General features: G+C 57.3%; 1 pseudogene and 12 gene segments (V, D, J or C); 3 read left to right on the forward strand and 10 right to left on the reverse strand.

Moving 5' to 3' along the window:
* Nucleotides 1-7,669: 7,669 nt before the first annotated feature.
* On the reverse strand, nucleotides 7,670-11,019 carry LOC128946281 (immunoglobulin heavy variable 3-23-like; the record flags this gene model as incomplete). The annotated part of the segment is given in 2 exon segments: nucleotides 7,670-7,966; nucleotides 10,888-11,019. Coding segments are annotated over 2 exon segments (429 nt in total), but the record flags the coding sequence as incomplete, so codon positions are not given.
* Nucleotides 11,020-27,973: 16,954 nt separating this feature from the next.
* LOC128946283 (Ig heavy chain V region 914-like) lies at nucleotides 27,974-28,540 on the forward strand (the record flags this gene model as incomplete). The annotated part of the segment is given in 1 exon segment: nucleotides 27,974-28,540. A coding segment is annotated over 1 exon segment (567 nt), but the record flags the coding sequence as incomplete, so codon positions are not given.
* Nucleotides 28,541-33,763: 5,223 nt separating this feature from the next.
* On the reverse strand, nucleotides 33,764-34,108 carry LOC128946284 (Ig heavy chain V region 914-like; the record flags this gene model as incomplete). The annotated part of the segment is given in 1 exon segment: nucleotides 33,764-34,108. A coding segment is annotated over 1 exon segment (345 nt), but the record flags the coding sequence as incomplete, so codon positions are not given.
* Nucleotides 34,109-43,263: 9,155 nt separating this feature from the next.
* Nucleotides 43,264-46,105, forward strand: LOC128946285 (immunoglobulin heavy variable 3-64D-like; the record flags this gene model as incomplete). The annotated part of the segment is given in 2 exon segments: nucleotides 43,264-43,564; nucleotides 46,068-46,105. Coding segments are annotated over 2 exon segments (339 nt in total), but the record flags the coding sequence as incomplete, so codon positions are not given.
* A 1,496-nt stretch (nucleotides 46,106-47,601) lies between these two features.
* LOC128946286 (immunoglobulin heavy variable 3-23-like) lies at nucleotides 47,602-56,272 on the forward strand (the record flags this gene model as incomplete). The annotated part of the segment is given in 2 exon segments: nucleotides 47,602-47,926; nucleotides 56,232-56,272. Coding segments are annotated over 2 exon segments (366 nt in total), but the record flags the coding sequence as incomplete, so codon positions are not given.
* Nucleotides 56,273-58,242: 1,970 nt separating this feature from the next.
* On the reverse strand, nucleotides 58,243-68,538 carry LOC128946287 (Ig heavy chain V region 6.96-like). The segment is given in 4 exon segments: nucleotides 58,243-58,260; nucleotides 59,384-59,682; nucleotides 62,410-62,485; nucleotides 68,407-68,538. Coding segments are annotated over 4 exon segments (525 nt in total).
* A 4,377-nt stretch (nucleotides 68,539-72,915) lies between these two features.
* On the reverse strand, nucleotides 72,916-73,353 carry LOC128946288 (Ig heavy chain V region 3-like). The segment is given in 1 exon segment: nucleotides 72,916-73,353. A coding segment is annotated over 1 exon segment (438 nt).
* A 26,163-nt stretch (nucleotides 73,354-99,516) lies between these two features.
* On the reverse strand, nucleotides 99,517-100,046 carry LOC128946289 (immunoglobulin heavy variable 3-43-like; the record flags this gene model as incomplete). The annotated part of the segment is given in 2 exon segments: nucleotides 99,517-99,576; nucleotides 99,723-100,046. Coding segments are annotated over 2 exon segments (384 nt in total), but the record flags the coding sequence as incomplete, so codon positions are not given.
* A 12,477-nt stretch (nucleotides 100,047-112,523) lies between these two features.
* On the reverse strand, nucleotides 112,524-113,650 carry LOC128946290 (Ig heavy chain V region 6.96-like; annotated as a pseudogene).
* A 1,353-nt stretch (nucleotides 113,651-115,003) lies between these two features.
* On the reverse strand, nucleotides 115,004-120,629 carry LOC128946291 (immunoglobulin heavy variable 3-30-like; the record flags this gene model as incomplete). The annotated part of the segment is given in 3 exon segments: nucleotides 115,004-115,082; nucleotides 119,691-119,784; nucleotides 120,329-120,629. Coding segments are annotated over 3 exon segments (474 nt in total), but the record flags the coding sequence as incomplete, so codon positions are not given.
* Nucleotides 120,630-122,623: 1,994 nt separating this feature from the next.
* LOC128946292 (immunoglobulin heavy variable 3-9-like) lies at nucleotides 122,624-123,037 on the reverse strand (the record flags this gene model as incomplete). The annotated part of the segment is given in 1 exon segment: nucleotides 122,624-123,037. A coding segment is annotated over 1 exon segment (414 nt), but the record flags the coding sequence as incomplete, so codon positions are not given.
* Nucleotides 123,038-123,463: 426 nt separating this feature from the next.
* Nucleotides 123,464-128,767, reverse strand: LOC128946294 (Ig heavy chain V region 6.96-like; the record flags this gene model as incomplete). The annotated part of the segment is given in 2 exon segments: nucleotides 123,464-123,542; nucleotides 128,385-128,767. Coding segments are annotated over 2 exon segments (462 nt in total), but the record flags the coding sequence as incomplete, so codon positions are not given.
* Nucleotides 128,768-134,805: 6,038 nt separating this feature from the next.
* Nucleotides 134,806-140,318, reverse strand: part of LOC128946295 (Ig heavy chain V region 6.96-like) — an 8,309-nt gene continuing 2,796 nt past the window's right edge. Inside the window, 1 exon segment of the V gene segment in view lies at nucleotides 134,806-134,823. Coding sequence covers nucleotides 134,806-134,823 — 18 coding nt within the window.

Raw genomic sequence — 140,318 nt, forward strand, 5'->3', positions numbered from 1 at the left:
CTGCGGGACCAAGGGGAGATGGGGATGAGAAACCTGATTGGTTGAGGACCTCAAAGTGGGAGTTGCCAGTTGGAAAAGAGTCGGGACCCACTTTGGAGAAGGATTAGAAGATCCAGGGGTCAGAATTTGGGGCCAATAATCACAATTTTGGTCAAGGATTGAGCTTTGTCCATCCCAATCTCCCCTTTGTCCCGCAGGGCTCCAGGCAGCTGTGACCCTGCTGGAGTGCAGGGGGGACCTCCAGCCCCCCGGGGGGTCCCTGCGCCTCCTCTGCCCAGGGTCCGGGTTCAGTGTTGGCAGTTTTGGGATGGGCTGGATGCGGCAGAGACCCAGGCATGGTTAGGAGTTTGTGGCGAATGTCACCAGTGATGGCGTCACTCCCAGATACGCGCCGTCATTCAAGGGCCGGTTCAGGATCCCCAGGGACAACGGGCAGAGCTCGGTGACGCTGACCATGAACAACCTCAAGGACGAGGATTCCGCCGTTTATTTCTGTGTCAAACTTTGCAATGGTTGCGTTGGCAATGCTATTGACGCCGGTTTTGCCATCAATCCTGGCAGTGACAATGATGGTCAAAAAATGTTTCCAATCGCAGAGATCCTTCCCCAAATCCCAGCTCCCTTCCTCAAATCTTGACCATTTCCCCCCAGACTCCACCATCACTTCCCCAATTCCCAGTTTTCCCCCAATTTTGCCCATTTCTCCCCAGTCTGGCCTTTCCCCTCCGTCCCAGTGTGGAATGGGGATCGCTCCAGGCCCCTTTGCACACAAAGCTTTTTGTGCAGCCGGCGCTCTGCCGCAGCGCCCCGAGGCTGAGCTGCCCTCTGCCAAACACAGATGTTCACCATGACCAAAACCAGGAACTTTCTGTTTCCTTTCCTGCCCCGGCCAGGCCCCGGCAGCTGCTGGGGAAGAAGTGGGGGAGGCTGCGGAGGCCCAAAATCGCAGCGTCTTCTCCTCCCTCCCTCCCTCCCTCGCTCCCACCTGGGGCTCCACTTCTCCCTCAGCGGCCTCGGTGTCTGGGGCTTCTCCTTGGGGCTGGGCTGGAATCCTCTCAGGGAGCTCTGGACATGGTGACAATGCTGGTGGTGGCCCAAAACCCCCATCCCTGGCTCCCCAAATGTCCCAAAATCCCCAAATCCTGCCCCAATTCCCAACCCTTGACCCCATTCTTGACCTTCCTCCGCAGTCTCCACCATCTGTGCCCCAAGTTTTGACCTTATCCCAGTTTTGCCCATTTCACCCAAATCTCCCACAGCTCCCAGGCCCTGATTACAGGAGGCCTGAACTGGAGGCCAGGGGTGAAGGTTTGGGGCCAATGGTTGAGTTTTGGGGCTGGAGCAGGGGAGGGTTTGGAGTCAGTGCTGACCATTGGGGCAAATGGGGACAAAGGCTCAAGGGCTGGGTCAATGGGTGAGGTTTGGGAGAGTGGTCTGAGGGTTGGGGACATCTGGGGACGCAACAACAAAGGCTGGCCTGAAACCAGCACCAATACTATAAGCTTCGTAATTACAACCAGCAAAATAACATGTCGTGCAGAAATAGGTGGCGGAATCCTCATCCTTGAGGTTGTTCATGGTCAGCGTCACCGAGCTCTGCCCCTTGTCCCTGGAGATTGTGAACCGGCCCTGCACCAATGGGGCATATCTGGGGCTGCCTCCAGTACTGGTGATCCCTGCGAGCCACTCCAGCCCCTGCCCGGGTCTCTGGTGGGCCCACTGCATTGCAAAATTCCCGAAATCGAACCCGGACCCTCAGCAGAGGAGGCGCAGGGAGCCCCCGGGGGGCTGGAGGTCCCCCCCGCACTTCAACAGGGTCACGGCCACCCGGAGCCCTGCGGGATAAAGGCGAGATTATTAAAAATGAGAAATATGATTGGTCCAGAAGGGGGAAAGGGGCGTGGTTTGGGGAAAAAGGGGTGGAGCCCACCTGGGATGGCCAGCAGGAGCAGCAGGGCCAGGAGCCGGAGGGAGCCCCAGGCCATGGCTGGGATGTGCCCAGGGACTTTGGGCGTTAGGGTCCCAGGGGGTTTGGAGGTTGTTCATAAGCTATTACTTTTGAAATCAATGTGGAACACTCTGGAAATGGTGTCCAATTATTAATGAGAATATTGAGTTAACTTGCAGGGATTGAGGAACCTCAGGATACCCGAACAATCTGGTGCAGATTTGGGATGAAACCAGTGAAGTTATGAGTGAGATTGGTGAAGGTTTGGGGATGGGCTCCGGGCAGCCGTGACCCTGCTGGAGTGCGGGCAGGACCTCCGGCCCCCCGCGGGGTCCCTGCGCCTCCTCTGCCGAGGGTCCGGGTTCAGTTTCGACAGTTTTGGGATGGGCTGGTATCGACAGACACCAAAGAATGCACTGGAGTGGCTCGCAAGTATCACCAGCAATGGTGCCCGCTCCAGCTGCGCACCGTCGGTCAGGGGCCGGTTCAGGATCTCCAGGGACAACAGGCAGAGCTCGTTACGCTGACCATGAACAACCTCAAGGTCGAGGATTCTGGATCCTATTTCTGCGCCAAGCGTAGTTCTGGTGGCAATGCCAACACTGCCAGTAGTTTTGGCTGTTCCCCTGTGGCCATGTACCCACTGTCCCCAGCTGTCCCCAGACCCCTCCCCAGGCCCAGCCCTGGCCCCTCTGTCCCCACTTGGACTTGTCAATGTCTCCATGTTTTCCCAGGGCCAGGGGTTCGAGTCCTCCTGGAGGAGTTTCCCGCTGACCCCGAGCTGGGGAGGGGCTGGGCTGGAGGGGGAGGGCTCTGCCTGGATACCAGGACCCCATTCCTGGCCCCTTGTCCCAGTCCTAGTCTGGTTTGGTCCCCAGTGTCACCTCTGGGCGACTCTCAGTGCCCTCGTATACCAAAGATTACAGACGTGGTCAATATTTGGGACCAAGATTGAGATGAGGGGTCAAGAATCTAAACATTGGGCTAAAATTCCTGACGTGAGGCCATAAGCAGCACCAGCATTGCTATAAGCACCGGATGCTTTGGCGCAGAAATAAACGGCGGAATGTTCGTCCTTGAGGTTGTTCATGGTCAGCGTCACCAAGCTCTGCCCGTTGTCGTTGGAGATCGTGAACCGGCCCATGACCGACGGCACGTAGTTGGCGCTGCTCCTGAACCCAGCGAGCCACTCCAGCGCCTGCCCAGGTCTCTGGCGCATCCAGTAAAGGGTGGAACCTCCAAAATCGAACCCGGACCCTGGGCAGAGGAGGTGCAGAGACCCCCCAGGGGGCTGGAGGTCCCCCCCAAACTCCAGCAGGGTCACGGCCGCCCAGAGCCCTGCGGGACAAAGGGGAGATGCGGATGAGGGAAAAAATCCACCCAAAATGTTGATTCTTGCATGCAGATCCTGATGTTGGCACCCAATTGTGACACTTTCTCTTCCTCCCAATCCTGCCGGCCCTCCCAGGTGGGTCGAGGCCCCTTTTTGGATCTGGTAACCACCAGCCCAGCCCATGCCCGAATCCGGCACCTCATCCCCATCTCCCCTTTGTCCCGCAGGGCTCCGGGCGGCCGTGACCCTGCTGGAGTGCGGGGGGTCCTCCAGCCCCCCAGGGGGTCCCTGCGCCTCCTCTGCCAAGGGGCTGGGTTCAGTTTCGGGAGTTTCACCATGTTCTGGTTTTGCCAGAGACCCGGGCAGGGGCTGGAGTGGGTGGCAGCGATCTGGAGCGATGGTGGCACCATGTACGCCTCATCAGTCCAGGGCCGGGTCACGATCTCCAGGGACAACAGGCAGAGCTCGGTGACGCTGACCATGAACAACCTCAAGGACGAGGATTCCGCCACCTATTTCTCTGCCAAATGTTTTGATGCTGGTTCCTATGATGGTACTGCTGGTGCTGAACGCTTTGACCCCATCCCCATCCCCGTTTCCCCCCATGTCCCTATTGCCCAGACCCTTCCCCCAGACCCCCAGCCCACACCCAGCCCTTGACCATCGATCCCAACCTTGCTCTGCCTCGGCCCGAATTCTCACCCGCTGGCCCCAAACCACAACTCCTGACACCAAATCTCCTCTTTATGCCCCAAAACTTTGCCCTGAAGGTTGGGGTTTGGGGCCCAGGGTCCTGATTTTGGCCAGAATTGGGGATTCGTGTCAGCAGCTGTGGCTGGGAGCACAAAGTGGGGTTTTGGGGCAGAATTTTGCAATTTTCGTGCAAACTTAATTGGGTTTGGGGCAGAACCAGTTTGGGGGTTTTGCCTCCGTGGTTGGCGTTGGTGGAACTGGGGGAGATCTGGGACCAAGGGTGAAGAATGGAGTCAAGGGCTGAGATTTGGGGGAAGGGTCCGGGGACTGGGGACAGGAGGGGACCCAGTCAAGGGGAAGGGGCCAAGGGCAGAGACATCATTACCCCAACTGCCACCAAAACCCTTGGCACAGAAATAGGATCCAGAATCCTCGTCCTTGAGGTTATTCATGGTCAGCGTCACCGAGCTCTGCCTGCTGCCCCTGGAGATCGTGAACCGGCCCTTGACTGAACCCGCGTACTCGGTGTAACCACGACTGTTGATCCCCGCGAGCCACTGCAGGCCCTGTCCGGGTCTCTGGGGGATCCAGAACATTCCAAAACTCCCAAAATCGAACCCGCACCCTCAGCTCAGCAACGTCAGGGACCCCCCGGGGAGCTGGAGGTCCCCCCCGCACTCCAGCAGGGTCACGGCCGCCCGGAGCCCTGCGGGACAAAGGGGAGATGATTAAAAATGAGAAATATGATTGGTCTAGAAGGGGAAAAGGTGCATGCTCCAGAAAAAAGGGGCAGGGCCCACCTGGGAGGGCCAGCAGGGGCAGCAGGACCTGGAGCCAGGGGGAGCTCAGGGCCAAGGACGGGATGTGCCGGGGTTGGGTCCCGGGGGGTTTGGCATCCTTAACAGGGTATTGCCTTTGAAATCAATGTGGAACCCTGAGGAGAAGGTGTCCAATTAATTAATGAGAATATTGAGTTTAATTCCAACTTTTGAGGAACCTCAAGATACCCATAAATCTGGGGGAGATTTGGGACCGAACCAGTGGAGTTATGAGTGAAATTGGTGAGGATTTGGAGATGGGCTCCGGGTGCCCGTGACCCTGCTGGAGTGCGGGGGGGACCTCCAGCCCCCCGGGGGGTCCCTGCGCCTCCTCTGCCGAGGGTCCGGGTTCGATTTTGCGAGTTACCCCATGATCTGGATCTGCCAGAGACCTGGGCAGGGGCTGGAATACGTTGCGGGGATCTGGAGCAGTGGTGCTTACACCTACTACAGTCCATCGGTCAAGGGCCGGTTCAGGATCTCCAGGGACAACGGGCAGAGCTCGGTGACGCTGACCATGAACAACCTCAAGGACGAGGATTCCGGATCCTATTTCTATGCCAGGGGTGCTGATGATAATGGTGCTGTTAATGATGCCTATGGCATTGATGCCTCGCAATGGCCTTGTCCGCTCCTGTCCCCATTCCCCAGCCGCTTCCCCAGTCCCCAGCCCCGAACCCCATTCCTGTCCCTGTGTCCCAGCTCTGAGCTGGCTCTGCCCCACATTCTCAGCTCTTGGCCCCAAACCTCAGCTCTGGGCTCCAAGTCTCAGTCTAGGTCTCCAAACCTGGGTACAAATGGTCGAGATTTGGGGAAAATGGGCCATATTTGGTGTGTGTCTGTGACTCAGGTCCACCACTGAAATTTTTGGGCAGAATGGGTCCAGTCTGGGGGCAATGGTTGGGATTGGAGGGCTGAGGCCGAGCTCAGGGTGAAACCGGCCCTGATTTGGGGCCAGGAACTGAGATTTGGGGCCAGAGCAGGGCAAGGTTGGGAAAAAGGTACAGGAGTGGGGTCAGGAGTGGGAGTGTGGGGGAAGAGTCTGGGGAATGGGGACAGGAGGGACACAGGAATGGGGCTGAAACGTCAAACATCAGAAGCATAAGGAGCAGCAATAGAACCCGTGCGTTTGGCAAAGAAATAGGATCCGGAATCCTCGTCCTTGAGGCTGTTCAAGGTCAGCGTCACCGAGCTCTGCCCGTTGTCCCTGGAGATCGTGAACCAGCCCTTGACTGATGGCGCGTAGTCGGTGCTGCCACCATCGTTGCTGATCCCCGCCAGCCACTCCAGCCCCTTCCCGGGTCTCCACTCTGTACCCAAAACTTTGTATTAAAAAGGGTAATTTCAGACCAAGGGTCAAGGTATGGGTAAACTTTGTGGCAAGAAGAGGAGAATTTGGGGAAGAACCACTCTAAGGTTCGGACAGAGTCAGGAATAGGCAAAAGTGTTTGGGTTTTGGGCAAGGGTCTTGGATTTGGGAGCCGGTCGGGACACGGCCACGGGGTCCGGATCAAAACCATCAACACCAGCACCAGTACCCCAATTGTTATAAGCAGATTTCCCCCAGAAATACGATCCAGAATCCTCATCCTTGAGGTTGTTCATGGTTAGCGTCACCGAGCTCTGCCCTTTGTCCCTGGAGATCCTGAACTGGGCCTTGACCGATGGCGCGTAACTGGTACTGAAACCATCTTTCTTGATCGCTCCAATGTATTCCAGCCCCTGCCTGGGTGTCTGGCATCCCCAGCACAGGGTGGAACCCTCGAAATGGAACCCAGACCCTCGACAGAGGAGGCGCAGGGAACCCCCGGGGGGCTGGAGGTCCCCCCCACGCTCCAGCAGGGTCACGGCCGCCCGGAGCCCTGCGGGACAAAGGGGAGATTGGGATGAGGGGATGCAAAAGTCAGGCAGAGGTGTCCAAATAATAAATGTGTGGATTGGGGCTAATTGCACGGTTTAAGGCACTTTACCATTCAGGATACATCTGTTGGATCTTTGGGGATAAACAAAGGGAATTGGGGGCAAAACCAGTGAAAGTTTTGGGATGGGTGAGTGGCCGTGATCCTGCTGGAGTGCAGGGGGGACCTCCAGCCCCCCGGGGGGTCCTTGCGCCTCCTCTGCCGAGGGTCCAGGTTCAATTTTGGGAGTTTTGGAATGTTCTGGATCCATCAGAGACCGGGCAGGGGCTGGAGTGGGTCGCAGGGATCTACAGCAGTGGTGGTTACACCGAGTACACGGGTTCAGTCAAGGGCCGGTTCAGGATCTCCAGGGACAAGGGGCAGAGCTTGGTGATGCTGACCATGAACAACCTCAAGGACGAGGATTCCGGATCCTATTTCTGTGCCAAGGCTGCTGGTGCCAGGTGGGGTAATGATATCTCATCTCTTGGCCTCTTCCCCTTGACTGGGTCCCCTCCTGTCCCCAAATCCCAGGCCCTTCCCAAAACTCTCAGTCCTTGACCACATTCTTGACCCTTTGCCACAGATCTCCCCCAGTTCTAAGACCACCAACTAGGAAGCAAAAATGCCCGATTGGGTTCTGCCCAAAATTTCCACTTGTGCTCCCTGCAGCAGCAGCCGCTGACATGAATCCTCAACCTTTATCCCCAAATCGGGACCCTGGGCCCCAAACCCCAACCTTCAGAGCAAAGTTTGGGGCACAAAGTGGAGACTTGGGGTCAGGAATTGTGGTTTGGGGTCAGCGGGTGAGAACTGGGGCCGAGGCAGAGCAAGGTTGGGATCAATGGTCAAGGGCTGAGTGTGGGCTGGGGGTTTAGGGGAAGGGTCTGGGCAATAGGGACAGGGAGGGGGACACGGGGATGGGGAGAGCTTGGGCATTGTCAATAAAACCACCACCACCACCATCACCATCATCAGATTTGGCGCAGAAATAGGATCCGGAATCCTCGTCCTTGAGGTTTTTCATGGTCAGCGTCACCGAGCTCTTCCCGTTGTCCCTGGAGATCCTGAACCGGCCCTTGACCAATGGCGCGTACTCGGTGCAAGAACCACGGCGGCTGATCCCCGCGACCCACTCCAGCCCCTGCCCGGGTCTCTGGAGGACCCAGTTCATGGCGAAACTCCCAAAATCAAACCCGCCCCCTCGGCAGAGGAGGCGCAGGGACCCACCGGGGGGCTGGAGGTCCCCCCCACACTCCAGCAGGGTCACGGCCGCCCGCAGCCCTGCGGGACAAAGGGGAGATGATGGAAACAAGGAATCGGATTGGTCCAGAAGGGGAAAATGACCTCCAGCCCCCCGGGGGCTCCCTGCGCCTCCTCTGCCGAGGGTCCGGGTTCAGTTTTGGCAGTTTTGGGATGGGCTGGGTGTGCCAGAGACCCGGGAAGACCCTTGAATACATTGCAGCTATCAGCAACAGTGGCAGCACCTGGTACGGGCCATCGTTCAAGGGCCGAGTCACGATCTCCAGCACTAGGAACACAACCAGAGCACGAAGCTTTCCCACAGAAATAGGATCCGGAATCCTCGTCCTTGAGGTTGTTCATGGTCAGCGTCAGCGAGCTCTGCCCGTTGTCCCTGGAGATCCTGAACCAGCCCTTGAGCGATGGATTTTAGTAGGTGTGCCACCACTGCTGTAGATCCCTGCGACATATTCCAAACCCTGCCCAGGTCTCTGGCGGATCCAGTACATTTCATAATCCCCAAAATTGAACCCGGACCCTCGGCACAGCAACATCAGGGACCCCCCAGGGGGCTGGAGGTTTCCCCCGGACTCCAGCAGGGTCACGGCCGCCCGGAGCCCTGCGGGAAAAAGGGGATGAGAAACCTGAATGGCTATGGGGTCAAAGCGGGTGTGGCCTGCTGGAAAATGGGATGTGACCCACCTGGGATGAGGATGATGAACTCCAAGGGTCACAGTTTTGGGCCACGAGTCAGGATTTTGGTCAAGGGTTGAGCTTTGTCCTCATCCCCATCTCCCCTTTGTCCCACAGGGCTCCGGGTGGCCGTGACCCTGCTGGAGTGCGGAGGGGAAACTCCAGTCCCCCAGGGGGTCCATGCGCCTCCTCTGCCGAGGGTCTGTGTTCAGTTTTGGCAGTTTTGCCATGGGCTGGTATTGACAGAGACCCGGGCAGGGGCTGGAGTACGTTGCAGATATCAGTAATGGTGGTGGCAGCACCTGGTACACGCCGTCAGTCAAGGGCCGGGTCACCATCTCCAGGGACAATGGGCAGAGCTCAGTGACGCTGACCATAAACAACCTCAAGGACGAGGATTCTGGATCCTATTTCTGTGCCAAACTCCTGGTACTGGTTGTGCTGGTGCTAATTATATTTAGAATGCCGGTGATGGCCCCATCACCTGACACTGGGCTCACAGACATCCCAAAGCTCCTACTTTCTGCCATCAAATCTTTGCCCTTGTCTCCAAACCTTGACAGTTTTCCCCCAATCTCCACCATCATTGCCTCTCCTTTAACATTTCTCTTGCAGCTTTAGGCATTTGACCCAAATCTCAACTGTTCATGCCTAAAACTCTGCCCTTTATGCCCCAGATCTCAGCGGGGTTCACTTGTGACCATGGGCCCCAAACTCAGCTGGTTCTGCCCCAAATCTCAGCTCCTGGACCCAAAACTCAACTCTTGGCTCCAAGGCTCAACCAAGGTCCCCTAATCTGGGTGCAAATGCTTGAGATTGGGGAAAAACGGGCCAGATTTGGGTCTGTGGGGGGCAACAATATGGTCAAGGGCTGGAGGGAAGGACCAGGGAAAAGGGGACAGGTAGGGACACAGGAATGGGGACGGGACCAAAATTAGAACCAGCAGCATGAGCCTCCCAACCCCAACAATCATAGGCGTTTTTGGCACAGAAATAAGATGCGGAATCCTCGTCCTAGTGGTTGTTCATGGTCAGCGTCACTAAACTCTGCCCGTTGTCCCTGGAGATCGTGACCTGGTCCCTGAACAATGGCACATAGTAGGTGCTGCCATCACTTTGGATCCATCCGATGTGTTCCAGGCCCTGCCCGGGTCTCTGTCGATACCAGCCCAACCCAAAACTGCCAAAACTGAACCCGGAACCTCGGTAGAGGAGGCGCAGGGACCCCCCGGGGGGCTGGAGGTCCCCCCCGCACTCCAGCAGGGTCACGGCCGCCTGGAGCCCTGCAGGACAAAGGGGAGATGGGGATGAGGCCAAAGCTCAACCCTTGACCCAAATCCAGACTCTTGGCCCCAAAATGGGGCACTTGGAGGTCATCATCCTCCACCCAGGTGGGTCCTGCCCCTTTTTCCAGCTGGCCACCCCAGCTTTGAGGCCCTTAACAAATTAGGTTTCTCATCCCCATCTCCCCTTTGTCCCGCAGGGCTCCGGGCGGCCGTGACCCTGATGGAGTGCAGGGGGGACCTCCAGCCCCCCGGGAGGTCCCTGCGCCTCCTCTGCCGAGCGTCCGGGTTCAGTTTTGGAAATGTCGACATGAGCTGGGCGCGCCAGAGACCTGGGCAGGGGCTGGAATGGGTTGGAGCGGTCAACAAGGGTGGATCCAGCACCTTCTATGCGCCATCATTCAAGGGCCGGGTCACGATCTCCAGGGACAACGGGCAGAGCTCGGTGATGCTGACCATGAACAACCTCAAGGACGAGGATTCCGGATCCTATTTCTGTGGTAAACATGCTTCTGGGAGTTCGGGTACACTTACTGAGTTTGGTGTTGGTGATATTGACCCTGATCTCATCTCTGTGTCCCCACCCTATCCCCAAACCCCAATCCCGGACCCTGTGTCCCAATCCTGGAGTGGCTCTGGCAAAAATTCTCACACTGATTATGGCTACAAAGTTCACCCAAACCTTAAAACTTGGTCTGAAATATCCGCATTCAGTATAAAGTTTTTGGGCACACAGAGGAGATTCGAAGTCTGGAGGTATGCTTGGGGGTCAGCAGATGAGAACTGGGGTCAAGGCAGAGCAAGTTTGGGATCACTGGTCAGGGGCTGGGGATGGGTGGAGACTTCAGCAAGGGGGTAGGGCTGCTCTGTTGTCATTGTCACCATTGCCAGCACTGTTACGCCAACTGCCATCAGTAGATCTGGCACAGAAATAGGATCCGGAATCCTCGTCCTTGAGGTTGTTCATGGTCAGCGTCACCGAGTTCTGCCCGGTGTCCTTGGACATCGTGAACCGGCCCTTGACCGAATCCGCGTAGCTGGTGCTGCCAGTGGTGCTGATATCTGCAATGAACTCCAGCGCCTGCCCGGGTCTCTGGCGGATCCAGGCCATTACAATAATCCCAAAATCGATCCCGGGCGCTCAGCAGAGGAGGCGCATGGATCCCCCGGGGGACTGGAGGTCCCCCCCACACCCCAGCAGGGTCACGGCCGCCCGGAGCCCTGCGGGATAAAGGGGAGATGGGGAGGAGGCCAAAGCTCAACCCTTGACCCAAATCCTGACTCTGGACCCCAAATTGGGACCCTTGGAGTTCATCATCCTCCTCCCAGGTGGGTCCCGTCCCTTTTTACAGCTGACACATCCACCCATTCATGCCCACAGCTAATCAGTTTTCCGTCCCCATCTCCCCATTTTCCTGCAGGGCTCTGGGCGGCCGTGACCCTGCTGGAGTGCGGGGGGGACCTCCAGCCCCCCGGGGGTTCCCTGCGCCTCCTCTGCCAAGGGTCCGGGATCAGTTTTGGCAGTGTCACCATGCACTGGGTGCGCCAGAGACCCGGGCAGGGTCTGGAGTGGCTCGCAGGGATCTACAGCAGTGGCAGCGCCTACTATGTGGATTCAGTCAAAGGCCGGTTCAAGGATCTCCAGGGACAACGGGCAGAGCTCGGTGACGCTGGCCATGAAAAACCTCAAGGACGAGGATTCCGGATTCTATTTCTGTGCAAAAAATATTGATAATAGTTGTTGCAGTGCTGGTGCTCCTCTTGATCCATCTGATCCCATCATTGGGTCCCCCCCTGTCCCCATTTCCCCGACTCTTCCTCCATTCCTGTCCCCCTGTCCCAGCTCTGACCTGGTTCTGCCCCAATCTCAGCTCTTGGCCCCAAACCTCAGCTCCTGGCTCCAAGTCTCAACCAACGTCCACAAACCTGGGTGCAAATGGTCGAGATTTGGGGAAAATGGGCCAGATCTGGGTCTGTGGCTGTGACTCACTTCCACCACTGAAATTTTGGGGCAGAACGGGTCCAGTTGGCAGAAATGGTTGGGATTTGTGGGACGAGGCTGAGGTCAGGGTGAAACCGGCCCTGATTTTGGGCCAGAGCTGAGATTTGGGGACAGAGCAGGGCAGCCTTGGGACAAAAGGTCAGGAATGTGGTCAGGGGTTCTAGGGAAGTGTCTGGGAAATGGGGACAGGAACGAGGCTGAAAGGAAAACCAGCAGCAGCATTCCAACCACCAGTGCGTTGTTCTTTGGGACAGAAATAAACGGCGGAATCCTCATGCTTGAGGTTGTTCATGGTCAGCGTCACCGAGCTCTGCCCGTTGTCCCTGGAGATCCTGACGTGATCCTTGAACGACGGCCGAGGTTGGTGCCGGAACCATTGCTGCTGATGCTCCCGACCCACTCCAGCCCCTGCCCGGGTCTCTGGAGGACCCGTTGCAGGGCAACACTCCTGAAACTGAACCCGGACCCTCGGCTGAGGAGGCGCAGGGACCCCCCAGGGGGCTGGAGGTGCCCCCTGTACTCCAGCAGGGTCACGGCCGCCCGGAGCCCTGCGGGACAAGGGGGAGATGGGGATGGGAAGCTTGAGTGGTCGAGAGCCTAAAAGCACGTGTGGCCAGCTTGAAAAAGGGGCAGGACCCACCTGGGAGGAGGATGATGAACTTCAAGGGACCCAATGTGGGGCCAAGAGTCAGGAGTTGGGTCAAAGGTTGAGCTTTTCCATCCCCTTTGTCCCGCAGGGCTCCGGGCAGCTGTGACCCTGCTGGAGTGCGCGGGGGACCTCCAGCCCCCCGGGCGGTCTCTGCGCCTCCTCTGCCGAGGGTCCGGGTTTGATTTCAGCAGTTTTGGGATGGGCTGGGTCCGCCAGAGACCCGGGCAGGGTTTGGAGGTCGTAGCACAGATCAACACTGTTGGCACCACCCACTATGGACATTCGGTCCAGGGCCGGTTCAGGATCTCCAGGGACAATGGGCAGAGCTCGGTGACGCTGACCATGAACAACCTCAAGGACGAGGATTCCGGTTCCTATTTCTGTGCCAAGGATTCCTATGGTGGCTGGAATGCTGCCCATACCATTGGTTTGACTCCGGTGGTTGTGTTGGTGTTTGGGGTTTCAGCCCGGTCCCTGTCCCAAGCTGTCCCCAGACCCTTCCCCCAAACCCCGCTGACCCACCCCTGACCCTTTGTCCCAGCCCTGCCCCTTTTGCCCCAACGCTGCCCATTGGCCCCAAACCCTGCCCTGGGTCTGGCCCCAAACTCAACTCCTGGCCCCAAATCTCCCCCTCGTTCCCCAAAAGTGCCCAAAGGGCCGAGATATGGGGACAACGGGTGAGGTTTGGGTCAGCGGCTTTGGCTGGGAGCCCAGAGTGGGGATTTGGGGCAGAATCGGGCAAGTTTTGGTGCCGAAGCAGGTGGGTTTGTGGCAGAACCAGTTTGGGGGTTTAGGGTCTTTGGTGGAAATGGGGAAGATCTGGGCAAATGGGCCAAGAATGGGGTCAAGGGCTCAGATTTGGGTAAAGGTTCTGAGATCTGGGGACAGGAGAGGCTCAGGCAAGGGCGCTGCCACCACCGGCAGGATCAACGTAAGTAGCATCAGCAGTCCAACCACCTCCAGCTGCTTTGGCGCAGAAAAAGGAACCGGAATCCTCGTCCTTGAGGTTGTTCATGGTCAGCGTCACCGAGCTGTGCCCGTTGTCCCTGGAGATAATGAACCGGCCCTTGACCGATGGCGCATACCCGGTGCTGGAACCATCGCTCCTGATCCACGCGACGAATTCCAGCGCCTGCCCGGGTCTATGTCGGACCCAGTTCATGGCAAACCTGCCGAAACTGAACCCGGACCCTCGCCAGAAGAGGTGCAGGGAACGCCCGGGGGGCTGGAGGTCCCCCCCACACTCCAGCAGGGTCATGGCCGCCCGGAGCCCTGCAGGAAAATGGGGAGATTGGGATGAATGAAAACATCCACCCCAATGTTGATTCTTGCATGCAGATCCTGATGTCCCAAAAATTGGGACCCTTGGACCTCACCATCTTCCTCCTGCAACTCCTGCCAGTCATCCCGGGTGGATCCTACACCCTTTTTCTGGAATGGCAGCACCAACTTTGACCACACAGCTCATCCATCCCCTCATCCCCATCTCCCCTTTGTCCCGCAGGACTCCGGGCAGCCGTGATCCTGCTGGAGTGCGGGGGGAACCTCCAGCCCCCCGGGGGTTCCCTGCGCCTCCTCTGCCGAGGGTCCGGGTTCAGTTTCGGCAATTTTGCCATGAACTGGGTGCGCCAGAGACACGGGCAGGGGCTGGAATTCATGGCGTACATAAACATTGGTGGAGCCACTTACTACGCGCCATCGGTCAAGGGCCGGTTCACGATCTCCCAGGACAACGGGCACAGCTCGGTGACATTAACCATGAATAACCTCAAGGTCAAGGATTCGGATCCTATTTCTGTGCCAGGGCTGCTGATGTTTATGGTGCTGCTGCTAAAGGTGACGATGCCCCTGATGGTCTCACGCTCCTGCCTTTCATCCCACTCCCATCATTGAGTCCCCAGAGTTCTGCTTTTCATCCCAAACCTCACCCATTTACGCAGCCCTTGACCCTGTGTCTCCACTTGCCCCAATGGTCAGCACTGACCCCAAACCCTCCCTTGCTCCTGCCCCAAAACTCAACCATTGGCCCCAAACCTTCACCCCTGGGGTCCAGTTCAGGCCTGCTCCAACCAGGTCTTGGGAGTTGGGGGAGATTTGGGTGGAATGGGAAAAACTGGGAGAAATTTGGGAGTTGGGGCAGCAGGGGCGGAGTTTGGGGTAAAATGGCCGAGATTTGATGAAAAGGGCTGAGATTTGGTGGAGAGATCAGAGGACTATGGGATATTTGGGAACAAAGTGGAGGGATTTGGGACCAAGGCCAGAACCAGCAATAAATGCCACACCAACAGTACCATCACTATTGGCACAGCCACCATCAACGCATTTGGCACAGAAATAGGATCCGGAATCCTCGTCCTTGAGGTTGTTCATGGTCAGGGTCACCGAGCTCTGCCCGTTGTCCTGGGAGATCCTGAACCAGCCCTTGACCGATGGCACGTAGGCGATGCTGCCACCGTTGTCCTTGATCCCTGCAACGAATTCCAGGCCCTGCCCGGCTCTCTGGCGCACCCAGAACATGGAGAAACCCCCAAAATGTAACCCGGACCCTCAGCAGAGGAGGCACAGGGACCCCCCGGGGGGCTGGAGGTGCCCCCCGCACTCCAGCAGGGTCACGGCCGCCCGGAGCCCTGCGGGACAAAGGGGAGGTGGGCACCAGGCCCAGCTGTGCCATTCTCATTCCCAGCACAGAGTCAGACACCATTCCCTCTCTCTCTCTGTCTCTCTCTCTCTCTCCCTCTCTCTCTCTGTCTCTCTCTTTCTGTCACAGGATTTTTCCTTGAGCAGCACAGGAGAAGAAGAAGAGGAAACAATTCCCATCTCTCCTCGCTGCTCCTGCTGTTTCTGCACGTCTGGAATGTGTCTGGGGGATTGTTCCCCTCCAGGGATACATCATTTGGGTTTTGCTGCAGATTGTTTTCTTTCCTTGGCCAATGGGCTCCACGCCGTGACCTGGCTCTTTCAGACTCTCACGGGGATTCTTTAGGATTTTTTCGTGTCTTTTGTATGGAATTCTTTTAGTATATCTTTAGTATAGATGTAATATAGCATTAATGAGATATAATATAGTATTAATGAGATATAATATAGAATTAATGAGATATAGTATTAATGAGATATAATATATTAATAATGAGATGTAATATAGTAATAATGAGATATAACATTGTATTAATGCAATAAAATATAATATTAATGTAATACAGTAGAGATTTAATAGAGCAATTGTTCAGCATTCTGCATAATGGAGTCAGATGCCGGGACCCTGCTGGAGTGCGGGGGGGACCTCCAGCCCCCCACAGGGTCCCTGCGCCTCCTCTGCCGAGGGTCCGGGTTTGATTTTGGGAGTTTTTCCATGTAATGGGCCCGACAGAGACCCGGGCAGGGGCTGCAGTGGGTCGCGGGGATCAGGAACGATGGTGCTGACACCGCACCGCCTACGCGGATTCAGTCAAGGGCCGGTTCACGATCTCCAGGGACAATGGGCAGAGCTCGGTGATGCTTACCATGAACAACCTCAAGGACGAGGATTCCGAATCCTATTTCTGTGCCAAATCTTCTGCTGCTGGCAATTGGGGCGATGCTGCTGCATATCCTGAAGACACCAGTTGTGGATCCACCCTCGTCCCCATGTCCCCCCCGTTTCGGGTCCCCAGACCCTTCCCCCAAAACTCACCCTTTGACCCTTGGTCCCAAATCTCCCCCATTTGCCCCAAAGGTCAGCACTGACTCCAAACCCTCCCCTGCTCCTACCCCAAATCTCAACCATGGGCCCCAAACCTTAATCCCTGGCCTCCAGTTCAAGCCTCCTCCAATCAGGTCTTGGGAGCTGGGGGAGATTTGGGTGGAATGGGCAAAACTGGGAGAAAGTCGGAAATTGGGGCAAAGATGGTGGACGCTGGGGGAGAAGGTCAAGAATGGGGTCAAGGGTTGAGATTTATGACAGGATTTGGGGATTTTTGGAGATTTGGGGAGACAGGGATGGGGGTTTGGGGCCACCACCAGCGTCGTCGCCATGTCTAGAGCTTCCAGAGAGGATTCCAGCCCAGCCCCAAGAAGCAGCCCCAGACACCGTGGCCACTGAGGGAGAAGTGAAGCCCCAGGTGGGAGCGTGGTGGGGAGGGAGGGAGGAGAAGACGCCGCGATTTTGGGGCTCTGCAGCCTCCCCCCACTTCTTCCCTGGCAGCTGCCGGGGCCCGGCCGGGGCAGGAAAGGAAACAGAAAGTTCCTGGTTTTGGTCATGGTGAACATCTGTGTTTGGCAGAGGGCAGCTCAGCCTCGGGGCGCTGCGGCAGAGCGCCGGCTGCACAAAAAGCTTTGTGTGCAAAGGGCCCTGGAGCGATCCCCGTTCATGCACTGGGATGGAGGGGAAGGGCCAGACTGGGGAGAAATGGGGAAAACTGGGGGAAATTGGGGAACTGACGGTGGAGTTTGGGGAAATGGTCAAGATTTGAGAAACAGTGGTGGGGATTTGGGGAAAGGATCAGAGAATTCTGAGATATTTGCGAAGAGAGAGGAGAGGGCTTGGGACCACAACCACCATCAACACCATAAGCAGCACCACCACCACCACAACTACTACTGTAACATTTGGCACAGAAATAGGAGATGGGGATGAGGCCAAAGCTCAACCCTTGACTCAAATCCTGACCCTTGGCCCCAAACTGTGAACCATGGACCATCCCATCCTGGTTGTTTTGCTCCTGCTGCCTCTCCCAGTTTGGTCCCACATACTTTTTCTGGCATGGCCATGTTACTTCGGCACCACAGCCAATCAGGTTTCCCATCCACATCTCCCCTTTGTCCCGCATGGCTCCGGGCGGCCGTGACCCTGCTGGAGTGCGGGGGGGACCTCCAGCCCCCCGGCGGGTCCCTGCGCCTTCTCTGCCGAGGGTCCGAGTTCAGTTTCGGGAATTTTGGGATGGGATGGATGCGCCAGAGACCCAGGCAGGGGCTGGAATGGCTCGCAGGGATTCATAACGATGGAGACACCTACTTCACGTCATCGGTCAAGGGCCGGTTCAGGGTCTCCAGGGACAATGGGCAGAGCTCGGTGACGCTGACCATGAACAACCTCAAGGATGAGGTTTCTGCCACCTATTTCTGTGCCAAATCTTCTGATACTGGCGCTGCTCTTATTGCTTTTATTGGTGTTAGTGTTGGTGTTTGGGGTTTCAGTGCCGTCCCTGTCCCCCAGCTGCCCCCAGACCCTTCCCAATCCCCCCTGTCCCAACCCTGACCCTTTGTCCCAGCCCCGCCCCCTTTGCCCCAATGCTGCCCCTTGGTCCCAAACCCTGACCTGGGTCTGGCCCCAAACTCAACTCTTGGCCCCAATTCTCCCCCTCGTGCCCCAAAAGTGCCCCAAGGGTCGAGATTTGCATTCAAATTGGGCAAATTTTGGCACCAACTCAGTTGGGTTTTGGGCAGAACCAGTCCGGGTTTGTCGTCTTTGGTCACCATGGGTGGAAATGGGGCAGATCTGGGACAAAGGGTCAGATGATGGGACTGGGGTGTGGGGGAAGAGTCTGGGGCTTTGGGGACAGGTAGGGACACTGAGAGGGCGATGGATCCACCAATGGTGCATTTACCAATAGCAGGAGGGCCCCAATTATCAGCAAAAGCACGCTTGGCGCAGAAATAGGATCCGGAATCCTCGTCCTTGAGGTTGTTCATGGTCAGCGTCACCGAGCTCTGCCCGTTGTCCCTGGAGATCATGACCCCGCCCTTGACTGAATTCACGTAGCCGATGCAGGAACCATCGTTCCTGATCCCTGCGACCCATTACAGCCCCTGCTCGGGTCTCTGGCGGACCCAGAATATGGCAAAACTGCTAAAACTGAACCCGGACCCTCGGCAGAGGAGGCGCAGGGATCCCCCGGGGGGCTGGAGGTCGCCCCCGCACTGCAGCAGGGTCACGGCCGCCCGGAGCCCTGCGGGACAAAGGGGAGATGGGGACGAAAAACCTTATGGGTCGAGGGCCTGAAAGCAGGCTCGGCAACCTGGAAAAAGAGGGAGGACTCACCAGGGAGGAGCATGACGAACTCCAAGGGTCCCAATTTGGGGCCAAGGGTCAGGATTTGGGTCAAGGGTTGAGTGTTGCCCTCATCCTCATTTCCCCTTTGTCCCGCAGGGCTCCGGGCAGCCGTGACCCTGCTGGAGTGCGGGGGGCATGTCCAGCCCCCCGGGGGGTCCCTGCGCCTCCTTTGCCGAGGGGCCGGGTCAGTCTTGGGGTGTTGCAATGGGATGGATGCGCCAGAGACCCGGGCAGGGGCTGGAATTCATCGCCAGTATCAGCTACAATGCTCATAGCACCAGCTACGCGCCGTCGGTCAAGGGCCGGTTCAGGATCTCCAGGGACAACGGGCAGAGCTCGGTGACGCTGACCATGAACAACCTCAAGGACGAGGATTCCAGATCCTATTTCTGTGCCAAGGGTGCTGCTGGCTGTGCTGGTTATACTGGTGCCTATTGTATTGACCCCGCACCCATTGCTATGCCCCCCCTGTCCCCATCCCCCAGACACCTCCCCCAGTTCCCAGCCCCTGACCGCATTCTTGTCCCCGTGTCCCAGACCTGAACTGGCTCTGTCCCAAATCTCCCCAATTCTCCCCAAAACTCCCAACTCTTGGCCCCACCCCTTCACCCTTGGTGCCAATTTTTGTGCTGAACCCTCAAGATTTAATGCCCCTAGCTTGGGTTTGGGGCCAGGGGTGCACATTTGGGGCAGCCCCAGAGGGATTTTCAGGCCAATGATGACAAGGGTCAAGGGCTGAGGTTTACGGGAAGGGTCTGGGTTTGAGGACAGGGGGGACTCCACCTGGGGGCAGGGCCAAAACCACCATGACCAACATCACCACCGTCAAAATCCTCACCAGCAGCCGGAGCAAAACAATCATCCCAATTTTTGGCACAGAAATAAAGAGCGGAATCCTCAACCTTGAGGCTGGTCATGGTCAGCATCATCAGACTCTGCCCATTGTCCCTGGCGATCATGAACCGGCCCTTGACCGATGGCGTGTACCAGGTGCTGCCACCGCTGCAGATGTAGGCGACGACCTCCAGCCCCTGCCCGGGTCTCTGACGGACCCAGCTCATTGCAACACCCCCGAAACTGAACCCGGACCCGCGGCACAGCAACGTCAGGGACCCCCCGGGGGGCTGGAGGTCCCACCCGCACTCTAGTAGGGTCACACCACCCGGAGCCCTGCGGGACAAAGGGCAGATGGGGATGGGGCGATGCAAAACTCAGGTAGAGCTGTCCAATTAATTAATGGGTGGACTGGGGCTCATTGCAGGGTTGAAGGCACTTTACAATACTGGAAATCTCTGTTGGAGATATGAGGCCAGACAAAGGGAGTTTGGGGCAAAACCAGTGAAGGTTTGGGGATGGGGGAGCGGCCGTGACAGAGCTGGAGTCCAGGGGGAACCTCCAGCCCCCCGGGGGGTCTCTGCGCCTCCTCTGCCGAGGGTCCGGGTTCGATTTTGGGAATTTAGGGATGCAGTGGTTGCGTGAGAGACCCGGGCAGGCGACCGAGTGGCTCGGGGGGACAAAGAACGATGGTTCCAGCACCGGCTATGCACCCTCAGTCAAGGGCCGGTTCAGTATCTCCAGGGACAACGGGCAGAGCTCGGTGACGCTGACCATGAACAACCTCAAGGACAAGGATTCTGCCACCTATTTCTGTGCCAAATCTGTTAATGTTTGGTATGATCCTGCTGTTGTTGTTTATAGATGTGACTGTGCCCCCAATCCCAGTGTCCCCCCCTGTCCCCATTGCCCAGACCCTTCCCCCAAAACCCCAGCCCACACCCAGCCCTTGACCATTGATCCCAACCTTGCTCTGCCTTGACCCCAATTCTCACCTGCTGACCCCAAACCACAACTCCTGACCCCAAATCTCCACTTTGTGCCCCAAAACATGATTCTGAAACTGGATACTTCTGGTCAAGGATTAAGATTTCAGTCAACTTTGTGGTCGAGAGTGGAGAATATGGGGCAAGCCAGGGCAGGGTAGGGAGATGGGGTCAGGAATGGGGTCAGGGGCAGAGTTTGGGAGAAGGGTCTGGGGAACTGGGACAGGTGGGGATAGAGCCATGGGGATGGGGTCAATACAATCAGCAGAAGCACCCCAAGTATTATAGGCAGATTTCCCGCAGAAATAGGATCCAGAATCCTCGTCCTTGAGGTTGTTCATGGTCAGCGTCACCGAGATCTGCTTGTTGTCCCTGGAGATCCTGAACCGGCCCTTGACCAATGGCGCGTAGAAGGTGTTGGCACCATAACTGCTGATCCCTGCGAGGCACTCCAGCACCTGCCCGGGGCTCTGGCGAAGCCAGAACAGGGAGAAACTGCCAAAAATGAACCCAGACCCTCGGCAGAGGAGGCGCAGGGACCCCCCCACACACTCCAGCAGGGTCACGGCCACCCGGAGCCCTGCGGGATAAAGGGGAGATGGGGATGAGGCCAAAGCTCAACCCTTGACCCACGTCCTGACTATCGGCCCAAACTGTGACCCTTGGAATTAATCATACTCCTCCCAGGTGGGTCCTGCCCCTTTTTACAGCTGGCTTTGCCCACTAGGAGGCTCTGGACCAATCAGGTTTCGCATCCCCATCTCCCCTTTGTCCCGCAGGGCTCCGGGCGGCCGTGACCCTTCTGGAGTTGTAGGGGGACATCCAGCCCCCCGGGGGGTCCCTGCGCCTCCTCTGCCGAGGGTCCGGGTTCAGTTTCAGCACTTTTGGCATGCAGTGGATCCGCCAGAGACCCGGGCAGGGCTTGGAGTGGCTCCTAGGGATCAGTGACAATGGTGGCACCACAAACTACGCGCCATCGGTCAAGGGCGGAGACACGATCTCCAGGGACAACGGGCAGAGCTCGGTGACGCTGACCATGAACAACCTCAAGGACGAGGATTCCGGATCCTATTTCTGTGCCAAACGTGACAATGGTTATGCTGGTGGTAATGCTGCTGCTGTTTTTTCCTTCACTTCTGGTAGTGACCATGAGGGTCGTGAAATTTCTCCAATCCCAGCGATGCTTCCACCAAGTTTCAGCCCTTCTAAAACCTCGACCATTCTCCCCCAAACTTTAGCATTGTTGCCCCAACTCTGTACTTTCCTCCAATTTTGCCCATTTCTCCCTAATCTCTACTGAGTCCCAGGCCCTGATTGGAGGAGGCCTGAACTGGAGCCCAGGGGTGAAGGTTTGGGGCCAATGGTTAAGATTTGGGGCAGGACATGGGAAGGGTTTGGGGTCAGTGTTTACCATTGGGGCAAATGGGGGAAATTTTGGGACAAAGGGTCAAGGACTGAGGTTTGGGGGGAAGAGTCTGAGTTTGGGGACTGGGGGGGCTCAGACAGGGGTGATGCCAAAACTGGCATGGTCAATATAAGGAGCAGCAGCACCACCAGCAGCACCAGCATAAGCAGATTTGGCACAGAAATAAACGGCGGAATCCTCATCCTTGAGGTTGTTCATGGTCAGCGTCACCGAGCTCTGCCCATTGTCCCTGGAGATCCTGAACCAGCCCTGCACCGATGGCGTGTAGTAGGTGTAACCACCAGTGTTGCTGATGTAGGCGACGAATTCCAGCCCCTGCCCGGGTCTCTGGTGGGCCAATTCCATGTCAAAACTCCCGAAACTGAACCCAGACCCTCGGCAGAGGAGGTGCAGGGACCCCCCGGGGGGCTGGAGGTCCCCCCCGCACTCCAGCAGGGTCACAGCCGCCCGGAGCCCTGCAGGAAAAAGGCGAGATGGGGATGAGGCCAAAGCTCAACCCTTGACCCAAACCCTGACTCTTGGCCCCAAACTTGGACCCTTGGAGTTCATCATCCTCCTCCCAGGCAGGTCCTGCCCCTTCTTCCTGCTGGCCTTTCCCACTAGGAGGCCTTCGACCAATCAGGTTTCTCATCCCCATCTCCCCTTTGTCCCGCAGGGCTCCGGGCGGCCGTGACCCTGCTGCAGTGTGGGGGGGACCTCCAGCCCCCTGGGCAGTCCCTGACGTTGCTGTGCCGAGGGTCCGGGTTCGATTTTGGGAATTTTGGAATGCTCTGGATGCGCCAGAGACCTGGGCAGGGGCTGGAATGGGTCTCCGGTATCAGGAACGATGGTGCTGACACCGCCTATGCGCCGTCGGTGCAGGGTCGGTTCAGGATCTCTATGGACAACGGGCAGAGCTCGGTGACGCTGACCATGAACAACCTCAAGGATGAGGATTCCGGGTCCTATTTCTGTGCCAAATCTGCTGCTGCTTGGAATTGGGGCGATGCTGCTGCTTATTGTGACGACGCCAGTTGTGGATCCAGCCCCGTCCCCGAGTTCCCCCCAGTCCTTAACCCCAGACCCTTCCCCCAAACCTCACCCATTGTCCCAGCTTTTGACCCTTTGTCCCCATTTCCACCAATGGCCAGCACTGACCCCAAACCCTCACCTGCTCCTGCCCCAAAACTCAACCATTGGCCCCGAACCTTCATCCCTGGGCTCCTGTTCAGGCCTTTCTCTTCAAGAGTTCCCATTTCTGCCTGTGCCAGCTCAGCCAATGAGGACCCAGGGAGATGGGGAAGATTTGGCTGAAACGCCCATAACTGGGGGAAAGTCAACAGTTGGTGCAGCTGGTGCAGACTATGGGGAAAAATGGTAAAGATTTGAGGAGAAGATCTGTGATTTGGGGAAGGATCTGTGGGGATTGCAGACATTTGGTGACCACCAGGGGGGGTGGGACCACTGCTGGAATTGTCACTAAAGGCAGCAACACCACCACCAAAGCTACTAGTAGCTCATTTGGCATAGAAATAGGATCCGGAATCGTCGTCCTTGAGGTTGTTCACGGTCAGCTATTACAGCGACCTGATGAAGGTCTTCAGGGTGAGAGAAGTGGACGAGAATCTTGGTTCATGATTGGAAGGCTGGATTTATTGATATATGATATATAATACATTATATGATATATAATACATTATAACTATATTAAAAGGAATAAAGAGAGAAGTTGCAGAAGCTGCTAAGGTAAGAATAGCATAGGAAAGAAGAAAATAACAAAGTTCTGTGTCCAGCAGAAAGCAACGACAAACTCTCCCCTGAGTGGTAAGCAAATCGAAACACTCACAGAAGACCAATCACAGATGCTCCTGTTACATTCCACACCAGCATTATATATTGTTTACATTTTTCTTCTGGGGCCCCAGCTTCCTAAAAAAGAAAAAACCTAAAAGAAAGAATTTTATGAAAAAATCTCTGTGACAGGTCAGGAATGGGGTGAGGGGTTGGGGTCTGGGGGAAGGCTCTGGGGAATGGGGACAGGTGGGGACAGGGGGCAGGCAATGCCATCTAAACATTCAACAGAAGCAGGACCATCAATCCAACCACCATAAGCACATTTGGCACAGAAATAGGATCCGGAATCCTCGTCCTTGTGGTTGTTCATGGTCAGCGTCACCAAGCTCTGCCCGTTTTCCCTGGAGATCATGACCCGGCCTTTGAACGCGGGTGGGTACCAGTTGTATCCATCACTGTCTATCGCTGTGACCCACTCCAGCCCCTGCCCGGGTCTCTGGCGAACCCAGCCGAGCCTGAATTTCCCAAAGTCGAACCCGGACCCTCAGCAGAGGAGGCGCAGGGAACCCCCGAGGGGCTGGAGGTCCCCCCTGAACTCCAGCAGGGTCACGGCCGCCCGGAGCCCTGCGGGACAAAGGGCAGATGGGGATGAGGCCAAAGCTCAACCCTTGACCCAAATCCGGACCCTTGGCCCAAATTGGGACCTTTGGAGTTCATCATCCTCCTGCCAGGTGGGTCCTGTCCCATTTTTGAAGCATGCCATGCAAAGTTGGGAACTCTTTACCAATCAGGTTTCCCATCCCCATCTCCCTTTTGTCCCGCTGGGCTCCGGGCGGCCGTGACCCTGCTGGAGTGCGGGGGGGACCTCCGGCCCCCCGGGGGGTCTCTGCACCTCCTCTGACAAGGGTCTGGGTTCGATTTTGGCAGCTTTGGGATGGGCTGGGTTCGACAGATTCCTGAGAAGGGGCTGGAATCGGTGGCAAGGATCAGAAATGGCGGCAGCGCCTACTACGCGGATTCTGTCAAGGTTTGGTTCACGATCTCCAGGGACAACGGGCAGAGCTCAGTGACGCTGACCATGAACAACCTCAAGGACGAGGATTCCGGATCCTATTTCTGTGTGAAATCTTTTAATACTGCTACTTCTGCTGCTGCTTATGGTGACAGGGCTGGTGTTGGTCCTGTTCCCATGTCTTTGTCCCCACCTGTCCCCGTTCGCCAGACCCTTCCCTCCAACCCCTGATCCCACTCCTGACCCTTTGTCCCAAGCCTATTCTGCTCTGACTCCAAATCTCAGCTCCTGGCCCCAAATCAGGGCCGATTTCACCCTGAGCTCACTCTCGTCCCACAAATCCCAACCATTTTTGCCCAACTGGACCCATTCTGCCCCAAAATTTCAGTGGAGGAACTGTGTTATAGCCACGGACCCCATCTGGCCCATTTTCCCTAAATCTCAATCATTTGCACCCAGGTTTGGGGACCTTGGTTGAGCCTTGGAGCCCAGAGCTGAGATTGGGGCCAGGAGCTGAGATTGGGGCAGAACCAGTACAGAGCTGGGAAAGGGGACTGGAATGGGGTCAGGGGCTGGGGTTTGAGGAAGGGTCTGGGAAATGGGGTCGGGGGCCAAAACTATCAGCAGCAGCATCCCAATTTATATAATCGCATTTGGCACAGAAATAGACGGCTGAATCCTCGTCCTTGATGTTGTTCATGGTCAGCTTCACCGAGCTCTGCCCATTGTCCCTGGTGATGCTGAACCGGCCCTTGACCTCGGATGGGTACCAGGTGTATCCAACACTGTCAAGGCGTGCAAATATTTCCAGCCCCTGCCCGGATCTCTGGCGCACCCAGCCCATCCAAACACTGCCGACATTGAACCCGGACCCTTGGCACAGCAACGTCAGCGAGCCCCTGGGGGGCTGGAGTTCCCGCCCCGCACTCCAGCAGGGTCACAGCTGCCCGGAGCCCTGTGGGACAAAGGGGAGATGGGGATAAGGACAAAGCTCAACCCTTGACCCCAATCCTGACTCTGGGCCCCAAATTGGGACCCTTGGAGTTTCTCATCCTCCTCCCAGCTGGGTCCAATCCCTTTTTCCAGCTGGCCACACCTGCTTTGAGGCCCTTGAACAATAAGGTTTGCCATCCGTTTGTCCCGCAGGGCTCCAGGCGGCCGTGACCCTGCTGGAGTGCGGGGGAGACCTCCAGCCCCCCGGGGGGTCCCTGCGCCTCCCCTGTCGAAGGTCCGGGTTCGATTTCAGGAGTTATGGAATGTTCTGGATGTGTCAGAGACCCGGGAATGCGCTGGATTTGGTCGCGGGGATCTACGGTAATGGTGGTTACACCACCTACACACAATCAGTCTAGGGCCGGTTCATGATCTCCAGGGACAATGGGCAGAGCTCGGTGGCGCTGACCATGAACAACCTCAAGGATGAGGACTCCGCCGTTTATTTCTGTGCCAAATATTACACCAGTGCTTGTGGTGGTGGTGCTGCTGCTCATGGTGTTGATGGTGGTTGTTGTCCCAAGCCCTCTCCTCTCTCTTCCAAAATAGCTCAGAATTCTCTGATCCTTCCCCAAAATCCCGGATCTTTTTCTCACATCTCAGATATTTTCCCCCAAACTCCACCATCACTTCCCCAATTCCCAGTTTCCCCCAATTTTGCCCATTTCTCCCCAGTCTGGCCCTTCCCCTCCGTCCCAGTGCGGAATGGGGATCACTCCGGGGCCCTTTGCACACAAAGCTTTTTGTGCAGCCGGCGTTCTGCCGCAGTGCCCAGAGGCTGAGCTGCCCTCTGCCAAACACAGATGTTCACAATGATCAAAACCAGGAACCTTCTGTTTCCTTTCCTGCCCCGGCCAGGCCCCGGCAGCTGCCGGGGAGGAAGTGGGGGGAGGCTGCGGAGCCCCAAAATCGCGGCGTCTTCTCCTCCCTCGCTCCCTTCCTCGCTCCCACCTGGGGCTTCACTTCTCCCTCAGCGGCCTCGGTGTCTGGTGCTGCTCCTTGGGGCTGGGCTGGAATCCTCTCTGCGAGCTCTGGAGAAAAAACCCTTTTTTTTTTCCCAAAAACACATGAAAGTTAGAGGATATGAAATTGTTGAAATTGACCTCTAGCCAAGGGCTCCATGCTGAGAGAAGCAGATGGGTCCAAGGGTGGAGTCACCTGGAACCTTCCATCAGTGAAGGGCTGGGTCAGAATGGGCAAGGAGAGCTCAGGAGCCAAAATGGCCCTGAGTGAGCCCCGAGCTGAGGTGTGGGGCCAGGAGTCGAGATTGTGGGGCAGAGCCAGGGCAGGGTTGGGGCACGGGGACAGGAATGGGTCAAGGCTGGGATTTGGGGAAGGGTCTGGGGCAGGTGAGGGCTAGTGGTGACACAGCGATCGGTGCGGGGCCAATACCATAGGCATCATTATCAGCAGCAGTAGCACCAGCACCCTTGGCACAGAAATAGGATCCGGCATCCTCGTCCTTGAAGTAGTTCATGGTCAGCGTCACCGAGCTCTGCCCGTTGTCCCTGGAGATCCTGAACCGACCTGTCGGAGAATGACTTAATGAAAAGGCCATGAGACATACAATTGAGAGAAAAGTATAAGGGAAAATTAAAGCAGTTCTCAGCCTTCTGATTTCTATAAACAATTAGACTCTCTTTATAAACAATGAAGTTCTCAGACAGTCTTCCCATAACAAGCACAACACCGTCTCTGGGAAAACCTGGCACCCTGAGAACAGATGTAGAAGTTTTGGGAACATGGGTTCTGTTTTTAATAAACAATTGTAGATATTCTAAAACAAGAGGAGTGGTTAGAAGTTTCTCTGTTAGCCTATCATGAATCTGGACTACAGAATATTCATGGAGTTCGTTAGCACTGTTATTTAAGGTGATTGATTGATCAATAAAATTGGAGTTCAATGCATTACTAGGATGATCGTTTCTCCCTTCACTTCAATACCGGCCCTGTGCCGATGGCGCGTAGCCAGTGTAAGCACCGTTGCTGCTGATCCCTGCAAGCCATTCCAGCCCCTGCCCAGGTCTGTGGCGCACCCAGTGCATGCCAAAACCCCCAAAACAGAACCCGAACCCTTGGCAGAGGAGGCGCAGGGACCCCCCAGGGGGCTGGAGGTCCCCCCCGCACTCCAGCAGGGTCATGGCCGCCTGGAGCCCTGCAGGACAAAGGGGAGATGGGGATGAGAAACCTGATTGGTCCAGGGCTTCAAAGTGGGTTTTGCCAGTTGGAAAAGAGTCGGGACCCACTTTGGAGAAGGATGAGAAGGCCCAGGGTTCAGATTTTGGGGCCAATCATCAGAATTTGGGTCAAGGGTTCAGCTTTTGCCCCATCCCCATCTCCCCTTTGTCCCGCAGGGCTGCAGGCGGCCGTGACCCTGCTGGAGTGCGGAGGGGACCTCCAGCCCCCCGGGGGATCCCTGCGCCTCATCTGCCGAGGGTCCGGGTTCAATTTCGGGAGCTACGACATGAACTGGATCCGCCAGAGACCCGGGCAGGGGCTGGAGTGGCTCACGGGGATCAACACTGGTGGCAGCGCCTACTACGCGCCATCGGTGCAGGGCTGGTTCACGATCTCTAGGGACAACGGGCAGAGCTCGGTGACGCTGACCATGAACAACCTCAAGGACGAGGATTCTGGATCCTATTTCTGTGCCAAATGTGCTTATGCTGGTTATGTGGGTCCTGGTGCTAATTTGGATGACACCCATGGTGGATCCAAGCCCCCATCTAAGTGTAGTCTCCTGTCCCCAATCCCCAGACCCTTCCCCTGGGTCTCAGCCCTTCACCGCATTCTTGACCCTTTGTCCCAGATCTCCCCCAGTTCCACTACACAAACCATGGAGGCAAAACCCCAAAACTGGTTCTGCCCCAAATCCAACTATGTTGGCACCAGAAATCGCCCGAATCTGCCCCAAAATGCCATTTAGCGCTCCCAGCCACAGCTGCTGACACGAATCCTCAACCTTTGTCCTCAAATCGGGACCCTGGGCCTCAATCTTCGACCTTCAGAGCAAAGTTTGGGCCACAAAGAGGAGATTTGGGGTCAGGAGTTGTGGTTTGGGGTCAGCGGGTGAGAATTGGGGCCGAGGCAGAGCAAGGTTGGGATCAATGGTCAAGGGCTGGGTGTGGGCTGGGGGTTTGGGGGAAGGGTCTGGGAACTAGGCCGGGGGTGGGGACACGGAGATGGGGATGGGGACAGCAAGGCCATCGTCAATAAGATGAGCAATTTCAGCCCAACCAGCACCAGCACTCTTGGCACAGAAATAGGTGGCGGAATTCTCATCCATGAGGTTGTTCATGGTCAGCGTCACCGAGCTCTGACCCGTTGTCCCTGGAGATCCTGAACCGACCCTCGACGGATGGATTGTAGTAGGTGGTGCCACCAGGGTTGTAGATCCCTGCGACGTATTCCAAACCCTGCCCGGGTCTCTGGCAGATCCAGTACATTCCAGAACTCCCAAAACTGAACCCGGACCCTCGGCAGAGAAGGCGCAGGGACTCCCCGGGGGGCTGGAGGTCCCCCCAACACTGCAGCAGGGTCACGGCCACCCGGAGCCCTGCGGGACAAAGGGGAGATGGGGATGAGGCCAAAGCTCAACCCTTGACCCAAATCCTGACTCTTGGCGCAAATTGGGACCCTTGGAGTTCATCATCCTCCCCCCAGGAGGATTCTACCCCTTTGTCCAGCTGGGCACACCCAGTTAGAGGCCCTTGACCAATCAGACTTTTGATTTCCATCATCTCCCCTTTGTCCCGCAGCGCTCCGGGTGGCCGTGACCCTGCTGGAGTGCAGAGGGGACCTCCAGCCCCCTGGGGGGGCCCTGCGCCTCCTCTGCCGAGGGTCCGGGTTCAGTTTTGGCAGTTTTGGCATGCACTGCATACGCCAGAGACCTGGGCAGGGGCTGGAATTGGTCGCGTGGATCGATAACACAGGTGGTAACACCTACTACGCGCCATCGGTCAAGGCCCAGTTCAGGATCTCCAGGGACAACGGGCAGAGCTCGGTGACGCTGACCGTGAACAACCTCAAGGACGAGGATTCCGGATCCTATTTCTGCGGGTAATCTGCTTATAAAAATTAGGGTACTGGTGCTGGTGTGGATGGTTTTGGTCCGGACCCCGTGGCCGTGTCCCGGACCGGCTCCCAAATCCAAGACCCTTCCCCAAAACCCAAAACCTTTTGCCCATTCCTGACTCTGTCCAAAGCCTGGAGTGGTTCTTCCCCAAATTCTCCACTTCTTGCCAGAAAGTTTACCCATATCTTGACCCTTGGTCTGAAATTGCCCTTTTTAATACAAAGTTTTGGGGCACAAAGAGGACATTTGGGGTCAGGAGATGTGGTTTGGGGTTGGCGGGTGAGAATTGGGGCCGAGGCAGAGCAAGGTTGGGATCAATGGTCAAGGGCTGGGTGTGGGCTGGGTGTTTGGGGGAAGGGTCTGGGGAAACGGGACAGGGGGGACACGGGGATGGGAGAGGGGACACCATGGGCATCGTCATTATGAGCAGCACTTTCAGAGTAATTATTAGTAGCACACTTGGCGCAGAAATAAACGGCGGAATCGTCGTCCTTGAGGTTGTTCATGGTCAGCGTCACTGAGCTCTGCCCGTTGTCCCTGGAGATCCTGAATCGGACCCTTGACCGATGGCACGTAGCTGGTGCTGCCACCATTGTTGGTGATCCCTGTGACGTATTCCAAACCCTGCCTGGGTCTCTGGTGGATCCAGTACGCTCCAAAATTCCCAAAATTGAACCCGGACCCTCGGCACAGCAACGTCACGGACCCCCCGGGGGGCTGGAGGCCCCCCCCGCACTCCAGAAGGGTCACGGCCGCCTGGAGCCCTTCGGGACAAAGGGGAGATGGGGATGAGGCCAAAGCTGAAACCTTGACCCAAATCCTGACTCTGGGCCCCAAACTGGGGCCCTTAGAGTTCACCATCCTCCTCTCTCGTGCCAACCACCACTCTTTCTGGCATGGCATGCCAACTTGGGCACTCTTCACCAATCCAGCTCCTCATCCCCATCTCCCCTTTGTCCCGCAGGGCTCCAGGCGGCCGTGACCCTGCTGGAGTGTAGGGGGGACCTCCAGCCCCCCGGGGGGGCCCTGCGCCTCCTCTGCTAAGGGTCCGGGTTCAGTTTCGGGGATTTTGGGATGGGCTGGATGCGCCAGAGACCCGGGCAGTGTTTGGAGTTTTTGGCGAGTGCCACCAGTGATGGCGCCACTCCCAAATACGCGCCATCAGTCAAGAGACAGTTCAGGATCTCCAGGGACAACGGGCAGAGCTCGGTGATGCTGACCATGAACAACCTCAAGGACGAGGATTCCGCCGTTTGTTTCTGTGTCAAACTTTGCAATGGTTACGCTGGCAATGCTATTGACGCTGGTTTTGGCATCAATCCTGATAGTGACCATGATGGTCAACAAATATTTCCAATCCCAGAGATCCTTCCTGAAAATCCCAGCCGTGTTCCTAAAAGCTTGACCATTTCCCCCAAACTCCACCGTCACTTCCCCAATTCCCAATTTCCCCCAATTATGCCCCTTTATGCCCCAGTCTGGCCCTTCCCTTCCGTTCCAGTGTGGAACGGGGATCGCTCCAGGGCCCCTCGCTCACAAAGCTTTTTGTGCAGCCAGCGCTCTGCTGCAGAGCCCCGAGGCTGAGCTGCCCTCTGCCAAACACAGATGTTCACAATGACCAAAACCAGGAACTTTCTGTTTCCTTTCCTGCCCTGGCCGGGCCCTGGCAGCTGCCGGGGAGGAAGTGGGGGGAGGCTGCGGAGCCCCAAAATCGCGGCGTCTTCTCCTCCCTCCCTCCCTTTGTCCCTCCTGGGGCTTCACTTCTCCCTCAGCGGCCTCGGTGTCTGGTGCTGCTCCTTGGGGCTGGGCTGGAATCCTCTCTGGGAGCTCTGGACATGGTGACGACGCTGGTGGTGGCCCCAAACCCCCATCCCTGGCTCCCCAAATGTCCCAAAATCCCCAAATCCTGCCCCAAATCCCAACCCTTGACCCCATTCTTGACCTTCTCCCCGAATGTCCACCATCTTTGCCCCAACTCTGGACTTTCTCCCAGTTTTTCCCATTTCACCCAAATCTCCCCCAGCTCCCAGGCCCTGATTGGAGGAGGCCTGAACTGGAGCCCAGGCGTGAAGATTTGGGGACAATGGTTGAGTTTTGGGGCAGGAGCAGGGGAGGGTTTGGGGTCAGTGCTGACCATTGGGGCAAATGGGGGAGATTTTGGACAAAGGGTCAAGGGCTGAGGTTTGGGGGATAATTTAAAGGAAGAGTCTCAGTTTGGGGACAGGTGAGGACCCAGAGATGGGGATGGATCCACCACGGCCATCGTCACTCTAAGCAGCAGCACCACCATAACAACTAGTACCACGTTTGGCACAGAAATAAATGGCGGAATCCTCGTCCTTGAGGTTGTTCATGGTCAGCATCACCAAACTCTGCCCGTTTTCCCTGGAGATCGTGACCCGGCCCTTGGCCGACGGCGCGTAGTCGGTGCTGCCCCCACTGCTGCTGATACTTGCGACGAATTCCAGCCCCTGCCTGGGTCTCTGGCTCACCCAGTGCTTGGAAAAACCCCCTGAAATCGAACCCGGACCCTCGGCAGAGGAGGCGCAGGGAACCCCCAGGGGGCTGGAGGTTCCCCCCGCACTCCAGCAGGGTCACGGCCGCCCAGAGCCCTGCAGGACAAAGGGGAGATGGGCACGGGGCCTGGCTGTGCCATTCTCGTTCCCTGCACAGAGTCAGACACCATTGTCTCTCTTCCTCTCTCTCCCTCTCTCCCTCTCTCCCTCTCTCCCTCTCTCTCTCTCTCTCCCTCTGTCTCTGTCTGCCTCTCTCTCTCTCATTATTTTTCCTGGAGCAGCACAGGGAGAAGATGAAGATGAAACGATTCCCATCTCTCATCAATGCTCCTGCTTTTTCTGCACATGTGGAATGTGTCGGGGGGATCGTTCCCCTCCAGGCATTTACCAGTTGGGTTCTGCTGATTGGTTCTTATTTTTTTTCAATTTAATTGCTCACAGGTTTTCTATAGGATATTTTAGAGTCTTTTGTACTGAATTCTTTTAGTATCTCTTTTGTGGAGTGGTAATATAGCACAAATGAGACATAATATATTATTAATGAGATATAATATAGTATTAAGGAGATATAGAATTAATGTAATATAGTATAGATTGAATACAGCAATTGTGCAGCATTCTGAGTCATGGGGTCAGATGCCAATCAATCCTAGATTCCAAAATAAACTGGCCGTAGCCAGATCTGGAGGTGGACGGGACGCACCTGGGAAGGCAAGCAGGAGGAGGAGCTGGAGGATGGGGAGGTCCAAGGGTCCCAATTTGGGGCCAAGAGTCAGGATTTGGGTCAAGGGCTGGGGTTTTCCCTCATCCCCATCTCCCCTTTGTCCCGCAGGGGTCTGGGCGGCCGTGACCCTGCTGGAGTGCGGGGGGGACCTCAGGCGCCCCGGGGGGTCCCTGCACCACCTCTTCCGAGGGTCCGGGTTCGATTTTGGACAATTTGGGATGGGCTGGATGCGCAAGAGACCTGGGCAGGGGCTGCAATACGTCGCGAGTGTCAACAACAATGGAGGTTACACCGAGTACGCCCCATCAGTCCAGGGCGGGTTCAGGATCCCCAGGGACAACGGGCAGAGCTCGGTGACGCTGACCATGAACCACCTCAAGGACGAGGATTCCGGATCCTATTTCTATGCCAAATCTGCTAATGCTGGTTGGCCTGCTGCTGCTACTCATATTGACCATGCCAGTTTTGGCATCACCCCTGTCTGAGCCCCCCGTCCCCAAACCCAACCCTTCTCCCGAACCTCAGCCCTTGACCCTTTGTCCCAGATCTCTCCCATTTGCCCCAATGGTCAGCACTGACCCCAAACCCTCCCCTCCTCCTGCCCCAAAACTCAACCATTGTCCCCAAACCTTCACCCCTGGCCTCCAGTTCAGGCCTCCTCCAATCAGGGCCTGGGACTTGGTAGAGATTTGAGTGAAATGGGCAAGATTGGAGGAAAGCACAGAGTTGGGGCAACAATGGAAGAGCTTGGGGGGAAATGGTCGAGGTTTTAGAAGGGCTGAAACTTGGGGGAAGTATCGCTGGACTGGAGAAATAGCACGACCATCATGGTCACTACCGGAAGTCAAGGAAAACAGCAGTAGCATTACCATCAGCATAACCATTGTCACGTTTGGCACAGAAATAGGATCCGGAATCCTCGTCCTTGAGGTTGCCCATGGTCAGCGTCACCGAGCTCTGCCCGTTGTCCCTGGAGATCGTGAACCGGCCCTTGACCGATGGCCCGTAGTCGGTGCTGCCACCACTGCTGCTGATACTGGCAGTGTATTCCAGCGTCTGCCCAGATCTCTGGCGAAACCAGTACATCCCAAATTGTCCGAAATCAAACCCGGACCCTCGGCAGAGGAGGCGCAGGGATCCCCCGGGGGGCTGGAGGTCCCCCCCGCACTCCAGCAGGGTCACGGCTGCCCGGAGCCCTGCGGGACAAAGGGGAGATGGGGATGGGACACCTGATTGGTCAAGGGCCTCAATGCAGGTGTGGCCAGCTGGAAAAAGGGGCGGGATGCTCCTGGGAGGAGGATGATGAACTCCAAGGGTCCCAGTTTGGGGCCCAGAGTCAGGTTTTGGGTCAAGGGTTGGGGTTTGGCCTCATCCCCATCTCCCCTTTGTCCTGCAGGGCTCCGGGCGCCCGTGACCCTGCTGGAGTGCGGGGGGGACCTCCAGCCCCCCGGGGGGTCCCTGCGCCTCCTCTGCCGAGGGGCCGGGTTTGATTTTGGGGATTTTGGAATCATCTGGATCCGACAGAAATCTGGGAAGACGCTGGAATGCATTGCAAGTATCAGCAGTGGTGCTTACAGCGACTATGCGCCGTCGGTGCAGGGCCGGTTCACGATCTCCAGGGACAACGGGGCAGAGCTCGGTGACGCTGACCGTGAACAGCCTCAAGGACGGGGGTTCCGGATAATATTTCTGTGCCAAACGTGGTACTGCTAGTAGTTACAGTTATGATAGTATTGCTCTTAGTGACAGTTCCGGCAATGGTCCCCCCCACCATGATAGTCACCAGGTGTCCCCGATCCCCGCAGATCCTTTCCCAATATCCCAGACCTTCTCCTCAGATGTTCACCATATACCCCCAAACTCTGGCATTACTGCCCCGATTTCCGACTTTCTCCCAATTTTGCCCATTTCACCCAAATCTCCCCCAGCTCCCGAGCCCTGATTGGAGGAGGCCTGAACTGGAGCCCAGGGGTGAAGGTTTGGGGCCAATGGTTGAGTTTTGGGGAAGGAGCAGGGCAGGGTTTGGGGTCAGTGCTGACCATTGGTGCAAATGGGGACAAAGGGTCAAGGGCTGGGTCAATGGGTGAGGTTTGGGATGAAAATCAGAACTCTGGGGACTCAGCGATGGGAGTGGGATGAAAGGAAGGAGCTTGAGACCATCAGGGGCACCGTCACCATTAGCAGCAGCCCCATAATCATCAGCAGCCCTGGCACAGAAATAGGATCCGGAATCCTCGACGTTGAGGTTGTTCATGGTCAGCGTTACCGAGCTCTGCCCGTTGTCCCTGGAGATTGTGAACCGGCCCTTGACCGATGGCGCGTACTCGGTGTAACCTCCAGTGTCACTGATCCTTGCGACATACTCCACCCCTTGTCCGGGCCTCTGCCGATACCAGTCCAACCCAAAACTGCTGAAACTGAACCCGGACCATCGGCAGAGGAGGCGCAGGGACCCCCCGGGGGGCTGGAGGTCCCCTCCGCACTCCAGCATGGTCACAGCCACCGGGAGCCCTGCGGGACAAAGGGGAGATGGGGATGGGAAACCTGATTGGAGTAGAAGCTTTAAAATGAGCGTGGCCAGCTGGAAAAAGGGGTGGGACCCACCTAGGAGGAGGATTATGAACTCCAAGGGTCCCAGTTTGGGGCCAAAAGTCTGGATTGGGGTCAAGGGTTGAGCTTTGGCCCCATCCCCATCTCCCCTCTTTCCAGCAGGGCTCCGCGCGGCCGTGACCCTTCTGGAGTGTGGGGGGGAACTCCAGCCCCCCGGGGGGTCCCTGCGCCTTCTCTGCCGAGGGTACAGGTTCAGTTTCGGCAGCAATGCCATGTATTGGGTCCGACAGAGACCTGGGCAGGGGCTGGAGTGGCTCACAGGGATCTGGGGCAATGGTGGAGACACCGGCTATGCGGCGTCAGTCAAGGGCCGGTTCACTATCTACAGGAACAACGGGCAGAGCTCGGTGATGCTGACAATGAAGAACCTCAAGGATGAAAATTCCACCACCTATTTCTGTGCCTAGCGTGCTGGTGCTATTTGGGCTGAAAGTGCTGGTCTTGGTGACGATGGCCTTGCTGTCCTCATCTCCATCCCTGTGTCCCCCCCTGTCCCCGTTGCCCAGACCCTTTCCCCAAACCCCCAGCCCACACCCAGCCCTTGACCATGGATCCCAACCTTGCTCTGCCTCCGCCCTAATTCTCACCCGCTGACCCCAAACCACAACTCCTGACCCCTAATCTCCTCCTTGTGCCCCAAAACTTTGCTCTGAAGGTCGGGGTTTGAGGCCCAGGGTCCCGGTTTGGAGACAAAGGTTGAGGATTCGGACAGTGGCTGCTGCTGCAGGGAGCACGAGTGGGGATATGGTTCAGATTCGGGCGATTTCTGGTGCCAACTTAGTTGGATTTGGGGCAGAACCAGTTCGCGGGTTTCAGCTCCGTGGTTGGTGGTGTTGGAAATGGGGGAGATCTGGGAAAAAGGGTCAAGAATGGGGTCAAGGGCTGAGATTTGGAGGAAGGGTCCGAGATTTGGGAACAGGACGGTCTCAGAAATGGCGATGCCACCACCGGCACGGTCAGTATAAGCAGCAGCAGCAGCAACGCTACCAGTGTTGTAAGATTTGGCACAGAAATAGGATCCAGAATCCTCGTCCTTGAGTTTGTTCATGGTCAGTGTCACCGAGCACTGCCCGTTGTCCCTGGAGATCGTGAACCGGCCCCTGACCGAATCTGCATAGTAGGTGCTGCCACTGCTGCTGATACTTGCGACTACTTCCAGCCCCTGCCCGTGTCTCTGGCGCAACCACTGCATGCCAAAACTGCCGAAACTGAACCTGGCCCCTCGGCACAGGAGGCGCAGGGAACCCCCGGCTGGCTGGAGGTCCCCCCCACACTCCAGCAGGGTCACGGCCGCCCGGAGCCCTGCGGGACAAAGGGGAGATGGGCACGGGGCAATGCAAAAGTCGGGTGGAGCTGTCAAATTAATTAATGGGTGGATCTGGGTTAATTTCTGGGGTGAAGGCACTTTACAATACTGGAATCCTCTGCTGGAGAATTGGGGTCAGACAAAGCGAATTTGGGGGAAAACTGGTGAAGGTTTGGGGATGGGGGAGCGGCCGTGACCCTGCTAGAGCGCGGGGGGGACCTCCAGCCCTCCGGGGGGTCCCAGTGCCTCCTCTGCCGAGGGTCCGTGTTCGATTTTTGCAGTTTTGGGATGGGCTGGCATCGCCAGAGACACGGGCAGGGGCTGGAGCCAGTCGCCAGTATCACCAAAATTGGCAGCACCTGGTACGCGCCGTCGGTCAAGGGCCGGTTCAGGATCTCCAGGGACAACGGGCAGAGCTCGGTGACGCTGACCATGAACAACCTCAAAGACGAGGATTCCGGATCCTATTTCTGTGCCAAATCTGTTTATGGCGGTGGTGCTGATGCTGCTGCTGATATTGACCCTGCCGGTGGTGGCACCACCATTTCTGACCCCTTCCTGTCCCCACTCCTCAGACCCTTCCCCAAATCTCAGCCCTTGACCCCATTCCTGACCCTTTCCCCTAGATCTCCCCCATTTCCAGCAACGCCAACCACGAAGCCACAAAGCCCTTACTTGTTCTACCCCAAACCAAAGTAAGTTGGCACCAAAATTCGCCCCAAATCTCCACGTTGTCCTCAAATCGCCCCCAGCTCCTCGGGCCCTGATTGGCTGAGCTGGCACAGGCAAAAATGGGAACTCTTGGAGAGCAAGGTCAGACCTGGAGCTCAGGGGTGAAGGTTTGGGGCCAATGGTTGAGTTTTGGGGCAGGAGCAGGGTAGGGTTTGGGGTCAGTGCTGACCATTGGTGCAAATGGGGACAAAGGGTCAAGGGTTGGGTCAATGGGTGAGGTTTGGGATGAAAAGCAGAACTCTGGGGACTCAATGATGGGAGTGGGATGAAAGGCAGGAGCTTGAGACCATCAGGGGCATCGTCACCATTAGCAGCAGCACCATAACCATCAGCAGCCCTGGCACAGAAATAGGAGCCAGAATCCTCGACCTTGAGGTTGTTCATGGTCAGCGTCACCGAGCTCTGCCCGTTGTCCTTGGAGATCGTGAACCGGCCCTGCACCAATTGCGCGTAGTAAGTGGCTCCACCAATGTTGATGTACACCATGAATTCCAGCCCCTGCCCGGGTCTCTGTCGAACCCAATCCATTTCAAAACTGCCGAAATCTAACCCGGACCCTCGGCAGAAGAGGCGCAGGGACCCCCCGGGGGGCTTGAGGTGCTCCCCGCACTCCAGCAGGGTCACGGCCACTCGGAGCCCTGCGGGACAAAGGGGAGAAGTGTGCAGAGCTTTGTGGACAGCTGGTTGGCTGTTAAAGGCTACGTCGACATAATGCCGCTGGTTAAGCTTGAAGGGGACAAGTACAGGAGCCAGCAGTCAGTGTCCAATGAAAGGCAAGGACATTGTGCCCTTGGTGGAGCAGCAGAAGAGGAGAAAAAATTTTTGGCAGAAATACAAAGAGAAGATTCAATAAAATATCCACAAGGATGCAGAAGGAGGCGCAGTTGACTGATAAGTAACCGACCAATGGTGAGCTCGCCTTTGCAATATGCATGAGCCTCATTAACACCGATATAAAGATGCGTGCCTACCAATAAAAATTTGAGACTTTCTGATCACTCACATCGCGTGCCGCATTTCTCCCGCCCATACCAACAGATATGGGGATGGCCAAAGCTCAACCCTTGACCCCAAAATCCCAGCTATTGGCCCCAGGTTTTGACAATTTGTCCTTCTCCTCCTGCTCCTGGTCACCCTGCTAGGTGGGTCTCATCCCTTTTACCAGCTGGCCACACCCACTGCAGGCCCACAGCCAATCAGGTTTCTCATCCCCATCTCCCCTTTGTCCCGCAGGGCTCCGGGCGGCCGTGACCCTGCTGGAGTGCGGGGGGGCCCTCCAGCCCCCCGGGGGGGCCCTGCGCCTCCTCTGCCGAGGGTCCGGGTTCCATTTCGGGGATTGTGGGATGGGCTGGATGCGCTAGAGACCCAGGCAGGGGCTGGAGTTTGTGGCGAGTGTCACCAGTGATGGCATCACTCCCAGATACGTGCCATCAATCAAGGGCCAGTTCAGGATCTCCAGGGACAACGGGCAGAGCTCGGTGACGCTGACCATGAACAACCTCAAGGACGAGGATTCAGCCGTTTATTTCTGTGTCAAACTTTGCAATGGTTACGCTGGCAATGCTATTGACGCTGGTTTCGGCATCAATCCTGGCAGTGACCGTGATGGTCAACAAATGTTTCCAATCCCAGAGATCCTTCCTCCAAATCACAGCCCTTCTCTTCAAAACTTCACCATTTTTCCCCAAACTCTGCCCCTGCAGACCCAACTCTCCGTTATCCCCCAATTTTCCCCATTTCTCCCCAGTCTGGCCCTTCCCCTCCATCCCAGTGCGGAACGGGGATCGCTCCAGGGCCCTTTGCACACAAAGCTTTTTGTGCAGCCGGCGCTCTGCCGCAGCACCCAGAGGCTGAACTGCCCTCTGCCAAACACAGATGTTCACAATGACCAAAACCAGGAACTTTCTGTTTCCTTTCCTGCCCCGGCCGGGCCCCGGCAGCTGCCGGGGAGGAAGTGGGGGGAGGCTGCAGAGCCCCAAAATCGCGGCGTCTTCTCCTCCCTCCCTCCCTCGCTCCCACCTGGGGCTTCCTTGCTCCCTCAGTGGCCTCGGTGTCTGGGGCTGGTCCTTGGGGCTGGGCTGGAATCCTCTCTGGGAGCTATGAACATGGTGATGATGCTGGTGGTGGCCCCAAACCCCCATCCCTGGCTCCCCAAATGTCCCAAAATCCCCAAATCCTGCCCCAAATCCCAACCCTTGACCCCATTCTTGACCTTCTCCCCCAGTGTCCACCATCTTTGCCCCAACTCTGGACTTTCACCCAGTTTTTCCCATTTCACCCAAATCTCCCCCAGCTCCCCGGGCCCTGATTGGAGGAGGCCTGACCTGGAGGCCAGGGGTGAAGATTTGGGGCCAGTGGTTGAGTGTTGGGGAAGGAGCAGGGGAGGATTTGGGGTCAGTGCTGACCATTGGGGAAAATGGGGGAGATTTGGGACAAAGGGTCAAGGGCTGATATTTGGGGGACAATTTTAGGGAAGGGTCTGGGTTTGGGGACAGGTGAAGACACTGAGATGGGGATGGATCCACCACGGCCATCGTCACTATAAGCAGCAGCACCACCATCATAAACACTAGTAGCACATTTGGCACAGAAATAGGATCCAGAATCCTCGTCCTTGAGGTTGTTCATGGTCGGCGTCACCGAGCTCTGCCTGTTGTCCCTGGAGATCCTGAACCGGCCCTTCACCGAATCTGCGTACCAGGTGCTGCCATCATTGCTGTTGATGCTGGCAATATATTCCAGTGTCTGCCCGGGTCTCTGGCGGATCCAGAACATTCCATAACTCCTGAAACTCAACCCGGACCCTCGGCACAGCAACGTCAGGGAACCCCCGGGGGGGTTGGAGGTCCCCCCCGCACTCCAGCAGGGTCACGGCCACCCGGAGCCCTGAGAGACAAAGGGGAGATGGGGATGGGAAACCTGATTAGTCGAGGGCCTCCTAGTGGGCAAGGCCAGATAGAAAAAGGGACGGGACCCACCTGGGAGGAGGATGATGAACTCCAAGGGTCCTAATTTTGGACAAGAGTCAGGATTTGAGTCAAGGGTTGAGCTTTGGCCTCATCCCCATCTCCCCTTTGTCCCGCAGGGCTCCGGGCGGCCGTGACCCTGCTGGAGTGCGGGGGGGATCTCCAGCCCCCCGGGGGGTCCATGCGCCTCCTCTGCCGTGGGTCTGGGTTCGATTTTGGACAATTTGGGATGGGCTTGATGTGCCAGAGACCCGGGCAGGGGCTGGAACACATCCGAGGGATCCAAAGAGATGGCAGCACCTAGTGCACGCCATCGTTCAGGGGCTGGGTCACGATCTCCAGGGACAACGAGCAGAGCTCGGTGACGCTGACCATGAACAATCTCAAGGACGAGCATTCCGGATCGTATTTCTGTGCCAGATGCAGTGATGGTGGTTGGAATGGAGCTGCTGTTGCTTATGGTGGCAATCCTCAGCATCGCCCCAAGGCCGCAGCCCGAGTTCCCAAAATTTCCCAAATTACTTGTCCCAAATCCCAACCCTTGACCCCATTCTTGACCTTACTCCCCAGTTTCCACTATTGCTGTCCGAATTCCTGATGTTTCCCCAGTTTTGCCCATTTCACTCAAATGTCCCCCAGCTCCCAGGCCCTGATTGGAGGAGGCCTGACCTGGGGGCCAGGGGTGAAGGACTGGGGCCAGTGGTTGAGTACTGGGGCAGGAGCAGGGGAGGGTTTGGGGTCAGTGCTGACCATTGGGGCAAATGGGAGAGATCTGGGACAAAGGGTCAAGGGCTGAGGTTTGCAGGGGAGGGTCTTTGTTTGGGGACACGGTGGCACAGACAGGGGTGATGCCAAAACTGGCATGGTCAATATAAGCATCAGCATCAGCACCACCACGAGAAACACTCTCTTTGGCACAGAAGTAGGATCCGGAATCCTTGACCTTGAGGTTGTTCATGGTCAGCGTCACCGAGCTCTCCCCGTTGTCCCTGGAGATCATGAACCGGCCCTTGACCGATGGCACGTAGTAGGTTTAGGAACCACCCCAGCTGATCCCTGCAACCCATTCCAGCCCCTGCCCAGGCCTCTGGTGAACCCAAATAAAACTGGTTTGTCTGAAATCGAACCCAGTCTCTCGGCAGAGGAGACACAGGGACATCCCGGGGGCCAGGAGGTCCCCCCCGCACTCCAGCAGGGTCACGGCTGCCTGGAGCCCTGCGGGACAAAGGGGAGATGGGGATGAGAAACCTGATTGGTCGAGGGCCTCAAAGTGGGCAAGGCCAGCAAGAAAAAGGGGCAGGACCCAGCTGGGAGGAGGATGATGAACTCGAAGGGCCCCAATTTGGGGCCAAGAGTCAGGATTTGGGTCAAGGTTTGAGCTTTGGCCTCATCCCCATCTCCCCTTTGTCCTGCAGGGCTCCGGGCGGCCGTGACCCTTCTGGAGTGCGGGGGGGACCTCCAGCCCTCTGGGGGGTCCCTGCGCCTCCTCTGCTGAGGGGCCGGGTTCAGTTTTGGGAGTTATGGAATTTTCTGGATCCGCCAGAGACCTGGGCAGGGGCTGGAGCCAGTCGCCTGTATCAGCAAAGGTGGCAGCTCCTACTACTCGCCATCGGTCAAGGGTCGGTTCATGATCTCCAGGGACAACGGGCAGAGCTCGGTGACACTGACCATGAACAACCTCAAGGACGAGGATTCCGCCATCGATTTCTGTGCCAAGGGTGCTGATGCTGGCACTGGTCTTGGTGCTTTTATTGGTGTTTGGGTTGGTGTTTGGGGTTTCAACCCCGTGCCTGTCCCCTGCTGTCCCCAGACCCTTTCCCAAACCCCCCTGTCCCACCCCTTACCCTTTGTCCCAACCTTAACCCCTTTGCGCCAACGCTGCCCTTTGGCCCCAAAACCTCCCTTGGGTCTGGCCCCAAATCTCATCCTCGACATCCCAAAAGTGCCCAAAGGGCCGTGATTTGGGGTGAAATTTGGAAAATTCTGGCACCAACTCAGTTTGGTTTGGGGCAGAACCAGTCAGGGTTTGGGGTCTTTGGTCACCGTGGGTGGAAATGGGGGAGGCATTGGACAAACAGTCAAGGGCGGAGATTTGGGAGAAGCCCTGGGGGTTGAGGACAGGAGGGGACACTGAGATGGGGGTGGATCCACCTCAGGTGTCTTCATAATTAGCACCAGGACTGCAATCATCACCAGCAGATTTGGCACAGAAATAGGATCCGGAATCCTCGTCCTTGAGGTTGTTCATGGTCAGTGTCACTGAGCTCTGCTCGTTGTCCCTGGAGATCGTGACCTGGCCCTTGAACGGCGGCACGTAGTCGGTGCTGCCACTGCTGTGGATCGTTGCAAGCCACTCCAACCCCTGCCCGGGTCTCTGGTGCACCCAGAGCATGGCAACACTGCCGAAACTGAACCCGGACCCTCGGCAGAGGAGGCGCAGGGACCCCCCGGTGGGCTGGAGGTACCCCCCCAACTCCAGCAGGGTAACAGTCGCTCCCCCATACACAAACCTTCACTGGTTTTGCCCCAAATTCCCTTTGTCTGGCACCAAACCTCCAACAGAGGTATCCTGAATGGTAAAGAGTCATAAACCCTGCAATTAGTCCCAATCCACACAAAGATTAATTGGACACCTCTGCCTGACTTTTGCATCGCCGCATCCCCATCTCCCCTTTGTCCTGCAGGTCTCCGGGCGGCCGTGACCCTGCTGGAGTGCAGGGGGGGACCTCCAGCCCCCCGGGGGGTCCCTGACGTTGCTGTGCCGAGGGTCGGGGTTCAATGTTGGGGATTATGGAATGCACTGGATCCGCCAGAGACCCGGGCAGGGTTTGCAATATGTCGCAGGGATCTACAACACTAGTGGCACCACCTACTACGCGCCATCGGTGAAGGGCCGGTTCACGATCTCCAGGGACAACGGGCCGAGCTCGGTGACGCTGACCATGAACAACCTCAAGGACGAGGATTCCGGATCCTATTTCTGTGCCAAATCTGATGCTGGTTATGCGGATAATCCTGGTCGTAGTGAAGTTGCAATCCCCATCCCCGTGTCCCCCCCCTGTCCTCGTTCCACAGACCCTTCCCCCAAACCCCCAGCCCACACCCAGCCTTTGACCATTGATCCCAACCTTGCTCTGCCTCGGCCCCAATTCTCACCCGCTGGCCCCAAACTACAACTCCTGACCCCAAATCTCCACTTTGTGCCCCAGAAGTTTGTATTAAAAAGGGCAATTTCAGACGAAGGGTCAAGATATGGTAAAACTTTGTGGCAAGAAGTTGAGAATTTGGGGAAGTACCACTCCAGAGTTTGGACAGAGTCAGGAATGGGCAAAAGGGTTTGGGTTTTGGGGAAGGGTCTTGGATTTGGGAGCCGGTCGGGACATGGCCACAGGGTCCGGACCAAAACCATCAACACCAGCACCAGTACCCCAATTGTTATAAGCAGATTTCCCGCAGAAATAGGATCCGGAATCCTCGTCCTTGAGGTTGTTCATGGTCAGCGTCACCGAGCTCTGCCCATTGTCCCTGGAGATCATGACCCGGCCCTTGACCGATGGCTCGTAGCTGGTACTAGAACCGTCTTTCTTGATCGCTCCAATGAATTGCAGCCCCTGCCTGGGTCTCTGGCGTACCCAGTACAGGGTGGAACCCCCGAAATCAAACCCGGCCCCTCGGCAGAGGAGGCGCAGGGAACCCCCGGGGGGCTGGAGGTCCCCCCCGCACTCCAGCAGGGTCAAGGCCGCCCGGAGCCCTGCGGGACAAAGGGGAGATGATGGAAATCAAAACTCTGATTGGTCAAGGGCCTCCAAGTGGATGTGGCCAGCTGGACAAAGGGGTAGAATCCTCCTGGGGGGAGGATGATGAACTCCAAGGGTCCCAATTTTGGGCCAGGAGTCAGGATGTGGGTCAAGGGTTGAGCTTTGGCCTCATCCCCATCTCCCCTTTGTCCCGCAGCTCTCCGGTCGGCCGTGACCCTGCTGGAGTGCAGGGAGGACATCCAGCCCCCTGGGGGGTTCCCTGCGCCTCCTCTGCCGAGGGTCCGGGTTCAGTTTTGGGAGTTCTGGAATGTTCTGGATCTGCCAGAGACCTGGGCAGGCTTTGGAATATGTCGCAGGGATCTACAACCCTGGTGGCACCACCTACTACAATCCATCTGTCAAGGGCCGGTTCACGATCTCCAGGGACAACGGGTCAGAGCTCGGTGACGCTGACCATGAAGAACCTCAAGGGCTGTGTCACCACTTGCCCTCACCTGTCCCAGACCCTTCCCCAACCCCCAGCCCCTGACCCCATTCCTGTCCCCGTGCCCCAACCCTGCCCTGACTCTGCCCCACATTCTCAGGTCCTGGCCCCACACCTCAGCTTAGGTCCCACTCGGGGCCATTTTGGCTCCTGAGCTCTCCTTGGCCATTCTGACCCTGCTCTTGACCGATGGAAGGTTCCAGGTGACTCCACCCTTGGACCCCTCTTCTTCTCTCAGCATGGAGCCCTCGACTCGAGATCAATTTGAAAAATTTGATTTACCCAAAATTTCATGTGTGTTTTTGGTAAAAAAAAGGGGGTTTTCTCCAGAGAGAGGATTCCAGCCCAGCCCCAAGGAGCAGCCCCAGACACTGAGGCCGCTGAGGGAGAAGTGAAGCCCCAGGTGGGAGCGAGGGAGGGAAGGAGGGAGGAGAAGACGCTACGATTTTGGGGTTCCGCAGCCTCCCCCCACTTCCTCCCCGGCAGCTGCCGGGGCCCGGCCGGGGCAGGAAAGGAAACAGAAAGTTCCTGGCTTTGGTCATTGTAAACATCTGTGTTTGGCAGAGGGCAGCTCAGCCTCTGGGCTCTGCGGCAGAGCGCCGGCTGCACAAAAAGCTTTGTGTGCAAAGGGCCCTGGAGTGATCCCTGTTCTGCACTGGGACGGAGGGGAACTGGCGGAGATTGGGGAGAAATGGGCAAAATTGGGGGGAAACTGGGAATTGGGGATGTGATGGTGGCATTTGGGGGAAATGGTCAAGATTTGAGAAACAGGTGTGGGGATTTTGGGGAAGGATCAGAGAATTCTGAGATATTTGGGAACACAGAACAAAAGGCTTGGGGCCACAACCACCATCTACATCATAAGCAGCACCACCACCACCACCACATCTACTGCTGTAACATTTGGCACAGAAATAGGATCCAGAATCCTCGTCCTTGAGGTTGTTCATGGTCAGTGTCACCGAGCTCTGCCCGTTGTCCCTGGAGATCGTGAACCAGCCCTTGAGGGATGGATTGTAGTAGGTGCTGCCACTGCTGGTGATCCCTGCGAGCCACTCCAGCCCCTGCTCGGGTCTCTGGCGGATCCAGCCCATCACAAAACTGCTGAAATCAAACCCGGACTCCCGGCAGAGGAGGCGCAGGGACCCCCTGGGGGGCTGGAGTTCCCCCCTGCACTCCAGCAGGGTCACGGCCACCCGGAGCTTGGCGGGACCAAGGGGAGATGGGGATGAGAAACCTGATTGGTCCAGGGCCTAAAAGTGGGTTTGGCCTGTTGGTAAAGAGTCGGGCCCCACTTTGGAGAAGGATGAGAAGGTCTAGGGGTCAGAATTTGGGGCCAAGATTCAGGATTTGGATCAAGGGTTGAGCTTTGGCCTCATCCCCATCTCCCCTTTGTGCCGCAAGGCTCCGGGCGGCCATGAACCTGCTGGAGTGCGGGGGGGACCTCCAGCCCCCCGCTGGGTCACTGACGTTGCTGTGCCGACGGTCTGGGTTCAGTTTTCGGGATTATGGAATGTACTGGGTCCTCGAGAGACCTGGGTAGGTTTTGGAATATGTCGCAGGAATCTACAACCCTGGTGGCAGCACCGACTATGTGCCATGGTTCAAGGGTCGGTTCACAATCTCCAGGGACAATAAGCAGAGCTCAGGGACGCTGACCATGAACAACCTCAAGGATGAAGATTCCGCTGTTCATTTCTGCGCCAAGTGTGCTGCTAATAATTACGCTGAAAGTGCTGGTCGTAGCGACGATGTCCATGGTGTCCCATCTACCATCCCTGTGTCCCCCCCGTCCCTGTTCCGCAGACCCTTCCCCCAAACCCCCAGCCCACACCCAGCCCTTGACCATTTATCCCAACCTTGCTCTGCCTTGGCCCCAGTTCTCACCCGCTGACCCCAAACCACAACTCCTGACCCCAAATCTCCTTTTGTGTCCCAAAACTTTGCTCTGAAGGTAAGGGTTTGAGGCCAAGGGTCCCGGTTTGGAGACAAAGGTTGAGGATTCGTGTCAGCGGGTGCTGCTGCAGGGAGCACAAGTGGGGTTTTGGAGCAGATTCGGGCGATTTCTGGTGCCAACTTAGTTAGATTTGGGGCAGAACCCAATTGGGGGTTTTGGCGCTGTGGTTGGTGGTGTTGTAACTGGGGGAGATCTGGGGCAAAGGGTCAAGAATGGGGTCAAGGGCTGAGATTTGGGGGATGGATCTGGGGCCTGGGGGCAGGAGGGGACCCAGTCAAGGGGAAGAGGCCAAGAGCAGAGACATCATTACCCCAACTGGCACCAGCAGCTTTGGCACAGAAATAGGATCCGGAATCCTCGTCCTTGAGGTTGTTCATGGTCGGCGTCACAGAGCTCTGCCCGTTGTCCCTGGAGATCCTGAACCGGCCCTTGACCAACGGCGCGTAGTCGGTGTAGCCACCAGTGTTGCTGATATCTGCAATGTACTCCAGCCCCTGCCCTGGTCTCTGGCAGACCCAGAACATTTTATAACTCCCAAAATCGAACCCGGACCCTCGGCAGAGGAGGCGCAGGGACCCCCTGGGGGCTGGAGGTGCCCCCTGCACTCCAGCAGGGTCACGGCCGCCCGGAGCCCTGCGGGACAAAGGGGAGATGGGGATCAGGCCCCGGATCTGGGCGTGGGCTGGGCTGGGGGTGACCAGATCAAAAAAGGGGCCCTGAACCACCTGGGAGGGCCAACAAGATCGGGAGGAGAACAAAGTGACACAGTTTGGGGCCAACACCAGGATCTGCATGCAAGAACCAACATTTGGGTGGATTCGTTCCCTCATCCCTATCTCCCCTTTGTCCCGCAGGGCTCCGGGCGGCCGTGACCCTGCTGGAGTTTGGGGGCGACCTCCAGGCCCCCGGGGGGTCCCTGCGCCTCCTCTGCCGAGGGTCCGGGTTCAATTTCGGACAGTTTGGAATGGGATGGATGCGCCAGAGACCCGGGCAGGGGCTGGAATACATCGCCAGTATCAGCAACACGGGTGGCGGCACCAACTACGCGCCATCGGTGCAGGGTCGGTTCACGATCTCCAGGGACGAGGGGCAGAGCTCGGTGACGCTGACCATGAACAACCTCAAGGACGAGGATTCTGGATCCTATTTCTGTGCCAAACGTGCTTACAGTGGTTATAGTTATGGTGCTGCTGCTTTTATTGACAATTCTGGCAGTGGTCCCGCCCTCCACGATGGTCACCAGATGTCTCCATTCCCATTTATCCTTCCTCCAGAGCCCAGCTTTTCTCTTCAAATGCTCAATATTTTCCCCCAAACTCCACCCCTGCTGCCCCAACTCTCGGCTTTCACCCAATTTTGCCCATTTCACAGAAATCTCTCCAAGTTCCCCTGGCCCTGATTGGAGGAGGCCTGAACTGGAGACCAGGCTTGAAGGTTTGGGGCCAATGGTTGAGTTCTGGGGCAGGAGCAGGGGAGGGTTTGGGGTCAGTGCTGACCATTGGTGCAAATGGGGGAGATTTGGGACAAAGGGTCAAGGGCTGGGTCAATAGGTGAGGTTCGGGGGAAGTGTCTAGGATTGGGGACAGCGGGGGTTCAGACATGGGCGGTGCCACCAGCGACATGGTCAAAATAAGCAGCATCAGCACCACCACCAGCACCACTCTCTTTGGCACCGAAATAGGAGGTAGAATCCTCGTCCTTGAGGTTGTTCATGGTCAACGTCACTGAGCTCTGCCCGTTGTCCCTGGAGATCGTGAAACGGCCCTGCACCGATGGCGCGTAGATGATGCTGGAACCAGAAGGGCTACTGATCCCCGCGACCCACTCCAGCCCCTGCCCGGGTCTCCGGCGGATCCATTGCATGGTGAAACTGCTGAAACTGAACCGGGACCCTCGGCAGAGGAGGCGCAGGGACCCCCCGGGGGGCTGGAGGTCCCCCCTGCACTCCAGCAGGGTCACGGCCGCCCGGAAACCTGCGGGACAAAGGAGAGATGATGGAAATCAAAACTCTGATTGGTCAAGGGCCCCCAAGTGGGTGTGGCCTGCTCGACAATGGGGTAGAATCCTCCTGGGAGGATGATGAACTCTAAAGATCCCAATTTGGGGTCAAGGGTCAGGATTTGGGTCAAGGGTTGAGCTTTGGCCTCATCCCCATCTCCCCTTTGTCCCGCAGGGCTCCGGGCGGCCGTGACCCTGCTGGAGTGCGGGGGGGACCTCCAGCGTCCCCGGGGGGTCCCTGCACCTCCTCTGCCGACGGTCCGGGTTCAGTTTCGGGAGTTTCACCATGGGCTGGATCTGTCAGAGACCCGGGAAGGGGCTGGCGTGGGTCGCAGGAATATACAGTGATGGTTCCAGCACCTTCTCCGTGCCGTCGGTCAAGGACTGGTTCACGATCTCCAGGGACAATGGGCAGAGCTCAGTGACGCTGACCATGAACAACCTCAAGGACGAGGATTCCGCCACCTATTTCTGTGCCAAGGGTCCTGATAGTGGTTACCATAATCAGGCTGCTGCTTATCATTTGATCCTCTCCATATCCCAGTGTCCCCACCTGTCCCCGTTCCCCAGACCATTCCCCCAAATCCCAGCCCCTGACCCCATTCCTGTCCCCGTGTCCCAGCCCTGAACTGGTTCTTCCCCAAATCTCCCCCATTTTCCCCGCAGATTCCCATCTCTCGGCCCTACTCCTTCACCCTTGGTGCCAACTTTGGTGCCAAACCCTCAGGATTTGGTGGCCCCAGCACGGGTTTGGGGGCAGGGGTGCAGATTTGGGGCTGCCCCAGAGGGATTTATCCCTGCCCGGGGGTCTCTGTCCCAATCCCCACCGGGATGGGGCTGTGGGGACCCCTCTGGAGCCGTTTGGTTTTCCACCATCGCTCTCCTCACTGGGCCGTGGCCATGGGGAGGTGCCGGCGGCTCAAGGCCCCAGCAGCACACACAGAACTCAATGGCGCAGCTCACCGCGACAGGTTTGCGGCCAATCACACAAAGCAAAGGCAGATTGACACGGTGGGGCTGGATCTGGGACATCCTCGTCAGTTTTGGGGAATTTGGTTGGGACGTGGAGCCCAGAGATGAGGTTTGGGGCCAGGAGCTGAGACTGGGGCAGAGCCAGTTCAGAGCTGGGACGGGGGGACAGGAATGGGGTCAGGGCTGGGGACTGGGGAAGGATCTGGGGTATGGGGACAGGGGGGACACAGGGACGGCGATGGGGTCAATACCACAGGCGTCATTAGCAGCAGCATTGTTATAATAACCCCTGGCGCAGAAATAGGTTCCGGAATCCTCGTCCTTGAGGTTGTTTATGGTCAGCGTCACCGAGCTCTGCCCGTTGTCCCTGCAGATCGTGAACCGACCCTTGACTGATGGCGAGCAGATGGTGCTGCCATAACTGCTGATCCCCGCAAGCCACTCCAGTCACTGCCCAGGTCTCTGACGGACCCAGCTCATGGAGTAGCTCCCGAAATTGAAGCCAGATGTTTGGCACAGCAACGTCAGGGAACCCCCGGGGGGCTGGAGTTCCCCTCCGCACTCCAGCAGGGTCACGGCCGCCTGGAGCCCTGCGGGACAAAGGGGAGATGGGGATGAGAAACCTGATTGGTTGAATGTCTCATACTGCATGCGGCCAGCTGGGAAAATGGGATGTGACCCACCTGGGAGGAGGAGGGTCATGAACTCAAAGGGTCCCAGTTTGAGGCCAAGAGTCAGGATTTTGGTCAAGGGTTGAGCTTTGTCCATCCCCATCTCCCCCTTGTCCCGCAGGGCTCCGGGCGGCCGTGACCCTGCTGGAGTGTGGGGGGGAACTCTAGCCCCCCGGAGGGTCCCTGCCCCTCCTCTGCCGAGGGTCCGGGTTCAGTTTCGGGAGTTTTAACATGGAATGGGCTCGACAGAGACCCGGGCAGGGGCTGGAATTCGTTGCCTACATCAGCAACACTGGTGGCTACACCCACTACGCGCCGTCAGTCAAGGGCCGGTTCAGGATCTCCAGGGACAACGGGCAGAGCTCGGTGAAGCTGACCATGAACAACCTCAAGGACGAGGATTCTGCCGTTTATTTCTGTGCCAAATCTGCTTATGCTCGTGCTGGTGGTGGTGCTGCTGCTGCTCCTGCTAATATTGACCGTGTTGGTAGTGGCACCACCCCTGTCTGAGCCCCCCCTGTCCCCAATGTCACACCCTCCCCCCAAACTTCAACCCTTGACCCCTTGTCCCAAATCTCCCCCTTTTGTCCTAATGGTCAGCACTGATCCCAAACCCTCCCCTGCTCCTGCCCCAAACCTCAACCATTGGCCCCAAACCTTGACCCCTGGCCTCCAGTTAAGGCCTCCTCCAATCAGGGCCCAGGAGCTGGGGGAGATTTGGGGGAAATGGGCAAAACTGGGGGGAAAGTGGAGAGTTGGGCCAGTTGGGGCAGAGTTTGGGGGAAAATGACTGAGATTTGCGGGAAAGGGATGGGATTTGGGGGAAGGATCCAAGAATTCTCATATTCTTGGGAAACCAGAGGAGAGGGCTTGGGACTGAAACCACCATCAATACCATAAGGATAAGCAGGGCTACCACAACTCCTGGCGAAACATTTGGGACAGAAATAGGATCCGGAATCCTCGATCTTGAGGTTGTTCATGGGCAGTGTCACCGAGGTCTGCCCGTTGTCCCTGGAGATCGTAAACCGACCCCTGACTGATGGGGCGTACCAGGAGCTGCCACCACTGCTGTAGATACTCGCAACCCACTCCAGCCCCTGCCCGGGTCTCTGGCGGATCCAGAACATGTCGTAACTCCTAAAACTGAACCCCAACCCTCGGCAGAGGAGGCACAGGGACCCCCCGGGGGGCTGGAGGTCCCCTCCGCACTCCAACAGGGTCACGGCCGCTCCCCCATCTCCAAACTTCCGCCGGTTTTCACCAGACTCCCCTGGTTTGCTCCCAAATCTACACCAGAGTTTTCCATAATCGAGGGTGCCTCAAACCCTACAATTAACCCCAGTCCACTCACTAATTACTTGGACAGCTCGTCCTGAAACCTCTGCATTAATTGTCGAATTAACATCTTCGTAACGACCCCCAAAACCCTCTGGGACCCCCAGCCTGGCACATCCTGGCCATGGCTTCGAGCTCCCTCCGGTTCCTGTCCCTGTTGGCCGTTCCAAGTGGGTCAAGGTCCCTTTATCCTCTTGGCCACACCCACTTCATGCCCACAGCCAATCAGGTTTCCCATCCCCATCTCCCCTTTGTCCCGCAGGGCTCTGGGCGGCCGTGACCCTGCTGGAGTGCGGGGGGGAACTGCAGCCCCCCGGGGGGTCCCTGCGCCTCCTCTGCTGAGGGTCCGGGTTCAGTTTTGGGGATTTTGAAATGTATTGGGTCCGCCAGAGACCCGGGCAGGGGCTGAAATGCCTCGCGATTATCAACAGCAATGGACGTTACACCCACTACGCGCCATCGGTCAAGGGCCAGGTCGTGATCTCCAGGGACAACGGGCAGAGCTCGGTGACGCTGACCATGAACAAGCTCAAGGACGAGGATTCCGGATCCTATTTCTGCGCCAAATGTTACAGGAGTGGCTCTGGTAATGGCGCTTATGCTTATGGTGTTCATGGTGGTTGTGGTCCTAAGCTGTTTTTTCTGTGTTCCGAAGTATCACAGAATTCTCTGATCCTTCCCCAAAATCCCTGCCCTACTCCAGAAATCTCAGCACTTTCCCCCCAAACTTGGCCTCTGCTGCCCCAACTCTGGACTTTCCCCCAGTTTCGCCCATTTCATCCAAATCTCCCTCAGCTCCTCGGGCCCTGATTGGAGGAGGCCTGAACTGGAGGCCAGGGGTGAAGGTTTGGGGCAAATGGTTGAGTTTTGGGGCAGGAGCAGGAGAGGGTTTGGGGTCAGTACTGATCATTGGGGCAGATGGAGACAAAGGGCCAAGGGTGGGGTCAATGGGTGAGGTTTGGGATGAAAAGCAGAACTCTGGGGACTCAATGATGGCAGTGGGATGAAAGGCAGGAGCTTGAGACCATCAGGGGCATTGTCACCATTAGCAGCAGCACCATAACCATCAGCAGCCCTGGCACAGAAATAGGAGCCGGAATCCTCGTCCTGGAGGCTGTTCATGGTCAGAGTCACCGAACTCTGCCCGTTGTCCCTGGAGATCGTGAACCGGCCCTTGACCGACGGCGCGTAGAAGGTGTTGACACCATCAGCGTTGATCCCAGCAATGAATTCAGGTGCCTGCCCGGGTCTCTGGCGAATCCAGTACATTCCATAATTCCCAAAATCGAACCCAGACCCTCAGCAGAGCAACGTCAGGGACCCCCCGGGGGGCTGGAGGTCCCCCCCGCACTCCAGCAGGGTCACGGCCGCCCGGAGCCCTGCGGGACAAAGGGGAGATGATGATGAGAAACCTGATTGGCTGTGGGCCTCAAAGTGGGTGTGTCAAACGGGAAAATGGGGTGGGACCCACCTGAGAGGGGCAGCAGGAGCAGGACAACTAGGATGGGGTGGTCCAAAGGTCCCAGTTTAGGGCCCAGAGTCAGGATTTGGGTCAAGGGTTTGAGCTTTGGCCTCATTCCCATCTCCCCTTTGTCCCGCAGGGCTCTGGGCGGCCGTGACCCTGCTGGAATGCAGGGGGGACCTCCAGCCCCCCGGGGGGTCACTGCGCCTCCTCTGCTGAGGGTCCGGGTTCAGTTTCAGCAGCTCTGACATGCTCTGGATCCGCCAGAGACCCGGTCAGGAGCTGGAATCGCTTGCAGGGATCATCACTGGTGTAGGCACTACCGACTACGCGCCATCTGTCAAGGGTCGGTTCAGGATCTCCAGGAAACACGGGCAAAGCTCAGTGACGCTGACCATGAACAACCTCAATGACGAGGATTCCGGGTCCTATTTCTGTGCCAAATTTGCTGGTGCCGGTATTTTGGCTGCTGCTCCAGTTTATCCTTTTGGCCTTTTCCCTGTTCCCCACACCCTTCCCCCATACCCCAACCCCTGACCCCATCCCTCAGCCTGTGTCCCAGCCCTGCTCTGGCTCTGCCCCACATGTCCCCTCTGGACCACACTCAGTGCCGTCGTTCCCCAAAAGTTACTGAAATGTCTGGATTTGGGCCCAAAGTTTAGATCAGGGATCAAGAATTAAAATTTTAGCCCAAAATTCCTGATGTGAGGCCAACGGCGCAGATTTGGGTTGGTGCCTGGGACTCGATGCCCGCAGGGGAGATTTGGGCTGACACTTGACAAGTCTGGGGGCAGTGGTTGGGATTGGAGGGACGAGGCCGAGCTCAGGGTGAAACCGGCCCTGATTTGGGGCCAGGAGCTGAGATTTGGGGCCAGGAGCTGAGATTTGGGGCCAGAGCAGGGCAGGGTTGGGACACAAGGACAGGAATGGGGTCAGGGGCTGGGGTTTTGGGGAAGAGTCTGGGGAACGGGGACGGGAGGGGACGCAGGGATGGGGCCGAAACGTCAAACATCAGCAGCATAAGGAGCAGCACCAGGATCAGTGCGTTTGGCACAGAAATAGGATCCTGAAACCTCGTCCTTGAGGTTGTTCATGGTCAGCGTCACCGAGCTCTGCCGGTTGTCCCTGGAGATCGTGAACCGGCCCTTGAACGATGGCGCATACCCGGTCCAACCACCATTGTAGCTGATACTCGCAACCCACTCCAGTCCCTGCCCGGGTCTCTGGGGCACCCAGAGCATGTCGTAGCTTTCAAAACTGAACCCTGACCCTCGGCAGAGGAGGCGCAGGGACCCCCCCGGGGGGCTGGAGGTCCCCCCTGCACTCCAGCAGGGTCACGGCCGCCCGGAGCCCTGCGGGACAAAGGGGAGATGGGGATGGACAAAGCTCAACCCTCGACCGAAATCCTGACTCTGGGCCCTAAACTGGGACCCTTGGACCTCCTCTGCCGCAGCGCCCAGAGGCTGGGCTGCCCTCTGCCAAGCATAGATGTTCACAATGACCAAAACCAGGAACTTTCTCTTTCTTTTCCTGCCCCGGCCGGGCCCCGGCAGCTGCCGGGGAGGAAGTGGGGGGAGGCTGCGGAGCCCCAAAATCGCGGCGTCTGCTCCTCCCTCCCTCCCTCGCTCCCACCTGGGGCTTCACTTCTCCCTCAGCGGCCTTGGTGTCTGGGGCTGCTCCTTGGGGTTGGGCTGGAATCCTGTCTGGGAACTCTGGACATGGCGAAGATGCTGGTGGTGGCCCCAAACCCCCATCCCTGGCTCCCCAAATGTCCCAAAATCCCCAAATCCTGTCCCAAATCCCAACCCTTGACTCCATTCTTGACCTTCTCTCCAGTGTCCACCATCATTGCCCCAACATTCGACTTTATCACAATTTTTCCCATTTCACCCAAATCTCCGGCAGCTCCCTGGGCACTGATTGAAGGAGGCCTGAATTGGAGGCCAGCGGTGCAAGTTTGGGGCCAATGGTTGAGTTTTGGGGCAGGAGCAGGGGAGGGTTTAGAGTCAGTGCTGACCATTGGGGCAAATGGGGGAGATTTGGGACAAAGGGTCAAGGTTGCGATTCGGGGGAAGGGTCTGGGTTTGGGGAAGGGTGGGACTTGGAGATCGGCGTGGACCCATAACTGGTGTCTTCATCAGAAGCAGCAGCACTCCAATCATTATCATGGCCAGATTTGCACAGAAATAGGATCCGGAATCCTCGTCCTTGAGGTTGTTCATTGTCAGCGTCACCGAGCTCTGCCCGTTTTCCCTGGAGATCCTGACCCGGCCCTTGACCGATGGCGCGTACGCGGTGTACGCACCACTGCTCCAGATCTCTGCAACATATTCCAGCCCCTTCCCGGGTCTCTTGCAGATCTAATACATGGTAAAACTGCCAAAACTGAACCCGGACCCTCAGCAGCGTAGGCGCAGGGACCCCCCGGGGGGCTGGAGGTCCCCCCCGCACTCCAGCAGGGTCACGGCCGCCCGGAGCCCTGCGGGACAAAGGGGAGATGGGGATGAGAACCCTGATTGGCTGAGGGACTTAAAGCTGGTGTGGCCAGAGGGAAAAAGGGGCAGGACCCACCTGGGGGGAGGATGATGAACTCGCAGGGTCCCAATTTGGGGCCCAGAGTCAGGATTGGGGTCAAGGGTTTAGCTTTGGCCTCATCCCCATCTGCCCTTTTTCCCGCAAGGCTCCGGGCGGCCGTGACCCTGCTGGAGTGAGGGGGGGACCTCCAGCCCCCCAGGGGGTCCCTGCGCCTCCTCTGCTGAGGGTCCGGGTTCAATTTCCGCAGTTTTGCCATACAATGGGTCCGCCAGAGACCGGGGCAGGTATTGGAATGGGTCACCTACATCAGGAGTGATGGTTCCAACATTTACTATGCACCATCGGTCAAGGGCCGTGTCACGATATCCAGGGACAACGGGCAGCGCTCGGTGACGCTGACCATGAACAACCTCAAGGACGAGGATTCCGGATCCTATTTCTGTGCCAAGGGTGCCTACAGCAATTGGGGTTCTGGTCCTGATCGTGTTGAACCCATGCCCTTGTCCCACCCAGACCGGCTGTCCCCGACCCTTCTTCCAAACCTCAGCCCCTGACCCCATTCCTGAGCCCATGTCTCAACCCTGCACTGGCTCGGCACCAAATTCTGCACTCTTGTCATTAGAGTTGACCGAAATTTTGACCCAAACCTTGACTGCCAGCTTTGGAGCAAAATCTTGGGGCACAAAGAGATTTGGGCTCAGGAGTTGTGGTTTGGGGTCAGCGGGTGAGAACTGGGGCCGAGGAAGAGCAAGGGTCGGATCAATGGTCAAGGGCTTGGTGTGGGCTGGGGCTTTGGGGGAAGGGTCTGGGCAATGGGGACAGGGGGGCACACGGAGATGGGGGTGGCACCGACATCAATACGAGGAGCACCAGCACGAGCGTTGTAGAATTTGTCCCAGAAATAGGATCCAGAATCCTCGTCCTTGAGGTTGTTCATGGTCAGCGTCACCGAGCTCTGCCCGTTGTCCCTGGAGATCCTGAACCGGTCCTTGAATGACAGGGCGTATCTGGGAGTGGCGCCATCACTGGTGACACTCGCGAAAAACTCCAGCCCCTGCCCGGGTCTCTGCCGCATCCAGCCCATCCCAAAATTGACAAAATCGAACCCGGACCCTCGGCAGAGGAGGCGCAGGGACCCCCCAGGGGGCTGGAGGTCCCCCCCGCACTCCAGCAGGGTCACCGCCGCCCGGAGCCCTGAGGGACAAAGGGGAGATGGGGATTGGAAACCTGATGGGTTGAGAATCTCAAAGTGGGCGTGGCCAACGGGAAAAAAGGGACAGGACCCACCTGGGGGGAGGATGATGAACCCCAAGGGTCCCAGTTTTGGGACAAGAGTCAGGATTTGGGTCAAGGATTGAGCTTTGGCCTCATCCCCATCTCCCCTTTGTCCCACAGGGCTCTGGGCGGCCGTGACCCTGCTGGAGTGCGGGGGGGACCTCCAGCCCCCGGGGGGTCCCTGCGCCTCCTCTGCCGAGGGGCTGGGTTCGATTTTGGACAATTTGGGATGCGCTGGATGCGCCAGAGACCAGGGCAGGGGCTGGAACACATCGGAGGGATCAAAAGCGATGAGAGCACCTACTACGATCCATCGTTCAGGGGCCGGGTCACGATCTCCAGGGACAACGGGCAGAGCTCGGTGACGCTGACCATGATCAACCTCAAGGATGAGGATTCCGGATCCTATTTCTGTGCCAGATGCAGTGATGGTGGTTGGAATGGTGCTGCTGTTGCTTATGGTGACAATCTTCAGCATCGCCCCAAGGCCGCTGCCCGAGTTCCCAATATTTCCCAAATTACTTCTCCCAAATCCCAACCCTTGACCCCATTCTTGACCTTACTCCCCAGTTTCCACTATTGCTGTCCGAATTCCTGATGTTTCCACAGTTTTGCCCATTTCACCCAAATCTCCCCCAGCTCCCCAGGCCCTGATTGGCTGAGCTGGCACAGGCAGAAATGGGAACTCTTGGAGAGCAAGGCCTGAACTGGAGGCCAGGGGTTAAGGTTTGGGGCCAATGGTTGAGTTTTGGTGCAGGAGCAGGGGAGGGTTTGGGGTCAGTGCTGACCATTGTTGCAAACGGGGGAGATTTGGGACAAAGGGTCAAGGGCTGAGGTTTGGGGGACAATTTGAAGGGAGAATCTCAGTTTGGGGACAGGTGAGGACACAGAGATGGGGTGAATCCACCACGGCCATCGTCACTATAAGCAGCAGCACCAGCACCATGACCACTACCAGCACGTTTGGCACAGAAATAGGATCCGGAATCCTCGTCCTTGAGGTTGTTCATGGTCAGCGTCACCGAGCTCTGCCCATTGTCCCTGGAGATCGTGACCCGGCTGTTGACTGAATCCGCGTAGCCGGAGTTGCCACCATCGTTCCTGATCCATGCGAGCCACTCCAGCCCCTGCCCGGGTCTCTGTCGGATCCAGAACATGTCGTAGCTCCCGAAACTGAACCCGGACCCTCGGCAGAGGAGGCGCAGGGACCCCCCAGGAGTCTGGAGGTCCCCCCCGCATTCCAGCACGGTCACGGCCGCCCAGAGCCCTGCGGGACAGAGGGGAAATGGGGATGCGGCCAAAGCTCAACCCTTGACCCAAATCCTGACTCTGGGCCCGAAACTGGAACCTTTGGACCACCCCATCCTAGTTGTCCTGCTCCGGCTGCCCCTCTAAGGTGAGTCCCACCCCATTTTCCAGTTTGACACACCAACTTTGTGGCCCTCAGCCAATCAGGTTCCTCATTCCCATCTCCCCTTTTTCCCGCAGGACTCTGGGCGGCCGAGACCCTGCTGGAGTGCGGGGGGGACCTCCAGCCCCCCGGGGGGTCCCTGCGCCTCCTCTGCCAAGGGTCCGGGTTCGTTTTCGGTAGTTTTGGGATGGGCTGGCATTGCCAGAGACCCGGACAGGGGCTGGAAGCAGTAACCAGTATCAGCAGCTATGGCAGCGCCTACTATGCGGATTCGGTCAAGGGCCGGTTCAGGATCTCCAGGGACAATGGGCAGAGCTCGGTGACGCTGACCATGAACAACCTCAAGGACGAAGATTCCGGATCCTATTTCTGTGCCAAATCTTACAGCACTGGTAGCGCTGCTGCTGCTGTAGCTTATACTGACCATGCCAGTGGTGGCATCACCATTTCTGAGCCCCGCCTGTTCCCAAATCTCAGACCCATCCTCCAAATCTCAGCCCTTGACCCCATTCTTGACCCTTTGTCCCAGATCTCCCCCATTTCCAACACCACCAACCATGGAGCCACAACCCGCGAAGTGCTTCTGCCCCAAACCCAACTAAGTTGGCAGCAAACCTCGCCCGAATCTGCCCTAAATCCCCACTTTATGCTCCCTGCAGCAGCAGCCACTGACCGAATCCTCAACCTTTGTCCCCAAATAGGGACCTTGGGCCTCAAACCCCGACCTTCAGAGCAAAGTTTGGGGCACAAAGAGGAGATCAGGGGTCAGGAGTTGTGGTTTGGGGTCAGCGGGGGAGAATTGGGGCGGAGGCAGAGCAAGTTTGGGATCAATGGTCAATGGCTGGGTGTGGGCTGGGGGTTTGGGGGAAGGGTCTGGGCAATGGGGACAGGGAGGGGATAAGGGGATGGGGATGGGGACACCATGGGCATCGTCACTACGAGCAGCATGTTCAGGGTAATTATTAGCAGCACACTTGGCGCAGAAATAAACGGCGGAATCCTCGTCCTTGAGGTTGTTCATGGTCAGCGTCACCGAGCTCTGCCCCTTGTCCCTGGAGATCGTGACCCGGCCCTTGACCGATGGCGCGTAGATGGTGTTGGCACTATTGTAGTGGATTCCTGCGACGTATTCCAAAGCCTGCCCGGGTCTCTGGCGGATCCAGTACATTCCATAATCCCCGAAAATGAACCCGGACCCTCGGCAGAGGAGGCGCAGGGAACCCCCGGGGGGCTGGAGGTCCCCCCCGCACTTCAGCAGGGTCACGGTCCCCCAGAGCCCTGCGGGACAAAGGGGAGATGGGGATGAGAAACCTCATTACTCTAGAGCTTCAAAGTGGGCATGGCTGCAGGTAAAAGGGGCAGGACCCCCCTGGGAGGAGGAGGATGATGAACTCCAAGGGTCCCAGGAGGGGCCAAGTGTCAGGTTTTGGGTCGAGGGTTGAACTTTGGCCTAATCCCCATCTTCCCTTTGTCCCGCAGAGCTCCAGGCGGCCGTGACCCTGCTGGAGTGCGGGGGGGACCTCCAGCTCCCCGGGGGGTCCCTGACGTTGCAGTGCCGAGGGTCCAGGTTCGATGTCGGCGCCATCACCATGTTCTGGGTCCACCAGAAACCCGGGCAGGGGCTGGAGTGGGTTGGGAGCATCAGGAAGGAGGGCTGGAACTCCATGTACGCGCCTTCCGTGCAGGGCCAGTTCAGGATCTCCAGGGACAACGGGCAGAGCTCGGTGACGCTGACCATGAACAACCTCAAGGTCGAGGATTCCGGATCCTATTTCTGTGCCAGGGCTGCTGATGGTTATAGTGCTGCTGCTAATGGTGACGATACCCCTGATGGTCTCAAGCTCCTGCCGTTCATCCGACTCCCATCATTGAGTCCCCAGAGTTCTGCTTTTCATCCCAAACCTCACCCATTTACCAAGCCCTTGACCCTTTGTCCCCATTTGCACCAATGGTCAGCACTGACCCCAAACCCTCCCCTGCTCCTGTCCCAAAACAAATCCATTGGCCCCAAACCTTCTCCCCTGGCCTCCAGTTCAGGCCTCCTCCAATCAGGGGCCAGGAGCTGGGGGAGATTTGAGTGAAATGGGCAAAATTGGGGAAACATCAGGAATTCGGACAGCAATAGTGGAGACTGGGGAGTAAGTTAAAAATTGGGGTCAAGGGTTGGGATTTGGGAGAAGGATTTTGTGAAATTTTGGGAACTCGGGCTGCGGGCTTGGGGCGATGCTGAGGATTGTCACCATAAGAAACAGCAGCACCATTCCAACCACCATCACTGCATCTGGTACAGAAATAGGATCCTGAATCCTCGTCCTTGAGGTTGATCATGGTCAGCGTCACCGAGCTCTGCCCGTTGTCCCTGGAGATCGTGACCCGGCCCCTGAATGGCGTGTAGTAGGTGCTCTCATCGCTTTTGAACCCTCCGATGTGTTCCAGCACCTGCCCGGGTTTCTGGCGCATCCAGCCCATCCCAAATTGCCCAAAATCGAACCCAGACCCTCGGCAGAAGAGGGGCAGGGATCCCCTGGGGGGCTGGAGTTCCCCCCCGCACTCCAGCAGGGTCACAGCCGCTGCCCATCCCCAAACCTTCACTGGTTTGCCCCAAATTCCCTTTGTCTCGCCCCAAATCTCCAACAGAGATTTCCAGTATTGTAAAGTGCTTTAAACCCTGCAATGAGCCTCAATCCACCCATTCATTCATTGGACACCTCCACCTGACTTTTGGAACCCCTCATCCCCATCTCCCCTTTTTCCCGCAGGGCTCTGGGCGGCCGTGACCCTGCTGGAGTGCGGGGGGGACCTCCAGCCCCCCATGGGGGGTCCCTGCACCTCCTCTGCTGAGGGTCCGGGTTCAGTTTCGGCAATTTTGGAATGGCCTGGATCCGCCAGAGACCCAGGCAGGGGCTGCAGTGGGTCGGAACCATCAGCAGCAGTGGTGGCAGCACCATCTACGCGGATTCAGTCAAGGGCCGGTTCATGATGTCCAGGGACAATGGGCAGAGCTCGGTGACGCTGACCATGAACAACCTCAAGGACGAGGATTCCGGATCCTATTTCTGCGCCAAGGACACCGATGGTGACGGTGCTTATGCTGATGCTGGTTGGGGAAGATGAAACAGGAAAGCCTTATCAATGTGATTGGCTGGCAAAAGATTTTGAGAATATGGAAACCATCAGCGAGATTGAAAGGAAAGCAACCTTTGAGATCCCTCAGTTACTGAAAAACTGGAAAACAGTTGTTCAGCGTGGCCGGCTGAAGGTGATCCCATTTTGATGGAACAACACCCTGTGATTGCAGACAGCTCCAAGGGTCAGAGTAGACCCCACAGCTTGGCAGAAGGGCCCAAAGAGGGGATTTTAGGGTTTAAAATGTAATAGAGTATGGTAATGAAACGATTCTTATAGGCTGTATGTAAATGCTGTAGGGTTTGTATATTGGACCAGATTGGTTAGTGAGAATTAGAATATTCTACAGAGAAGATTAATTGTATTGTGGTGGGAACCTCACTCTCTTACCCTTTTATTCTCTTACAGTTTTATGTTCTTACCCTTTTACACTCTTACCATTTTATTCACTGACTTTTTCACTCTCTTACCCTTTCTATTCTGTCACCCTTCTACTCATTTACCTTTTTTACTCTCTTACTCTCTTACCCTCTCTCCCGCTCTCCCCTCTCTTCTCTCAGCCCTACTCCAGCTGTGCCTGGCAGCTCCCAGCAGGGCCCTACAGTTCGTCCTTTGCAATAAACCCCAAATTCCAGACCTGGCTGCAGAGATCTCTCGTGTCCATCCATCTGTCCCGACCGTCCTATGCCCTGATGCTCCTGCAGTGCTGGTTGGGGAATGGGGCCAAGCCCGGCACATCAATAGAAGCAACACCATAAGTACCATCAGGAGTATAAGCATATTTGGCACAGAAATAGGATCCAGAATCCTTGTCCTTGAGGTTGTTCATGGTCAGCGTCACCGACCTCTGCCCGTTGTCCCTGGAGATCGTGAACCGGCCCTTGACCGAATCCGCGTAGCTGGTGCTGCCAGTGGTGCTGATAGCTGCAATGAACTCCAGCACCTGCCCGGGTCTCTGGCGGATCCACGCCATCACAATAATCCCAAAATCGATCCCGGGCGATCGGCAGAGGAGGCGCAGGGACCCCCCGGGGGTCTGGAAGTCCCCCCCGCACTCCAGCAGGGTCACGGCCGCCTGGAGCCCTGCGCGACAAAGGGGAGATGGAGATGAGGAGCCGGACCCGGGCGTGGGCTGTGCTGGGGGTGACCAGATCCCAAAAGGGACCTGAACCCACCTGGGAGGGCCAGCAGGATCGGGAGGTGGAGAAAGTGCCACAATTTAAGCCCAACAACAGAATCTGCAGGCAGGAATCAACATTTGGGTGGATTTTTTCCCTCTTCCCCATCTGCCCTTTGTCCCGCAGGGCTCCGGGCGGCCGTGACCCTGCTGGAGTGCAGGGGGCACCTCCAGCCCCCGGGGGGTCCCTGCGCCTCCTCTGCCGAGGGTCCGGGATCAGTTTCTGCGGTTTTGGGATGAGCTGGTATCGACAGAGACCCGGGCAGGGGCTGCAATTCGTCGCAGGGTTCAACACTGGAGGAGGCATTGGCTACGCGGATTCAGTCCAGGGCCGGTTCAGGATCTCCAGGGACAACGGGCACAGCTCAGCGACGCTGACCATGAACAACCTCAAGGATGAGGATTCCGGACCCTATTTCTGTGCCAAAGCTGCTGCTGATGGTTGGGCTGCTCCTGATCGTTTTGATGCCACCCTTATCGCTGTGTCCCCCCTGTCCCCGTTCCTCAGACCCTTCCCCAATCCCCAGCCCCTGACCCCATTCCTGTCCCCGTGCCCCAACCCTGCCCTGACTCTGCCCCACATTCTCAGCTCCTGGCCCCAAACCTCAGCTCGGGGCCCACTCGGGGCCATTTTGGCTCCTGAGCTCTCCTTGGCCATTCTGACCCTGCCCTTGTCCGATGGAAGGTTCCAGGTGACTCCACCCTTGGACCCCTCTGCTTCGCTCAACATGGAACCCTCGACTCGAGATCAATTTGAAAAATTTAATTTCCCCAAAATTTCCTGTGTTTTTTGTGTAAAAAAAAGGGGGTTTTCTCCAGAGAGAGGATTCTAGCCCAGCCCCAAGGAGCAGCCCCAGACACCGCGGCCGCTGAGGGAGCAGTGAAGCCCCAGGTGGGACCAAGGGAGGGAGGGAGGGAGGAGAAGACGCCGCTATTTTGGGGCTCCGCAGCCTCCCCCCACTTCCTCCCCGGCAGCTGCCGGGGCCTGGCCGGGGCAGGAAAGGAAACAGAAAGTTCCTGGTTTTGGTCATTGTGAACATCTGTGTTTGGCAGAGGGCAGATCAGCCTCTGGGCGCTGCGGCAGAGCACCGGCTGCACAAAAAGCTTTGTGTGCAAAGGGCCCTGGAGCGATCCCCGTTCCACACTGGGACGGAGGGGAAGGGCCAGAATGGGGAGAAATGGGGGAAACTGGAGGAAATTGGGAATTGGGGAAGTGACGGTGGAGTTTGGAGGAAATGGTCAATATTTTAGGAACACAGCTGGGATCTTGGGGAAGGATCTCTGGGACTGGAAATATTTGCTGACCATCATGGTCACTATCAGGATTGATGCCAAAACCAGCGTCAATAGCATTGCCAGCGTAACCATTGCAAAGTTTGACGCAGAAATAAACGGCGGAATCCTCGTCCTTGAGGTTGTTCATGGTCAGCATCACCAAGCTCTGCCCGTTGTCCCTGGAGATCCTGAACCGGCCCTTGAATGACGGCGCGTATCTGGGAGTGGCGCCATCACTGGTGACACTCGCCACAAACTCCAAACTCTGCCCGGGTCTCTGGCGCATCCAGCCCATCCCAAAATTCCCAAAATCTCCTCGGCAGAGGAGGCGCAGAGACCCCCCGGGGGGCTGGAGGTCTCCCCCGCACTCCAGCAGGGTCACGGCTGCCCGGAGCCCTGCGGGACAAAAGGGAGATGGGGATGGGAAACCTGATTGGTTGAGGACCTCTAAGTGGATTTTGCCAGTTGGAAAAGAGTCGGGACCCACTTTGGAGAAGGATGAGAAGATCCAGGGATCAGAATTTGGGGCCAATAATCAGAATTTTGGTCAAGGATTGAGCTTTGTCCATCCCAATCTCCCCTTTGTCTTTCAGGGCTCCGGGCGGCCGTGACCCTGCTGGAGTGCACGGGGGACCTCCAGCCCCCTGGGGGGCCCCTGTGCCTCCTCTGCCGAGGGTCCGGGTTCAGTTTTGGACAATTTGGGGTGGGCTGGATCCACCAGAGACCGGGGAAGTGTTTGGAGTTTGTGGCGAGTGTCACCGGTGATGGCGCCCCTCCCAGATACGCGCCGTCAGTTCTGGGCCGGGTCATGATCTCCAGGGCAGAGCTCGGTGACGCTGATCATGAACAACCTCAAGGACGAGGATTCTGGATCCTATTTCTGCGGGAAATCTGCTTATAACAATTGGAGTACTGGTGCTGGTGTGGATGGTTTTGGTCTGGACCCTGTGGCTGTGTCCCAACCGGTCCACAAATCCCAGACCCTTCCCTGAAACCCAAACACTTTTGCCCATTCCTGACTCTGTCCCAACCCTAGAGGGGTTCTTCCCCAAATTCTCCATACCTTGCAAGGAAGTTGACCCAAGTCTTAACCTTGGCCTTAAATCTCCACTTTTAATTCAAAGTTTGGGGCACAAAGAGGAGATTTGGGCTCAGGAGCTGTGGTTTGGGGTCAGCGGGTGAGAATTGGGGCCGAGGCAGAGCAAGGTTGGGATCAATGTTCAAGGGCTGGGTGTGGGCTGGGGGTTTGAGGGAAGGGTCTGGGCAACGGGGACAGGGGGGGGACACGGGGATGGGGGGCACAGTAAAATCAATAAACAACATCAGCAGGATCATACCAAACATCAACAGATTTGGCACAAAAATAGGATCCGGAATCCTCGTCCTTGAGGTTGTTCATGGTCAGCGTCACCGAGCTCTGCCCATTGTCCCTGGAGATCGTGACCCGGCCCTTGACTGAGGGTGCGTAGCCGGTGCTGGAACCATCTTTCTTAATCCCCCCGAGCCACTCCGTCACCTGCCTGGCTGTCTGGTGGACCCACTGCATCCCAAAATTCCCAAAACTGAACCCGGACCCTCGGCAAAGGAGGCGCAGGGACCCCCCGGGGGGCTGGAGGTTCCCCCCGCACTCCAGCAGGGTCACGGCATCTGACTCCATGAGTCAGAATGCTGAACAATTGCTCAATTAAATCTCTACTATCTTACATTAATAATATATTTTATTACATTAATACAATATTATATCTCATTATTACTATATTACATCTCATTAATAATATATCTCATTAATATTATATTTTATCTGATTAATTCTATATTATAACTCATTAATACTATATTATATCTCGTTAATACTGTATTACATCTCTTTAATACTATATTACATCTCGTTAATGGTATATTACATCTCATTAATACTATATTATATCTCATTAATTCTATATTATATCCCATTAATACTATATTACATCTCATTAATGCTATATTATATCTCATTATTCTATATAGCATCTCATAAATACTATATTATATCTCATTAATACTATATTATATCTCATTAATGCTCTATTACATCTATACTAAAGATATACTGAAGATTTCCGTACAAAAGACACGAAAAAATCCTAAAGAATCCCCGTGAGAGTCTGACAGGTCCAGGTAATGGCTTCGAGCCCATTGGCCAAGGAAACAAAACAATCTCCAGCAGAACCCAAATGACGAATCCCTGGAGGGGAACAATCCCCCGACACTTTCCACACGCGTAGAAACAGCAGGAGCAGAGAGGAGAGATGGGAATTGTTTCATCTTCATCTTCTCTCTGTGCTGCTCCAGGAAAAATCCTGTGACAGAAAGAGAGAGACAGAGAGAGAGAGGGAGAGAGAGAGAGACAGAGAGAAAGAGGGAATGGTGTCTGACTCTGTGCTGGGAATGAGAATGGCACAGCTGGGCCTGGTGCCCATCTCCCCTTTGTCCCGCAGGACTCCGGGCGGCCGTGACCCTGCTGGAGTGCGGGGGGGACCTCCAGCCCCCCGGGGGGTCTCTGCGCCTCCTCTGCCGAGGGTCCGGGTTTGATTTTGGCAGTTTTGGGATGGGCTGGTATCGGCAGAGGCCCGGGCAGGGGCTGGAGCCAGTCGCAAGTATCAGCAGCAGTGGCAGTTCCTACTACGCGCCATCAGTCAAGGGCCGGTTCAGGATCTCCAGGGACAACGGGCAGAGCTCGGTGACGCTGACCATGAACAACCTCAAGGACGAGGATTCCGGATCCTATTTCTGTGCCAAGGATGCTGATGGTTACGGTGCTGCTCCTAATGCTGGTTGGGGATGGGGCCATGGTCGGCACTCTCAATATAACCGGCAGCATAAGCGCCCTTGGTACCAGGAGATTTCCCGCATAAACAGGATCCGGAGGGCCCAGGAGCGGAGATTTGGGGCTAGGAGGTGAGATTTGGGGCCACAGCAGGGCAGGGTTTGGACGCAGTCTCAGGAGTGGAGTCAGGGTTTGGAGGGAATGATCTGGGGCACAGGGACAGGAACAGGGCCAAGAACAACATCACCAACATCAGCATCAGAAGCAGCACAACAACTGTAAACACCCTTGGTGCAGAAATAGGATCCGGAATCCTCGTCCTTGAGGTTGTTCATGGTCAGCGTCACCGAGCTCTGCCCGTTGTCCCTGGAGATCCTGAACCGGCCCTGCACCGATGGAGCGTAGCCAATGCTGGAACCGTTGTTGCTGATCCCTGCCACGAATTCCAGCCCCTTCCCAGATCTTTGACGCATCCAGCCCATGTTAAAACTCCCGAAATCAAACCCGGACCCTCGGCACAGAAACGTCGGGGACCCCCCCGGGGGGCTGGAGGTCCCCCCCGCACTCCAGCAGGGTCACGGCCGCCCGGAGCCTTGCGGGACAAAGGGGAGTTGGGGATGAGGCCAAACCTCAACCCTTGAACCAAATCCTGAGTCTTGGCCCTAAATTGGGACCCTTGGAGTTCATCATCCTCCTCCCAGGTGGGTCCCGACCCTTTTCCAAACTGGCCACACCCACTTTGAGGCCTTCGACCAATCAGGTTTCCCATCCCCATCTCCCCTTTGTCCCGCAGGGCTCCGGGCGGCCGTGACCCTGCTGGAGTGCGGGGGGGACCTCCAGCCCCCCATGGGGTCCCTGCGCCTCCTCTGCCGAGGGTCCGGGTACAGTTTTGGGAATTTTGGGATGCAGTGGGTCCACCAGAGACCCGGGCAGGGGCTGGAGTGGCTCGGGGGGATAAAGAAAGATGGTTCCAGCACCGGCTACGCACCCTCAGTCAAGGGCCGGGTCACGATCTCCAGGGACAATGGGCAGAGCTCGGTGACGCTGACCATGAACAACCTCAAGGACGAGGATTCTGCCACCTATTTCTGTGCCAAATCTGTTAATGTTTGGTATGATCCTGCTGGTGTTGTTTATAGATTTTACTGTGCCCCCCATCCCCGTGTTCTCCCCTGTCCCCATTACCCAGACCCTTCCCCCAAACCCCCAGCCCACACCCAGCCCTTGGCCATTGATCTCCACCTTGCTCTGCCTCAGGCCAATTCTCACCCGCTGACCCCAAACCACAACTCCTGACCCCAAATCTCCTCTTTGTGCCCCAAAACGTTGAATTAAAAGTGGAGATTTAAGGCCAAGGTTAAGACTTGGGTCAACTTTCTTGCCAGGTACGGAGAATTTGGCGAAGAACCACTTTAGGGTTGGGACAGAGCCAGGAATGGGCAAAAGTGTTTGGGTTTTAGGGAAGGGTCTTGGATTTGGGAGCGAGTCGGGACATGGCCACAGGGTCCGGACCAAAACCATCCACACCAGCACCAGTACCCCAATTGTTATAAGCAGATTTCCCACAGAAATAGGATCTGGAATCTTCGTCCTTGAGGTTGGTCATGGTCAGCGTCACCGAGCTCTGCCCGTTGTCCCGGGACATCATGACCCGGCCCTTGGCCGATGGTGAGTCCCAGGCGCTGCCACCAGTGTTGATCCATGCGAGCCACTCCAGCCCCTGCCCGGGTCTCTGGCGCATGCAGTACATGTCGTAGCTCCTGAAACTGAACCCGGACCCTCGGCAGAAGAGGCGCAGGGATCCCCTGGGGGGCTGCAGGTCCCCCCTGCACTCCAGCAGGGTCACGGCCACCCGGAACTCTGCGGGACAAAGGGGAGATGGGGATGAGGCCAAAGCTCAACCCTTGAAGAAAATCCTGACTCTTGGCCCCAAATTCTGACCCCTGGACATTCTCATCCTTCTACAAAGTGGGTCCCAACTCTTTTCCAACTGGCCACACCCACTCCATGTCCACAGCCAATCATGTTTCTCATCCCCATCTCCCCTTTGTCCCGCAGGACTCCGGGTGGCCGGTGACCCTGCTGGAGTGCGGGGGGAACCTCCAGCCCCCAGGGGGGTCCCTGCGCCTCCTCTGCCAAAGGGCCGGGTTCGATTTTGGGAGTTTTTCCATGCAATGGGCCCAACAGAGACCCGGGAAAGGGCTGCAGTGGGTCGCGGGGATCAGGAATGATGGTGGGGACACCGCCTACGCGGATTCAGTCAAGGGCCGGTTCACGATCTCCAGGGACAACGGGCAGAGCTCGGTGGTGCTGACCATGAACAACCTCAAGGACAAGGATTCCAGATCCTATTTCTTTGCCAAATCTGCTGCTGCTGGCAATTGGGGCGATGCTGCTGCATATGCTGAAGACACCAGTTGTGGATCCACCCCCGTCCCCATGTCCCCCCCGTCTCGGGTCCCCAGACCCTTCCCCCAAACCTCACCCATTGACCCTTGGTCCCAAATCTCCCCAATTTGCACCAATGGTCAGCACTGACCCCAAACCCTGCCCTGCTCCTGCCCCAAAACTCAACCATGGGCCCCTAATCTTAACCCCTGGCCTCCAGTTCAGGCCTGCTCCAACCAGGTCCAGGGAGCTGGCGGAGAATTGGGTTGAATTGGCAAAACTGGAGGAAAGTTGGAAATTGGGGCAAAGGTGGTGGACACTGGGGGAGAAGGTCAAGAATGGGGTCAAGGGTTGGGATTTTGGACAGGATTTGGGGATTTTGGGAGATTTGGGGAGACAGGGATAGGGGTTTGGGGCCACCACCAGCGTCGTCGCCATGTCCAGAGCTCCCAGAGAGGATTCCAGCCCAGCCCCAAGGACCAGCCCCAGACACCAAGGCCGCTGAGGGAGAAGTGAAGCCCCAGGTAGGAGCGTTGGGGGGAGGGAGGGACGAGAAGACGCCGCGATTTTGGGGCTCCGCAGCCTCCCCCCACTTCCTCGCTGGCAGCTGCCGGGGCCCGGCCGGGGCAGGAAAGGAAACAGAAAGTTCCTGGTTTTGGTCGTTGTGAACATCTGTGTTTGGCAGAGGGTAGCTCAGCCTCGGGGCGCTGCGGCAGAGCGCCGGCTGCACAAAAAGCTTTGTGTGCAAAGGGCCCTGGAACGATTCCCGTTCCGCACTGGGACGGAGGGGAAGGGCCAGACTGGGGAGAAATGGGCAAAATTGGGGGAAAACGGGGAGTTGGGTCTTCAGGGGCAGAGTTTGGGGGAAAATGGTGAAGTTTTGAGGAGAAGGGCGGGGATTTGCAGGAAGGATCTCTGGGATGGGAGACGTTTGATGACCGTCATGGTCACTGCCATGATTGATGCCGAAACCAGCTTCAAAAGCATTGCCAGCATAACCATTGCAAAGTTTAACGCGGAAATAAACTGCGGAATCCTCGTCCTTGAGGTTGCTCATGGTCAGTGTCAGCAAGCTCTGACCGTTGTCCCTGGAGATCCTGAACAGACCCTGCATCGACGGCACGTATCTGGGAGTGGCAGCATCACTGGTGATACTCGCCACAAACTCCAGCCCCTGCCCGGGTCTCTGCTTCATCCAGCCCATCCCAAAACTCCCGAAACTGAACCCGGACCCTCGGCAGAGGAGGCGCAGGGACCCCCTGGGGGGCTGGAGGTGCCCCCTGGACTCCAGCAGGGTCACGGCCGCCCGGAGCCCATCCCCAAACCTTCACCAATTTCTCTCATAACTCCCCTTGTTTGGTCCAAAAACCCTACCAGAGTTTTCCATATCTCAACATGCCTTAAAACTGCAATTAACACCAATCCATTCTTTAATTACTTAGACACCTCATCCTGAGCATTCTGCATTGATTACACAGTTAATACACTGTTAACGACCCCCAATTTGCCCCGGGACCCAAACTCGGGCACATCCTGGCCACACCCACGAGCTACCTCCGGCTCCTGGCCCTGCTGATCCTGCTGCCCCTCCCAGGTGAGCCCCACACCTTTTTTCCAAAAACCACGCCGCTTCTCCCCTGCTTGCTCAATCAGGCTCCTCATCCCCATCTCCCCTTTGTCCTGCAGCGCTCCAGGCAGCCGTGACCATTCTGGAGTGCGGGGGGGAACCTCCAGCCCCCCGGGGGGTCCCTGCGCCTCCTCTGCCGAGGGTCCGGGTTCAGTTTTGGCAGTTTTGGGATGGGCTGGTATCGACAGAGACCCGGGCAGGGGCTGGAATTCATTGCACAGATCAGCCAAGGTGGCAGTACCGACTACGCGGATTCGGTGCAGGGCCGGTTCAGGATCTCCAGGGACAACGGGCAGAGCTCGGTGATGCTAGCCATGAACAACCTCAAGGATGAGGATTCCGCTGTTTATTTCTGTGCCAGACGTTTCGATGGTGATGCTGGTAACACTGCTGATGGTTTTGGCAACAGTTCCTGCAGTGGCACCCCCCATGATGGTCACCAAAAGTCTGCATTCCCCAGTGATCCTTCCCCAAAATCCCAGTCCTGTTCCTCAAATCTCAGCCATTTCCCCCCAAAACTCTGCCCCTGCTGCCCCAACTCTGGACTTTCCCCCAATTTTGCCCATTTCACCCAAATCTTTGCCATCTCAACAGGCCCTGATTGGCTGAGCCGGCACAGGCAGGAATGGAAATTCTTGGAGAGCAAGGCCTGACCTGGATCCCAGGCTTGAAGGTTTAGGGCCAATGGTTGAGATGTGGGGAAGGAGCAGAAGAGGTTTGGGGTAAGTGCTGACCATTGGGGCAAATGGGGGAGATTTGGGACAAAGGGAAAAGGGCTGAGGTTTGGGGGGGAACAGTCTGGGATTGCGGAGAGAGGGGCTCAGACAGGGGTGGTGCCACCACCGACACGGTCAATATAAGCAGCAGCAGGGTTACCCGCACCACTAAAACACACCGCATTTGCACAGAAATAGGATCCGGAATCCTCGTCCTTGAGGTTGTTCATGGTCAGCGTCACCGAGCTCTGCCCGTTGTCCCTGGATATCCTCAACCGGCCCTTGACTGACGGCGCGTAGTCGGTGTAGGAAACAGCACCGCTGCTGATTCCCGCGTGCCATTCCAGCCCCTGCCCGGGTCTCTGGCAGATCCAGTGCATGGCATAACCACCAAAACTGAACCCGGACCCTCGGCAGAGGAGGTGCAGGGACCCCCCGGGGGGCTGGAGGTCCCCCCCGTATTCCAGCAGGGTCACGGCTGCCCTGAGCCCTGTGGGACAAAGGGGAGATGGGGATGAGGCCAAAGCTCAACTCCTGACCCAAATCCTGATTCTGGGCCCCAAATTGGGACCCTTGGCGTTCATCATCCTCCTCCGAGGTGGGTCCCGTCCCTTTTTCCAGCTGACACTGCCACCCATTCATGCCCACAGCAAATCAGGTTCCTCATCCCCATCTCCCTTCTGTCCCACAGGGCTCCGGGCGGCCGTGACCCTGCTGGAGTGCGGGGGGCACCTCCAGACCCCTGGGGGGTCCCTGAACTTGCTGTGCCGCACCTCTGGCTTCGATTTCAAAAAATCTGCAATGTTCTGGATGTGCCAGAGACCCGGGCTGGGGCTGGAATACGTGCGGGGATCAACGGTGATGATTCCACCCCCAGATACGTGCCGTCGGTCAAGGGCCACTTCAGGATCTCCAGGGACAATGGGCAGAGCTCGGTGACACTGACCATGAACAACCTCAAGGACGAGGATTCCGGATCCTATTGCTGTGCCAAAAACGCCTATGATGGTTGGGGTTGAGAGGCTCATGCTGCTGGTTCTAATTTTGGTCCTGTCTCCATCCCCGTTCACCAGGTCCTTCCCTCCTGCCCTTCACCCCATTGTTGATGCCCACAGACCCAAATCTGGACCATTTTTTCCAAATCTTGACCATTTGCACCGAGGGTTGAGAGCCTTGGTTGAGCCTTGGAGCCAAGAGCTGAGGTGTGGCGCCAATAGCTGAGATTTGGGGTAGAGCCAGCTGAGTTTGGAGCCAATAGTCACAAGTGAACCCCGCTGAGATCTGGGGCACAAAGGGTAGGGTTTTGGGGATGAACCTATGAGAATTATTTCAAATTCATAAAGCCCCATGGAAATGTGTGAGGTGAGACAATGATTGGGGAGATTGGGAAAAACAGTCAAGATTTGTGGCCAACACTAAAGATTTGGAGGTAGAATGTGGGGTTTTGGGATGTTTGTGGGCACAGTATCGAGGAGGGGCCACCACTGGCATCGTCATCATAACCAGCAGATATATTATGACCACAACCACTGCTGTAACATTCGGTGCAAAAATAGGATCCGGAATCCTCTTCCTTGAGGTTGTTCATGGTCAGCGTCACCGAGCTCTGCCCGTTGTCCCTGGAGATCATGAACCGGCCCTTGACTGAATCCGCGTAGCCGGAGTTTCCACCATCGTTCCTGATCCACGCGAGCCACTCCAGCCCCTGCCCGGGTCTCTGGCGCACCCAGAACATGTCGTAGCTCCCGAAACTGAACCCGGACCCTCGGCAGAGGAGGCGCAGGGATCCCCCGGGGGGCTGGAGGTCCCCCCCCCTGCACTCCAGCAGGGTCATGGCCGCCCAGAGCCCCGCGGGACAAAGGGGAGAGGATGGAAATCAAAAGTCTGATTGGTCAAGGACCTCCAAGTGGGTGTGGCCAGCTGGACAAATGGGTAGAATTCTCCAGGGGGGAGGATGATGAACTCCAAGGGTCCCAATTTAGGTCCAAGAGTCAGGATTTGGGTCAATGTTTGAGCTTTGGCCTCATCCCCTTTGTCCCGCAGGGCTCCGGGCGGCCCTGACATTGCTGGAGTGCGGGGGGAACCTCCAGCCCCCCGGGGGGTCCTTGCGCCTCCTCTGCCGGGGGGCTGGGTTCAGTTTCGGCAGTTTTGGGATGGGCTGGGTGCGCCAGAGACCCGGGCAGACACTGGAATACATTGCAGCTATCACCAACAGTGGCAGGACATGGCACGCGCCATCGGTGCAGAGTTGGTTCACAATCTCCAGGGACAACGGGCAGAGCTCAGTGAGGCTGACCATGAACAACCTCAAGGACGAGGATTCCGGATCCTATTTCTGTACCAAATGTTACAGCACTGGCTGTGGTAATGCTGCTTATGCCTATGGTTTTGATGCTGGTTAGGGCCTCAAGCCCTTTCTTCTGTGTTCCCACAAATCACAGTATTCTCTGATCCTTAACCAAAATCCCGGCTCTTTTTCTCACATCTCAGCCATTTTCCGCCAAACACCACCATCACTTTCCCAATTTCAGATTTCCCTAAATTTTGCCCATTTCTCCCCAGTCTGGCCCTTCCCCTCCGTCCCAGTGTGGCATGGGGATCGCTCCAGGGCCCTTTGCACACAAAGCTTTTTGTGCAGCCAGCGCTCAGCCGCAGTGCCCAGAGGCTGAGCTGCCCTCTGCCAAACACAGATGTGCACCATGACCAAAACCAGGATCTGTTTCCTTTCCTGCCCCGGCCGGGCCCCGGCAGCGGCCACGGAAGAAGTGGGGGGAGGCTGCGGAGCCCCAATATAGCGGCGTCTTCTCCTCCCTCGCTCCCTTCCTCGCTCCCACCTGGGGCTTCACTTCTCCCTCAGCGGCCTCGGTGTCTGGGGCTGCTCCTTGGGGCTGGGCTGGAATCCTCTCAGCAAACTCTGGAGAAAAAACCCTTTTTTTTTCCCAAATATGCCTGAAATTTTGATGAGATGAAATTGCTGAAATTGATCTCGAGCCAAGGGCTCCTTGCTGAGAGAAGCAGATGGGTCCAAGGGTGGAGTCACCTGGAACGTTACATCGGTCAAGGGCCGGGTCAGCACGGCCAGGGACAGCGGGCTGAGCTCGGTGACGCTGGCCATGTGTGACCACAGGGGAGAGGTCTGGGGACAGCTGAGGACACAAATATGTGGACAGGGCCAAAAGCAGTGGCAATATCAGCATTGCCACCAGAAATACGCTTGGCACAGAAATTGGATCCGGAATCCTCGTCCTTGAGGCTGTTCATGGTCAGCGTCACCGAGCTCTGCCCGTTCTCCCTGGAGATTGTGGACCGGCCCTGCACCGATGGCGCGTACCAGGTGCTGTCACTGTTGCTGATAGCTGCGATGTATTCCAGTGTCTGTCTGGGTCTTTGGCGCACCCAGCCCATCCCAAAACTTTGGAAACTGAACCCGGACCCTCGGCAGAGAAGTCACAGGGACCCCCTGGGGGGCTGGAGTTCCCCCCCCGCACTCCAGCAGGGTCACGGCCGCCCGGAGCCCTGCGGGACAAAGGGGAGATGGGGATGGGAAACCTGATTGGTCCAGAAGGGGAAAAGGGGAGTCACTTCCAGGAAAAAGAGGCAGGGCCACCTGGGAGGGGCAGCAGGAGCAGCAGGGCCAGGAGCCAGAGGGAGCTCGAGGCCAAAGCCAGGATGTGCCCGGGTTGGGATCCCAGGGGGAATTGGGTGTCGTTCACAGTGTATTAACTGTGCAATCAATGCAGAATGCTCAGGATGAGGTGTCTAAGTAATTAAAGAATGGATTGGGGTTAATTGCAGGTTTTGAGGCATGTTGAGATATGGAAAACTCTGGTGGGGTTTTGGGACCAAACAAGGGGAGTTATGGGAGAAATTGGTGAAGGTTTGGGGATGGGCTCCGGGCGGCGGTGACCCTGCTGGAGTGCGGGGGGGGCCTCCAGCCACCCGGGGGGTCCCTGCGCCTCCTCTGCTGAGGGTCCGGGTTCAATTTTGGCAGTTTTGGGTTAGGCTGGATGCGCCAGAGACGCAGGCAGGGGCTGGAATGGATCGCAGCCATCTGGAGCAATGGTGCCACCTACTACGCGCCGTCGGTGCAGGGTCGGTTCAGGATCTCCAGGGACAACAGGCAGAGCTTGGTGACGCAGACCATGAACAACCTCAAGGACGAGGATTCCAGATCATATTTCTGTGCCAAGGATGCTGATGGTTATGGTGCTGCTCCTAATGCTGGTTGGGGATGGGGTGACTTTCACCGTCAGTATAACCAGCACCATAATTATAGTAACCAGGAGCAGATCTGGCGCAGAAATAGGATCTGGTATCCTCGTCCTTGAGGTTGGTCATGGTCAGGGACATGGAGCTCTGCCCATTGTCCTGGGAGATTGTGAACCGGCCTTGCACCGACGGCGCGTAGAAGGTGTAACCCCCACTGCCGTTGTAGATGCTGGCTATGAATTCCAGCCCCTGCCCAGGTCTCTGATGCATCCAGAACAGGTCAAATTTGTCAAAATCGAACCCAGACCCCAGGCAGAGGAGGATCAGGGACCCCCCGGGGGGCTGGAGGTCCCCCCCGAACTCCAGCAGGGTCACGGCCGCCCGGAGCCTGCGGAAAAGAGTGGAGATGGGTATGAGGCCAAAGCTCAACCCTTGACCCAAATCCTGACTCTTGGCCCTAAACTGGGACCCTTGAATTTCATCATCCTCCTCCCAGGTGGGTCCTGCCCCTTCTTCCAGCTGGCCTTGCCCACTAGGAGGCCTTCGACCAATCAGGTTTCTCATCCCCATCTCCCCTTTTTCCCGCAGGGCTCCGGGCGGCCGTGACCCTGCTAGAGTGCGGGGGGGACCTCCAGCCCCCCAGGGGGTCCCTGCACCTCCTCTGCCGAGGGTCCAGGTTCGATTTCGGGACTTTCTCCATGTTCTGGATCCACCAGAGACCCGGGCAGGCTTTGGAATACTTCGCAAGCATCTACTACAATGGTGCCAACACCTACGACGCGCCATCGGTCAAGGGCCGGTTCACGATCTCCAGGGACAACGGGCAGAGCTCGGTGACGCTGACCATGAACAACCTCAAGGACGAGGATTACGCCGTATATTTCTGCGCCAAACGTAGCAGTAATGGTTATGGTTCTGCTGGTCCTGCTCGTATTGACAATTCCTGCCGTGGCCCCAGCCCCATTTCAGTCCCAAGTGCCCACAAATCCCCAGAGATCCTGCCCCGACTCCCAGCTCTTTTCATCAAATCTTCACCAGTTCCTTCCAAACTCCGCCCCTGCTGCCCCAACTCTCGGCTTTCCCCCAGTTTTGCCCATTTCACCCAAATCTCCCCCAGCTCCCCGGGCCCTGATTGGAGGAGGCCTGAACTGGAGGCCAGGGGTGAAGGTTTGGGGCCAATGGTTGAGATTTGGGGCAGGAGCAGGGGAGGGTTTGGGGTCAGTGCTGACCATTGGTGCAAATGGGGGAGATCTGGGACAAGGGGCCAAGGGCTGAGGTTTGAGGGGAGGGTCTGAGGACTCGGGGCATTTGAGAACCCATCAAGAAAGGCAGGGCTACAACCAACATCAATACCATAAGCTTCGTAATTAGAACCAGCATAAGGAGACTTTGCACAGAAATAGGATCCGGAATCCTCGTCCTTGAGGTTGTTCATGGTCAGCGTCACTGACCTCTGCCCGTTGTCCCTGGAGATCGTGACCCGGCCCTGGACTGAATCTCCATAGTGGGTGGTGCCAGCAGTGCTGATGTGTGCTACGAACTCCAGCGCCTGCCCAGGTCTCTGGTGGACTCAGCCCATCCCAAAACTGCCAAAATAAAACCCGGACCCTCAGCAGAGGAGGCGCAGGGACCCCCCGGGGGGCTGGAGGCCCCCCCCACACTCCAGCAGGGTCACGGCCACCCGGAGTCCCGCAAAACAAAGGGGATGGAAAAGCTCAACCGTTGATCCAAATCCTGACTCTTAGCCCCACATTGGGTCCCTTGGAGTTCATCATCCTCCTCCCAAGTGGGTCCTGCCCCTTTTTCAAACTGGCCATACCTGCTTTGAGGCCCTCGGCCAATCAGGTTTCCCATCCCCATCTCCCCTTTGTCCTGGAGGGCTCCGGGCAGCCGTTACCCTGCTGGAGTGCGGGGGGGACCTCCAGCTCCCCGGGGGGTCCCTGCGCCTCCCCTGCCGAGGGTCCGGGTTCAGTTTCAGGAGTGTTGCCCTGCAATGGGTCCGACAGAGACCCGGGCAGGGGCTGGAGTGGGTCGGAAGCATCAGGAACAATGGCTCCGGCACCAACCTCGCGCCATCGTTCATGGATCGCGTCAGGATCTCCAGGGACAACGGGCAGAGCTCGGTGACGCTGACCATGAACAACCTCAAGGACGAGGATTCCGCCGTTTATTTCTGTGCCAAAGAACCACGCACTGGTGGTTGGAATGCTGCTGCTGGTTGTCCTTTCAGCCTCGTCCCTGTCCCCATTCCCCAGACTCTTCCCTCCAACCCCTGACAACATTCCTGACCCTTTGTGCCAACCCTGCCCTTCTGTGGCCCCAAATCTCAGCTCTGGCCCCAAATCAGGGCCGTTTTCACGCTGAGCTCACCCTCGTCCCAGAAATCCCAACCATTTTTTCAAACTGGACCCGTTCTGCCCCAAAATCTCAGCGGTGGAACTGAGTCACTGGTACAGACCCAAATCTGGCCCATTTTCCCAAAATCTTGATCATTTGCACCCAGGTTTGTGGACCTTGGTTGAGACTCGGTGCCCAGAGCTGAGGTTTGGGGCCAAGAGCTGAGATTGGGGCAGAACCAGCTCAGAGCTGGGACAGGGGGACAGGAATGGAGGAAGTGTCGGGGAAATGGGAACAGGGGGATGGGATCAGATTGACCAAGAGGAGCACCTCCACCGCAACAACTATTATCAATATATTTGGCACAGAAATAGGATCCGGAATCCTCGTCCTTGAGGTTGTTCATGGTCACCATCACCGAGCTCTGCCCGTTGTCCCTGGAGATCGTGACCCGGGCCTTGACTGAAGCTGCATAGTAGGCTCTGCCACTGCTGTAGATCCCTGCGAGACATTCCAGCCCCTGCCTGGGCCTCTGGCGCACCCAGCACATGGTGACACTGTCGAAACTGAACCTGGACCCTCGGCAGAGGATGCGCAGGGACCTCCCAGGGGGCTGGAGGTCCCCCCCGCACTCCAGCAGGGTCACGGCCGCCCGGAGACCTGCGGGACAAAGGGGAGATGGGGATGAGACCAAAGCTCAACCCTTGACCCAAATCCTGACTCGTGGCCCAAAATTATGGCCCTTGCAGTTCATCATCCTCATCCCAGGTGAGTCACATCCCATTTTCCAGCAGACCACAGCCGCTTTGAACCCACAGCCAATGACGTTTCTCATCCCCTTTGTCCCGCAGGGGTCCGGGCGGCCGTGACCCTGCTGGAGTCCGGGGGGAACACCCAGCCCCCCGGGGGACCCTGATGTTGCTGTGCCGAGGGTCCGGGTTCAGTTTTGGGGATTATGGAATGTACTGGATCAGCCAGAGACCCTGGCAGGTTTTGGAATATGTTGCAGGGATCTACAGCAGTGGTGGCACCATCTACTACTCACCATCGGTCAAGGGCCGGTTCAGGATCTCCAGGGACAACGGGCAGAGCTCACTGACGCTGACCATGAACAACCTCAAGAACGAGGATTCCGGATTCTATTTCTGTGGGAAAGCTTCATGCTCTGTTTGTGTTCCTAGTGCTGGTTATGTTGATGATGCACGTTATGGCGTCCAGCTCCTGGTTCTGGCACCACTCCCATCATTGAGTCCCAAGAGTTGTGATTTTCGTCCCAAATGTCACCCATTGACCCAGCCCTTGACTCTTTGTCCCCATTTGCACCAATGGTCAGCACTGACCCCAAACCCTGCCCTGCTCCTGCCCAAAAACTCAACCATTGGCCCCAAACCTTCACCCCTGAGATCCAGGTCTGATCTTGCTCTCCAAGAGTTCCCATTTTTGCCTGTTCCAGCTCAGCCAATCAGGGCCCGAGGAGCAGGGGGTGATTTGAGGACAATGTGGAGATTTGGGGCGAATTTTGGTGCCAAGTTACTTTGGTTTGGGGCAGAACCAGTAAGGGCTTTGTGGCTTCGTGGTTGGCGTTCCTGGAAATGGGGGAGATCTGGGGGAAAGGGTCAGGAATGGGGCCAAGGGCTGAGATTTAAGGAAGGGTCTGGGGACTGGGGACAGGAAGGGGTCAGAAATGGTGGTGCCACCACCGGCAGGGTCAATATCAGCAGCAGCATCAGCACCACATCCATAAGCAGATTTGGCACAGAAATAGGATCCGGAATCCTCGTCCTTGAGGTTGTTCATGGTCAGCGTCACCGAGCTCTGCCTGTTGTCCCTGGAGATCGTGACCCGGCCCTTGACCGATGGCGCTGCCACTTTTGCTGATATTGGTGACTGGCTCCAGCCCCTGCCCGGGTCTCTGCCGATGCCAGCCCATCCCAAAACTGCCAAAATCGAATCTGGACTCTTGGCAGAGGAGGCGCAGGGATCCCCGTGGGGGCTGGAGGTCCCCCCCGCACTGCAGCAGGGTCACGGCCGTTTCCCCATCCCCAAACCATCACCAGTTTTCCCCAAATTCCCTTTATCTGACCCCAATTCTCCAACAGAGGACTCCAGTATTGTAAAGTGCCTTCAACACAGAAATTAACCCAGATCCACCCATTAATTAATTTGACAGCTCCACCCGACTTTTGCATCGCCACGTGCCCATCTCCCCTTTGTCCCGCAGGGCTCCGGGCGGCCGTGACCCTGCTGGAGTGCGGGGGGGAACTCCAGCCCCCCGGGGGGTCCCTGCGCCTCCTCTGCCGAGGGTCCGGGTTCGATTTTGGCAGTTTTGGGATGGGCTGGCATCACCAGAGACCTGGGCAGGGGCTGGAGCCAGTCGCCAGTATCAGCAGCAGTGGCAGCACCTACTATGCAAATTCGGTCAGGGGCCGGATTGCGATCTCCAGGGACAACAGGCAGAGCTCGGTGACGCTGACCTTTAACAACCTCAAGGACGAGGATTCCGGATCCTATTTCTGTGCCAAATCTTACAGCACTGGTAGCGCTGCTGCTGCTGCTGCTTATACTGACCGTGCCGGTGGTGGCATCGCCATTTCTGAGCCCCTCCTGTTCCCAAATCTCAGACCCTTCCTCCAAATCTCAGCCCTTGACCCCATTCTTGACCCTTTTTCCCAGATCTCCCCCATTTCCAACACCACCAACCACGGAGCCGAAATCCGCGAACCGCTTCTGCCCCAAACCCAACTAAGTTGGCACCAGAAATCGCCGAAATCTGCCCCAAATCCCCACTTGGGCTCCCTGAAGGAGGAGCCGCTGAGCGAATTCTCAACCTTTGCCTCCAAATCGGGACCCTGGCCCTCAAACCTTACCTTCAGAGCAAAGTTTGGGGCACAAAGTAAAGATTTGGGGTCAGGAGTTGTGGTTTGGGGTCAGCGAGTGAGAATTGGGGCCGAGGCAGAGCAAGTTTGGGATCGATGGTCAAGGGCTGGGTGTGGGCTGGGGGTTTGGGGAAAGGGTCTGGGGAACGGGCACGGGGGGGGATAAGGTGATGGGGATGGGGACACCATGGACATCGTCAATATGAGCAGCATGTTCAGGGTAATTATTAGCAGCACACTTGGCGCAGAACTAAACAGTGGAATCCTTGTCCTTGAGGTTGTTCATGGTCAGCGTCACCGATCTCTGCCCATTGTCCCTGGAGATCCTGAACCGGCCCTTGACCGATGGCGCGTAGAAGGTGTTGGCACTATTGAAGTAGATTCCTGCGATGTATTCCAAAGCCTGCCCGGGTCTCTGGCGGATCCAGTACATTCCATAATCCCCAAAACTGAACCTGGACCCTCGGCAGAGAAGGCGCAGGGACCCCCCGGGGTGCTGGAGGTCCCCCCCACACTCCAGCAGGGTCACGGCCGCCTGGAGCCCTGCGGGACAAAGGGGAGATGGGGATGGGAAACCTGATTGGTGAAGAGTGCCCAAGTTGGCATGGCACGCTTGAAAAAGTGGTGGGACACATGTGAGAGGAGGGTGATGAACTCCAAGGATTAGAATTTGGGGCCAATAGTCAGGATATGGGTCAAGGTTTGAGCTTTGGCCAAATCCCTATCTTCCCTTTGTCCCGCAGAGCTCCAGGCGGCCGTGACCCTGCTGGAGTGCGGGGGGGACCTCCAACCCCCCGGGGGGTCCCTGCGCCTCCCCTGCCGAGGGTCCGGGTTTTATTTTGGCAACTCTGACATGCTCTGGATCCGCCAGAGACCCAGGCATGGGCTGGAATGGGTTGGAAGTATCAGCAGCAGTGGTGGCAGCACCTACTATGCGCCGTCCGTCAAGGGCCGGTTCACGATCTCCAGGGACAACGGGCAGAGCTCGGTGATGGTGACCATGTACAACCTCAAGGACGAGGATTCCGGATCCTATTTCTGTGCCAAAGCTGCCTATAATAATTGGGGTGCTGCTGCTGGTGTGGATGGTGTTCACCTCATCCCCATCCCCGTGTCCCCACCTGTCCCCATTCCCCAGCCCCTTCCCCACACCCCAGCCCACGACCCCATTCCTGTCCCCGTGTCCCAGCTCTGAACTGGCTCTGTCCCACATTCTCAGGTCTTGGCCCCAAACCTCAGCTCTGGGCTCCAAGTCTCAGCCTAGGTCTCCAAACCCGGGTGCAAATGGTCAAGATTTGGGGAAAATGGGCCATATTTGGTGTGTGTCTGTGACTCAGGTCCACCACTGAAATTCTGGGCCAGAACAGAGATGGGGATGAGGACAAAGCTCAACCCTTGACCCAAACCCCGACTTTTGGCCCCAAATTTTGACACTTCTGCCGCCATATCCTCCTCCTGGCTGCCCTCTCAAGTGGGTCCTGCCCCTTTTTTCTGCAAGCCATGCCCCTTTTCCCCTTCTGGACCAATCAGATTCCTTGTTTCCATCATCTCCCCTTTGTCCCGCAGGGCTCCGGGCGGCTGTGACCCTGCTGGAGTGCAGGGGGTACCTCTAGCCCCCCGGGGGCTCCCTGCGCCTCCTCTGCCGAGGGTCCGGGTTCTATTTTGGGATTTTTGCCATGAACTGGGTCCGCCAGAGACCCGGGCAGGGGCTGGAATGGGTGGCATGGATCACCAGCAGAGGTGGCACCAGCTACGCGCCGTCGGTCAAGGGCCGTTTCACGATCTCCCAGGACAACGGGCAGAGCTCGGTGACGCTGACCATGAACAACCTCAAGATCGTGGATTCTGGATCCTATTTCTGTGCCAGAGAGGCTGGTTCCAGTTCTGGTGCTGGTTCTGATGGTTTTGACCCTGTCCCATCACCGCATCCCCACCTCTCCCCATTCCCCAGGTCCTTCTCTCCCGCCCTTGACCCCATTGTTGAGCCCCACGGACCAAAATATTGCCCATTTTCCCCAAATCTCAACCATGTGCACCCAGGTTTGGGGACCTTGGTTGAGCCTCAGAGCCAAGAGTTGAGATCTGGGACAGAACCAGCTCAGAGCTGGGACACCGGGGACAGGAATGGGGTCAGGGGCTGGGGATTAGTGGAAGGGTCTGGGGAATGGGGACAGGTGGGGACACAGGAATGGGAAAGGGGTCAAAACCATAAACAGCTGCTTGAGCATATTTTCCTTCTGGAGCTTTCCCACAGAAATAGGCGGCGGAATCCTCATCCTTGAGGTTGTTCATGGTCAGCGTCACCGAGCTCTACCCGTTGTCCCTGGAGATCCTGAACCTACCCTTAAACGTATCCCAGTAGTAGGTGTCTCCATCGTAGTCAATGAGCGCAATCCCTTCTAGCCCCTGCCCAGGCTGTTGGCGAACCCAAATAAAACTGGTTTGTCCAAAACTGAACCCGGACCCTTGGCAGAGGAGGCGCAGGGACCCCCCGGGGGGCTGGAGTTCGCCCCCACACTCCAGCAGGGTCACGGCTGCCCGGAGCCCTGCGGGACAAAGGGGAGATGGGGGTGAGTAGATGCAAAAGTCAGGCAGAGCTGTCAGAAAAATTAATGGGTGGATTGGGGCTAATTGCAGGGCTGAAGGCACTTTACCATTCAGGATACCTCTGTTGGATGTCTGGGGACAAACAAAGGGAATTGGTGGCGAAACCACCGAAGGTTTGGGGATGGGGGAGCGGACGTGACCCAGCTTGAGTGCGGGGGGAAACTCCACCCCCCCTCTGCCGAGGGTCCGGATTCAGTTTTGGCAGTTCCACCATGTACTGGATCCATCAGAGACCACGACAGGCGCTGGAGTTGCTGGCGGGGATCACCAGTGGTGGCACCACTGCCTACACGCCGTCTGTCAAGGGCCGGATCACGATCTCCAGGGACAACGGGCAGAGCTCGCTGACGCTGACCATGAACAACCTCAAGGACGAGGATTCCGGATCCTATTTCTGCGCCAAATCAGTTAAGGATGGCACTGGCTGGGAGACTGTTGCCTATCGTGTTGACCTCATGTCCTTTAGCAGAGTCCACAGAGATTGCGAGAGCTCCATGCAGGATTGAGACGTAACAGCTGAACTGCTTAGCCATGATGGGACAGCAAAATGATCTCCTGTCTTCTACCTCTCACACCAGAGCTTATCTCTGTAACCCCATTGGTGACTTCTCCCTGACCCTCACTGTTGCACACGTTTGGATCCCCCTCTACCCTATAAAAAGGGGCTGGTTTAGCCCATCTGACCGGAGAAGAGCTGTCGCTGGAACCCCTCACAGATCCCTCAATGAACCATGGCTGTGGAACCACCAGGACCTCTCCTGCTCCTCTCTGTCCGTCTGTTTCTGACCCAGCCAAAGGCGCCCCAGCGAGTGAGCAAAGAGGCTGAATCCTGAGAGCTGAGAATCACGAAAGAGCTGAAATCCTGAGAGAGTTGATAATCACGAAAGAGCTGAAATCACTTAATAGCTGAAATCCTGAGGGAGCTGAGAATCCCTAAAGAGCTGAAATCACTGAGCTTGCTGAGATGGTGGCATCTCTGAGCTGATTGGGTGTTGGGGCACTCTGTCTCCAAGATTTTTCCAGATTGGCCTGCATGGCTCGGGGATCAGCCCAAATCAGATATCTGGGTCTTATCAGGGTTGGGACACGGGGACAAGAACGGGGTCAGGGCTTGGGGTATGGGGGAAGGGCCTGGGGAATGGGGACAGGAGGGGTGCAAGGGCACAGGGACGGGGACAAAATGATAAGCAGCAGCTTAAGCCCAATTATCACCATAAGCACGTTTGGCACAGAAATAAACGGCGGAATCCTCATCCTTGAGGTTGTTCATGGTCAGCATCACCGAGCTCTGCCCGTTGTCCCTGGAGATCGTGAACCGGCCCTTGAATGATGGCGCATAGTAGGTGTAAGCACCATCGTACCTGATCCCCAAGACCCATTCCAGCCCCTGCCTGGGCCTCTGTCAAGTCCATTCCATTTCAAAACTCCCGAAACTGAACCCGGACCCTCGGCAGAGGAGGCGCAGGGAATCCCCGGGGGGCTGGAGGTCCCCCCTGCACTCCAGCAGGGTCACGGCCGCCCGGAGCCCCGCGGGAAAATGGGGAGATGATGGAAATGAGAAACCTGATTGGTCAAGGGCCCCTAAGTTGGGGTGGCCAGCTGGACAAAGGGGTGGAATCCACCTGGGAGGAGGATGATGAACTCTAAAGATCCCAGTTTGTGGCCAAGGGTCAGGATTTGGGTCAAAGGTTGAGCTTTGGTCTCATCCCCATCTCCCCTTTGTCCCGCAGGGCTCCGGGCGGCCGTGACCCTTCTGGAGTGCGGGGGGGACCTCCAGCCCCCGGGGGGCTCCCTGCGCCTCCTCTGCCGAGGGTCCGGGTTCAGTTTCGGCAGTGATGCCATGCAATGGGCGCGCCAGAGACCTGGGCAGGGGCTGGAGTGGCTCGCAGTGATCCACAGCGGTGGCAACACCAAGTACACGCCATCAGTCCAAGGCCAGTTGAGGATCTCCAGGGACACCGGGCTGAGCTCGGTGACGCTGACCATGAAAAGCCTCAAGGTCGAGGATTCCGGATCCTATTTCTGCGCCAAATCTGCTGATGATAATTGCAATCCTGGTGCTAATTATGGAGAGGCCTGAGGTGGATCCACCCCCATCTCAGTGACCCCTCCTGTCCTAAAGCCCCAGGTCCTTCTTCTAAATCTCCGCCCTTGACCGTTTGTCCGACGTCTGCCCCATTTCCACCCATGGTGACCAAAGACCCCAAACTCCGACTGGTTCTGCATCAAACCCAACTGAGTTGGTGCCAAAATTTGCCCCCTTTCACGCATATCTCGACCCTTTGGGCACTTTTAGGGGATGAGGGGGAGACTTGGGGCCAAGAGTTGAGTTTGGGGCCAGACACAGGGGAGGGTTTTTGGCCAATGGGCAGCGTTGGGGCAAAGGGGACAGGGTTGGGACAAAGGGTCAGGGTGAAGGTTTGGGGCCAATGGTTGAGTCTTGGGGCAGAAACAGGCGAGGGTTTGGGGTCAGTGGTGACCATTGATGCAAATAGGGACAAAGGGTCAAGATCTGAGACAAGAGGTGAGGTTTGGGATGAAAATCGAAAATTTGGAGATACAATGATGGGAAAGGAGCAAAATCTAGAAGTTTGATGCTATCAACAGCATTGTCACCATGATTAGCAACAGCCCAACAACCAGCACAAAAAGCCCTGGCACAGAAATAGGATCCGGAATCCTCGTCCTTCAGGTTGTTCATGGTCAGCGTCACCGAGCTCTGCCCGTTGTCCCTGCAGATCGTGAACCGGCCCTTGACCAATGGCGCGTAGCCGATATTTCCACCCGTGTTGGTGATCCCCGCGACCCACTGCAGCCCCTGCCTGGGTCTCTGTCGATACCAGCCCATCCCAAAACTCCCAAAACTGAACCCGGACCCTCGGCAGAGGAGGCGCAGGGACCCCCCGGGGGGCTGGAGGTCTCCCCCGCACTCCAGCAGGGTCACGGCCGCCCGGAGTCCTACCCCAAATCTTCACCAATTTCACTCAGAACTCCTCTGCTTCGGTCCCAAATCTCCACCAGATTTTTTGGCTATCCTTAAGTTCCTCAAAACCTGGAATTAAACTCAATATTCTCATTAATTAATTGGACACCTTCTCTTCAGGGTTCCACATTGATTTCAAAAGTAATACCACGTAAACAACGCCCAAAACCCCTGGGACCCCAACCCCGGCACATCCCGGCCTTGGCCTTGAGCTCCCTCCGGCTCCAGGCCCTGCTGCCCCTGCTGCCCCTCTCAGGCGGGCTCCGTCCCTTTTTTCTGGAACACATGCACCTTTTCCCCTTCTAGACCAATCATATTTCTCATTTTTAATCATCTCCCCTTTGTCCCGCAGGGCTCCGGGCGGCCGTGACCCTGCTGGAGTGCGGGGGGCACCTCCAGCCCCCCGGGGGGGTCCCTGCGCCTCCTCTGCCGAGGGTCCAGGTTCAGTTTCAGGAATGTGAACATGTACTGGGTCCGCCAGAGACCTGGACAGGGGCTGGAGTTCATGGCAGAGATCAGCTACGATCTTTCCAGAACCTACTATGCCCCAGTGGTCAAGGGCCTGTTCACGATCTCCAGGGACAATGGGCAGAGCTCGGTGACGCTGACCGTGAAAAACCTCAAGGATGAGGATTCCGGATCCTATTTCTGTGCCAAAGGCGCCGGTGGTTTTGCTGACTGGGCAGGTGCTGCTGGTGGTTATGTTGACCATCCCGGGTTTGGCCCCTCTCTCTCCTCTCCTGGTCCCCAGGTGTCCCCAAGCCCCAGCCCCTTCCCCCAGATCTCATACCTAGACCCCCATCTTGACCTCTGACCCCTGTGTCCATCCCTGGGCCAACATTGAGCTGTAGGACAAAGATTTTAGGAGCAAAGTTTATATCAAGAGACGAAGGTTGAAATTTTGGAGTTAAACAGCTGAAAGGTTTGGAGAAACGGTTGAGAGAGGGCTGAGGTTCGGGCGAGGGGTCTGGGGGTCTCAGAGCACTTGGGGCAGGGGATGGAGCCAACCGCAGCAGCACCAGGAGCATAACCATTGTCAGGTCTGGCACAGAAATAGGATCCGGAATTGGGGAAATGATGGTGGAGTCTGGGGGAAAATGGTCAAGATTTGAGAAATAGGGGTGAGGATTTTTGTGATGGATTAGAGAATTCTGAGTTATTTGGAAACAGAGAGGAGAGGGCTTGGGACCACAACCACCATCAACACCATAACCAGCACTAGCATCAGCACAACCACTGCTGTAACATTAGACACAGAAATAGGATCCGGAATCCTCGTCCTTGAGGTTGTTCATGGTCAGCGTAACCGAGCTCTGCCCGTTGTCCTTGGAGATCCTGAACCGACCCTGCACAGATGGCGCATAGATGGTGCTGGAACCATCGCTCCTGATCCACACGACGAATTCCAGCCCCTTCCCGGGTCTCTGGCGGATCCAGAACATGGAGAAACTCCCGAAACTGAACCCGGACCCTCTGCAGAGGAGGCGCAGGGACCCCCCGGGAGGCTGGAGGTCCCCCCCGCACTCCAGCAGGGTCATGGCCGCCCGGAGCCCTGCGGGACAAAGGGGAGAAGGGCATGAGGCCAAAGCTCAACCCTTGACCCCAAAATCCCAACTATTGGCCCCACGTTTTGACGATTGGTTCTTCTCCTCCTGCTCCTGGTCACCCTCCCAGCTGGGTCTCATTCCTTTTTCCAGCTGGCCACACCCACTGCAGGCCCACAGTCAATCAGGTTTCTCGTCCCCATCTCCTCTTTCTCCCGCAGGGCTCCGGGCGGCCGTGACCCTGCTGGAGTGCGGGGGGGATCTCCAGCCCCCCGGTAGGTCTCGGCTCCTCCTGTGCCAAGCCTCTGGATTCGACTTTGGCAATTCTGGAATGGTTTGGATCCGCCAGAAACCCGGGCAGGGGCTGCAATGGGTCGCGGGAATCAACAAGGACGGTTCCAGCACTGGCTACGCGCCATCAGTCATAGGCCAGTTCAGGACCTCCAGGGACGACCGGCAGAGCTTCATAACCCTGACAATGACCAACCTCCAGGACGAGGATTCCGGATCCTATTTCTGCACAAAAACTGTCGGTGCTGGTTGGGGTGCTGCTGTTTGACCCCATCCCCATCACTGCATCCCCACCTGTCCCCGTTCCCCAGCCCTTTACCCAGCTCCCAGACCCTGAGCTGGCCCGTGACCATTTCTCCATTTCCCTTTCCTCTCTCCGGCCCCAAACCCCAACCCTTGGCCATTGATCTCTCCCTAAACTCTGCCCCAAAGGTCAGCGCTGGGCCCGGGTCTGGGGACACGAATTCAGTCACCGAGAGCGGGGATGAGCGCTGGGATTTAGGGGAAGGGTCTGAGGTATGGGGACAATTAGGGACGCAACAAAGGGGACGGGGCTAAATGCTCCATAACCAGCACCAGCAGCGTCACTACGATCAGCAACAACAGCATTATAACTCTCAGGAGTTTTGGCACAGAAATAGGATCCGGAATCCTCGTCCTTGAGGTTGTTCATATTCAGCGTCACTGAGCACTGCCCGTTGTCCCTGGAGATGCCTACACGGCCACTGAACGATGATGGGTATCTGGTGTCTCCATCATAGTCAATCCCTACAATGTATTCCAGGCCGTGCCCAGGCCGCTGGCAAATCCACATCAGACTGGTTCGTCCAAAACTGAACCTGGACCCTCGGCAGAGGAGGTGCAGGGACCCCCCGGGGGGCTGGAGGTCCCCCCCACAATCCAGCAGGGTCACGGCTGCCCGGAGCCCTGCGGGACAAAGGGGAGATGATGGAGATCAAAACTCTGATGGGTCAAGTGCCCCCAAATGTGTGTGGCCTGCTCGACAATGGGGTAGAATCCTCCTGGGAGGATGATGAACTCTAAAGATCCCAATTTGGCGCCAATAGTCACGATTTGGGTCAAGGGTTGAGCTCTGGCCTCATCCCCATCTCCCCTTTGTCCCACAGGGCTTCGGGCGGCCGTGACCCTGCTGGAGTGCGGAGGGGACCTCCAGCCCCCCGGGGGGTCCCTGACGTTTCTGTGCCGAGGGTCCAGGTTCGATTTTGGGAATTTTGGACTGCTCTGGATGCGCCAGAGACCTGGGCAGGGGCTGGAATGGGTCTCCGGTATCAGGAACGATGGTGCTTACACCGCCTATGCGCCGTCGGTGCAGGGTCGTTTCAGGATCTCCAGGGACAACGGGCAGAGCTCGGTGACGCTGACCATGAACAACCTCAAGGACGAGGATTCCGGATCCTATTTCTGTGCCAAATCTGCTGCTGCTTGGAATTGGGGCGATGCTGCTGCTTATTGTGACAATGCCAGTTGTGCATCCAGCCCGGTCCCCGAGTTTCCCCCAGTCCCCAACCCCAGACCCTTCCCCCAAACCTCAGCCATTGACCCAGCCCTTGACCCTTTGTCCCCATTTGCACCAATGGTCAGCACTGGCCCCAAATCCTCCCCTGCTCCTGCCCCAAAACTCAACCATTGGCCCCAAACCTTCACCCCTGGCCTCCAGTTCAGGTCTCGCTCTTCAAGAGTTCCCATTTCTGCCCGTGCCACCTCAGCCAATGAGGACCCAGGGAGATGGGGGAGATTTGGCTGAAATGCCCAAAACTGGCGGAAAGTCGACTGTTGGTGCAGCTGGTGCAGACTTTGGGGGAAAATGGTGAAGATTTGAGGAGAAGATCTGTGATTTGGGGAAGGATCTGTGGGGATTGCAGACATTTGGTGACCACCATGGGGGGTGGGACCACTGCCGGAATTGTCACTAAAGGCAGCAACACCACCACCAAAACTACTAGTAGCTCATTTGGCAAAGAAATAGGATCCAGAATCGTCGCCCTTGAGGTTGTTCACAGTCAGCTATTACAGCGACCTGATGAAGGTCTTCAGGGTGAGAGAAGTGGACGAGAATCTTGGTTCACGATCGGAAGGCTGGATTTATTGATATATGATATACAATACATTATAACTATACTAAAAGGAATAAAGAGAGAAGTTGCAGAAGCGGCTAAGCTAAGAATAGCATAGGAAAGAAGAAAATAACAAAGTTCTGTGTCCAGCAGAAAGCAAGGACAAACTCTCCCGTGAGTGGTCAGCAAATCGAAACACTCACAGAAGACCAATCACAGATGCTCCTATTACATTCCACACCAGCAGATAATTATTGTTCACATTTTTCTTCTTGGGACCCAGCTTCCCAGAAAAGACAAACCCTAAAAGAAAGGATCTTATGAAAAAATCTCTGTGACAGGTCAGGAAGGGGGTCAGGGGTTGGGGTTTGGGGGAAGGCTCTGGGAGATGGGGACGGGGGGGACAGGGGGCAGGTAATGCCATCTAAACGTTCAAAAGAAGCAGGATCATCAATCCAACCACCATAAGCACATTTGGCACAGAAATAGGGTCCGGAGTCCTCGTCCTTGTGGTTGTTCATGGTCAGCGTCACCGAGCTCTGCCTGTTGTCCCTGGCGATCATGACCCGGCCTTTGAACGCGGGTGGGTACCAGTTGTATCCATCAATGTCTATCGCTGTGACCCACTCCAGCCCCTGCCCGGGTCTCTGGCGAAACCAGCCGAGCTCGAATTTCCCAAAATCCAACCTGGCCCCTCAGCAGCGGAGGCGCAGGGACCCCCTGGGGAGCTGGAGGTTCCCCCCGCACTCCAGCAGGGTCACGGCCGCCCGAAGCCCTGTGGGACAAAGGGGAGAAGGGGATGAGGCCAGAGCTCAACCCTTGACCCAAATCGTGACTATTGGCGCCAAATTGGGATCTTTAGAGTTCATCATCCTCCCAGGAGGATTCTACCCCATTGTCTAGCAGGCCACACCCATTTGGGGGCACTTGACCAATCAGAGTTTTGATCTCCATCATCTCCCCTTTGTCCCGCAAGGCTCCGGGCAGCCGTGACCCTGCTGGAGTGCGGAGGGGACCTCCAGCCCCCTGGGGGGTCCCTGCGCCTCCTCTGCCGAGGGTCTGGGTTCAGTTTTGGCAGTTTTGGCATGCTCTGGATATGCCAGAGACCTGGGCAGGGGCTGGAATGGGTCGCGTGGATCGATAATACTGGTGGTTACACCTACTACGCGCCATCGGTCAAGGGCCGGTTCAGGATCTCCAGGGACAACGGGCAGAGCTCGGTGACGCTGACCATGAACAACCTCAAGGACGAGGATTCCGGATCCTATTTCTGCGGGTAATCTGCTTATAACAATTAGGGTACTGGTGCTGGTTTGGATGGTTTTGGTCCGGACCCCGTGGCCGTGTCCCGACTGGCTCCTAAATCCAAGACCCTTCCCCAAAATCCAAACCCTGTTGCCCATTCCTGACTCTGTCCAAACCCTGGAGTGGTTCTTCCCCAAATTCTCCAATTCTTGCCACAAAATTTACCCATATCTTGACCCTTGGTCTGAAATTGCCCTTTTAAATACAAAGTTTTGGGGCGCAAAGAGGACGTTTGGGGTCAGGAGATGTGGTTTGGGGTTGGCAGGTGAGAATTGGGGCCGAGGCAGAGCAAGGTTGGGATCAATGGTCAAGGGCTGGGTGTGGGCTGGGGGCTTGGGGGAACGGTCTGAGCAAAGGGGACGGGGGGACACGGGGATGGGAGAGGGGACACCATGGGCATCGTCATTATGAGCAGCACCTTCAGGGTAATTACTAGCAGCACACTTGGCCCAGAAATAAACGGCGGAATCCTCGTCCTTGAGGTTGTTCATGGTCAGCGTCACTGAGCTCTGCCCGTTGTCCCTGGAGATCCTGAACCGGACCCTTGACCGATGGCGCGTAGCTGGTGCGGCCACCATTGCAGATGATCCCTGTGACGTATTCCAAACCCTGCCCGGGTCTCTGGTGGATCCAGTACCTGCCAAAATTCCCAAAATTGAACCCGGACCCTCGGCACAGCAACGTCAGGGACCCCCAGGGGGGCTGGAGGTCCCCCCCGCACTCTAGCAGGGTCACGGCCGCCCAGAGCTCTGTGGGACAAAGGGGAGATGGGGATGAGGCCAAAGCCCAACATTGACCCAAATCCTGACTCTTGGCCCCAAACTGGGGTCCTTGGAGTTCACCATGCTCCTCTCTCGTGCGTCCCACCACTGTTTCTGGCATGCCATGCCAACTTGGGCACTCTTCACCAATCCAGCTCCTCATCCCCATCTCCCCTTTGTCCCGCAGGGCTCCGGGCAGCCGTGACCCTGCTGGAGTGCGGGGGGGACCTCCAGCCCCCCGGGGGCTCCCTGCGCCTCCTCTGCTGAGGGTCCGGGTTCAGTTTCGGGGATTTTGGGATGAGCTGGATCAGCCAGAGGCCCAGGCAGGGGCTGGAATTTGTGGCGAGTTTCACCAGTGATGGCGCCACTCCCAAATACGCGCCATCAGTCAAGAGCTGGTTCAGGATCGCCAGGGAACACGGGCAGAGCTCAGTGATGCTGACCATGAACAACCTCAAGGAGGAGGATTCCGCCGTTTGTTTCTGTGTCAAACTTTGCAATGGTTACGCTGGCAATGCTATTGACGCTGGTTTTGGCATCAATCCTGATAGTGACCATGATGGTCAACAAATATTTCTAATCCCAGAGATCCTTCCTGAAAATCCCAGCCGTGTTCCTAAAATCTTGACCATTTCCCCCAAACTCCACCATCACTTCCCCAATTCCCAATTTCCCCCAATTTTGTTCATTTCTCCCCAGTCTGGCCCTTCCCTTCCGTCCCAGTGCGGAACGGGGATCACTCCAGGGCCCATTGCACACAATGCTTTTTGTGCAGCCGGCGCTCTGCCGCAGCGCCCCGAGGCTGAGCTGCCCTCTGCCAAACACAGATGTTCACCAAAAACCAAAACCAGGAACATTCTGTTTCCTTTCCTGCCCGGGCCAGGCCCCGGCAGCTGCCGGGGAGGAAGTGGGGGGAGGCTGCGGAGCCCCAAAATCGCGGCGTCTTCTCCTCCCTCCTTCCCTTTGTCCCTCCTGGGGCTTCACTTCTCCCTCAGCAGCCTCGATGTCTGGTGCTGCTCCTTGGGGCTGGGCTGGAATCCTCTCTGGGAGCTCTGAACATGGTGACGATGCTGGTGGTGGCCCCAAAACCCCATCCCTGACTCCGCAAATGTCCCAAAATCCCCAAATCCTGTACCAAATCCCAACCCTTGACCCCATTCTTGACCTTCTCCCCGAATGTCCACCATCTTTGCCCCAACGCTGGACTTTCTCCCAGTTTTGCCCATTCCACCCAAATCTCCCCCAGCTCCTGGGCCCTGATTGGAGGACGCCTGAACTGGAGTCCAGGGCTGAGGGTTTGGGGCCAATGGTTGAGTTTTGGGGCAGGAGCAGGGGAGGGTTTGGGGTCAGTGCTGATCATTGGGGCAAATGGGGGAGATTTGGGACAAAGGGTCGAGGGCTGAGGTTTGGGGGATAATTTAAAGGAAGAGTCTCAGTTTTGGGACAGGTGAGGACCCAGAGATGGGGATGGATGCACCACGGCCATCGTCACTCTAAGCAGCAGCACCACCATAACCACTAGTACCACGTTTGGCACAGAAATAAACGGCGGAATCCTCGTCCTTGAGGTTGTTCACGGTCAGCGTCACCAAACTCTGCCCGTTGTCCCTGGAGATCGTGGCCCGGCCCTTGGCCGACAGCGCGTAGTCGGTGCTACCACCACTGCTGCTGATACTGGCAATGTATTCTAGCCCCTGCCCGGGTCTCTGGTGCACCCATTGCATGCCAAAACTCCCGAAATCAAAGTCGGACCCTCGGCAGATGAGGCGTAGGGAACCCCCGGGGGGCTGGAGGTCCCCCCCGCACTCCAGCAGGGTCACGGCTGCCCGGAGCCCTGCGGGACAAAGGGGAGATGGGCACGGGGCCTGGCTGTGCCATTCCCGTTCCCAGCACAAAGTCAGACACCATTGTCTCTCTCCCTCTCTCTCCCTCTCTCCCTCTCTCCCTCTCTCTCTCTCCCTCTCTCTCTGTCTCTCTCTCTCATTATTTTTCCTGGAGCAGCACAGGGAGAAGAAGAAGATGAAACAATTCCCATCTCTCATCGCTGCTCCTGCTGTTTCTGCACATGTGGAACGTGTCTGGGGGATTGTTCCCCTCCAGGCATTTACCAGTTGGGTTCTGCTGATTGATTCTTATTCTTTTTCAATTTAATTGCTCACAGGTTTTCTATAGGATATTTTAGTGTCTTTTGTACTGAATTCTTTTAGTATCTCTTTAGTGGAGTGGTAATATAGCAGAAATGAAATAGAATATGTTATTAATGAGATATAATAAAGTATTAAGTAGATATAGAATTAATGTAATATAGTACAGATTGAATGCCGCAATTGTGCAGCATTCTGAGTCATGGGGTCAGATGCCAATCAATTCTAGTTTCCAAAATAAACTGGGCGTAGCCAGATCTGGAGGTGGGCGGAACCCACCTGGGAACGCCAGCAGGAGGAGGAGCTGGAGGATGGGGAGGTCCAAGGGTCCCAATTTGGGGCCAAGAGTCAGGATTTGGCTCAAGGGCTGGGGTTTTCCCTCACCCCCTTCTCCCCTTTTTCCCGCAGGTCTCCGGGCGGCTGTGACTCTGTGGGAGTGCGGGGGGCACCGCCAGCCCCCCGGGAGGTCCCTGCGCCTCCTCTGCCGAGGGGCCGGGTTCGATTTTGGACAATTTGGGATGGGCTGGATGCGCCAGAGGCCCGGGCAGGGGCTGGAACACGTTGCGAGTGTCAACAACAATGGAGGTTACACCGAGTACACGCCATCAGTCCAGGGCCGGTTCAGGATCTCCAGGGAGAACAGACAGAGCTCGGTGACGCTGACCATGAACAACCTCAAGGACGAGGATTCCGGATCCTCATTCTGTGGGAAATCTGCTAATGCTGGTTGGCCTGCTGCTCCTACTCATATTGACCATGCCAGTTTTGGCATCACCCCTGTCTGAGCCCCCCGTCCCCAAACCCAGACCCTTCCCCCCAAACCTCAGCCCTTGACCCCTTGTCCCAAATCTCCCCCATTTGCGTCAATGGTCAGCACTGACCCCAAACCCTCCCCTGCTCCTGCCCCAAAACTCAACCATTGGCCCCAAACCTTCACCCCTGGGCTCCAGTTCAGGCCTCCTCCAATCAGGGCCCGGGACTTGGAAGAGATTAGGGAGAAATGGGCAAAAATGGAGGAAAGCACAGAGTTGGGGCACAATGGCAGGGTTTGGGGGAAAATGGTTGAGGTTTTAGAAAGGCCGAAACTTGGTGGAAGCATCACTGGGATTGGAGAAATTTCACGACCATCGTGGTCACCACCAGAAGTGAAGGCAAAAAGAGCAGCAGCATCACCACCAGCATAACCATTGTCACATTTGGCACAGAAATAGGATCCGGAATCCTCGTCCTTGAGGTTGTTCATGGTCAGCGTCACCGAGCTCTGCCCATTGTCCCTGGAGATCCTGAACAGGCCCTTAACTGACGGCGTGTAGTACGTGCTTGAACCATTTCCGCTGATCCCTGCAAGCCACTCCAGGCCCTGCCCAGGTCTCTGTCGGACCCATTGCATGGAAAAACTCCAAAAATCAAACCCGGACCCTCGGCAGAGGAGGCGCAGGGACCCCCCGGGGGGCTGGAGGTCCCCCCTGCACGCCAGAAGGGTCATGGCCGCCCGGAGCGCTGCGGGACAAAGGGGAGATGAGGATGAGGCCAAAGATCGACCCTTGACCCAAATCCTGACTCTTGGCCCTAAATTGGGATCTTTAGAGTTCATCATCCTCCCGCCAGGAGCATTCTACTCCTTTGTCCATCTGGCCACAACCACTTGGAGGTCCTTGACAAATCAGAGTTTTGATTTCCCTCATCTCCCCTTTGTCCTGCAGGGCTACGGGCGGCCGTGACCCTGCTGGAGTGTGGGGGGCATCTCCAGCCCACCGGGGGGTCCCTGACGTTGCTGTGCCGAGGGTCCGGGTTCAGTTTCGGGGGTCACTCCATGCAATGGATCTGCCAGAGCCCCGGGCAGGGGCTGGAATGGCTCGCGGGGATCCACAGCTCTGAGGGTTACACCCACAATGCCCCGTCGGTCACGGGACAGGTCAGGATCTCCAGGGACAACGGGCAGAGCGACACTGCCCTGACCATGATCGACCTGCAGGACGAGGATTCCGGATCCTATTTCTGTGCCAAAGCCGCTGGGGCGGATGGCGATGACCATGATGCCAATGCTATTGACTCCACCCACATCGTCGTGTCCCCAAATGACCCCATTCCCCAGACCCTCCCCCAAGTCCCAGCCCTCGTCCCCACTCTCGGTGACTGAATTCGTGTCCCCAGCCCCAGGCCCAGCGCTGACCTTTGGGGCAGAGTTAGGGGGAAGATCAACGGCCAAGGGTTGGGGTTTGGGGCTGGAGAGGGAAAAGGGAAATGGAGAAATGGTCACGGGCGGGGTCAGGGGCTGGGAGCTGGGGAAGGGTCTGGGGAATGGGGACAGGTGGGGGTGCTGTGTTTGGTGTGGGGCAATCACTGGGAAGGTCCCCATGGGCAACAGCAACAGGAGCACCAGTATTGACAGATTTCCCACAGAAATAGATGGCGGAATCCTCGTCCTTGAGGTTGTTCATGGTCAGCGTCACTGAGCTCTGCCCGTTGTCCCTGGAGATCGTGAACCGGCCCTTGACGGATGGCGCATACCAGGTGCTGCCACCATTACTGATATCTGCAATGTCCTCCAGCGTCTGCCCGGGTCTCTGGCGATACCAGCCCATCCCAAAACTGCCAAAATCGAACCCGGACCCTCGGCAGAGGAGGCGCAGGGATCCCCCGGGGGGCTGGAGGTCCCCCCTGCACTCCAGCAGGGTCCCGGCCGCCCGGAGCCCTGCGGGACAAAGGGGAGATGGGGATGGGAAACCTGATTGGTGAAGAGTGCCCAACTTCGCATAGCATGCTTCAAAAATGGGGCAGGACCCACCTGTGAGCAGGGTGATGAACTCCAATGGTCCCAATTTGAGGCCAATAGTCAGGATTTAGGTCAAGGGTTGAGCTTTTCCCTCATCCCCATCTCCCCTTTGTCCCGCAGGGCTCCGGGCAGCCGTGACCCTGCTGGAGTGCGGGGGGCAACCTCCAGACCCCCGGGGGGTCCCTGCGCCTTCTCTGCTGAAGGTCCGGGTTAAATTTTGGACAATTTGGGATGGGCTGGTGTCGTCAGAGGTCCGGGCAGGCCCTGGAATGCGTCGTGAGTGTGAACAACAATGGTGGTTACCCCAAATACGCGCCATCGGTCAAGGACTGGTTCACGATCTCCAGGGACAACGGGCAGAGCTCGGTGACGCTGACCATGAACAACCTCAAGGACGAGGATTCTGGATCCTATTTCTTTGTGAAATCTGTCAATACTGGTAACCCTGTTGCTGCCTATATTGACCATTCCGGTGGTTGCACCACCCCATCAGAGCCCCCCTTGTCCCCAAACCCAGACTCTTCCTCCCCAAACCTCAGCCCTTGACCCTTTGTCCCAAATCTCCCCCATTTGCCCCAATGGTCAGCACTGACCCCAAACCCTCCCCTGCTCTTGCCTAAAAACTCAACCATTCGCCCCAAAACTTCACCCCTGGGCTCCAGTTCAGGCCTCCTACAAACAGGACCTTGGACTGGGTTGAGGTTATGGAGAAATGGGCAAAATTGGAGAAACGTACAGAGTTTGGGACACATTGGTAGAGTTTTGGAGAAAATGGTTGAGGTTTTAGAAGGGCTGAAACTTGAGGGACGCATCGCTGGGATTGGAGAAATTTCATGACCCTCATGGTCATTAGCATAAGTGAAGGCAAAAAGAGCAGCAGCATTACCACCAGCATAACCATTGTCACGTTTGGCACAGAAATGGGATCCAAAATCCTCGTCCTTGAGGTTGTTCATGGTCAGCGTCACCGAGCTCTTCCCGTTGTCCCTGGAGATCCTGAACAGGCCCTTGGCCGATGGCACATAGTTGGTGGTGCCACCATTTTCACTGATCCCTGCGAGCCACTCCAAGCCCTGCCCGGGTTTCTGGCGGATCCACTGCATGCCGAAACTGCCAAAACTGAACCCGGACTCTCGGCAGAGGAGGCGCAGGGAACCCCCGGGAGGCTGGAGGTACCCCCCCCGCACTCCAGCAGGGTCACGGCTGCCCGGAGCCCTGCGGGACAAAGGGGAGATGGGGATGAGAAACCTGATTGGTCCAGAGCCTCCTAGTGGGCAAGGCCAGCTGTAAAAAGAGGCGGGACCCACCTGGGAGGAGGAGGATGAACTTCAAGGGTCCAAGTTTGGGGACAATAATCAGGACTTGGGTCAAGGGTTGAGCTTTGGCCTCATCCCCATCTCCGCTTTGTCCCACAGGGCTCCGGGCCGCCGTGACCCTGCTGGAGTGCGGGGGGCACCTCCAGCCCCCCGGGGGATCCCTGCGCCTTTTCTGCCGAGGGTCCGGGTTCAGTTTTGGGAGTTATGAAATGTTCTGGATCCGCCAGAGGCCCGGGCAGGGTTTGGAATACGTCGCAGGGATCTACAATCCTGATGGCACCACCTACTACAATCCATCGGTCACGGCCCGGTTCAGGATCTCCAGGGACAACGGGCAGATCTCGGTGACGCTGCCCATGAACAACCTCAAGGATGAGGATTCCGGATCCTATTTCTGTGCCGAGAGTGCTGGTGCTGGTTGGGCTGAAAGTGCTCATCTTATTGACGATGGCCTTGCTGTCCCCATCCCCATCTCCGTGTCCCCGCCCTGTCCCCGTTGCCCAGACCCTTCCCCCACACCCCCAGCCCACACCCAGCCCTTGACCATTGATCCCAACCTTTCTCTGCCTCAGCCCCACTTCTCACCCGCTGACCCCAAACCACAACTCCTGACCCCAAATCACCTCTTTGTGCCCCAAACCTTTGCTCTGAAGGTCAGGGATTGAGGCCCAGGGTCCCGATTTGGGGCCAAAGGTTCAGGATTCGTGTCAGCGGCTGTGGCTGAGAGCGCAAAGTGGGATTTTGGGGCAGAATCGGGCGTTTTTGGTGCAAACTTAGTTGGATTTAGGGCAGAACCAGTTTGGGGGTTTGGCTCCATGGTTGGCGTCGTGCAACTGGGGGAGATCTGGGACAAAGGGTCAAGAATGCGGTGAAGGGCTGAGACCCAGGGGAAGGGTCTGGGGATTGGGGACAGGAAAGGACACTGAGATGGGGGCTTGGATCCACCATGGATGTCACCTAAATTAGCACCAGGACCCACATAACCAGCATAAGCACTTTTGGCACAGAAATAGGATCCGGAATCCTCGTCCTTGAGGTTGTTCATGGTCAGCGTCACCGAGCTCTGCCCGTTGTCCCTGGAGATCCTGGACTGGCCCTTGACTGATGGCGCGTAGAAGGTGCCGGAACCATCCCAGCTGATCCCTGCAAGCCACTCCAGGCCCTGCCCGGGTCTCTGGCGGATCCAGTTCATGTCGTAGCTCCCGAAACTGAACCCGGACCCTGGGCAGAGGAGGCGCAGGGACCCCCCGGGGGTCTGGAGGTCCCCCCCGCACTCCAGCAGGGTCACGGCCGCCCGGAGCCCTGCGGGACAAAGGGGAGATGGGGATGGGGCCAAAGCTCAACCCTTGAACAAAATTCTGATTATTGGCCCCAAATTCTGACCCCTGGGCCTTCTCATCTTCCTCCAAAGTGGGTCCCGACTCTTTTCCAGCTGGCCAAACCCACTTTGAAGCCCTGGACCAATCAGGTTTCTCATCCCCATCTCCCCTTTGTCCCGCAGGGCTCCTGGCGGCCGTGATCCTGCTGGAGTGCAGGGGGGACCTCCAGCCCCCCGGGGGGTCCCTGCGCCTCATCTGCCGAGGGTTCTGGTTCTTTTTTGGGGGTTTTGGCATGCACTGGGTGCGCCACAGACCCGGGCTGGGGCTGGAATGCCTTGCAGGGATCAGCAGTGGTGCTTACACCGACTACGCGCCATTGGCGCAGGGCCGGTTCAGGATCTCCAGGGACAACGGGCAGAGCTCGGTGACGCTGGCCATGAAAAACCTCAAGGACGAGGATTCCGGATCCTATTTCTGTGCCAAGGTTGCTGGTGCTACTGCTCCATATAATGATGCCTATGCTATTGGGCCCGCACCCATCGCTGTGTCACCACTTGCCCTCACCTGTCCCAGACCCTTCCCCAAACCCCAGCCCCTGACCCCATTCCTTTCCCCATGCCCCAACCTCAAGGACGAGGATTCTGGATCCTATTTCTGCGCCAGGGTTGCTGATGGTTATTGTGCTGGTTGGGGTGCTGCAAATATTGTTTATGTGTTTTTCCCTCTCCCTGTGCCCCAAGCCTTCCCTCCACTCCTGATCCTTTGTCCCAACCCTGCCCTGCTCTGGCCCCAAATCTCAGCTCCTGGCCCCAAATCAGGGCCGGTTTCACCCTGAGCTTGGCCTCAGCCGTAAAATCCCAACCATTGCCCCCAGACTGGACCCATTCTGGCTCAGAAATTCAGTGGTGGATCTGAGTCAAAGACACAGACCAAATCTGGCCCATTTTCCCCAAATCTTGACCATTTGCACCCAGTTTTAGAGACCTAGGCTGAGACTTGGAGCCCAGAATTGAGGTTTCGGGCCAAGAATTGAGAATGTGGGGCAGAGCCAGCCCAGAGCTGGGACACGGGGACAGGAGTGGGGTCAGGGGCTGGGGATTGGGGAAGGGGCTGGGGACTGGGGACAGGTGGGGACACAGCGATAGGGATGAGGTGAACACCATCCATACCAGCAGCAGCACCCCAATTATTATAGGCAGCTTTGGCACAGAAATAGGATCCGGAACCCTCGTCCTTGAGGTTGTTCATGGTCAGCGTCACCGAGCTCTGCCCGGTGTCCCTGGAGATCCTGAACGGACCCTGGGCGGATGGCGCGTAGTTGGTGCTGCCACCACCACTGCTGATACTTCCAACCCCTTCCAGCCCCTGCCAGGGTCTCTGGCGGATCCAGCACATTTCAAAACTTCCAAAATGAAACCCGGAACCTCGGCAGAGGAGGCACAGGGACCCCCCGGGGGGCTGGAGGTCCCCCCCGCACTCCAGCAGGGTCACAGCCGCCCGGAGCCCTGCGGGACAAAGGGGAGATGGGGATGAGGGCAAAGCTCAACCCTTGACCCAAATCCTGACCCGTGGCCCAAACTGGGACCCTTGGAGTTCATCATCGTCCTGCCAGGTGGGTCCTGTCTGATTTTTGAAGCATGCCATGCAAAGTTGGGCACTCTTTACCAATCAGGTTTCTCAATCCCATCTCCTCTTTGTCCCGCAGGGCTCCGGGCGGCCGTGACCCTGCTGGAGTGCGAGGGGCACCTCCAGCCCCCCGAGGGGTCCCTGCGCCTCCTCTGCAGAGGGTCCGGGTTCGATTTTGGAGGTTCCACTCTGTATTGGATCTGCCAGAGACCCGGGCAGGCGCTGGAGTGGCTCGCTGGGTTCAGCGGCAGCGCCACCTACGCGCCATCGGTCAAGGGCCGGTTCACGATCTCCAAGGACAACGGGCAGAGCTTGGTGACGCTGACCATGAACAACCTCAAGGACGAGGATTCCGCCGTTTATTTCTGTGCCAAAGCAACCGGTGCTTATAGCAATGGTGGTGCTGCTTATGTCCTCACGTCAGGAATTTTAGCCCAAGGTTTAAATTCTTGACCTCTCATCTCAGCCTTGGTCCCAAATGTTGACCATGTCTGTAATCTTTGGTTTACAAGGGCACTGAGTGTGGCCCAGAGGTGACACTGGGGACAAAACCAGACTAGGACTGGGACAAAGGGTCAGGAATGGGGTCCAGGTGTCCGGGCAGAGACCTCCCCCTCCAGCCCAGCCCCTCCCCAGCTCGGGGTCAGTGGGAAACTCCCGCAGCAGGACTCGAACCCCTGGCCCTGGGCAACCATGGGGAGATTGATCAGCCCGGGTGGGGACAGAGGGGCCAGGGCTGGGTCTGGGGAGGGGTCTGGGGAGAGCTGGGGAAATGGCCATGGGGGAATGGCCCAAAGTACTGGCAGTGTTGGCATTGCCACCAGAACTACGCTTGGCACAGAAATAGGATCCGGAATCCTCGTACTTGAGGTTGTTCATGGTCAGCGTCACTGCGCTCTGCCCGTTGTCCCTGGAGATCCTGAACCGGCCCTTGACTGATGGCGCGTAGTTGGTGTAGGAACCACTGCTGTAGATGCCTGCGAGCCATTCCAGTCCCTGCCCGTGTCTCTGACGCAGCCAGTGCATGGAGAAACTGCCAAAACTGAACCCGGACCCTCAGCAGAGGAGGCGCAGGGAGCCCCCGCGGAGCTGGAGGTCCCCACCAGACTCCAGCAGGGTCAGGGCCGCTCCCCCTTCCCCAAACCTTCACTGCTTTTGCCCCAAATACCCTTTGTCTGTCCCCAAACATCCAACAGAGGTATCCTGAATGATAAAGTGCCTTAAACCCTGCAATTACCTCCGATCCACCCATTAATTAATTGGACACCTCCACCTGACTTTTGCATCACCCCATCCCCATCTCCCCTTTGTCCCGCAGGGCTCCGGGCGGCTGTGACCCTGCTGGAGTCCGGGGGGGACCTCCAGCTCCCCGGGGGGGGGGTCCCTGCGCGTCCTCTGCCAAGGGTCCGGGTTCAGTTTTGGCAGTTTCTCCATGTTCTGGATCAGCCAGAGACCCGGGCAGGGGCTGGAATACATTGCGGGGATCAAGAGCACCGGTGGTGGCATTGGCCACTCAGATTCAGTGCAGGGCCGGTTCACGATCTCCAGGGACAAGGGGCAGTACTCGGTGACGCTGACCATGAACAACCTCAAGGACGAGGATTCCGGATCCTAATTCTGTGCCAAGGCTGCTGGTGCCTGTTGGGGTAATGATGTCACTGTTATTGGCCACTTCCCCTTGCCTGGGTCCCTCCTGTCCCAATATCCCCAGAACCTTTACCCAAATCTCAGCCCTTGACCTCATTTTTGACCCTTTGCCCAGATCTCCCCCAGTTCCACCCACCGTGGCAAAAGACCCCAAACCCCCAAATTGGTTCTGCCCCAAACCCTCCTGCTTTGGCCCCAAAACTTGCCCGATTCTGCCCCAAATCCCCACTTTGGGATCCCAGCCGCAGCCGCTGACCCAAACCCCACCTGCTGTCCCCAAATCTCGGCCCTTTGGGTGCTTTTGGGGCACGAGGGGGAGATTTGGGGCCGAGACTTGATTTTTGGGGCAGACCCAGGGCAGGGTTTGGGGCCAATGGGAAGAGATGGGGCAAAGGGGGCGTGACTGGGACAAAGGGTCATTGGTGGGTCACGGGGGTTTGGGGAAGGGTCTGGGGACAGCTGGGGACAGGGACGGGGTTGAAACCCCAAACACCAGCCCAACCACCCATAAAAAGCAGTAAGAGCAGTGCTAAAACCAGAAGATTTGGCACAGAAATAGGATCCGGAATCCTCGTCCTTGAGGTTGTTCATGGTCAGCGTCACCGAGCTCTGCCCGTTGTCCTTGGAGATCGTGACCCGGGCCTGGACTGAACCTGCGTCCCTGGTGGTGCCACCACCACTGCTGATGCTGGCGATGAATTCCAGCCCCTGCCCGGGTCTCTGTTGGACTCGGCCCATTGCAAATTGTCCAAAATTGAACCCAGACCCTCGGCAGAGGAGGCGCAGGGACCCTCCGGGGGGCTGGAGGTTCCCCCCGCACTCCAGCAGGGTCACGGCCGCCCGGTGCCCTGCGGGACAAAGGGGAGATGGGGATGAGGCCAAAGCTCAACCCTTGACCCAAATCCTGAACCTTGGCCCCAAACTGGGACCCTTGGAGTTCATCATCCCCCTCCTGCAGCACCTGCTGGCCCTCCCAGGTGGATCCCACACCCTTCTTCTGGAATGGCAGTGCCCACTTTGGATCCACAGCCAATGCAGCTCCTTGTCCCCATCTCCCCTTTGTCCCGCAGGCCTCCGGGTGGCCGTCACCCTGCTGGAATGCGGGGGGGACCTCCAGCCCCCGGGGTTCCGTGCGCCTCCTCTGCCGAGAGGCCGGTTTCAGTTTCGGGAGTGTTGAGATCTTCTGGATCCACCAGAGCCACGAGCAGGGGCTGCAATTCCTGGCAGGGATGAGCAGCAGTGGCAGCACCAAGTACTCACTGTCGGTGCAGGGTCGGTTCACGATCTCCACGGACAACGGGCAGAGCTCGGTGACGCTGCCCATGAACAACCTCAAGGACGAGGATTCCGGATCCTATTTCTGTGCCAAACATTTTGGTGCTTGGGCTGGTTTTGGTGCTCATGGTTTTGGCCTCCATCCGACCCCCATGGCTGGGACCCCACCTTTGCTCCTCCCCAGGTCGTCCCTTCAATGCTCCACCCCTTACTCTATTCTTCAGGGTTTGTTCTCATTCTCCAAAACTGTGTGTCCAAATTCACAGAATTCACACAATTCACACAACTCACAGAATTCACAGGTTGGAAGACACCTTCAAGACCCTTAAGTCCAACGCAGCCCCAGCTCCTCATCTCTGGGACCCAGGGCGACCTCCAGGCTTTGTTGAGCTCACCCATGGTTGGTGATTCCACCCCCTCCCCGGGGAAAACCAATCCAATTCCTTTTGACTCTTTTAATGAAAAACTTTTTCCTGATTTCCAACTGAAATTTCCCCCAGGTCCGGCCCAACCTGAGGGGCCGGAGCTGGGCACAGCCTAGGAGGTGTCGCCTTACCTGTGCCAGGCAAAAAGGCCGAATGACCTTCCTGTCCATGCCGCTCCTTGGGGCCAAGATTTGGGGCCAGGAGCTGAGATTTGGGGCCAGAGCAGGACAAGGTTGGGACAAAGGGTCAGGAGTGGGGTCTGGGGTTGGGAATTGGGGAGATGGGGGTCCCCAATAGCTGCTCAATTGCATCAACACTATAACCACCACCACGAGCATCAGGACGTTTGGAGCAGAAAAAGGATCCGGAATCCTCGTCCTTGAGGTTGTTCATGGTCAGCGTCACCAAGCTCTGCCCCTTGTCCCTGGAGATCGTAACCCAGCCCTTGACCGATGGCGCGTACCAGGTGCTGCCACTACCGTTGATAACTCCAATGTATTCCAGCCCCTGCCCAGGTCTCTGGCGGATCCAGAAGAGGGTGAAACTGCCAAAACTGAACCCGGACCCTTGGCAGAGGAGGCGCAGGGACCCCCCGGGGGACTGAAGGTGCCCCCCGCACTCCAGCAGGTTCACGGCTGCCTGGATCCCTGCGGGACAAAGGGGAGATGGGGATGAGGCAAAAGCTCAACCCTTAACCCAAATCCTGACTCTTGGCCCCAAATTGGGACCCTTATAGTTCATCACCCTCCTCACAGCTAGGACTCGATACTTTATCAAGCTTGACCCTCCCAGTTTGCGGCCCTGAAACAATCAGGTTTCCCATCCCCATCTCCCCTTTATCCCGCAGGGCTCCGGGCGGCCGTGACCCTGCTGGAGTGCGGGGGGGACCTCCAGTCCCTCGGGGGGTCCCTGACGTTGCTGTGCCGAGGGTCCAGGTTCAGTTTTGGGGGTCACTCCATGCTCTGGATACGCCAGAGCCCCGGGCAGGGGCTGGAATGGGTCTCGGGGATCCACAGATCTGGGGGTTTCTCCTACTATGCCCCATCGGTCAAGGGCTGTTTCAGGATCTCCATGGACAATGGGCAGAACTTCACAGCCCTGACCATGATCGACCTGCAGGACGAGGATTCCGGATCCTATTTCTGTGCCAAAGCCACTGGGGCGGATGGCAATTACCATGATGCCAATGCTATTGACTCCACCCCCATCGTTGTGTCCCCAAATGTCCCCATTCCCCAGACCCTCCTCCAAATCCACGCCCTCGTCCCCACTCTCGGTGACTGAGTTTGTGTCCCCAGCCCCAGGCCCAGCGCTGACTTTTGGGGCAGAGTTAGGGGGAAGATCAACGGCCAAGGGTTGGGGTTTGGGGCCGGAGAAGGGGAAAGGGAAATGGAGAAATGGTCACGGGCCGGGTCAGGGGCTGGGAGCTGGGGAAGGGTCTGGGGAATGGGGACAGGGGGGGACAAAGCAATGGGGAAGGGGTCAATACAGCAGGCATCGTTATCACCAGCATAAGCAGGAAAACCCTTGGCACAGAAATAGGATCCGGAATCCTCGTCCTTGAGGTTTTTCATGGTCAGCGTCACCGAGCTCTGCCCGTTGTCCCCGGAGATCCTGACCCGGCCCCTGAACGATGGCGCGTAGTCGGTGCTGCCACTGCTCTGGATCCCCGCGACGTATTCCAAACCCTTCCCGGGTCTCTGGCGGACACAGCTCATTCCAAAATTCCCGAAATTGAACCCGGACCCTCGGCAGAGGAGGCGCAGGGAACCCCCAGGGGCTGGAGGTTCCCCCTGCACTCCAGCAGGGTCACGGCTTCCCAGAGGCCTGCGGGACAAAGGGGAGATGGGGATGAGAACCCTGATTGGTCCAGGGCCACAAACTGGGAGGGGAAAGCTTGGGAGGAGGATGATGAACTCCAAGGGTCCCAGTTTGGGGCGAAGGGTAAGGATTTGGATCAAGGGTTGAGCTTTGGCCCCATCCCCATCTTCCCTTTGTCCCGCAGGGCTCCGGGCAGCCGTGACCCTGCTGTAGTGCGGGGGGGACCTCCAGCCCCCTGGGTGGTCCCTTCACCTCCTCAGCCGAGGGTCTGGGTTCGATTTCGGGAGTTATGGAATGTTCTGGATCTGCTAGAAAACCTGGCAAGGTTTGGAATACATCGCTAGTATCAGCAGCAGTGGTGGCCGCACCGGCTACGCACCTTCAGTCAAGGGCGGTTCAGGATCTCCAGGGACAACGGGCAGAGCTCGGTGACGCTGACCATGAACAACCTCAAGGACGAGGGTTCCGGATCCCATTTCTGTGACAAATGTTATGATGCTGGTTGCTATGATGGTTATGCTGGTCCTGGACATTTTGACCCCATCCCCATCTCCTAATCCCCCCCTGTCCCCGCTCCCCAGACCCTTCCCCCAAACCCCCAGCCCACACCCAGCCCTTGACCATTGATCCCAACCTTGCTCTGCCTAAGCCCCAATTCTCACTCGCTGACCCCAAACCACAACTCCTGACGCCAAATCTCCACTTTGTGCCCCAAAACTTTGCTCTGAAGGTCGGGGTTTGAGGTCCAGGGTCCTGATTTGGGGACAAAGCTTGAGGATTTATGTCAGCAGCTGTTGCTGGGACCCAGAGTGGGGATATGGGGCAGAATCGGGCGATTTTGGTGCAAACTTAGTTGGATTTGGGGCAGAACCAGTTTGGGGGTTTTGGCTCCATGGTTGGTGTTGTGGAACTGGGGGAGATCTGGGACAAAAGGGTAAGAATGTGGTGAAGGGCTAAAACCTAGGGGAAGGGTCTGGGGATTGGACACAGGTGAGGGCACTGAGATTTGGGCTTGGATCCACTATGGGTGTCATCTAAATTAGCACCAGGACCCACATTATCAGCATAAGCACGTTTGGCACAGAAATAGGATCCGGAATCCTCGTCCTTGAGGTTGTTCATGGTCAGCGTCACCGAGCTCTGCCCATTGTCCCTGGAGATCGTGAACCGGCCCTTGACCGATGGCACTTAGACGGTGTTGGAACCACTGCTGCTGATCCCGGCGAGCAACTCCAGCCCCTGCCTGGGTCTCTGACGGATCCAAAGCATGTGACAACTCCCAAAATCGAACCCGGACCCTGGGCACAGCAACATCAGGAACTCCCCGGTGTCTGGAGGTCACCCCCGGACTCCAGCAGGGTCACGGCCGCCCGGAGCCCTGCGGGACAAAGGGGAGATGGGAATGAGGCCAAAGCTAAAACATTGGCCCCACCATTATTAATTTTGCCCTCAAATTTAACATTTTTTCCTTTTCCTCCTGCTCATGGTATCTAGCCTATGTGGGTGCACCCCATTTTTCCAGCTGTCTACGCCCACTTTGAGGCCCTCAGCCAATCAGGTTTCTCATCCCCATTCCCCCTTTGTCCCGCAGGGCTCCGGGCAGCCGTGACCCTGCTGGAGTGCGGGGGGGACCTCCAGCCCCCCGGGGGGTCCCTGCGCCTTTTCTGCCGAGGGTCCGGGTTCAGTTTCGGCAGTTTTGCCATGCAGTGGGTGCGCCAGAGACCCGGGAAGGGGCTGGAATTCGTCGCCTACATCAGGGGCGATGGTTCCAGCACCTGGTACGCACCGTCGGACAAGGGCCGGTTTAGGATCTCCATGGACAACGGGTAGAGCTCGGTGACGCTGACCATGAACAACCTCAAGTTCGAGGATTCCGGATCCCATTTCTGTGCCAAAGCTGCTGGTGCTGCTTGGGCTGCTGCTGCTGCTTATATTGTCCGTGCCGGTGGTGGCAGCGCCCTTGCCTGAGCCCCTCTTGTCCCCAAATCTCAGAACTTTTACCCAAATCTCAGCCCTTGACCTCATTCTTACCCCTTGGTCCTGGTCTCCCCCATTTCCCCCAATAGTGACCAAAGACCTAAAATGCCCAAACCGGTTCTGCCAAAAACCCTCCTGCTTTGGCACCAAAACTCGCCCGATTCTGCCCCAAATCCCCACTCTGGGCTCCCAGCCACAGCCGCTGGCCCAAACCTCACCCACTGTCCTCAAATCTCGGCCCTTTAGGCACTTTTGGGGCACGAGGGGGAGATTTGGAGACAGGAGTTGAGTTTGGGGGCAGAGCCAGGGCACGGTTTGGGGCCACTGGGCAGCATTGGGGCAAAGGGGGCGGGGCTGGGACAAAGGGTCAGGGGTGGGTCAGGGGGGTTTGGGGAAGGGTCTGGGAAAAGCAGGGGACAGGGACGGGGCTGCAACCCCAAACACCAACCCAACCACCAGGAGTGAAACCAATGGCATGGGTGGCATTCCAGCCACCATAGGAATATTTGGCACAGAAATAGATGGCGGAATCCTCGTCCTTGAGGTTGTTCATGATCAGCATCACCGAGCTCTGCCCGTTGTCCCTGGAGATCGTGACCCGGCCCTTCACAGAATCTCCATAGTGGGTGGTGCCACCAGTGCTGATCTGTGCTATGAACTCCAGCCCCTGCCCGCGTCTCTGCCGATACCAGCCCAACCCAAAACTGCCGAAACTGAACCCGGACCCTCGGCAGAGGAGGATCAGGGGCCCCCCGGAGGGCTGGAGGTCCCCCCCACACTCCAGCAGGGTCACGACCGCCCGGAGCCCTGCGGGACAAAGGGGATGGAAAAGCTCAACCGTTGATCCAAATCCTGGCTCTTGGCCCCACATTGGGTCCGTTGGAGTTCATCATCCTCCTCCCAGGAGGGTCCAGTCCCTTTCTCCAGGTTGCCACACCTGCTTTGAGGCCCTCGACCAATCAGGTTTCCCATCCCCATCTCCCCTTTGTCCCGCAGGGCTCCGGGCGGCCGTGACCCTGCTGGAGTGCGGGAGGGACCTCCAGCCCACCGGGGGGTCCCTGATCCTCCTCTGCCTGGGGTCTGGGTTTGATTTTGACAAATTTAACCTTTTCTGGATCCGGCAGAGACCCGGGCATGGGCTAGAATTCATCGCCAGCATCTACTGCGGCAGTGGGGGTTACACCTTCTACGCGGATTCGGTGCAGGGCCGGTTCACGATCTCCAGGGACAACGGGCAGAACTCCATGTCCCTGACCATGACCAACCTCAAGGACGAGGATTCTGGATCCTATTTCTGCGCCAGATCTACTCCTGGTTACTATAACTATGGTTCTGGTTATACTGACAGTGAAGGTCACCCCATCTCCAACCAGCATTAGGAGCAGCACCATTACCATCAGCATCCTTGGCACAGACATAGGATCCGGAATCCTCGTTCTTGAGGTTTTTCATGGTCAGCGTCACCGAGCTCTGCCTGTTGTCCCTGGAGATCGTGAACCGACCCTGCACCGACGGCGCGTAGGAGGTGGCACCATTGCTCCAGATCGTTGCAATCCACTCCAGCCCTGCCCGGGTCTCTGGCGCATCCAGCCCATCCCAAAATTGGCCAAAATCGAACCCGGACCCTCGGCAGAGGAGGCGCAGGGACCCCCCGGGGGCCTGGAGGTCCCCCCCGCACACCAGCAGGGTCACGGCTGCACCCCCATGCCCAAACCTTCACCGGTTTTGCCCCAAATTCCCTTTGTTTGTCACCAAACATCCAACAGAGGTATCCTGAATGGTAAAGTGCCTTAAACCCTGCAATTAGCCCCAATCCACCCATTAATTACTTGGACACCTCTGCCTGACTTTTGCATCGCCTCATCCCCATCTCCCCTTTGTCCCGCAGGGCTCCGGGTGGCCGTGACCCTGCTGGAGTTCGGGGGGGACCTCCAGCCCCCCGGAGGGTCCCTGACGTTTTTGTGCCGAGGGTGCGGGTTCCATTTTGGCAATTTTGGGATGCCCTGGATCCGCCATAGACCCGGGCAGGGGCTGCAGTGGGTCGGAACCATCACCAGCAGTGGTGGCGTCACCTGGTACGCGGATTCCGTCAAGGGCCGGTTCAGGATCTCCAGGGACAACGGGCTGAGCTCGGTGACGCTGACCATGAACAACCTCAAGGACGAGGATTCCAGATCCTATTTCTGCGCCAAGGACACTGATTGTCACGGTGCTTATGCTGATGCTGTTTGGGGAGGATGGAACAGGAAAGACTTATCAATGTGATTGCCTGGCAAAAGATTTTGAGAATATGGAAACCATCAGCAAGGTGGAAATGAAAGCAAGCTTTGAGATCCCCCTGTTACTGAACAACAGGAAAACAATGGCGTGGCCGGCTGTAGGTGATCCCTTTTGATGGAACAACACCCTCTACTTGCAGACAGCTCCAAGGGTCACAGCAGACCCTACAGCTCGGCAGAAGGGCCCAAAGTGTAGTTTTTAGGGTTTAAAGTAACCCTAAAGAGGAGTTTTTAGGGTTTAAAATGTACTAGAGTATGGTAATGAAACGATTCTTATAGGCTGTATGTAAATGCTGTGGGGTTTGTATATTGGACCAGATTGCTTAGTGAGAATGAGAATATTCAACAGAGAAGAACATTTATTGTATATTGGTGGGAACCTCACTCTCTTACCCTTTTATTCTCTTACACTTTTATGTTCTTACCCTTTTACACTCTTACCATTTTATTCACTGACTCTTTCACTCCCTTACCCTTTTAATTCTCTCACCCTTTTACTCATTTACCTTTTTTACTCTCTCACTCTCTTCCCGTCTCATCCTCTCTCCCCTCTCTTCTCTCAGCCCTGCTCCAGCTGTGCCTGGCAGCTCCCAGCAGGGCCCTGCAGTTCGTCCTTCGCAATAAACCCCAAATGCCACAACCTGGCTGCAGAGATCTCTCGTGTCCGTCCGTCTGTCCCGACCGTCCTGCGCCCTGATGGTCCAACAGTGCTGGTCGGGGGTGGGGCCATACCGGGCACGTCAATAGCACCAGCACCATAAGTACCACCAGTATAAGCAAATTTCCCACAGAAATAGGATCCGGAATCCTCGTCCTTGAGGTTGTTCATGATCAGCGTCACCGAGCTCTGCCCGTTGTCCCTGGAGATCCTGAACCAACCCTTGACCGATGGCGCGTAGTAGATGTAACGTCCTTTGATGTTGATACTCGCGAGCCACTCCAGCCCCTGCCCGGGTCTCTGGCGGACCCAATACATTTCAAAATACCCGAAATCGAACCCGGACCCTCGGCAGAGGAGGCGCAGGAACCCCCCGGGGGGCTGGAGGTCCCCCCCCAACTCCAGCAGGGTCACGGCCGCCCGGAGCCCTGCGGGACAAAGGGGAGATGAAGATGATGGGATGGATTGTCTGTGGACCCAAAGTGGGCACCGCCATGCAGGAAAAAGAGTGTGCGATCCACCTGGGAGGGCCAGCAGGTGCCGCAGGAGGAGTATGGTGAACTCCAAGGGTCCCAGTTTGTGGCCAAGAGTCAGGATTTGGGTCAAGGGTTGAGCTTTGGCCTCATCCCCATCTCCCCTTTGTCCCGCAGGGCTCCAGGAGGCCGTGACCCTGCTGGAGTGCGGGGGGTACCTCCAGCCCCCCGGGGGGTCCCTGCGCCGCCTCTGCCGAGCGTCCGGGTTCAGTTTCGGGGCTCACTCCATCACCTGGACCCGCCAGAGGCCCGGGCAGGTGCTGGAATGGCTGGCGCTGATCGACGCTAGCGGTGCCCACGCCTGGTACGCTCCATCGGTGCAGGGCCAGTTCAGGATCTCCAGGGACAATGGGCAGAGCTCAGTGACGCTGACCATGAACAACCTCAAGGACGACGATTCCGGATCCTATTTCTGTGCCAAACGTCACAATGGTTATGCTGGTGGTGATGCTGCTGCTCTTTTTGCTGTCATTTCTAGTGGTGACCCTGATGGTCACCAAATTTCTCCAATCACAGAGATCCTTCCCCTATATCCCAGCTTTTAGACTCAAATCCTCCCCATTTTTCCCTAAACTCCACCCCAGCTTCCACAACTCATGATTTTCCCCCCAGTTTTGCCCATTTCCCCCAAATCTCGCACTTCCCCTCACCCTGGGGCTGTTTGTCCAGAACCATCCCCCACACCTCGGCCTTTCACCCCAGATTTCTGGTCCATTCCCTTGTGACCGGGGGCCTGAAAATCCCTCTGGAGCAGCCACAAATCTGCACCCCTGGCCCAAAACCCACGCTGCGGGCACCGAAACGGGAGGGTTTGGCACAACAATTGGCACCAAGGGTGAAGGGGTGGGGCCGAGAGTTGGGAGTTTGGGGGAGAATGGGGGAGATTTGGGGCAGAGCCAGTTCAGGGCTGGGACACGGGGACAGGAATTGGGTATGGGGCAGGGGACTGGGGGAAGGGCCTGGGGAATGGGGACAAGGGAGGGGAACCTGGGGGCATGGACAGGGCCACACGATAAGCAGCAGCCTGATTTTGGTAACCACTATCAGCACCCTTGGCACAGAAATAGGATCCGGAATCCTCGTCCTTGAGGCTGTTCATGGTCAGCGTCACCGAGCTCTGCCCGTTGTCCCTGGAGGTCGTGAACCGGCCCTTGACGATGGCGCGTAGATGGTGTTGGAACCACTGCTGCTGATCCCTGCGAGCCACTCCAGCCCCTGCCCGGGTCTCTGACGCACCCAGTACATGGTGAAACTGCTGAAACTGAACCCGGACCCTCGGCAGAGGAGGCGCAGGGACCCCCTGGGGGGCTGGAGGTCCCCCCCGCACTCCAGCAGGGTCACGGCCACCCGGAGCCTTGCGGGACAAAGGGGAGATGGGGATGGGACCAAAGCTCAACCCTTTACCCAAGTCCTGACTCTGGGACCCAAACTGAGACCCTTGGAGTTCATCATCCTCCTCCCAGGTGGGTCCTGCCCCTTTTTCCACCTGGCTAAGCCCACTCTTAGGCCCTGAACGAATCAGGTTTCTCATCCCCATCTCCCCTTTGTCCCGCAGGGCTCCGGGCGGCCGTGACCCTGCTGGAGTGCGGGGGGGACCTCCAGCCCCCCGGGGTGTCCCTCCGCCTCCTCTGCTGAGGGTCTGGGTAAAGTTTTGGCGATTATGGAATGTTCTGGACCTGCCAGAGACCCCGGCAGGGGCTGGAACTCGTCGCAGGGATCTGGAGCAGTGGTTCCAACACCGGCTACGCGCCATCGGTCAAGGGCCGGCTCACGATCTCCAGGGACAATGGGAGGAGCTCGGTGAGGCTGACCATGAACAACCTCAAGGACGAGGATTCCGGATCCTATTTCTGCGCCAAATGTGCCGGCAGTAGTTGTGATTATGATGCTGTTGCTTTTGGTGATCATGGTGTTGGTGGCTGTGGTCCCAGGCCTTCTCCTCTCTGTGCCCAAGTACCACAGAATTCTCTGATCCCTCCCCAAATCCCAGCCCTTTCCCCCAAATCTCCGTCATTTTCACCTAACTTCTGCCATTGCTGCCCCAACTCTGCACTTCCCCTCAGTTTTTATCGTTTTTCCCTAATCTTAGAATTCTCCTCCTCACCCTTGGACAGTTTGCCCAGAACCATGCCCCCGTCAAACACCAAGCACAGAGCCAAAACCCCCAAACTGGTTCTGTCCCAAACCCACCTGCTTTGGCCCCAAAACTCGCCTGATTCTGCCCCAAATCCCCACTTTGGGCTCCCAGCCGCAGCCCTGACCCAAACCTCACCCGCTGTCCCCAAATCTAAGCCCTTTGGGCACTTTTGGGGCACGAGGTGGAGATTTGGGGCCGAGAGTTGAGTTTGGGGCCAGACCCAGGGCAGGGTTTGAGGCCAATGAGCAGCCTTGGGGCAAAGGGGGCGGGACTGGGGCAAAAGGTCAGGGGTGGGACAGGGGGGTTTGGGGAAGGGTCTGGGGACAGCTGGGGACGGGGACGGGGCTGAAACCCCAAACACCAACCCAACAACCGGGAGTGAAACCAATGCCATGGGCGGCATTCCAGCCACCATAAGAATCCTTGGTACGGAAATAGGATGCGGAATCCTCATCCTTGAGGTTGTTCATGGTCAGTGTCACCGAGCTCTGCCCGTTGTCCCTGGAGATCATGAAGCGGCCCTGCACCGAATCCGCGTAGTAGGTGTAACCCCCACTGCTATACTAGATGCTGGCGATGAATTCCAGCCCCTTCCCGGGTCTCTGCCGGATCCAGAACAGGTCAAATTTGTCAAAATCAAACCTAGACCGCAGGCAGAGGAGGATCAGGGACCCCCTGGGGGGCTGGAGGTCCCTCCCGCACTCCAGCAGGGTCACGGGCGCCCGGAGCCCTGCGGGACAAAGGGGAGATGGGGATGGGAAACCTGATTGGTCGAGGGCCTCAAAGCAGGTGTGGCAACCTGGAGAAAGGGACTGGACCCTCCTGGGAGGAGGATGATGAACTCTAAGAGACCCAATTTGGGGCAAAGAGCCAGGATTTGGATCAACGGTTGAGCTTTTCCATCCCCTTTGTCCCACAGGGCTCCGGCCGGCCGTGACCCTGCTGGAGTGCGGGGGGGACCTCCAGCCCCCCGGGGGGTCACTGCACCTCCTCTGCCAAGGGTCCGGGTTCAGTTTTGGCAGTTTTGGGATGGGCTGGTACCGGCAGAGACGCGGGCAGGGGCTGGAGTTCGTAGCACAGATCAGCACTGATGGCACCACCCACTATGGAGATTCTGTCAATGGCCGGGTCACGATCTCCAGGGACAACGGGCAGAGCTCGGTGATGCTGACCATGAACAACCTCAAGGACAAGGATTCCGCCATCTATTTCTGTGCCAAGGATTCCTATGGTGGCTGGAATGCTGCCCATGCCATTGGTTTCACTCCCGGTGGTTGGGTTGCTGTTTGGGGTCCTGGCACCGTCCCTCTCCCCAGCTGTCCCCAGACCCTTCCCCAAACCCCCCTGACCCACCCCTGACCCTTTGTCCCAGCCCCGCCTCCTTTGCCCCAACGCTGCACATTTGCCCCAAACCCTGCCCTGGGTCTGGCCCCAAACTCAACTCTCGGCCCTAGATCTCCCCCTTGTGCCCCAAAATTGCCCCAAAGAGCCGAGATTTGCGGGCAGCGGGTGAGGTTTGGGCCACCGGCTGCGGCTGGGAGCCCAGAGTAGGGATTTGGGGCAGAATTGGGCGAGTTTTGGGGCCAAAGAAGGAGGGTTTGGGGCAGAACCAGTTTGGGGGTTTGGGGTCTTTGGCCACCATTGGAGGAAATGGTGGAGACCTGGGCCAAGGGGTTAGAATGAGGTCAAGGGTTGAGATTTGGGTAAAGGTTCTGAGTTTTGGGGAAAAGAGGGGCTCAGGCAAGGGCGCTGCCACCACCGGCACGGTCCATGTAAGCAGCAGCAGCAGCCCAAGCAGCACCAGCAGCTTTTGCACAGAAATAGGATCCGGAATCCTCGTCCTTGAGGTTGTTCATGGTCAGCGTCACCGAGCTCTGCCCGTTGTCTCTGGAGATCCTAAACCGGCCCTTGACCGATGGGGCGTACCAGGTGCCGGAACCATCGCTCCTGATGTAAGCGACGAATTCCAGCCCCTGCCCGGGTCTCTGGCTGATCCAGAACATGGCAAAACTGCTGAAACTGACCCCGACCCCTAGGCAGAGGAGGCGCAGGCAGCCCCCGGGGGCCTGGAGGTCCCCCCCGCACTCCAGCAGGGTCACGGCCGGCCGGAGCCCTCCGGGACAAAGGGGAGATGGGGATGAGGCCAAAGTTCAACCCTTGACCCCAAAGTCCCAACTATTGCCCCAGGTTGTGACAATTTGTCCTTCTCCTCCTGCTCCTGATCCCCCTCCCAGCTGGGTCTTATCCCTTTTTCCAGCTGGCCACACCCACTTAGGGCCCACAGCCAATCAGGTTTCTCATCCCCATCTCCCCTTTGTCCTGCAGGGCTCCGGGCGGCCGTGACCCTGCTGGAGTGCGGGGGGGACCTCCAGCCACCCGGGGGATCCCTGCGCCTCCTCTGCTGAGGGTCCGGGTTCAGTTTTGGCAGTTTCCAAATGGATTGGGTTCGACAGAGACCTGGACAGGGGTTGGAGTGGGTTGGAAGCATCAACAGTGGCTGCAGCACCGACTGCGCACCATCAGTCAAGGGCCGGTTCACGATCTCCAGGGACAAGTGGCAGAGCTCGGTCACACTGACCATGAACAACCACAAGGACGACGATTCAGCCGTTTATTTCTGGGTCAAACTTTGCAATGCTTATGCTGGCAATGCTATTGATGCTGGAATCAATCCAGATAGTGACTATGATGGTCAAAATATTTTCCCAATCCCAGAGATCCTTCCCAAAAATCCTGGCTCTTTTTCTCACATCTCAGATATTTTCCCCCAAACTGCACTGTCACTTCCCCAGTTCCCAATTTCCCCCAATTTTCCCCATTTCTCCCCAGTCTGTCCCTTCCCCTCCATCCCAGTGTGGAATGGGGATCACTCCAGGGCCCTTTGCACACAAAGCTTTTTGTGCAGCCGACGCTCTGCCGCAGCGCCCCGAGGCTGAGCTGCCCTCTGCCAAACACAGATGTTCACAATGACCAAACCAGGAACTTTCTGTTTCCTTTCCTGCCCCGGCCGGGCCCCAGCAGCTGCCGGGGAGGAAGTGGGGGGAGGCTGCGGAGCCCCAAAATCGCGGCGTCTTCTCCTCCCTCCCTCCCTCCCTTTGTCCCACCTGGGGCTTCACTGCTCCCTCAGCAGCCTCGGTGTCTGGTGCTGCACCTTGGGGCTGCGCTGGAATCCTATCTCTGGGACCTCTGAAGAAAAAACTCTTTTCTTTTTCCCAAAAACACATGAAATATTGTGGAGATGAAACTGTTGAAATTGATCCCGAGCCAAGGGCTCCATGCTGAGAGAAGCAGATGGGTGCAAGGGTGGAGTCACCTGAAACGTTCCATTGGTCAAGGGCCGGGTCAGCACGGCCAGGGACAGCCGGCTGAGCTCGGTGACGCTGGCTATGTGTGACCACAGGGGAAAGGTCTGGGGAAAGCTGAGGACACAGCGATGGGGACAGGGCCAAAAGCAGTGGCAATATCAGCATTGCCACCAGAAATACGCTTGGCACAGAAATGCGATCCGGAATCCTCGTCCTTGAGGTTGTTCACGGTCAGCGTCACCGAGCTCCGCCCGTTGTCCCTGGAGATCCTGAACCGACCCTTGACCGAATCTGAGTAGCCAATGCCACCACCGTTGCTCTTGATCCCCGCGATGTATTCCAGCCCCTGCCCTGGTCTCTGGCAGATCCAGAATATGGAGAAACTCCTTAAACTGAATCCAGACCCTCGGCAGAGGAGGCGCAGGGACCCCCCGGGGGGCTGGAGGTCCCCCCCGCACTCCAGCAGGGTCACGGCCGCTCCCCCATCCCCAAACCTTCACTGGTTTTGCCCCAGAATCCTTTTTTCTTGCCTCAAATTTCCAGCAGAGGTTTCCTGTATTGAAAAGTTCCTTAAACCCTGCAATTAGCCCCAATCCACCCATTAATTAATTGGACACCTCTGCCTGACTTTTGCATCCCTTCATCCCCATCTCCCCTCTGTCCCGCAGGGTTCCGGGCGGCCGTGACCCTGCTGGAGTGCGGGGGGCACCTCCAGCCCCCCGGGGGGTCCCTGCGCCTCCTCTGCCGAGGGTCCGGCTTCAGTTTTGGGAGTTTTTCCATGCAATGGGCCCGACAGAGACCCGGGCAGGGGCTGGAGTGGGTCGCGGGGATCAGGAACGATGGTGCTTACACCAGCTATGGACCATCAGTCAGGGGCTGGGTGAGGATCTCCAGGGACAATGGGCACAGCATGCTGCTGCATATGCTGAAGACACCAGTTGTGGATCCACCCCCGTCCCCCCATGTCCCCCCCGTTTCGGGTCCCCAGACCGTTCCCCCAAACCTCCCCCATTGACCCTTGGTCCCAAATCTCCCCCATTTGCCCCAATGGTCGGCACTGACCCCAAACCCTCCCCTGCTCCTGCTCCAGAGCTCAACCATTGGACCCGAACCTTCACCCCTGGGCTCCAGTTCAGGCCTCCTCCAATCAGGGCCTGGGAACTGGGGGAGATTTGGGTGAAATGGGCAAAACTGAGGGAAAGTTGAGAGTTTGGGCAACAGGGGCTGAGTTTGGGGGAAAAGGGCTGAGATTTCAGGAGATGGGCTGGGACTTTGGGGAAGGTTTAGATAATTTTGTGATACTTGGGAACACAGAAGAAAGGGCTTGGGAGGACAACCACCATCAACACCATGAGCATAAGCGCCATTACCACAGCCACTGCTGTAACCACTCCAGCGCCTGCCCGGAGCTCTGGCGAACCCAGACATGGAGAAACTTCCAAAATCGAACCCGGCCCCTCGGCAGAGGAGGCGCAGGGACCCCCCGGGGGGCTGGAGGTCCCCCCCTGAACTCCAGCAGGGTCACGGCCGCCCGGAGCCCTGCGGGACAAAGGGGAGATGGGGATGAGGACAAAGCTCAACCCTTGACCCAAATCCTGACTCCTGGCCCCAAATTTTGACACTTCTGCCACCATATCCTCATCCTGGCTGCCGTCTCACGTGGGTCCTGCCCCTTTTTTCTGCAAGCCATGCCCATTTTCTCATTCTGGACCAATCCGATTTGTCATTTCCATCATCTCCCCTTTGTCCCGCAGGGCTCCGGGCGGCCATGACCCTGCTGGACAGCAGGGGGGACCTCAAGCCCCCCGGGGGGTCCCTTCGCCTCCTCTGCCGAGGGTCTGGGTTCAGTTTCTGGAGCTACGACACGTACTGGGTGCGCCAGAGACCTGGGCAGGGGCTGGAGTGGCTCGCAAGCATCTACAGCAATGGTGGCACAACTTACTACGCGCCATCGGTCAAGGGCCGGTTCAGGATCTCCAGGTACAACGGGCCGAGCTCAGTGATGCTGACCATGACCAACCTCAAGGACGAGGATTCCACTGTTTATTTATGTGCCAAACGTGACAATGGTTATGCTGCTGTCAATGCCGCTGCTCTTTTTTCTTCACTTCTGGTAGCGACCATGATGGTCACCAAATTTCTCCAATCCCAGAGATCCTTCCCCCAAATCTCGCCCTTCCCCTCACCCTGGGGTCGTTTATCCAGAATCATCCCCCAAATCTCAGCCTTTCACCCCAGATTTCCGCTCCCTTCCCTTGTGACCATTGGCCTGAGAATCCCTCTGGGGCAGCCCCAAATCTGCACCCCTGGCCCCAAACCCGTTCTGGGGGCACTGAATCCGGAGGGTTTGGCACAAAAATTGGCACCAAGGGTGAAGGTGTGGGGCCGAGGATTGGGAATTTGGGGGAGAATGGGGGAGATTTGGGAAGGGCCAGTTAAGGGCTGGGACACGGGGACAGGAATGGGGTCAGGGACTGGGGACTGGGGGAAGGGTCTGGGGAACGGGGACGGGAGGGGAACCTGGGGACATGGACAGGGCCACACGATAAGCAGCAGCCTGATTTTGGAAACCACTATCAGCACCCTTGGCACAGAAAGAGGATCCGGAATCCTCGTCCTTGAGGCTGTTCATGGTCAGCGTCACCGAGCTCTGCCCGTTGTCCCTGGAGATCGTGAACTGGCCCTTGACTGATGGCGCGTAGTAGGTGTTGGCACCATTGTAGTAGATGCCTGCGACGTATTCCAGCCCCTGCCCGGGTCTCTGGCGGATCCAGTACATTCCATAATCCCCAAAACTGAACCCGGACCCTCGGCAGAGGAGGCGCAGGGACCGCCCAGAGGGCTGGAGGTCCCCCCCGCACTCCAGCAGGGTCAGGGCTGCCCGGAGCCCTGCGGGACAAAGGGGACATGGGGATGAGGAACCTGATTGGTGAAGAGTGCCCAAGTTGGAGTGGCACGCTTGAAAAAGTGGTGGGATGCACGTGAGAGGAGGATGATGAACTCCCAGGGTTAGAATTTGGGGCCAAGAGTAAGGATTTGGGTCTAGGTTTGAGCTTTGGCCTCATCCCCATCTCCCCTCTATCCCGCAAGGCTCCGGGCGGCCGTGACCCTGCTGGAGTGCGGTGGGGACATCCAGCCCCCCGGGGGGTCCCTGCGCCACCTCTGCCGAGGGTCCGGATTCGATTTTGGCCGTTTTGGCATGGGCTGGCATCCCTAGAGGCCTGGACAGGGGCTGGAAGCAGTCGCCAGTATCATCAGCAGTGGCAGCGCCTACTACGCGCCATCTGTCAAGGGCCGGTTCACGATCTCCAGGGACAACGGGCAGAGCTCGGTGGCGCTGACCATGAACAACCTCAAGGTCGAGGATTCTGCCACCTATTTCTCTGCCAAATCTTACAATACTGGTAGCGCTTATGCTGGTGCTTATATTGACCATTCCGGTGGTGGCACCACCCCATCAGAGCCCCTATGGTCCCCAATCCCAGACCCTTCCCCCAAACCTCAGCCCTTGACCCTTTGTCCCAAATCTCCCCCATTTGCACCAATGGTCAGCACTGACCCCAAACCCTCCCCTGCTCCTGCCCCAAAACTCAACCATTGGCCCCAAACATTCAAACACGTCCCCCAGTTCAGGCCTTGCTCTCCAAGAGTTCTCATTTCAGACTGTGCCCGATCAGCCAATCAGACTTCAGGGAGCTGGGGGGAGAATTGAGTGAAATGGGGAAAACTGGGGAAACTCCAGGGCTGCGGCAACAGGGGCAGAGTTTGGGGGAATATAGCCAAGATTTGAGGAGAAGGACTGGGATTTTGGGGAAGAATCTGTGGCGATTGGAGACATTTGGTGACCATCAAGGGCATGGGATCTCTGAGAGCATCATCAATAAAAACATAACCAGCGCCCCAATATTTGGGACGTCTGGCGAGAAATAGGATCCGGAATCCTCGTCCTTGAGGTTGCTCATGGTCAGCGTCACTGAGCTCTGCCCGTTCTCCCTGGAGATCGTGAATCGACCCTGCACCGATGGACTGTAGATGGTGTAGCCTCCATTGTAGGTGATGTGGGCGACAAACTCCAGCCCCTGCCCAGGTCTCTGGCGCACCCAGAACACGTCGTGATTGGCCAGAGTGAACCCAGAGCCGATGCAGAGAAACGTCAGGGCCCCCCGGGGGGCTGGAGGTCCCCCCCGCGCTCTAGCAGGGTCACGGCCGCTCGGAGTCCTGCGGGACAAAGGGGAGAGGGTGATGGGGCGATGCAAAAGCCAGGTGCAGGTGTCGAAATTATTAATGGGTCGACTGGGGCTAATTGCAGGGTTTAAGGTACTGTACAATAATGGAAATTTCTGTAGAATATTTGAGCCCAGACAAAGGGAATTTCGGGCAAAACTGGGGAAGGGGATTGGGGAGTGGACGTGACGCTGCTGGAGTGCGGGGGGGACTTCCCGCCCCCCGGGGGGGTCCCTGCGCCTCCGCTGCCGAGAGTTCGGGTTCATTTTCGGCAGCTTTGGGATGGGCTGGATGCGCCAGAGGCCCGGGCAGGGGCTGGAGTGGATCGCAGCGATCTGGAGCAATGGTGCCACCTACTACTCGCTGTCGGTCAAAGGCCAGTTCACGACTTCCAGGGACAACGGGCAGAGCTCGGTGACGCTGACCATGAACAACCTCAAGGACGAGGATTCCGGATCCTATTTCTGTGCCAAGGATGCTGATAGTTATGGAGCTGCTCCTAATGCTGGTTGGGGATGGGGCCATGGTCGGCACTCTCAATATAACCAGCAGCATAAGCGCCACCGGTACCCGGAGATTTCCCGCAGAAACAGGAGCCGGAGGGGCCAGGAGTTGAGATTTGGGGCCAGAGCAGGGCAGGGTTGGGACGCAGGGTCAGGAGTGGGGTCTGGGGTTGGAGGGAATGATCTGGGGCACGGGGACAGGAACAGGGGTAAGGACACCACCACCAACATCAGCATCAGAAGCAGCACAACAACTGTAAGCACCCTTGGCACAGAAATAGGATCCGGAATCCTCGTCCTTGAGGCTGTTCATGGTCAGCGTCACCGAGCTCTGCCCGTTGTCTATGGAGATGCTGAACCGGCCCTTGACCGATGGTGCGTAGCCAATGTTTCCACCGTTGTTGCTGATCCCTGCCACGAATTCCAGTCCCTTCCCAGGTCTTTGACGCATCCAGCCCATGTTGAAATTCCCAAAATCGAACCCGGACCCTCGGCAGAGGAGGCGCAGGGACCCCCCGGGGGGCTGGAGGTCCCCCCCGCGCTCCAGCAGGGTCACGGCCGCCCGGAGCCCTGTGGGACAACGGGGAGATGGGGATGAGGAGCTGGATTGGTTATGGACCCAAAGTGGGCACCGCCATGCCAGAAGAAGTGTGCGGGATCCACCTGGGAGGATTGGCAGGTGCTGCAGGAGGAGGATGGTGAGGTCCAAGGGTCCCAATTTGTGTCCAACATAAGGATCTGCATGGAAGAATCAATATTTGGGTTGATTTTTAGCCCCATCCCCATCTCCCCTCTGTCCCGCAGGGCTCCGGGTGGCCGTGACCCTGCTGGAGTGCGGGGGGCACCTCCAACCCCCCGGGGGGTCCCTGACGTTGCTGTGCTGAGGGTCCGGGTTCTGTTTCTGGGGTCACTCCATGCAATGGATCCGCCAGAGGCCTGGGCTGGGGCTGGAATGGCTCGCGGTGATCCACAGCTCTGGAGGTTACACCCACTACGCCCCGTCGGTCAAGGGCAGGGTCAGGATCTCCAGGGACAACGGGCCGAGCTTCACAACACTGCCCATGCTCGACCTGCAGGACGAGGATTCCGGATCCTATTTCTGTGCCAAAGCCGCTGGGGCTGATGGGGATTACCATCATGCCAATGCTATTCACTCCACCCCTATTGTTGTGGTCCCAAATGTCCCCATTCCCCAAACCCTGCCTCGAAATCCCAGGCCTCGTCCTCCCTCTCTGTGACGGAACTCGTGTCCCCAGCCCCGGGCCCAGCGTTGACCTTTGGGGCAGAGTTTGGGGGAAGATCAACGGCCAAGGGTTGGGATTTGGGGCCGGAGAGGGGAAAAGGAAATGGAGAAATGGTCACGGGCAGGGTCAGGGGCTGGGAGCTGGGGAAGGGTCTGGGGAACGGGGACAAGTGGGGGTGCTGTGTTTGGTGTGGGGCAATCACTGGGAAGGTCCCCATGAGCAACAGCAACAGGAGCACCAGTATTGTAAGATTTCCCGAAGAAATAAACAGCAGAATCCTCGTCCTTGAGGTTGTTCATGGTCAGCGTCACCGAGCTCTGCCCGTTGTCCCTGGAGATCGTGACCCGGCCCTTGACTGATGGCGCATACCAGTTGCTCCCACCATTGTTGGTGATACTTGCGAGCCATTACAGTGCATTCTTTGGTGTCTGTGGATACCAGCCCATCCCAAAACCCCCAAAATAGAAGCCGGACCCTCGGCAGAGGACCCCCCTGGGGGCTGCAGGTCCCCACCGCACTCCAGCAGGGCCACAGTCGCCCGGAGCCCTGCGGGACAAAGGGAAGATGGGGATGAGAAACCTGATTGGTTGTGGGGTCAAAGCGGGTGTGGTCTGCTGGAAAATGGGATGTGACTCACCTGGGATGAGGATGATGAACTCCAAGGGTCCCAGTTTGGGGCCAAGGTTCAGGATTTTGGTCAAGGGTTGAGCTTTGTCCTCATCCCCATCTCCCCTTTGTCCCGCAGGGCTCTGGGCGGCTGTGACCCTGCTGGAGTGCGGGGGGCACCTCCAGCCCCCCGGGGGGTCCCTGACGTTGCTGTGCCCCGCATCTGGGTTCAATTTTTGGAGTTTTGGAATGTTCTGGATCCATCAGAGACCCGGGCAGGGGCTGCAATTCGTGGCATACATCAACAGTGGTGGCACCACCATCTACTCACAGTCGGTCAAGGGCCGGTTCAGGATCTGCAGGGACAACGGGCAGAGCTCGGTGACCCTGACCATGAACAACCTCAAGGTCGAGGATTCTGGATCCTATCTCTGTGCCAAACGCTCCAGTGATTACGCTGGCAATGGTAATGCTGCTGGTTTTGGCATCAATCCTGGTAGTGACCATGGTGGTCTCCAAATTTCCCCAATCCTGGCGATCCTACCCCCAAATCCCAGCCCTTCTCCTCAAAACTTCACTATTTCCCCCCAAACTCCACCCCTGCTGACCCAAGTCTGGACTTTTCCCCAATTTTGCCCATTTCCCCCAAATCTCGCCCTTCCCCTCACCCTTGGGCTGTTTGCCCAGAACCATCCCCCAAATCTCAGCCATTCACCCCAGATTTCTGCTCCCTTCCATTGTGACCACGGGCCTGAAAATCCCTCTGAGGCAGCCCCAAATCTGTACCCCTGTCCCCAAACCCGCACTGGGGGTACCGAATCCGGAGGGTTTGGCACAAAAATTTCTTAGAGTCAAGATGTGGGTCCGAGAGTAATGAATTTGGGGGAAAATAGGGAAGGTTTGGGGAATAAGCAGTTCAGAGCTGGGACACGGGAACAGGAATGGGGTCAGGGGTTGGGGATTGGGGGAAGGGTCTGGGGAACAGGGGCAGGGGGGGACACAGGGACGGAGATGGGATCAAATGATAAGCAGCAGCCTGATTTTGGTAACCACTATCAGCACCCTTGGCACAGAAATAGGTGGCGAAATCCTCGTCCTTGAGGTTGTTCATGGTCAGCGTCACCGAGCTCTGCCCGTTGTCCCTGGAGATCCTGAACCGGCCCTTGACCGATGGCGCGTACTCAGTGTAACCTCCAGGGTCACTAATACTTGCGACGTACCCCAGGACTTGTCCGGGCCTCTGCCGATACCAGCCCATCCCAAAACTGCTGAAACTGAACCCGGGAACTCGGCAGAGGAGGCGCAGGGACCCCCCGGGGGCCTGGAGGTCCCCCCTGCACTCCAGCAGGGTCACAGCCGCCCAGAGCCCTGCGGGACAAAGGGGAGATGGGGATGGGAAACCTGAATGGAGAAGAAGCTTTAAAATGAGCGTGGCCAGCTGGAAAAAGGGGTGGGACCCACCTTGGAGGAGGATGATGAACTCCCAGGGTCCCAGTTTGGGGCCAGAAGTCTGGATTGGGGTCAAGGGTTGAGCTTTGGCCCCATCCCCATCTCCCCTTTGTCCCGCAGGGCTCCGGGCGGCCGTGACCCTGCTGGAGTGCGGGGGGGACCTCCAGACCCCCCGGGGGTCCCTGCACCTCCTCTGTCGAGGGTCCGGGTTCGATTTTCGCCAATTTGGGGTGGGCTGGATCCGCCAGAGACCCAGGCAGTGGCTGGAGTGGCTCGCGGGGATCACCAACACTGGTGAAAACATCGGCTATGCGCCATTGGTCAAGGGTCGGTTCAGGATCTCCAGGGACAAGGGGCAGAGCTCGGTGACGCTGACCATGAACAACCTCAAGGACGTGGATTCTGGATCCTATTTCTGTGCAAGGGATTTTTGCGCTGGTTTTTGGGCTGTTGCTAATTATAGTGACAATGCTGTTAATAGCGTCAAACTTCTAGATTTCCCCCAATTTTCCCCATCTCTCCCCAGTCTGGCCCTTCCCCTCCGTCCCAGTGCGGAACGGGGATCGCTCCAGGACCCTTTGCACACAAAGCTTTTTGTGCAGCCAGCGCTCTGCCGCAGTGCCCCGAGGCTGAGCTGCCCTCTGCCAAACACAGATGTTCACCATGACCAAAACCAGGAACTTTCTCTTTCCTTTCCTGCCCCGGCCGGGCCCTGGCAGCTGCCGGGGAGGAATTGGGGGGAGGCTGCGGAGCCCAAAAATCGCGGCGTCTTCACCTCCCTCCCTCCCTCCCTTTGTCCCACCTGGGGCTTCACTTCTCCCTCAGCGGCCTCGGTGTCTGGTCCTGCTCCTTGGGGCTGGGCTGGAATCCTCTCTGGGAGCTCTGAAGAAAAAACCCTTTTTTTTTTTCCCAAAACCACATGAAAGTTAGAGGAGATGAAATTGTTGAAATTGACCTCGAGCCGAGGGCTCCATGCTGAGAGAAGCAGATGGGCGCAAGGGTGGAGTCACCTGGAACGTTCCATCGGTCAAGGGCAGGGTCAGAATGGGCAAGGAGAGCTCAGGAGCCAAAATGGCCCCAAATGGGCCCCGAGCTGGGCTGTGGGGCCAGGAGCTGAGAATGTGGGGCAGAGCCATTGCAGGGTTGGGGCAAGGGGACAGGAATGGGGACAGGGGTTGGGGATTGGGGAAGGGTCTGGGGAACGGGGACAGGGGGGGAAAGGGTGAAGGGGACGGGGTTAAAAGCATCAGCACGAGCAACATTTCCAGTAACAGTGGTTTTGGCCCAGAAATGGATGGCCGAATCGTCGTCCTTGAGGTTGTTCATGGTCAGCGTCACCGAGCTCTGCCCGTTGTCCCTGGAGATCGTGAACCGGCCCTTGACCGATGGCGCGTCGAAGGTGCTGCCACCACTGTTGATGCTTCCAACCCACTCCAGCCCCTGCCCAGGTCTCTGTCGAACCCAATCCATTTCGAAACTGCCAAAACTGAACCCGGACCCTCGGCAGAAGAGGCGCAGGAACCCCCTGGGGGGCTGGAGGTCCACCCCGCACTCCAGCAGGGTCACAGCCACCTGGAGCCCTGCGGGACAAAGGGGAGATGGGGGTGAGGACAAAGCTTAACCCTTGACCCAAACCCTGACTCTGGGCCCGAAACTGGGACCTTTGGACCACGCCATCCTAGTTGTCCTGCTCCGGCTGCCCCTCTAAGCTGGGTCCCACCCCATTTTCCAGTTTGACACACCCACTTTGAGGCCCTCAGCGAATCGGGTTCCTCATCCCCATCTCCCCTTTTTCCCGCAGAGCTCCGGGCAGCCGTGACCCTGGTGGAGTGTGGGGGGGACCTCCAGCCCCCCGGGGGGTCCCTGCGCCTCTTCTGCCAAGGGTCCGGGTTCAGTTTTGGCAGTTTTAGGATGGGCTGGCATCGCCAGAGACCCGGGCATGGGCTGGAAGCAGTCGCCAGTATCAGCAGCAGTGGCAGCGTCTACTGTGCAGATTCGGTCAAGGGCCGGTTCAGCATCTCCAGGGACAACGGGCAGAGCTCGGTGACGCTGACCATGAACAACCTCAAGGACGAGGATCCCGCCGTTTATTTCTGTGCCAAATCTTACAGCATTGGTAGCGCTGCTGCTGCTGCTGCTTATACTGACCGTGTCGATAGTGGCATCGCCGTTTCTGAGCCCCTCATGTTCCCAAATCTCAGACCCTTCCTCCAAATCTCAGCCCTTGACCCCATTCTTGGCCCTTTGTCTCAGATCTCCCCCATTTCCAACATCACTAACCACGAAACGGCAACCCGCGAAGTGCTTCTGCCCCAAACCCAACTAAGATGGCACCAAAAATCGCCCGAATCTGCCCCAAATCCCCACTTGTGCTCCCTGCAGCAGCAGCCGCTGACACAAATCCTCAACCTTTGTCTCAAAATCGAGACCCTGGGCCTCAAACCCCGACCTTCAGAGCAAAGTTTTGGGGAACAAAGAGGAGATTTGGGGCCAGGAGTTGTGGTTTGGGGTCAGCGGGTGAGAACTGGGGCCGAGGCAGAGCAAGGTTGGGATCAATGGTCAAGGGCTGGGTGTGGGCTGGGGGTCTGGGGGAAGGGTCTGGGGAACGGGCACGGGGGGGACACAGGGATGGGGGTGGGGACACCATGGGCATCGTCACTACAAGCAGCATGTTCAGGGTAATTATTAGCAGCACACTTAGCGCAGAAATAAATGGCGGAATCCTCGTCCTTGAGGTTGTTCATGGTCAGCGTCACCGAGCTCTGCCCGTTGTCCCTGGAGATCGTGAACTGACCCTTGAACGATGGCGCGTAGTAGGTGTTGGCACTGTTGAAGTAGATGCCTGCTACGTATTGCAAAGCCTGCCCGGGTATCTGGCGGATCCAGTACATTCCATAATCCCCGAAACTGAACCCAGACCCTCGGCAGAGGAGGCGCAGGGAGCCCCCAGGGGGCTGGAGGTTCCCTCCGCACTCCAGAAGGGTCACGGCCGCCCGGAGCCCTGCGGGACAAAGGGGAGATGGGGATGAGAAACCTGATTTGTTGAATGTCTTATACTGCATGTGGCCAGCTGGGAAAAGGGACAGGACCCACTTGGGGGGAGGATGATGAACTTCAAGAGTCCCAATTTGGGGCCAAGAGTCAGGATTTGGGTCAAGGGTTGAGCTTTGGCCTCATCCCCATCTCCCGTTTGTCCCGCAGGGCTCCGGGCAGCCGTGACCCTGCTGGAGTGTGGGGGGGACCTCCAGCCCCCCGGGGGGTCCCTGCGCCTCCTCTGCCACGGGTCCGGGATGAGTTTCGGCAGTTTCAACATGGGCTGGATGTGCCAAAGACCTGGGCAGGGGCTGGAATTCGTTGCAGGGATCAGCAACAACGGTGCCAGAATTTGCTACGCGCCATTGGTCAAGGGTCGGTTCAGGATCTCCAGGGACAAGGGGCAGAGCTCGGTGACGCTGACCATGAACAACCTCAAGGACGACAATTCCGGATCCTATTTCTGCGCCAAGGGTGCTTACAGTTGTTGTGCTGCTTCTGATGCTGATGTTGGTGATGGTGTGCTTACACCTGTTCCTGTCCCCGTGCCCCAGATCATTCCCTCCAACCCCAGACTCCACTTCTGACCCTTTTTCCCAACCCTGCCCCGTTCTGGACCCAAATCTCAGCTCCTGGCCCCAAATCTCAACTGCTGGCTCTCTGGATCCTGTTTCTGCGGGAAATCTCCTAGTACCGGTGGCGCTTATGCTGCTGGTTATATTGAGAGTGCCGACCATGGCCCCATCCCCAACCCGCATTAGGAGCAGCACCGTAACCATCAGCATCCTTGGCACAGAAATAGGATCTGGAATCCTCGTCCTTGAGGTTGTTCATGGTCAGCGTCACTGAGCTCTGCCCGTTGTCCTTGAAGATCCTGATCCGACCCTTGAACGATGGCGCGTAGTAGGTGGCACCATTGCTCCAGATCGCTGAGATCCAGTCCAGCCCCTGCCCGGGTCTCTGGCGCATCCAGCCCATCCCAAAACTGCCGAAACTGAACCCGGACCCTCGGCAGAGGAGACTGGAGGTGTCCCCGGCCTCCAGCAGCGTCTCGGCCACTCCCCGAACCCCAACCCTTCCCCAGTTTTGCCCCAAATTCCCTTTGTCTGGACTCAAATATTCTACAGAGGTTTCCATTATTGTACAGAACCTTAAACCCTGCAATTAGCCCCAATCCACCCATTATTAATTTGACAGATCCACCTGGCTTTTGCATCACCCCATCCCCATCTCCCCTTTGTCCCGCAGGGCTCCGGGCGGCCATGACCCTGCTGGAGTGCGGGGGGGAACTCCAGCCCCCCGGGGGTCCCTGACATTGCTCTGCATTGGCTGTGGGTTCACTCTGGCCAATCACGACATGTTCTGGATCCGCCAGAGACCCGGACAGGGGCTGCAGTTGGTCGCCCACATCACCTACAATGGAGGCTACACCATCTACAGTCCGTCGGTGCAAGGCCGGTTCACGATCTCCAGGGACAAAGGGTAGAGCTCGGTGACGCTGACCATGAACAACCTCAAGGACCAGGATTCCGGATCCTATTTCAGTGCCAGACATCATAAATATTGGGGCATTGATTACGTTTTTATTGATGACATCGGCAGAGATCCCACACTCATTATGGGAAACAAATATCTCCAGACCCCAGCGATCCTTCCCCCAAATTCCAGCCCTTCACAAATCTTGATCATTTCCCCCCAAACTCTGCCCCTGCTGCCCCTACTCTAGAATTTCCCCCAATTTTGCCCATTTCACCCCAATCTCCCTCAGCTCCCGGGCCCTGATTGGAGGAGGCCTGAACTGGAGGCCAGGGGTGAAGGTTTGGGGCCAATGGTTGAGTTTTAGGGCAGGAGCAGGGGAGGGTCTGGGGTCAGTGCTGACCATTGGGGCAAATAAGGGAGATTTGGGATAAACGGCCAAGGGCTGAGGTTTGGGAGAAAGGTCTGGGATTGGGGACAGGGGGGGCTCAGACAGGGGTGGTGCCACCACTGGCACGGTCAATATAAGCAGCATCAGCACCACCACCAGCACCACTGTCTTTGGCACAGAAACAGGTGGCGGAATCCTCGTCCTTGAGGTTGTTCATCGTCAGCGTCACCGAGCTCTGCCTGTTGTCCCTGGAGATCCTGAACCGGCCCTTGACTGACGGCGCGTGGTAGGTGCTGGAACCAGAAGGGCTGCTGATCCCCGCGAGCCACTCCAGCCCCTGCCCGGGTCTCTGGCGGATCCATTGCATGGGAAAACTGCTGAAACTGAACCCGGACCCTCGGCAGAGGAGGCGCAGGGACTCCCCGGGGGGCTCGATGTCCCCACCGCACTCCAGCAGGGTCACCACGGCCCAGAGCCCTGCAGGACAAAGGGGAGAAGTGTGCAGAGCTTTGTGGACAGCTGGTTGGCTGTTTAAGGCGACGTCGACATAATGCCGCTGGTTAAGCTTGAAGGGGACAAGTACAGGAGCCAGAAGCCAGTGTCCAATGACAGGCAAGGACATTGTGCCCTTGGTGGTGCAGCAGGATAGGGGAGAGCATCTTTGGCAGGAATACAAAGTGAAGTTTCAATAAAATATCCACAAGAATGCAGAAGGAGGCGCAGTTGGCTTATGAGTAACCGATCAATGGTGAGCTCGCCTTTGCAATATGCATGAGCCTCATTAACACCGATATAAAGATCTGTGCCTATTAATAAAGTTCGAGATTTGCTGATCACTCATATCGCGTGCTGCATTTCTCCTGCCCATCCCAAAAGAGATGGGGACGGCGAAAGCTCAACCCTTGACCCCAAAATCCCAGCTATTGGCCCCAGGTTGTAACAATTTGTCCTTCTCCTCCTGCTCCTGGTCACCCTCCCAGGTGGGTCTCATCCCTTTTTCCACCTTGGCACACCCACTGCAGGCCCACAGCCAATCAGGTTTCTCGTCCCCATCTCCCCTTTCTCCCGCAGGGCTCCGGGCGGCCGTGACCCTGCTGGAGTGCAGGGGGGACCTGCAGCCCCCCGGGGGTTCCCTGTGCCTCCTCTGCCGAGAGTCCGGGTTCAGTTTTGGGAGTTACCCCATGTACTGGGTCCGCCAGAGACCCGGGCAGGGGCTGGAATGGCTCGAAAGCATCTACAGCAATGGTGGCACCACCTACTACACGCCATCGGTCAATGGCAGCTTCACGATCTCCAGGGACAACGGGCAGAGCTCGGCGACGCTGACCATGAACAACCTCAAGGATGAGGATTCCGGGTCCTATTTCTGGTCCAAGGGTGCTGATGCTTATTGCTGGAATGCTGCTGCTTATGGTGAAGGCCCAAGTGGTTGACCCGTGCCCCCGTCTCAGTGTCCCCTCCTGTCCCCAAACCCCCAACATTTCCCCCAATCCTCAGCCCTGGGCCCATCCCCGCCCAGGGGTCTCTGTCCCAATCCCCACCCAGACGGCGCTGTGGGGACCCCTCTGGAGCCGTTCGGTTTCCCACCATCGCTCTCCTCACCGGGCTGTGGCCATGGGGACGTGCCGGCGGCTCACGGCCCTGGCAGCACACACAGAACTCAATGGCACAGCTCACCGTGAGAGGTTTGTGGCCAATCACACAAAGCAAAGGCAGATTGACACGGTGGGGCTGGATCTGGGACATCCTCGTCAGTTTTGGGGAATTTGGTTGGGACGTGGAGCCCAGAGCTGAGGTATGGGGCCAAGAGCTGAGATTGGGGCAGAACCAGTTCAGAGCTGGGACACGGGGATGGGAATGGGGTCAGGGGCTGGGGATTGGGGGAAGGGTCTGGGGAATGGGGACAGGTGGGGACACAGGGACGGGGATGGGGAAAATACCACAGACGTCATTAGCAGCAGCATTGTTATAATAACCCCTGGCACAGAAAAAGGATCCGGAATCCTCGTCCTTGAGGTTGTTCATGGTCAGCGTGACCGAGCTCTGCCCGTTGTCCCTGGAGATCGTGAACCGACCCTTGACCAATGGCGCGTACGCGGTGTAGGAATCATCGCTGTAGATGCCTGCGAGCAATTCCAAACCCTGCCCGGGTCTCTGACGGACCCAGCTCATGGACTGACCCACGAAATTGAACCCAGACCCTCCGCACAACAACATCCGGGTCTCCCCGGGGGGCTGGAGGTCCCCCCCACACTTCAGCAGGGTCTCGGCCGCCCGGAGCCCTGCGGGACAAAGGGGAGATGGGGATGAGGCCAAAGCTCAACATTGACCCAAATCCTGACCTTTGGCCCCAAACTGGGACCCTTTGTCATTCTCCTCCAGATCCTGGTAACCCTCCAGAATGGATCCAATTCTTTTTTCCAACTGGCCTGAATGACTTGGGGACTCTCGACCAATCAGGTTTCCCATCCCCATCTCCCCTTTGTCCCGCAGGGCTCCGGGCGGCCGTGACCATGCTGGAGTGCGGGGGAAACCTCCAGCTTCCCGGGGGGTCCCTGACGTTGCTGTGCCGAGGGGCCGGGTTCAGTTTCGGGAGTTACCCCATGATCTGGATCCGTCAGAGACGCGGGCAGGGGCTGGAGTGGCTCGCGGGGATCAGGAACGATGGTGCTTACACCTACTATGCGCCATCGTTCAAGGGCCGGTTCAGGATCTCCAGGGACAACGGGCAGAGCTCGGTGACGCTGACCATGAACAACCTCAAGGACGAGGATTCCGTATCGTATTTCTGTGCCAAATCTGCTGCTGAGGGCAATTGGGGCGATGCTGCTGCTTATGCTGAAGACACCAGTTGTGGATCCACCCTCGTCTCCATGTCTCCCCCTGTCCCCAATCCCAGACCCTTCGCCCAAACCTCACCCTTTGACCCAGCCCTTGACCCTTTGTCCCAAAGCTCCCCCATTTGCCCCAATGGTCAGCACTGACCCCAAACCCTCCCCTGCTCCTGCCCCAAAACTCAACCATTGCCCCCAAACATTTTCCCGGGGGCTCCAGTTCAGGCCTCCCCCAATCAGGGCCCGGGAACTGGGGGAGATTTGGGTGAAATGGGCAAAATTGGGAGAAAGTCAAAAGTTGGGGCAAAGATGGTGGACATTCAGGGAGAAGGTCAAGAATGAGGTCAAGGTTTGTGATTTGGGGCAGGATTTAGGGATTTTGCGACATTTGGGCAGCCAGGGATTGGGGTTTGGGGCCACCACCAGCATCGTCGCCATGTCCAGAGCTCCTAGAGAGGATTCTAGCCCAGCGCCAAGGAGCAGCACCAGACACCGAGGCCGCTGAGGAAGAAGTGAAGCCCCAGGAGGGACAAAGGGTGGGAGGGAGGAGCAGACGCCGCGATTTTAGGGCTCCGCAGCCTCCCCCCACTTCCTCCCCAGCAGCTGCCGGGGCCCAGCCGGGGCAGGAAAGGAAACAGAAAGTTCCTGGTTTTGTTCATTGTGAACATCTGTGTTTGGCAGAGGGCAGCTCAGTCTCGGGGCGCTGCGGCAGAGCGCCGGCTGCACAAAAAGCTTTGTGAGCAAAGGGCCCTGGAGCGATCCCCGTGCCATACTGGGACGGAGGGGAAGGGCCAGACTGGGGAGAAATGGGGAAAATTGGGGGAAATTGGAAGTTGGGGAAGTGATGGTGGGGTTTGGGGGAAAATATGTGAGATGTGAGAAAAAGAGCCAGGATTTTGGGGAAGGATCAGAGAATGCTGTGATTTGTGGGAACACAGAAGAGAAGGCTTGAGGCCACAACCACCATCAACACCATGCGCATAAGCAGCATTACCACAGCCAGTGCTGTAACATTTGGCACAGAAATAGGCTCCGGAATCCTCGTCCTTGAGGTTGTTCATGGTCAGGGTCACCGAGCTCTGCCCGTTGTCCTTGGAGACCCAGAACCAGCCCTTGACCGATGGCGCGTAGTTGGCGTAAGCCCCACTGCTGTGGATCCTTGCGACGTATTCCAGTCCCTGCCCGGGTCTCTGGAAGATCCAGTTCATGTCGTAGCTCCCGAAATTAAACCCGGACCCTCGGCAGAGGAGGTGCAGGGACCCCCCGGGGGGCTGGAGGTCCCCTCCGCACTCCAGCAGGGTCACGGCCGCCCGGAGCCCTGCGAGACAAACGGGATATGATTAAAAATGCGAAACCTGATTACTTGAGAGGCTAAAAGTGTGCGTCACCTGCTGGAAAACATGACTGGTATCACCTGGGAGGAGGATGATTAACTCAAAGGGTCCCCGTTTGGGGCCAAGAGTCAGGATGTGGGTCAAGGGTTGAGCCTCATCCCTATCTCCTCTTTGTCACGCAGGGCTCCGGGCGGCCGTGACCCTGCTGGAGTGCGGGGACACCTCCAGCCCCCCGGGGGACTCCCTACGCCTCCTCTGCCGAGGGTCCGATTTTGGGAGTTTTGGGATGGCCTTGATGCGCCAGAGACCCGGGCAGGGTTTGCAGTTTGTGGCGAGTATCACCAGTGATGGCGCCACTCCCAGATACGTGCCATCATTCAAGGGCCGGTTCACGATCTCCAGGGACATCGGGCAGAGCTCGGTGACGTTGACCATGAACAGCCTCAAGGACGAGGATTCTGCCGTTTCGTTCTGTGCCAAACTTTGTAATGGTTACGCTGGCAATGCTATTGATGCTGGTTTCGGTGTCGCTTCTGGTAGTCACCATGATGGTCATGAAATGTCTCCAATCCCAGAGATCCTTCCTCCAAATCCAAGCCCTTCTCCTCAAATCTTAACCATTTTCCCCCAAACTCTGCTCCTGCAGACCCAACTCACCCTTTCCTCCCAATTTTGCCCATTTCTCCCCAATCTCTCCTAGTTCCCCACCGTCCCAGTGTGGAACGGCGATCGCTCCCGGGCCCTTTGCACACAAAGCTTTTTGTGCAGCCGGCGCTCTGCCACAGTGCCCAGAGGCTGAGCTGCCCTCTACCAAGCACAGATGTTCACCATGACCAAAACCAGGAACTTTCTGTTTCCTTTCCTGCCCCGGCCGGGCCCCGGCAGCTGCCACGGAGGAAGTGCGGGGAGGCTGCAGAGCCCCAAAATCACGGCGTCTGCTCCTCCCTCCCTCCCTCGCTGTCACCTGGAGCTTCATTTCTCCCTCAGCGGCCTCGGTGTCTGGGGCTGCTCCTTGGGGCTGGGCTAGAATGCTCTCTGGGAGCTATGGAGAAAAAAACCTTTTTTTTTTTTTCCCGAAAACGCATGAAATTTTGTGGAGATGAAACTCTTTAAATTGATCTCGAGCCAAGGGCTCCTTGGTGAGAGAAGCAGATGGGTCCAAGGGTGGAGTCACATGGAACGTTCCATCGGTCAAGGGCCGGGTCAGCAAGGCCAGGGACAGCGGGCTGAGCTCGGTGACGCTGGCTATGTGTGACCACAGGAGAAAGGTCTGGTGACAGCTGAGGACACGGGGATGGAGACATGGCCAAAAGTACTGGCAATATCAGCATTGCCACCACAAATACGCTTGGCACAGAAATAGGATCCGGAATCCTCGTCCTTGAGGTTGTTCATGGTCAGCGTCACCGAGCTCTGCCCGTTGTCCCTGGAGATCGTGACTCGCCCCTTGACCGATGGCGCGTAGAAGGTGTTGACACCATCAGCATTGATCCCAGCAATGAATTCCAGCGCCTGCCCAAGTCTCTGGCGGATCCAGAACATTCCAAACTCCAAAAACTGAACCCGGACCCTCGGCAGAGTGGGCGCAGGGACCCCCCAGGGGGCTGAAGGTCCCCCCCGCACTCCAGCAGGGTCACGGCCGCCCGGAGCCCTGCTGGACAAAGGGGAGATGGGGATGAGGCCAAAGCTCAACCCTTGACCCAAATCCTGACTCTGGGCCCAAATTGGGACCCTTGGAGTTCATCATCCTCTTCACAGATGGGTCCCATCTCTTTTTCCAGATGGCCACGCCCACTTTGTTTACCTCAACCAATCAGGTTTCTCATCCTCATCTCCACTTTGTCCAGCAGGGCTCCAGGCAGCCGTGATCCTACTGGAGTGCGGGGGGGACCTCCAGCCCCTCGAGGGGTCCTTGCGCCTCCTCTGCCGCACATCTGGCTATGATTTCATGAAATTTGGCATTGGTTGGATGCGCCAAAGGTCTTGGAACACGCTGGAATTCATAGCAGGGTTCAGCAGAAAGAGTGGCAAAACTTTCTATGCAGATTCAGTCAAGGGCCGGTTCACATTGACAAGTGACAACGGGCAGAGCTCGGTGACGCTGACCATGAACAACCTCAAGGACGAGGATTCCGCCACCTATTTCTGTGTGAAATCTGGCTTTGACAGTTGGTATTTTGCTTCTGATATTCGTTTTTCTGGTGGTTGAGTTGGTTTTGTCCCAGTCCCCATCCGTATCCCCATTCCCCAGACCCTTCCCCCATTCCCCATCCCCTGACTCCACTCCTCACCCGCTGTCCCAGCCCTGCCCTGGCTCTGCCCCACATGTCCCCTCTGGGCCACACTCAGTGCCCTCGCTCCCCAAATGTCTGGATTTGAGCCCAAAGTTGAGCTGAGGGGTCAAGAATTCAAATTTTTACCCAAAATTACCATTGTTAGGCCAAGGGGCAGATTTGGGTCCGTGGCTGTGACTCGGTGCCCGCAGGGGAGATTTGGGGTGAAACTGGACAAGTCTGGGGGCAATGGTTGGGATTGCAGGGACGAGGCCGAGCTCAGGGTGAAACCGGCTCTGATTTGGGGCCAGGAGCTGAGGTTTGGGGCCAGGAGCTGAGATTTGGGGCCAAGAGCTGAGATTTAGGGCCAGGAGCTGAGATTTGGGGCCAAGAGATGAGATTTGGGGCCAGGAGCTGAGATTTGGGGCAGAGCCAGTTCAGAGCTGGGACACGGGGACAGGAATGGGGTCAGGGGCTGGGGTTTGGGGAAAGAATCAGGAAAATGGGGACAAGTGAGGAAACAGCAAAGCGGATGGGGACAAAAGGATTCGCAGAAACAGCCCAAGCAGCACCAGCAGATTTGGCACAGAAATAGGATCCGGAATCCTCATCCTTGAGGTTGTTCATGGTCAGCGTCACCGAGCTCTGCCCGTTGTCCCTGAAGATCCTGAACCGGCCCTGGACTGGATCCACGTACCTGGTGCTGTCACCATCACTGTTGATGCTGGCGATGAATTCCAGCTTCTGCCCGGCTCTCTGCCGCATCCAGCCCATCCCAAATTTCCCTAAATTGGACCCGGACCCTCGGCAGAGGAGGCGCAGGGACCCCCCGGGGGGCTGGAGGTTCCCCCCGCACTCCCGCAGGGTCACGGCCACCCAGAGCCCTGCGGGACAAAGGGGAGATGGGGATGGGGAAAAAAATCAACCCAAATATTAATTCTTGCATGCAGACTCTTATACTGGCCACAAATTGGGACTCTTGGACCTTACCATCCTCCTCCTGCAGCACCTGCCAATCCTCCAAGGTGGATCCCACACACTTCTTCTGGCATGGCGGTGCCCACTTTGTGTCCATAACCAATCCAGCTCCTCCTCCCCATCTCCCCTTTGTCCCGCAGGGCTCCGGGCAGCCGTGACCCTGCTGGAGTGCGGGGGGGACCTCCAGCCCACCGGGGGGTCCCTGCGCCTCTTCTACCGAGGGTCCAGGTTCAGTTTTGGGAATTTTGACATGCTCTGGATCCGCCAGAGACCCGGGCAGGGGCTGGAATGGCTCGCAGGCATCACCAGCAGTGGTTCCGGCACCGCCTACGCGCCATCGGTCAAGGGCCGGGTCACGATCTCCAGGGACAACGGGCAGAGCTCAGTGACACTGACCATGAACAACCTCAAGGACGAGGATTCTGCCACCTATTTCTGTGCCAAGGGTGTTCGTGCTGGTGCTGGTGCTAATACTGCGTATTCTATTGCCTCCTCCCTCATGGTCGTGCTCCCTCCTGTCCCCATTCCCCAGACCCTTCCCCCAATCCCCAGCCCCTGACCCCATTCCTCACCGTCTGTCCCAGCCCTGCTCCGGCTCTGCCCCAAATGTCCCCTCTGGGCCACACTCAGTGCCCTCGTTCCTCAAATTACGTTTAATTTTTCAAAATTTAGGGCCAAAGTTAAGGTCAGGAGTCAAAAATTCAAATTTTGGACCGAAATTCTCGATGTGAGTCTAACGGGCCAGATTAGGGTCGGTGGATGTGACTGGGTGCCCGCAGGGGAGATTTGGGGTTAAACTGGACAAGTCTGGGGGCAGTGGTTGGGATTGGAGAGCCGAGGCTGAGCTCAGGGTGAAACCGGCCCTGATTTGGGGCCAGGAGCTGAGATTTGGGGCCAGGAGCTGAGATTTGGGGCCAAGAGCTGAGATTTGGGGACAGGAGCTGAGATTTGGGGCCAGGAGCTGAGATTTGGCGCCAGAGAAGGGCAAGGTTGAGACAACGGTCAGAAGTGGAGTTAGGATTTGGTGGGAAGGGTCTGGGGAATGGGGACAGGCGCGTCCCAATAGCTGGCCAATAGCACCAACATTAGAACCACCAACAGCAGCACCTTTGGCACAGAAATAGGATCCCGAATCCTCGTCCTTGAGGTTGTTCATGGTCAGTGTCACCGAGCTCTGCCCATTTTCCGTGAAGATCGTGACCCGGCCCTTGACCGATGGCGCGTACATGGAGCTCCAGCCCTCCTTCCTGATGCTCCCGACCCACTCCAGCCCCTGCCCGGGTCTCTGGCGCACACAGAACATGGTGATGCCACCGACATCAAACCCGGACCCTCGGCACAGCAACGTGAGGGACCCCCCAGGGGGCTGGAGGTCCCCCCCGCACTCCAGCAGGGTCACGGTTGCCCGGAGCCCTGCGGGACAAAGGGGAGATGGGGATGAGAAACCTGATTTGTCAAGAGTGCCCAAGTAGGTCTCGCATGCTTGAAAAACATGTGGCACCCACCTGCAAACAGGATGATGAACTCCAATGGTCCCAATTTGGGGTCAATAGTCAGGATTTGGGTGTAGGGTTGAGCTTTGGCCCCATCCCCATCTCCCCTTTGTGCCGCAGGGCTCCGGGTGGCCGTGACCCTACTGGAGTGCGGGAGGCACCTCCAGCCCCCTGGGGGGTCCCTGTGCCTCCTCTGCCAAGGGTCCGGGTTTGATATTGAGAGTTTTGGGATGGACTGGGTCCGCCAGAGACCTGGGCAGACACTGGAATACATCGCCATTATCAACAGCAATGGTGGCAGCACCGACTACGTGCCATTGATCAAGAGCCGATTCACGATCTCCAGGGACAACGGGCAGAGCTCGGTGACGCTGACCATGAACAACCTCAAGGACGAGGATTTTGGATCCTATTTCTGTGCTAAACGTGACAATGGTTATGCTGGTGGTAAGGCTGCTGCTCTTTTTTCCTTCGCTTCTGCTAGTGACAATGAGGGTCGTGAAATTTCTCCAATCCCAGCGATGCTTCCCCCAAGTTTCAGCCCTTCTAAAACCTCGACCATTTTCCCCCAAACTCTGCCATTGTTGCCCGAACTCTGTACTTTCCTCCAATTTTGCCCATTTCTCCCTAATCTCTACCCATTCCCAGGTCCCGATTGGAGGAGGCCTGAACTGGAACCCAGGGGTGAAGGTTTTGGGACAATGGTTGAGTTTTGGGGCAGGAGCAGGGGAGGGT

The sequence above is a fragment of the Melozone crissalis genome, unplaced genomic scaffold (genome assembly GCF_028551555.1).
Source record: "Melozone crissalis strain CALT ecotype California unplaced genomic scaffold, PUWL_Pcris_2 ptg000079l_1, whole genome shotgun sequence".
NCBI classification, from domain to species: domain Eukaryota; kingdom Metazoa; phylum Chordata; class Aves; order Passeriformes; family Passerellidae; genus Melozone; species Melozone crissalis.